This window comes from Salarias fasciatus (assembly GCF_902148845.1).
Source record: "Salarias fasciatus chromosome 23 unlocalized genomic scaffold, fSalaFa1.1 super_scaffold_20, whole genome shotgun sequence".
NCBI classification, from domain to species: Eukaryota; Metazoa; Chordata; class Actinopteri; order Blenniiformes; family Blenniidae; genus Salarias; species Salarias fasciatus.
The window spans coordinates 8853631-8976125 of record NW_021941230.1 but is presented as its reverse complement, the minus strand read 5'-3'; the positions used below and the strand labels follow the sequence as shown (position 1 = coordinate 8976125).

General features: G+C 45.8%; 5 protein-coding genes across 8 annotated transcripts; 3 read left to right on the top strand and 2 right to left on the bottom strand.

Moving 5' to 3' along the window:
* Positions 1-1421: 1421 nt before the first annotated feature.
* Positions 1422-33306, top strand: LOC115383972 (sodium-driven chloride bicarbonate exchanger-like). Of its 4 annotated transcripts, XM_030086211.1 has the most exons (27): positions 1422-1539; positions 2721-2750; positions 15331-15412; positions 20210-20353; positions 20471-20612; positions 20730-20890; positions 21964-22152; positions 23798-23886; positions 24164-24321; positions 24435-24522; positions 25138-25284; positions 25956-26056; positions 27455-27629; positions 27819-27952; positions 28073-28318; positions 29147-29252; positions 29561-29722; positions 30524-30637; positions 30866-31027; positions 31120-31371; positions 31452-31520; positions 31613-31786; positions 31876-31998; positions 32104-32168; positions 32267-32380; positions 32669-32705; positions 33163-33245. In XM_030086211.1, the coding sequence occupies exons 1-26, from the start codon at positions 1492-1494 to the stop codon at positions 32679-32681; spliced, it is 3288 nt and encodes a 1095-aa protein (XP_029942071.1). In that variant the 5' UTR covers positions 1422-1491; the 3' UTR covers positions 32682-32705; positions 33163-33245. The 4 variants fall into 4 exon arrangements, with proteins under 4 accessions (XP_029942071.1, XP_029942069.1, XP_029942068.1 ...); XM_030086209.1 differs by lacking the exon at positions 32669-32705 and having other exon boundaries at positions 20474-20612; positions 33165-33306; XM_030086208.1 differs by lacking the exon at positions 32669-32705 and having other exon boundaries at positions 33165-33306.
* A 2547-nt stretch (positions 33307-35853) lies between these two features.
* LOC115383975 (glucagon-like) lies at positions 35854-37385 on the bottom strand. Its single transcript, XM_030086216.1, is given in 6 exon segments — positions 35854-35878; positions 35961-36098; positions 36416-36532; positions 36638-36793; positions 37081-37184; positions 37262-37385. Coding segments are annotated over 5 exon segments (528 nt in total). The 5' UTR covers positions 37173-37184; positions 37262-37385.
* A 577-nt stretch (positions 37386-37962) lies between these two features.
* LOC115384116 (dipeptidyl peptidase 4-like) lies at positions 37963-47363 on the bottom strand. The gene is made up of 26 exons (XM_030086443.1): positions 47147-47363; positions 46974-47064; positions 46391-46489; positions 45288-45379; positions 45130-45204; positions 44999-45051; positions 44772-44844; positions 44481-44601; positions 43130-43284; positions 42954-43051; positions 42733-42862; positions 41468-41506; positions 41065-41163; positions 40841-40911; positions 40610-40663; positions 40416-40525; positions 40281-40328; positions 40085-40189; positions 39730-39799; positions 39450-39644; positions 39257-39311; positions 39047-39146; positions 38890-38948; positions 38732-38804; positions 38527-38600; positions 37963-38441 (listed from the first exon to the last, which is right to left on the bottom strand). Exons 1-26 carry the CDS (start codon positions 47147-47149, stop codon positions 38349-38351), a joined length of 2235 nt encoding a protein of 744 aa, XP_029942303.1. The 5' UTR covers positions 47150-47363; the 3' UTR covers positions 37963-38348.
* A 24067-nt stretch (positions 47364-71430) lies between these two features.
* LOC115384117 (grancalcin-like) lies at positions 71431-74975 on the top strand. The gene is made up of 8 exons (XM_030086444.1): positions 71431-71525; positions 72780-72863; positions 73029-73098; positions 73241-73284; positions 73367-73514; positions 73793-73906; positions 73979-74037; positions 74400-74975. The coding sequence occupies exons 1-8, from the start codon at positions 71502-71504 to the stop codon at positions 74424-74426; spliced, it is 570 nt and encodes a 189-aa protein (XP_029942304.1). The 5' UTR covers positions 71431-71501; the 3' UTR covers positions 74427-74975.
* Positions 74976-84549: 9574 nt separating this feature from the next.
* LOC115383978 (grancalcin-like) lies at positions 84550-87884 on the top strand. Its single transcript, XM_030086219.1, has 8 exons — positions 84550-84707; positions 85621-85704; positions 85843-85912; positions 86032-86075; positions 86158-86305; positions 86639-86752; positions 86826-86884; positions 87231-87884. Exons 1-8 carry the CDS (start codon positions 84684-84686, stop codon positions 87255-87257), a joined length of 570 nt encoding a protein of 189 aa, XP_029942079.1. The 5' UTR covers positions 84550-84683; the 3' UTR covers positions 87258-87884.
* The last annotated feature ends 34611 nt before the right edge of the window (positions 87885-122495 follow it).

Sequence of the window (122495 nt, the reverse complement as noted above, 5' to 3'; positions counted from 1 at the left end):
TTGTTCAGAGCATGATAGGTTAAGAGAGGCATTTTTAAATTCTAGTGCAGATTTGACAGGAAGCCAGTAAAGAGAAGTTAATATTGGTCAGATGTGTTCTCTCCTGCTGGTTCTTGTCAGAAGTCTTGCTGCAGCATTTTGAATCAGTTGAAGACTTTTTCAGCAGTTGTTTGGGCCACCTGACAACAGGGAGTTACAACAGTCTAATCTGGAGGGAACAAATGCATGGATTAATTTCTCAGCATGGCTTCGAGTCAACATGTTCCTAATTTTAGAAATATTAAGCAGGTGAAAGAAGGAGGTCCTGCAGACCTGTTTAATATGGGGGTAAAAGGATAAGTCCTGATCAAAAGTGACTCCCAGGTTCCACACAGTGTTGCTGGGGGTTAAAGTAACACCATCCAGATACTGATATCGTAAAATTAAGCTTTGCATTTAAAGTCAAAATGAGCTTTATTGTCAATCCTGTTTACATACAAGACACAGCAGGATTGAAATAGCACTTTGCTTTGTCATCCAAGTGTGCAAACATGTATTTCACTCAAAAACAGAGGAATATAAAACTAAATAAGGTAGGAAATAGAAATACACTTTAGAAAACAATCACCCACGAAGAGTAAAACGCAGTCACATTCGCTTCGTGCGTTTGACCAGAGGAGGGCGCCATTGTCACACACACACACACGCGTCCTCTCGGCCTGGCGGCAGCAGTGTGATGTCTGTGTGTGTTGCTGGCCCGGCGCATCATTGCGTGCCTCGGTTCGAAATAACCCGGGGAAGGACGTCCGGAGCCGCTCCGCTGCCGCCCGTGGCGCTCGCTGCGCGGAACAGTGTCCAAACGCATTTACGCACGATGTCACGCCACGTCCAGACACCCCGAGAGAGGGCAGCTCGGCCGGCCACGGCCTGCGCGTGTGACGCACGCCTGGTGCTGGGGAAAAAAAAAAAAAAAATCCACATGGGTAACTGACAGAAGAAGGCGCTGGGTGATCTGTAATCTGGATTCGAAAGAGGAATCCGTCACACCGCGTCCCGGAGTTTAAAAAAAATCTAATCTCACGATGCCCGGATTGCCCATCTGAGAGGATCCCACCATTGTTAGGCTCTAATGTGAACGGCTCTGCGTATATTCATGAAGGAATAACCCCCCCCCCCCACACACACACACAGTTGAATTCCTGCATAAAACTGTGCGCGCGGTGCTGACTTGTGCGCCGTGAACGCGTGTTGAGTGGAAGCTCTGCCTCCCCTCCTCCGTGCGTAAATTATGTAGGACAGGACGGGAATGCTCTGCTAAACCCGGCCGGTGAACGTGAAGGTGAGGGGAGAGAGGAATCACATCAACAAGAGGAGGAGGAAGAGGAGAAGCCACTCTCGTTTTCCCTCCCTCTCTCTTTCTCTTTCTCTCTCTATCTCTCTCTCGCTCTCGTTTGACAGAGACGGAGGCGCGCGTCACGATTCGCTTATTAGTAAAGCCAAGAAGAAGAAAAGATGGACATCACGGACCAAGGAGCGCAAATGGAGCCGCTTTTGCCCACGGTAAGACCGCATCCGCGCGCCGTGCGCTGGTCGTGAGGGCTGAGCCCGAGCCGGCTGCCGGTCCTCAGGTTGTGGGTTGTTTCTCTGCGGGACTCGTTCTCCGCCGCATCCCCGACGTTTGTCCGCTGCGTGCGTGTGGCCTGCCCGCATGTCCGCCCGTCGTGGATGCTTGCGCACCCATCACCGAGGGAGGGATGGGATGTTCCCGCTGCAGGTTTCACCCAGAAGCCTCACTGGTTTATGTCCTGTTGCTTTAGGAGGGAGAGGAGACAACCCCCCCCCCCCCCCCCCCCCCACTGTCTTCACTCCATTTTTATTAATTGACTACCTTGTTTGGCTGATTTCAAAAAAACAAAAAGGCTTCCGTGGTGATGCTACCTGCATCCAGAGGTTGGACTCGACTGTTGCATCCTGTTTAGCCCAGTGTCACCTGGGAGAACCCGCCGCCATCACGTCCCTCCTCTGAGCACTGATGACTGACGGACGGACGGGGGACATGCCCACTTAGGTCAGATTACCCCTCAAGTCCCTCTCCTGAAGCCAGGGCCTGCGCGCCCGTGCTCATTAACATTCAGGTGAGATGCTTCTCGGCGGTGTTGTGAAGCCAGAGGAGGAGGAGAGAAGAGGCAGGCTGCATATTTGCTTTGTGCTCAGCCACGTTTGAAGGCAGTGATTTCCCTGGAGGCGAATCAATGCCGGCTGCTATTCGTGGACATGTTCCATGAGGATGGAGCTCATTTTTTGAGGTGGGGTGGGAGGTGGGGTGGGGGGTGGGGGGGGGGCACATGAAGCGGGGAGTTGGCGGGAGGTCTTCACTGTTTCCCCCTGCAGTCTCAATGCAGTGTGGTCTCCCCGCCATCACTGTAACTCACCGCTCTCCCTCCCTCCCTCCCTCCATCCGTCCATCCATCCACCACATCCCTCCGCCCACGCAGCAAGCAGCGAGCGTTGTCATGGTTTCACCGGGGATGCGTATGAGTATGTGAGGTGTTAGCATGGTGAGAATCTCAGGGACTCCTCCACATGATGTGGACCAAAAAAAAAAACAGTCCCACGACTGTCTAATTCCAGCAAGTTACCAGGTTTCCAAGGTCAAACTGGAGAGTATGTTCGATTTACAGCAGGAAGGACTGTGTCTGAATACCCACATGCCTGATGTCTCCCTGTTTTTTGACTTGCAGGAACAAAGTCCCCAAGAAAGCAAAGATGTGGTGAGTCCACTTTCTCCCTCTCTCTCTCTGTCTCTGTCTTCTTCTCTCCGGCATATCGATCGGCTCACTAATAACAATAATAACTCAGCTGAATGCGCATGTTGAAAACTTGTCAAGAATGGCACAGCAGAGCGGCGGAATCCCAAAAATCAATAGAAAACACAGTAAAACGGGAGCTATAAATGGCTAAGCAAGTTTTTAAAGAGTGCATACTTAAGTAGGACATTTTTTTGTTAAGATTTAGCAATTTTAATTACATAAATGTGGAATTGCTCAGCAGCATTTTTATTCCAAAGTGGTCAAAAACAGCAAAGGTTCACACATAATTTACAGATAAAAGAAAAGTGGAATGTAAGTATTCATTCAATTATAGTATGATATAAGATGCGATATAAGACCATCATGTATGATATGAACAAAGGCAATCAGATAAGTTCCAATATTTTGCCAACATTTTCCCATAAAGCCCGTCTTTCATCTCTGATGAAGCCAAACGCCGTCTCCAGGTTTCCTCCTCGTCTTGTTCCTTCAGTGTTCTCTAACAGCTACAGAACAGGCCCATCGTCCGGCTGTAACATCGAGGACTCCTCTTAACAGTTTCTGAGAAAATCATTATGATAAGAGGTGACGTATGTAATGCGGTTATGACATTATATGACGATATAATGGGAAAAATGAGACAATGCCCTCATGATCGAAAATAATACAGTAGCAATTACTGCGTAACCTTGTTCTGTAAAATCTGTCACGATATGATCATAAGGGATTGATTTCACACTCATAATGATACATTATGATTATGACGTTGGACAATTGCTGTACAATATGATGCGCCGTGATTCATTTTCTCTTCATTTGTGTTGCGATTTCCTTCATAACAAGATTTCATGTTGTGGCTGCTGTGTTATCTGCATGTTGTCCCCGTCGGACACGTCGCACTGAACAGCAGCCTTTACGTCCAGTATTGTCAGTATTGAAACGAAGGTTTCACACGCTTTCAACACTTTTTATAAGAACAATCAGCTGTTTTACTTCTGTGTAAAAGTTCTGAGTTGTATTGTATGAATATATTGTCACAAGTCATAAATTTGAGCAAATCCAAGTGTTTTCCCAGTGAAGTCACAGTTTAAAGAGGTTTTCTGATGTTGGCAATATCATGACATTTATCTGCTAATCTGCAGTGTTATCATACAGCGGTATGTGGTTTATGTCTTCAATTAGCTAGCTTACTCAGCGAGTATTTTTAGACGCTGGCGGTCACACGTGTCAGCGAGTATCTGCCATCCACGACGGCCTGACATGAATGAATCACGACGGGCGACGGGGAATTAAGCGGAGTTAAAGCTTTCAGCATGAGAGACGCGCAGCGCGAGTGGAGGTGGAGCGGCGAGGTTTGATGCGTGTGCGTGCCGTCGGGCCCCCGACTAAATATTGCTTATGCAACAAGCGGGCCGAGAGCCAGAACGGAGGACAGACCGCCACTGGCCGAGCGGCCGGCCCTGCTCTGATGAGATCCTCAAGGACCTAATGAGTGTTGTCAATGAGCAGTGATTATTAACCATCTGATTATAGCCAGGGATCAGGAGATTGCATTAAAGTGCAAGAATCACAATGTAAATATGTAAAATCACAAATCCTGCATAGATTTGAAGTTATCGTCATCTGATCTGTGAGATTTCCTTGTTTCTCTGTTGAATTCCTAAAAATATTTATTTAAACTCCTCAACCAAACTCCAGGAAATAGTCAAAATTCAGCACAATTATAAGAGTGGAGTTAATTAATTCCACGTTACTTTTAATTTCTTTCTTTTAGGCTTTTATTTTATTAGGGTAGAGCTGTTCGTTCAAACACCAACTACTGATTTCATGGAAATCCAGCCAGCAGGGAGGACTCTAAATGTGCAGCACGATTAATTCACCTCTAACAGCGACAGTATTGCAGTTGCCAGCCACTCACATGGAAGTCAGGCAGATCATTATTCTTCGATTTCAATTTAAAGTGAAGTTAGGCTATATAAACTCAAAAATATGAGGAGGACAAATTAAGGAAAGAACAGTACATACATCTATATGTTGATGACGATATTCAAATTTTAGAAAAGTGAAAATATTTTCTACATTTTCTCTTGAACACGGTCTAAATAGCTTTTAGGAATTATTGCATGATAACATCTTGGATGTTGTCAGACTTATTGTGAACTGTTTGTTTCAAATGGTTTGTTACGCCGATCACAAGGACTTGAAACAAAGGAAAACCACCGGTCTGAATACTGGCATCTCTAAATCATACACGTTAACTCATTTCCATCTGTGAAAAGGAAAAGTGAGTCAGTGTTCTGAACTTGACTGACAATATTTACGTGTTCAGTGTTTAAAAAAGGACGAATTCAGGTCTTACACCTCTGAGAAACTGCTGGTGAAAATCCATTGTCCTCAGCTTGTGGCCGACAGTGGATCATTATGTCCTCGAAACATTCACACATGCAGTGACTTCCACTGACCGGATGAAATCAAGTCGGGTGATCGCTGTTAGCTGCTAATGCTAAGAGATCTCCGTCAACCTGGGGTTTATTAGATGCCTTGATTCTAAGCATATGGCTAAGTTGGTGAGTTAACGGCTAACTCTACAACCTTCAGAGGACGGTCGGCTCCAGTTGTGCCATCACAGATTGGACCGCTGCCGTCGCAGCCTGAGCTCGGGTGGACCTGATTCTCGATCGACACAATCCTCACTCCAGCTCTAAGATAGCACCAGGCGGTCCGGTTTGGCCGGCGCTCAGGCTCAGACTGGAGACGATCAGGGAGAACAGACAGAGGAACAGCACTCGGAGTCACCCAGGCTTGTTGTTTTGAGCGCGGTGTTCTTGGATCAGTGTGAAGTCTCTGTTCGACTCGGAGATCCAACTGTGCCGAACTGGCAGGCGAGGAAGGCAAGGAAGCCTCCCCGCAGCAGTCGGGAGCCGAGACCGGCTGTGCTCCTTTTCCACAGATAATTATAGCGGTGTCGGCGGAGAAGAGGGCGACGGGGGGGGGGGGGGGGGGGGGCACGGAGGAAGGTCGAGGAGGAGGGTCCAGAGCTGGAGGAGAAGGTGTGAGGCAGATGGCGCGATGAAGAGAGAGATTTACAGGAAATCTGACCTCGGGGTGTCGTTAGGGCGGCCCCATCTTCACCTGAGCCAAGTTTGCTGATGAAAACTTTCAGAGATCTCATGACGCGGCGCACAAAGGTAGCATTATTGTGCGCAGCAGAAATACCTGCTCGGTCCTCCGGATCCGTTTCTAGCACACCATGTCTTGATCGCTTTCGCTGACGATGCATTTGAGCCGGAGAGCAGCTCCTTTGCCCCAGGTAGGTTCTTGCTTAAATATGCGCGCATTGTGTACAAGCGAGGCAGCAACACCAGAGCACCCTCTTCTTTTACGTCTGCTGGAGGTGACCTGCGCCTCGACCGGTAGCTGCAATTTGACTCCCCGTGACCCGAGACTCTCTCGGCGGCAACCGAAGCACTGAGCCGGGAGGCTCAGCAGAGCAGCACTGAGCGCGGCGCAGCGTCGGTGATGTCAGAGCGCTAATCTCTCTGGGGGGATTGGCGGATGGACGCTTGTCAGAAACGCTTGACGCTACCCTGGATGAAAGCTGTCGGAGGCAGAGGGAGAGACGGAGGCGGAGGCAGAGCCGGAGCCGAGCTGAGCTCCCCTTCCTCTTCGCTCCCATGTTGTGTTGGCGAGGCTCGTCGGGGTGAGGTTGCTGCCACGTCGCAGCATGGGCAGAGCGGCTGACGAGTGGAGGAGGAGAGGCTCTGACTGAGGCGCAGACCGGACTGTCTCTTTCTCCGTTCTTCTCGCGGACTCTTCCCGCAGCAGTCGGACTCCGAGCTCAGACCGGGGGGCTTCGGGCCCTGAGCCTCAGCCTCTTATCTGACTGCCGCTGAAAGCACAAGGGGAGGTAGCGGGCGTCCGGCGCCGGCCCGACAGACGGCACAACATGCTGTCAGTGGACCTCAATAAGGGATTTGCTTACCAGGTAGGTTGAACCTTTCAGAGCATCTAAAGGGAAACAGAACTTAACATCTCTGTAACTGTAATGCTTTATGTAGGACTCAGGCTTCTGGTGGACATTTTAGGTTCAGCCATGACCCGACGAGCTTTATCCTTGAAGGTAACGCATGTTTGGTCGGAAGGCAGCGGGAGGCTTGCACCCCGCGCTGCAGGGATGGAGGGATGTGTTGACGTGCGAGTGAAAGGTCCCGAGGAGGATGGCTGACAGATGGGACCGTCGTCGTGGGGCGAGAGAGGAGCTTATGGCCACTGTGTTGACCCCGGTGATCTCTGAAGCACAATCGGGCGAACAGACGCTGGGAATGCCAGACTTGTTGGATTTTTTTTTTTTTTTTAATACTCTGTCACATGTATCGATTTATTCTGTGTTTAGCTCGCGCCGTGAAGGCGCGCTCAACGCTTTCCCCGCCAGCTGTATCTGTGTTCGGAACGAGCGCAGCACGTCCCTCCGTGTCATGCCACCGATGCCGAGCCGGCTGCCATCGCCACGGTAACCAGGGCCATCTGCAGAGATGAACACCGTCGGCCAATCACGGGGCTTGTACCGCAGCTCATAATCCATCTCTCATCTGAAGCTAGCTACATGCTATGGAATCACTCCGGCTCCTTACAGGGTCCAGTAAGGCAGATTGAAGGGAATCGAACATGTTAACTCGGATGTTCGCGTCTGTCACGCAGGACAGCGTTTTAACACGTACCTCGTGGCCCAGATTTGAAGGTATTGTAATGTAAACATTAATCATCCCCCCCCCCCGCTGCTGCGGAAGCCTCGGGAGAGATCGGAGGGGCGCAGAAAGGAGGTCACATATCTGCTTCCCAGAGCGCCGTGTGATAATGTGCACAGGTTCCTGGAAAAGAGCCGGTGAGGAATCGATAGGCCGCGGACGTGTCTGTGCCAAGACAACCGAAGACAAGCTGTACAGACAAATGTAGGGATGAGGCCCGGAGACACCCTCCCTGTTGTTCTGTAGCTCGTCCCACCCTCAATCATAACACAGCAGGATAGTTAATATGCCCTGCTCGTGTTACCTCTGCTGATTTTTTTTTTTTTTTTTGCTCCTCCTGTTCTGTTTTCGTTCCCATCTGGAGCCGTCGTCGAAATCTGAAAGATGAAAAGTTTTGCTTTCATTTTTGTCCGGCAAAGACTAATCCGCGGTCCGAACGCAGCCGCCGCTGCGCCGCTAATACTGTAAGCATTAGATTAAAAGCAGTTTTCATCTTTGCATCAGTGTACAAAACTAAATACATGCGAGGAGAGACCTAGATATAAAGAAGCCAGAGGATTATTTTCCATGATGACGAGACGCTCGCATATGTTGGCTCACATGTCATTTCAGGGGAGATTCTTGGTGTTTTAGAGAAGATTTAATGAACAACTTTCCTTAAGTGGTAATGTATATTCATTGTCTGGGGAATAGTAGTTGATCCTTTCTCATTTTGCCATAACAGAGAAGCGATCACAATTTGAGTATTAGCCATCATCACATCATAAATCCAGGTGCAATATTTAATGTGGAAGCTGTGAAAAAAACCCGAACAAGATGCTTTAAGAAATTGAAAAAATTTACAGCTCTCATTTTAAACGAGTCACTGCATAAAAGTGTGCAGAGTTTTTCCACTTTCTGCAAAACAACACATTACAAAAGTACATTGCTCTGCTTGTGATCTTGTAACAACGCCACCATTATAGCGATAACTGACAAAATTCTAGTGGGAATGATAATAAATCCTCTTTATTTTGTGTCAGCGGTTTTAAAATTGTTGCCTCTAATAAATAGAAATGGAGAGATTGCAGATATTTTCTGCTGCACTCTGTCATGTTTAAACATCGCAGACTATCAGGCTCAGTTATGATCGCTTGGATTTGACTCGGAGGAATTCAAATAGCATATTCAACTCAGCATTTTTACGGAATTAGTAAGCAAAATCCACTTTCTCGCTAATTGTCCCTGCAACAGCTTCGGGCTGTACATCCTCATGACAGCCCGCGTTACGCCGTCAGCCAGCGCTGACTGAGCTGTCACTTTGAGATTTTCACCTCAGCTGCTTCCACCTCCAACTGCACAGCGACACAAAGGTCAGAGTCGGGAGGAAAGCGGAGCAGATGTGGAGCTGGAGGAGTGAGACGTGGGCGACCGCGGGTGTTTTTGGAGCAGGATGTCCTCTGAGTTCACACAGGTCGCCGACACCGCCGGCTGAGTGACACAAATGTAAGATGCCGTGTACAAGATGTCGCTGAAGATACAGTTTAAGAACGCTTCAGTGCATCTTCAGCCCCAGCTATTAGACTCATATAAAAGTCTGTATGTGGCCCCTGAACTGAAGTCATGCATAATATTGTGTAAGAGTGGTATCGAGAGCTTGTGTGTTGGACTGCTAGGTCCGAAGGTGTGTGCGCGCGGAAGTCCTGATTGCAGTTTTCTGACACTCTCTTCAGAATTATCATTATGCGCGTTGCTTCTCATGTTATATCGGTGCTCCAACTTGAGAACATTGTTATGCAAATTCCAGATCATGATGGATCAGTGGATTGCGTTATGTGCTGGGATATCCAAGGAGATTTGCTCTTCACAAGTAATCCTGCCGAGGACTGAGGGGCTGCAGGTTTCCTCAGAGGTCATGTATTTTATCTAGGCCAAGGTTTCCTCAATAACAATGTTAAAATATCTTTTATTCAAGCCATTGAACACATAATGGTACAATACAGCTAATCAAACAGCTGGTGTCGGAGTCGTCGATGGAAAAGGGCTTTAAAGATCCTGGGAATATATTTTTTTCAGTCAGATCATCTGATTGATTGACGCGTGTTATTGTTGTTTCTGGCTACAGTGACTTTTCCCTTCGCCTTCACTTTGCAAAGCCGCGGTCAGGATTTTAACAACATTCGGATCATGCAAACATGATAGCTGCTGCTTTTCTTGGACCGCTTTCAATTAGATCTCATCAGACCACACCCAGAGACGGAGACCCCATGCTCTGGTTTCACAGAGCGCTGACAAAGTTTTCAGTATTGTTAACTTTTGTGAATCAAAAGATCATTTTTACTCATTAAACATATTAGGATGGTAATGTCAGAAAGTACCAAAACGTTTGAAAGAGATTGCTGGATTTTTGTTGAGCTTGTGGCTTTAAAACTACCACAAAATGTACCTCCGTCTCCTTTTTGGCGATATTTGGCAGCTCATCAATATTTCTGAGTGAGAAACTCTTGTTACAAACGTGCACTCTACTGCTGAATCTGAGTCTCACACGATAGCATGTCAAAGCAAAAATGCTCAGTTATAATTTTCTAGATATCATAAATACTGCATTTTAAGAGCAACATGCATGCTAGGGCTGCTCTGAGTACGTGGGTGTTATTTGGTTTGTCTGCTGTTGTGCAAATCATGTTGTGCAGTATAAATAGATCAATAGATCGATAGATTGATGTATAGATATTCTGACTCTGGCTTGCTGTGCGCACACATCTATAGGGTGTGTGCATTGAATCAAAATTGGATGATACCCAGTGTCAGCGCGCCCCCCTGAAGGTCACGATGCTCAGCTTCACATCCGCTGCACACACGCCTGCACATACATTCGCACACAACAGCATGTGACACAGGGACATGCTGGTCCTCTGTTCGTGTCCGGGCCTGGAGCCTTTTTGCTCTCTTCGCCCAGCATGCTGCTCAGTCGACCACACTGCTCCTCCCCGTTTCGCCACTGCGTGCAGCAGCTCGCCTGTACATGAGGTGTGTTGCAGTACAGCCTGTACTGCTCGTAGCTGGCGTGTCACACAGATGTTAATTTCTTCACCTGTGCTGGAAGGATGAGGAGCATCTTCAAGGTGAACGAATGTCGGCGTGATGTATGTGCAGATTGCAGCCGAGCATCGCCGTTCGTCATGCCTGGTTACATGTCTGCTCCTCCTCCTCCTCCTCCTCCTCCTCCTCCTCCTCTTCCTCTTCCTGACTCCCCTGGAGTGTCAGTCACGTGCCCCTCGCTCCCGTTCCTCCACCAGCCGTCGACGGGCCAACCGGGGAAACGGCTGACTTAATTCTCTGCGCCGCGCCGGGGCTCTCCGCCCGCTGATCCCGCGGTCAGGGACGGACGGGGGCTTTATCCCGCCGTAAAGGCTGGCAGATTAATCTCAACCCAGATTGGTGAGCCGGGATGCGGCTCTCTGTGCTGGTGTGGGGGTCAGAAACATGAGGCGGAGAAACCGCCGTCTATAAATAGCAGCAGGGACCTGCAGGCAGGAGATTCAGGCTCATCTGTCATCCTGAGCAGGGCGAAGCTTTGTTTGGGGCATAGCATCAGTCTGGATTTCATGTACATTGGAAAACACTCCGTCATCCAATCATGGTGCATTTTCTATTCCTTCCAATTGTGTGAGAAAAACAAAGTACGGGGAAATAACCCACTCATATATCGAGGGAAATCAGAAAGTTCCAGAACACTGGAATCCAGTTATTTTCCACATTATTAAGTGAATAATGACAGCGACATTGATCATTAGTTCATCTTTTAGCAATTTCACTTGCTGTTCCTTTAAAGAGATGACCTGTAAAATCTGTCATTTAAATCCTTAAAAAAAAAAAAAGAATTAAAGACAGTGATTCAACACTTGGGGCCTGATCTAATTAACGTTTGCGCCTATGTTTGTGCGGTCAAACTGGGTTTTTAACAGCACGCGTCTATTCACAGGTCTGACAGAAGTGCACATTTGGCTGCGTGAAGATGAAACGTCCACAGCACCTTCCAGATTGCACAAAATGCTGCGAGCAGTTTGTGCTAATATATTATTATCCAGTACAGAATGTGATTTACAACATCTGATGATGTGCATTTTTCGTGACTGCTTCTGCTTTTTTGGAAACGAGGTATAAACAATATCAAGCTTTAGTAGGGATTCTGCTGTTGCTGGGATGAGATCCATGTCTTTTACTACCTACCACAAATATATATAGATATTTAAATCAAGTCCATATTTGCTGCTTTTCAGACCATTTTTTATGTATAAGTCATCTTCAGATTGCTGTAATCTAACTGCAGCGGTGACGCAGAGTGCCACAGATTTGGTCGGTCTTAAAAATCCCACCTCCGATCGCAGTTTGCCTTCATTAACGTCGCATTGTCTCTCGAAATGTGACATCTGCCGCCACATTTCAACAGATATTTTCTGACTCGTCCCAGAAGCTGTTAGCCAGGCTGTGGAGAATGACTCTCACCTGCTTGTCATCTCAGCCTGAGGTAGCATTTCTTTCAATTACGGGAGAAATCCGTGATGTTGCAGGGTGGATGCTGAGGTGGATGGTAGGCGGGGACAGCTTCCTCAGTAGAGACGGATTCTCTTGTGCTGTTCCATGGTAACAGCCACCGTTACGTGAACTCTGTTCAGCAGAAACAGGAACGAGTGACATGATGGCTTCATCAAAGGTTCGGTCTGGACTCCTCCCTGAAAAAAAACATACTAATAAAATAACCAAAACTGAACTCACTGCGCTCCGGTATTTATACCACAAACTCTTTCCCATGCACCTCGTGAGATGTGACGACAGTGAATGCTCCTTTAAGGCAGAACCTCATAAAAAGGTTTCTCCCAGGCTGGCGCAGTGGCGACTGCAGTACGAATGCAGGGGAGCCGTAAAGCAGACTCCTCCGAGACACGGCGTGATCGACGGAGACGATTCCACACCCTGTTTTCTAAAACTCCTCTCTTGCCGCTGTCAGGTCGCGCTCCGGCCGAGGCTTTAAAGTTGCTTGCTCGTGCTGTTCAGACCCAGGCCGTGGGGCCGGGGAGACACAGCGTGTTACTCAGACTGAGGGAGATTCCCCGGGGAACGGCGGGGCCGGCCTGGAGTCGGCCCCCATCGCTCCTGCGCTGGGCCTGTCACAAACACTCACATCTCTGCTGCCACCGCCACCGAGGCAGCAACACGGGAAAGCTAAGAGGTCAGTTTGTCGAAGCGGCCTTCAGAAGCTTCGGTGGCGTTCGACTGTGAACGCACCGCTAAATTACCACATTGAAGGAATGTCCAAGCGTTCAGCATCTGCCAGGGGAAATCTAAGGAAGTCTGTCTGCAGGGATCTGATGATGAGTCCTCATCTGGGCCTGTGTGTGTGTGTGTGTGTGTGTGTGTTGTATGTAAGGGGAGGGGCTTTTTCCATGTCCGTATGTACAGTAAAGCCCACTCTACCAGCTCTCAGCATCTGTGCACGCTCTCCATCGATGCACTGACTTCTCCCTCACATGGTCATCCATGTGTGTGGGCTCTGGCCTGTGTGTGTGTGTGTGTGTGTGTGTGTGTGTCTGTCTGTGTGTGTGTGTGTGTCAGTGCTTTTGCTTAATCTGGCAGGATGAGAGATTGATGAGCCGTGTGAAAGAAGTTTCTCTTGTCACACCATGCGCCGTATCCTGTTTAACGTTGTTTACAGAAAACTGGAGCCCTAATTATGTTTTTTAAAGGTGTCGTATTAGTTTCAGGAAAGAGGTTAGAGAAGCTCTTTGGATCCCACTGAGTGGCTGACCAGGCCGTGCGCTGATGAATTATGTTGCTTTGGCTGGTTTTTTTTTTTTTTTCAAGCCATGTTGATCACAGCGGCTGAATATGGAGTTGAATGCACACCGAGGGAGTGAAAGTGAAAACGCAGTAAAGTAAAAAATAATGCTGTCCAACAAGTTGTGCATGAATTCAGAATAAACAGAAATATTGACATTTTACTGTGGACACTGATAAAAATATCCATGCATTTTTAAAAGTGGGCCACATATCAGTCATGTGATTCAGTCACATCTTACATATAAATATGCCAAAGAGCACGTGGTTGAGGTTGTAGCTTCCCACGGCCTTGTTTTTGTGCTTTTCAATCTCATAAAGTGCAGTAAAGTCCATTGTTGTCAGAGAATGCACTTTTTAATGGGCTATACATGGACGGCATGCAGATGGAGATTTTCTCGCAGGAAGTCCTGCACGTACACATTAAAATTAAAAACATGACGCAATGCTTTAATGACTGATTTTAGCCTGCTTATGTTTATGGTGGGCCTTAATCAAGTTGCATCTTGCATGGCAGCCACCTCTATTAGTGAATATGTGTGTGTGTGTGTGTGTGTATGCATTTACTTTTGCCAGTAATATGCGTGACTCATGTGGGGTAAAAATAATTGCGAATGCTAACGAGCGCTGTGACCTCTGCAGCAGGAGCGCCGCACGGAGAGGCGACCTGCAGCAAACTCACAGAGAACGTCGGTCGAGCTGACAAGCTCCTCAGTGAACACGAGACTCAACAGATACACACACACACACACACACACACACACACACACACACACACACGGCAGAGGGACGGCGAGTCTGAGGAGGAGGCGTCGCCATGACAACGTTTTGTTCCCATGTTCAGGGCCTGGAGGTGTTGACTCTTCTGTGTCTGATAAGAAGTGCAGCAGGAAGTCTCAGTGTTCAGGGACGCTCTGACTGTATGTTCCCCGTGCGATGGAACTCTCAGGGACACTTGTTAGGAGCTGTTTTTCCGGACTGGTTTGTTCAGCACGTGCAGCATTTACTTGATTGGGCTGAGATCTGATGCATTTGGAGCGGGTCAACACCTCAAACCTGTCACTGTGCTCATGTTGTTCGGTGTCATGTTGTGCTTTGGCCTGTTTTCGTGTTTTGTATTCCCCCCCGAGTTTCCCTGTGTTTCATGTCGTTCTAGTTTTAGTTTCTACTTTAGTTCTCTGCTTGTGTTCAGCACAGTGTCTTTTTGCATCGCTCTGGTGTTCTGTGAATCCGGCAGACATTTGCCGCTCGCTAGTTTTGCTAAATTTTTCAGTTGCCCAGATTTGCTGGGACAGAGCGTCATCACTTAACCTGCGAGCGGTCAGAGCGTTACAGCCGATGCGTGCATTTATAGCCGGGAAACGGCCAGGCCAAACACCGCGCTGCATCCATTATCGCTGCTTTCTCGTCGCTTCTTCCCAGTTTACACACCGAGCGTGCTCCAGTTTCACGAGAAGCCCGTCTTGCGGAGAGGTGTGGGTGACGAAGCGTTTTACATGATTTAAAGCTTACGCACGACGAAGCATTTGTGTTAAAACCGTGACTCAGAAACGGTGTAATCTGGCACTCAGCAGATGAGCGTGCTTTTTTAAAACGCTGCCTTTTGTTGCCATGGTGACAGTCGGTGGAAGTTATCCTCATAATGGTGTATTTATTTAGAGGCGCGTCTCCCCAATAGACAAACGAGAGGCGAGACGAGGCGACGATGTGTTGCTGTGTGTTGCTTGTAGCGCTTTTAGGGGTCGGGGGTAGGGGGGGCATGGAGAGTACTTCAGCGATAACACGAAGGCTCTTGAGATAGGCAGGTGACATTTATGCAACCATCAGAGATCACCATCAGGAAATGTACGGTTGATACAGTCATGGCGAACGTGTTTCCAACGTCAGGCCTCCTGGACTGTTGACTTGCAGTCAATATTACGGTCGCAACAGTGTGCCCTCTCCAACTTTTCTCGTATGTGCTTGTGTGTCTCCTGCAGAGGACCGATGAAGAGGCGGTGCTGGACCGTGGGGGCACTCGCTCCATGCTCAACACCAACTTTGAGAAGGAGGAACTCGAAGGTAACGCCTGGAACCGAGCTAACAGTTTACGCGGTGGTCTTTATGTTTAATTCCGTCCAGTCGGCCGCCTTGTTTGTTTGAGGAGTGCTTGCCGCGTTTAGCAACGGGGGAAAAAAAACGTGTCCGTGTGGCAGAATCAGTGCTGCCAGGAAACTTCTCTGCCCACCTGCTCAAACCGTTACAAAAGGACATTTGGTTTTGATGCGAGTCGTGCAGCATCAAAGAGCGAGCGCGCCTTTCTCTAACGCAGCTGCTTCAGCCAGCGCTTCAAATGTCATGAAAGAGAGAGAGAGAGATGACTATTTCTGCACCCAAATAAACAAAAGAAAGAAAGGCTTGAAAGAAACATGGTTATTAAGGGACTTTTTGGTTTTTTTCCAAGAAAGAAAAACTGCACCAGTTTTAATAAAACACAACAGTTTTAAATATGTTCATTAAACAGAGGATTTGCGGTCTGATGTGAGGTGGCTGCAAATGTCCCGGAATTCATGATCAGTCAGTCACGGCTGGTTATTCGAGGCCACCGATGCTGACAGATGCAGACTAATGCTCAAGAGGATTGCGTTAGATCAGGGTGACGGAGTTTATTGAAACGGCGATTGTTGGGAATTCGGCTTCAGCTGCCAGCACAGGAGATTTCACACACAGCAAAAAACACAAAACACAATCAAGGGGCAAAATGGAGAAATAAATGAACAAAGAAATTGTTAATGATCAGATTTCTGGGTCATGTCTTAGTCAGGCGACAGAAAGTGTTGGTGGATAATCAAGTACATTCTAACCAGACTGTCAATAGTTACAACCCAAAGTAGAATTGGTTCCGGTTTCCTAGCAACAAGGGCATACAGATGCAAAAGATGTCACCCTTTGATTGTGACACTTTGCAGCGAGGTGCTGGCTTCATCTGGAGGACCGCCGTCCCCCGGATGATGGCTCACATAATGACCGCCTCTCCGTCTGCCGCCGTGGTAACAACGTGGCTGCGCGGCAACGTCAGCCTCCTCGCTGTCTGCGAGTGCAATGATAGCCGCTAATGACTGTAATAAAGCTGCTTCTTCAGCGTGGAGACGGAGGAGAAAACAGTGTTTTGCTTGATTCGTTCAATTTCACTCAAAAGTGCACATAGGCAAAATGTTTAAAAGATATTTTAACTTACGATCTATGAAATTCGAAGAAACAATTCTGAATTCTGAAATTAACTCCAGAACTCTTACAAAAAAAAAAAGTCTGAACTGGAAAAGAGCCACATTGAAAAACCTTTAACACGTGATAATGCAGGGTAAATTGTAACAGTGTCTTTTGTGTTTTTCCTGATCAAAATTCATCCAAATTTACTGCAAAAATTGGAACCAGTAGTGGTTCTAAGTTACAAAATGAAGGCTCGAGGATTCATCTCGCCACGTTAACAGACTGAAAAGAAATCCCAACTTTGGCATTTGGTCCAAATTGCGAGCTTGCTTGGATCGCTCCAGAAAAGCTCTCGTCTCTCGTTTGGTTTCGACTTGAATTTTCTTTCGACCTTCTGCCATGTTTTGACTTTGAATTTATGTTCTGATCTGCTTTGGGACGCTCAGTTGTGCTTAGTCTGTTGACTTTCCTTGGGAGAACATGGCAATGTATGGTCCTCACCTTGTGCTGGGTGTTTGATTTGCTAACATCCCTTTAGAAATTGTTTCATTTGCAGAGATCCTCTATTTCGTTTGTTGAGTGAATGTATGACCTTTAATAAATGAGCAGCCTCAATTGTACTGCTCCGGCAAAAAAAAAAAAAAAAAAAATAGAAGGCACAAAGTGTGCCCTCAGCCAATGTCAGCCAATCAGCAGCAGCGGCGAACTATAGCAGCACATACATGACTTCACACTGAAAGGACTTGGAGGATGTGGAGCAGCAGAACGCCACAGAGCGCCGCGCGAATTCAGGCCGAGACGGACTGAAAGCCGCCGAGACGCGGCGGCGGAAGAAAGGAAAGACGACAACCTCTGACATCAGCAGTAGATCAGGCCCGCAGGACCGGAGCTATTTTTAAAAATCCCTCCCTCCACTTTTTTCTGCCTTGACTCGTGAACTTTTAGCTCTTCTGCATTCCTTGATGTTTTCCTCTGCTACCTTCGCTGCAGCCGGCCCCCCCGCCCATCTCCTGTCTACTACAGACATACATTATTCACTTAACTCTAACGGCGATCTGCCGTGGATGGATGCACCTACACGAGCTGACAGACGGCTACAAATAGATTTCGGTGTATAGCTGGATTTTCTTATGAGCCGCCACTTAACCTCTGTGCTCGATTCCTCCCGGTGAAAGAGGAGCAGCGATGCCGCTGCGATCTCTAGTGATTCATGCCGTGTCTCTTCATCGCTTCAACGGGATTAGTACGCCATGATGACATTAGTCACGAATTTCAGGAAGTGAAAGCGGCAGACTGTGATCGCTGGGGTATAAGGTACCTCTGTGTCTGAGGGAACGTAAATGAAAACTATCTCTGTTTTTTTCTTTACAAGCACAGATTGTTATTTGACTGATTTGCAGGTTGGATTTGACTCAGTGGTCGCAGTGGCTCACTATTTTTTTTTTTATGCAGTGAGTGGTGACGGCCACGCATGTTCACATCTCGTGCTGGCGATCACTGCATCCGTCTGAATGTAGGACAGGCTTTCTCTAAATGGGTCTCTGTGTGGTCGCGTCCCTTACGCAGTTTCCAATGAGCCAGACATGTAATCAAACACGATGAAGCAAAATGGCCACAACCGTCATTTAAAAACCTGGAAAACCTCGGTTTCCGGTGGAAACCAGTCATTCTTGATGCTCCACCAGTCGCGTGGTGATAATCCTGCATGTGCAATCAGTTTAGGGCAGAGGTGTCCAAACTATGACCTGCGGGTCAGCTAAATAAGAATGGCTGAAAAAGTGTGGCAAAGAAATGCAATGGATGAAGCTGTGTGACTATTATTTTCAGAATTCTTCTATTTTCATCGTTGTTCGGATCCTAAATGCTACATCTTACCCATTTTCAAGTGCAAACTGGCAGTGAACGCAGTGTCAGTTCAGGATTTCCAGTTTATAGTGATGCTAACTCCTTGCAAAATTATAATTTTAGTGAAATTCTGTGCTAATGTTAACATTTTGTCATGCATTGATAAATACCTGTTATTTCATGATAAAATATTGAAATGCCTTAAATATTAATGGTATTTACGGAACATGACCTATTTTTCAAGCTGAACTGACAAAAACAATTAGAAACAAACTTCTTCACGCTGAAAATATGAACAACCATTTATAAATATGTGTATATATGTGACTTTGATCGATACATTTGTGAAACTCAAGTCATTAAAAGTTGCAGAAACATGCCTGAGCTGATAAAACATCAGTAAAACACTGTTTATTATGTACACGTCCTTGTTGAAACTCCGAGACCTTGAATCTGGCTTGCCTTCTTATAACAAGCTAAAAGGCAGGATAAGGCTGAATGTGACTACAGCGCTCCGTCACACCACCTTGTGGTACGGAGTCGTATTGCAATACAGCATTAATGCTGTCCTGCACAACATGTCGTCCAGAAACACTCCGAACAAGTTGTTTTCCCTCCAAACTTCCCCACTTTGCCGCTCCCCGGAGTGCGGATCTGCAGGGTGTTCAGTTCTACCGGCCACTGCGGCGTCTCAAACGTTGCAGGCGCCACATAAAAGAGAACAGGGTGTCCGTAGTCTGAGCCCAAAGCTGGAGGGAGGGCAGGAGAGGAAGCAGTGGTCGAGTAGAGGAAGTCAGCTTGGATTATCTTCACGCTGACCCTGTGGCTCCACGCTCACACACACACACACACGTCAGATAAAGGCCTCTGTGTTCACATTGCAATATGAACATAGCTGATTATAAAGGCTGCAGTCCTTCCAGAACTGATTACAGCATCCTAAAATGAGGGAGGTCTTTTTTTTTTATATATATATATATATATTTCAGGCACAACTTGGGCCCAGAGCAGGAAGGAGTTTCAGTGATACTCTTCTCGTCCCTCACTTGATGGCTTTTTTTGCCATTTATTGTCTGAATTGCTCTTTTTCCAAGTATTTTTGTACAAATTTTGTACAAACTCTGAGCATGGAAAGGATTGCATTACAGCACGAACCTTGAATTGTTTGTTTTGAAACTTTATAGCAGTGTGATATGTAAGCCTCTTTTTTTTAGGGATTTTTTTGTAATTTATGTAGAAGATAGCACCTTTTACTTTACAGTGAATGTAGGTTTGTTTAAAGAAGTCATCCTTGATTAATTGGATTGTTCCTTTGCTATTTGATGCAACATTGTGTCACATGTGCGCCTTTGTAATCCACTGTTAGTTTTGTTTTTGGAATCACCTTCCATGCACCCCGACTGTTTATTCTCGGTGCATCCCAATCAGCAGCAATATTTTCAACAGTTTTCTTCAAAATGCAATAGATTTCTCCAATGGAATAATGTCTTATAGCGTGCAGGGAAATATTTAAATAGCATTTCTCCTGAAAGACTTAAGTTTTTAGTTCAAAGTTTGACTTACTGTAAAATTCGTATTATTATTTCTTTTTATGCCAATAAAAAATGTAAGATATCTCCAGCAGAATGGATCGTGTGACTGAAAACAACATAATAAACAACTGAGATAAGAAATAGATTAAGTGGCTGCGTTCGTGCGAAGAGTCAGCAGGGATCGGCGCAGAGCAAAGTGATGAATTATAAAGTACCTGTGTGCTTAACGGCTCAGTGTATTTTTCTTGATCGTCTCTTTGCAGTTGCACTAAATGTGATGTGACCCCCTCAGGTCACCGCACCTTGTACATCGGAGTACACGTCCCCCTGGGCAGGAGGTCGCACCGACGCCACCGCCACCACGGCCACAGACACCGGAAACGGTCCAAGGAGAGGGACTCCTCAGCTGACGATGGGCGAGAATCCCCTTCCCACAGTAGGTGTTCACGGATGGTCTCTAAAGAATCCGGGACGCATCCGGAAATGCCGTCAGTATCGCACGTTTTCAGTGTTCTGTCTCTCTTCGATGTTCTCGCGTTCTCGGCCGCTGCAGCAGACACGCCAGCTCAGAGAGTGCAGTTTCTGCTGGGGACGGAAGACGGCGACGAGGAGCACATCCCCCACGCCCTGTTCACCGAGCTGGACGAAATCTGCCTCAGGGAGGGCGAGGACGCCGAGTGGAGGGAGACGGCCAGGTGCGGCGCTCCACAGGCATCCAGCTGTCACCTTCCCCTCCGATGCACCTGAGACTCTGGCTTTGTTTCTCGCCGACTGTGCGCAAACTACACAAAACTGTCTTTGCGTCTCCTCAGGTGGCTGAAGTTCGAGGAGGACGTTGAAGACGGCGGCGAGCGATGGAGCAAACCCTACGTCGCCACTCTGTCTCTGCACAGCCTGTTTGAGCTCCGCAGCTGCATCATGAACGGCACGGTGATGCTGGACATGAGGGCCAACTCACTGGAGGAGATAGCAGGTGAAAACCAACATGTACAGACGTGTCTCTGTGCTCGATGTCGGCCAGAAAGGTTATACGGCGTTCCCCAAGGGTCCTTTCTGGAGCCTTTAAGGTTTATTCATATAGTGGTAAATGAACGTACAAACAATTACTGTTGATATTTCTAGACAACTTGGTAATATATTTACTATGTGTGTGTATTTATTTGATAAATTAGGCCACTAATTGATTGATTTTTTTTATTTCTAATTTCCCCAAAATTGCTGTACATTTAAAATATTTAAAGTCCAACAGTGTTATTTTTACATTGGACAATCTCAGTGTAAACATTTTAATGGGGTTGCAGGATAAAAAAAACTCTCTTCAAGTGAACTTAGATGTGTTTTGGGTTTGAAGTCAAAGAAACCAGAGCACTATCTCGCTGTCCCTTTAAGAGGCACACACTCGAAGCACATCTTTCTTGTATCTTGAGCGTTTGTTGCCTCCCCACAGTTGCAGGTTTTAGTAAGTCGTTAGCTTTCTGAACACCCGGCTCCTGTGATGCCTGTATTTTTCCTTTACACATGGAAGTTGGTGTGACTTTTCACAAAATAAAGAAACAACTTTGAAACATTCATAACAAAAAAAAAAAACAGTTCAAACCTTCATTATGAAGATAGCTTGTATGAATTTTTTGGTTTTTACATTTATAGAGTCTTAGAGTATGTCTGTTCTAGCAGTCTCTAAAGGGCTCTCTGCGGAGTCTCTAATCCCGCCATGTCAACAGGTTCACGGTGGAACAACACAGAGCGCCGGCTGGCCTTGTTCAGGACGGATAAAAGAAATGTGTTTCAGGTTTTTTAGGTCAGCAAATAGGATGTTTTATCTGATTGTGGCAAAAACTGGGCTGCCGTAGAGATATGTTTAACTTAACCTGGTTTGTCACGATTAAATCAGCAGCTTTTTTTTTTTTTTTCCCTGTCTTTTTTTTTTTTTTTGTTGTTGTTGGAGTAATCAGCTTAGCAACGCTGGCTGCTGCGCGACGCCACACACTATCAGGAGGCGCTGTCCAGCCAAACACAGCATGTGTGACACACCTTTTGCGTCCTCAGACATGGTCCTGGACCAGCACGAGGCGTCCGGCCCCGTGGGCCAGGACGCCCGCAGGAGGATCCGCGAGGCCCTGCTCAAACAGCACCACCACCAGAACCACAAGAAACTGGCCAACCGCATCCCGATCGTCCGCTCCTTCGCCGACATCGGCAAGAAGCAGTCCGAGCCTCACTCCATGGACAAGAATGGTGAGCGCAAGCACGCGCACGCTCGCCTACACACACAGGAATACAGTGTTTCCCCTTCCTCAGCCCTCTTCATCCTGATTATATATGTTGTATGTGCAAAATCCACCATGGTTTTTTTTTTTTTTAATGTATAATCCTTTGCATGATTTGTGACCGTTTTATTGCCGTGCGAAATCTCATTTTCTCCTCTTGTTTGTGTTTCTCCTTGTTGTGTCTGTCCTTGTCCGCTGAAATCTGCATGCGTGTGTGCACGCGCGCCATTTACTTACCCAGTAAATGAGTTCTGCGGTCCCACTGAAAAACCGTCCGAGTGCGTGCACGAAAAGGCTCCAGTTGAGAACGCTTCACCCGCAAGGGGATTTCCCTACTGGGCGTGTCGGCAGTGTGTATGTTGCGTGTCCTGTCCGCCCGCCCCTCCGTCGCCCCAGAGCTCCTCCGGGAGCAGATGCCACATGACCCCAGACCTGTTCGGTGGCGAGGCCAAGGCTAAACGCCTTAGTGTCCTTCAGGCAGTTGCACAAGGCTACTGTCCCATCCCGCAGGAAGAAGCAGAGCAGGAAACCTGCACAGGCAACCAGAGCTCCTACCTAGAACGCCAAAGTCTAGAGATAGCCGTAGTCATAGCATGTAAAAAGAAGACTTTAAAGAGGAGAGCATCATCATGAGAGGCAAGAAGTGGGTTATATTTAGTCAATGGGGAAAGGGAAACCTCTGCAATCTTAAAGCTTTCTCTTTATGCAAAAAAACTGGCAGTTGCAATGTTCTTCTGGCTGTTCTATTTTTGAGACTTCAAAATGGAGCGAAGGAAATACTTTGAAGTATGCAAAAAGCTTGAAAGTCTTTAAAGCTTTCAGTACTTTTTAACGCCTGGGAATAAACTTTGGATAAGCGGCGCTGCAGAATTATTCATGCGCGTGGCCAGAAAGGACGCGCAAGTGTACCGGTTTTTATTTATGATGATGCTCTCCACTTTTTGATTTGTGTCGAAAGGCTAGAAAGCCACAGCTGGAAATAACTGACTAATTACTAATAGTGATAGCAACTCACTCAGAAATCCCATTTTGTCAGTAACTCTGTAACACAAGCCTCGCAATTTTTGCAGCATTTGCTCACCGCTGGTTTAGATAGAAGCGTTGGATCCGACTCAGACACCGGAAATAACATCAGTTGTTTTCGCATCATCGCTGCAAACAAGCTGCATGTGTGCGTTTAAATGCTTTCACCGAGATAACTGCAAGGTTTACTCCGCGCGCTGTAAAGGTGCAATCTTTCATTTGAATTGAAACAAACCGAACGCGGCTCTTTATTTGAGCGGCAATGAGTCCATCCAGATGCCGAAGAGCAATTTAAAGATTGCACCTTGTTTACTAAACACAGTCATGCAGCGCTATGCATCCATTGCTGCGAATTAAATCTGTTACACATCTACGAAAAAAAAGGATACAATATTGAGCCTTTTGCTGTCAAAGATAATTTTTTTTTCTTCTTTTTGAACAAAAAGGCTCAGTGCCGTATCGTGTTTTTCAGAGAATGTAACTGTACCCTGCAGCCGCTCGCTGGAAACCTTTTGTCTTTGTGTGGGAAAGCAGCCGGGCGAGTGAGCTGCGAAAACTCATGTTTTGGTTTCCCCGCTCTTGCCCGGCAGGCCAAACGGTCTCACCTCAGTCTCAGCCGGCCAACAACGAGGGCAAACAAGACGTCAGCCGAGAAAACAGCGCCGTGGACTTCAGCAAGGTGAGCGCCGGGATCCCCCCCGCCGATCCCGCTGTTTATCCACCTCCACTGATAGCCACACACATAGCCAGCGCTGTATATTTAACCAGCCTTGGGTTACGTGTGAAAATGGGCGCCACGAGCTTCTTAGCCTGGGAATCTGATCAGACTTTACCAGGATCCATTTTCCGTTTATTGCTGATTTGTTTTGCGATGACGGGCCGCCGTAGTAACCTCGCTTAACAGACCTTCTTGAGAGGAGCGAAACATGCTGGTTTGTTTTGTTTCGGGTTGATAGATTGACCTCCACTTCATGAAGAAGATCCCTCCCGGCGCGGAGGCTTCTAACGTTCTGGTCGGGGAGCTCGAGTTCCTTGAGCGTCCCGTGGTGGCCTTCGTCCGTCTGGCTCCCGCCGTGCTGCTCAACGGCCTGGCTGAAGTTCCCATCACCACCAGGTGTGCATTCTTTATTCTCACCGTCGATCCTGTGTAAAATCCAGCTAAATATGCAGATAATCCACTGAAAAAGACTTCATTTTTGCCAAAAAGTTACTCTCTGTTTTCTGCAGGTTTCTCTTCATCTTGCTCGGACCTCTGGGAAAAGGTCCACAGTATCATGAAATCGGACGGTCCATTGCTACGCTGATGACCGACGAGGTGAGGCTGACTGACTAGTCCTGCTGAATTTATTCGCCAAAACTAGTCAGACATGCTGAAGTACCAAAGCTGCTCTGTTTTTGTGTGACAGAAATACTCGGCTAACCTAAAAGCAACTCAGTAACATTTAGATTCGAAAAGTACCAAATACACTTAAGCCTTAATTCAGTCAACCTACCAGCTCCAGGGTGGCCTTCAAAAAAAAAGAAGAAAAAAAAGAAAAAAGAAAGCTGAACCTGACCCCTGGCCTGGGTTAAAAAACGGAAAAAAAAAAAAGAGAGAGCAGAAACAACAACAACAGAAATGGCCCTCAGGGATCAGCTGAGTATGATATGAAAAGCTTGACTGTAGGTTTCCCACACTGCAGCTATAGGCCAACATTACTCACCAGATGTTTCTGTGTGTGTGTGTGTGTGTGTGTGTGTGTGTGTGTGTGTGTGTGTGTGTGTGTGTGTGTGTGTGTCAGCAGTCCCATCGGGATGCATGAAAATAGCGGTACGATATTTCTGCCGTCAGTGGATTTGATGGCAACATTTTTCGGGAGAAGTTATTCAGAATTCAAATTACTCATTTCCTGAGTGTGTGAAACTGTGTGCTTTTTGTGTTGCCGCGCAGGTTTTCCATGATGTCGCCTACAAGGCCAAAGACAGGAACGACCTCGTGGCGGGCATTGACGAGTTCCTCGACCAGGTGACGGTGTTGCCCCCCGGAGAGTGGGACCCCTCCATCAGAATAGAACCTCCGAAAAACGTGCCCTCTCAGGTAAACTCGATCTGTCCCCCCCCCCCCCCCCCCCCCCCCCCTGCCCGTGCCTGATCTTCACAGATCTCTTCTTGCTGGTTTAGATCGTTGCCGCCGCTCCGAAACCCTCCCCGTCGGAGCGGCGGCTCAGTCGGCATGTGTGACATTTCCACAACACGCCTGCGAGTCCCGTGTGCGCCGCGCTGCCTGCTGAGACATATTTCAACATCTGCGTTCTCCTCTAATCTCCGCTGCGTTGCGCCGTGCGCTTTGATGCCACTCCCCAGGGCTCTGTTCTCAATCCCGTCCAAAACATTTGTTATTTCCCTCCATTAGTTATTTTGGTCGACTTTGAAAAGAGATCCGCCATCTTTGGCTGGGGAGGGAAATTTTGTTATCTAACAGATTAGAAAAAAAAATAAATAAAAGAGCGCAGAGTTTGTTTCAGGTCTTGTTTTTCTTTCCTCTTTTTAGTCATTAGGCTCCTGTAGTGCATTAATGACGCACCACTGTGCCGTTATATTGCTCCGCTGATGCAGCGCGCCGCAGAATGAGCCGAGTTTCTCGCAGAAGCGATCGATCATTCCACATTTAAGAGCGTACCAGAGGTTAACATCCGCGGTGTACAAGTGTCCGCGGAGGCTCACCGCCGCCCCGGTGACAGTTGACTGACAGTGATCTTAACCTTACAGGAAAAGCGGAAAATTCCCCCCGTTCCCAACGGAGTGGCAGATCTGGGAGAGTCCGGGGAGCACGGAGGGCACGGCGGCCCCGAGCTGCAGCGCACGGGGAAGTAAGTGCAGGTTTATTTCCCCGCCGGTCCTCAAGAGTCAACTCAAGCACAGACTGCTTTGGTTTGAGCTTTAATTCACCACTTCATTCTACCTAAAGTCTTTAATATTCTAACACAGCTGTATTATTCAATAACACCACATTTGGATAATGCAGGCTGCAGAGCGGAGTGCTAGTTAGCACATGCACGGAAATGTTCTGCTCAAGTACAGATTTATGTTACTCGTACTTGGATCGCTTCGCCATTCAGAGGGAAAAATTACATTAAATTTGACACGAAAGCTCATAAATGAACTATTTCATTACTCCAGCTGACAACAACGATCCCGTGTCGAATCTCTTCAGCCACATTTCAAGGAATAGATGTAAAGATTTCATGAAGAGCTGTTGTAATTCAATCATGAAATAGTAATGCACGAGCATAAAGACTTATGAGAGCTTTCCCTTCTTAAAGAAAAGCTTCTAACTTGCACCGATCAATAGATGCGGGAAGTTAAGTGTTCATTTTAATTTTTTTCTTCAAGTTTTATTTGAACAGCTTTTTTTTTTTTGTCCCTTTAAAGCTATTATATATTTTAAAGAAGAAACTTTTTTTGTTTCCGTTCTCCCCAGAGAAACGAAAGAAATATTTGACAGATTTTTTTTTTTTTTTCATCAAAAACAATACAATCAGAAAACGTAAAGAGAATTAATCTGCAGCGTTTGTGACCTCGAGCGAGGGTCCCGGGTTTGAGTTGTGACACTTTACTCTCAGGGGTGTGATGTTCCGCCGATGCAGTGCTTGAGGACCCGCCTCCCGTTGCCACAGCAACCACCTCCAGCTAGCCCTCCTGCCCGCGCCGGTGTGCTGCGGCAGGCGGTGCCGCGCTCGCCGGAGCCGTGCGAGAGCACGCGCACGAGCTGACGCGCTCATAAATAAACAACACGCAGCGGAGACTCTTTACTTTTTCACTACATTGTCATGTGCCTCGCTGCTTTAATGAACACCGTAAACACACCCGAAATAGACCAGCGTTTCACCGCAGTGGGAAGAGCGGCCTCCTATACTCTGGTGTGCCTGCAGCAGATTTAGCGATAATAAACAGAACTGTGGCAAATTCTGAGGTTAGATCACATGTGGTGAAATCTTCACTTTTCCCGCTTTGTCCTGTAGTGGAAGCTGCAGGTTTGACGGAATAAATCAGGGCTAAGAGAAAGAGCACTGTTATTTGCAACTACACTTGTTTTAACTGAATTATTTCATACAACAGAGCAGTAATCTGAAGCAAAAAAAAAAAACCGAAAACATAAGGAAAACTTGTCCCATTTGTGAAAGTAAATGCAGTTTTCGACTATTTCAGTGATGTCGTGCAGCCTGAACGCTCGAAAGGTGTAACTGGAGCGATGCGTTTGAGTGCAGGTTGTTCGGCGGGTTGGTCCTGGACATCAAGCGAAAGGCTCCACACTACCTGTCCGACTACACGGACGCCATCAGCCTGCAGTGTCTGGCCTCCTTCCTCTTCCTCTACTGCGCCTGCATGTCGCCCGTCATCACCTTCGGAGGACTCCTGGGCGAAGCCACGGAGGGCCGCGTGGTGAGAGCAGTTTAGAACGGCTTAGCCAGACGGTTGTTTAAACTCCCAGATACGGAGGGCGGACAAATAACACGGCTCGTCCCACTCAAAGGGAAGCTTGTAATTAGATCTTCACTGAAGCTTTCCCCAACTTTTCTCCACCCATCAGTTAAAAATGCATCAAGGCGTTCGTTTGGACGTGTGTTTCAGAGCGCGATCGAGTCCCTGTTCGGGGCGTCCATGACGGGGATCGCCTACTCTCTGTTCGCCGGTCAGCCGCTCACCATCCTGGGCAGCACGGGCCCCGTGCTCGTCTTCGAGAAGATCCTCTTCAAGTTCTGCAAGTAGGATGTTCTGTGTTTTTGCTCCAGGGGGAATGCATTTGTTTGGTGGATGTGTGTGTGTGTTTTGTGCCTCAGCTCTTTCCCTGAGCGTGTTTGTGTGTGTGTGTGTGTGTCTCTCAGGGAATACGGCCTCTCCTACCTCTCCCTGAGGGCCTGCATCGGCCTGTGGACGGCCTTCTTCTGTCTGCTGCTGGTGGCCACAGATGCCAGCTCGCTGGTCTGTTACATAACGCGCTTCACCGAGGAGGCGTTCGCCGCGCTCATCTGCATCATCTTCATCTACGAGGCCCTGGAGAAGCTGATCCACCTGGGGGTGCACTACCCCATCAACAAGAACAACAACCTGCAGAAACTCACGCTGTACTCGTGAGTTCCCCTCGTCATCAACATTCACAAAATGACAATGTTGTAAGATAAAAATCATTTCATTCAAAAGACAAGGTTTTGATTAAAAAAATGTTGAATTGTTGCAAAAATCAACTTCTAAGCAAAAAAATGTCAGAATTCTGAGACAAAAGGCAAATTTTTTTAGAGGGAAAAAAATCACTTTCTCTACATTTTTGAAAAATAAAAATTATGCACACTCAGTATATTTTTGCACTGAAGGTGGCGACATTTAGCTAATAATGTAAATCAGCACAGCAGACTCGGTGTACTAGATGTGTGCAGCGTTTAGCTGCCAGCACTCAACACTTACTACCACTCCACAGCTTTAATCTTTCATGCTTTAGTCTCCGCCGATCACTGGCCGCTCCTTACACTGTCGCAGCCGCTCACGTGGCCGCGATTAGACTAAACTCTTTCTTTAGCGGTCTCACGGTTCGGGCTGCTGGCCGTCAGCTTATCGTTGTGGCTGCATTTACTGTTTTGCTGTGTCACAAACTGACAGATGGCGACGCCGTATAAGCAGACGCACGCTCCACGTTTTCAGTAATGGGTTCTGCTTTATGGCGAATAATCCCATGGTGGTCGCGTGTCGGGAGCGCCGTGCATTATCCCCCCCCCACCCGTCATCAGCTGGCTGGGAGCCGTGCGTCACGCCAACGTCTCCCTCTGTGGGTTTCTGTTCTGGTGAAATGGGCAGCAGGAGGGTTTTCAGATGACGGTAGAGGTCTGAATTTGAAGCACATCCAGATTTTAGTCTTCTCGAATCATTCGTATGTGTGTGTGTGTGTGTAAACGCCTCCCTTGCAGATGTGCGTGCGTGGAGCCGAGGCACCCCAGCAATGAAACCATACGCTTCTGGGAAGAAAGAAACATCACGGCCTCAGAGGTCAACTGGACCATGCTGGAGGTCAAGGTAAGAAGCCCTCATCAAGCACAATAGAGGACTCGGGGCCAGAGGGGGGGTGTGTGTTTCAGCATCTGGCTTCATTAGAAAGCGTCATAATGCCAGACGGGGAGGATTAAGGAGAATGTGGGGGGGGATTTCAAAGGATTTCAGTGTAGAAGATGCGGTGTTAGAGGCAGGATCAGTCACGCCGGTGGCGCATGAGTCATGAGTCGCTCACAGATCATCTCCAGACTTCTCCAACTCATCACTGACGTGCCTCCGTCTCCATCACCGCTCACCATCCTCACCCCCTCGTTGTCCTCTGGGGCCAGTAGGAGTGCGAGATGTTGCACGGCGAGTTCGAGGGCAGCGCCTGCGGCCCCCACGGCCCCTACATCCCCGACGTCCTCTTCTGGTGCGTGGTGCTCTTCTTCTCCACCGTCTTCATGTCCGCCTTCCTCAAGGAGTTCAAGACCAGCCGATACTTCCCCACAAAGGTAGGAAAGCCGTGCACGGACCGCCTCAGTTTTGAGCGCGTGCTGCCACCTGCCGGCGGCCGCGGGACACAGCAGCGACGCTGTGGCCTCTGCAGCCCGGTTCTATGTGAGCAGCGTCTATGATTCATCATTGAGATGACACCGAGTGTGTGTCATGCGTGGCGTGATGCAGGCTGCAATTTCCAGTGCACTACCGCCACCTGGTGGTCATGAAATATATCCCTCAGTTTTCTGCAGGCCGTGCAAAATTAGCAATAGGAATAAAATTATTCCTTATTGTTTGTGTGATAGCTGACGCCTGTATTCATTCCTTGTTTCATAGTGATAAACTCGTTATTTCTGTATGAAATTGTGCATTTCTGGGATGTTTTAGTGTGTAAAATTTTCAACTTTAATCGAGTTAAGATGTTTAACGAATGCCTGAAAGTCAACCATTGAAAATTGTTTATCATTAACCATCAGTGTGATGAGTTAAAGAAGACGGCAACACACGTCTCTCACTCTCAGGCAAATAGCTCATGTTATGATCAGACAGTGATATTCAGGATCATTTAGAAAGTTAGTGAGAGATTTCTCAAATTTAGAGAGGTTTGGATGCAGATTTGAACCCCATCATGCATGTCTTCAATTTCTTTTTTGCCCTACAAGTAACATAAACTACTGGTGTGGATTATTCAAGTTTTCGGCCTGTGTTTTTATAATAGTGGTGATTGTAAATGGCTCTTCTGCATGTATTGTATTCATTCATCGTCATTTCATTCATAATTTCTGTGTGTGTGTTTGTGTGCGTGTTTCTTCCAGGTGCGAGCCATCATCAGCGATTTTGCGGTCTTCATCACCATCCTCTTCATGGTGCTGATAGATTACGCCTTGGGGATCCCCTCCCCTAAGTTACAAGTCCCCAACAAGTTCAAAGTAAGCCGTCCTTTTGGGTCCATCGCACTGCTGCGTTTCACTCTCAGGAATCTTAAATTAAATAGTATTTACAAGAGACAATCATCATAAACAGCATACAATAAGCTTCATATTCACTCAGAATCAGTATTTGTTGGACTTTGGGCCTCCAATATGTAATACCTGCACAAATAAGAAAGAATAAAAATGGAGAATTTTAGTGTTGAATGTTGTCGTTGCTGCGTCCAGCCGACCAGGGACGACCGCGGCTGGGTCATAAACCCCGTGGGGCCCAACCCGTGGTGGACCACCATCATCACCTTCATTCCCGCCCTGCTCTGCACCATCCTGATCTTCATGGACCAGCAGATCACGGCCGTCATCATCAACAGGAAGGAGCACAAGCTGAAGGTACCGCCCCCCCGCCGTCCGCCTGGCGGAGAAGTTCTGACTTGTTGGAGTTCTTGACCTGTGCGGCCGCCGTCGTCCTTCGCTTCCTGCAGAAAGGCTGCGGCTACCACCTGGACCTGTTCGTGGTGGGGGTGATGCTGGGCGTGTGCTCGGTGATGGGCCTGCCGTGGTTCGTGGCCGCCACCGTGCTCTCCATCTCCCACGTCAACAGCCTGAAGCTGGAGTCGGAGTGCTCGGCGCCCGGCGAGCAGCCCAAGTTCCTGGGCATCCGGGAGCAGCGCTTCACGGGCCTCATGATCTTCACGCTGATGGGCTGCTCCGTCTTCATGACGTCCATGCTCAAGGTCAGGAACGCAGACACGGGAATTACTAACAGCAGCTCGTGTGGATAAAGCCCGCTCATGACGTTTCTTTGCGCTTCCAGTTCATTCCCATGCCGGTGCTGTACGGAGTCTTTCTCTACATGGGCGCCTCGTCACTCCGAGGCATCCAGGCGAGTTTCTGCAGCATCACTTGAACGTTTTTGACCTAAATCCATCGAAACATGACAGGATGATTTTTTTTATTTATTTTTTTCCCCCCCAGTTCTTCGATCGCCTGAGGCTCTTCGGCATGCCGGCCAAACACCAGCCGGACTTCATCTACCTGCGCCACGTCCCCCTGAGGAAGGTGCACCTCTTCACCATCATCCAGCTCAGCTGCTTGGCTCTGCTCTGGATCATCAAGACCTCCAAAGCCGCCATTGTTTTCCCCATGATGGTAAAAGAAGCACCTTCGCGCGCGCGTGTCTGTTGGCGTCTCAGCGTCCCTCCATCCTAAATCTCTTCCTGCCGCCGCTGCCGCCGCAGGTCTTGGCTCTGGTCTTCATCCGGAAGTTGCTGGACTTCATCTTCAGCAAGAGGGAGCTGAGCTGGCTGGACGACCTGATGCCGGAGTGGAAGAAGAAGAAGCTGGAGGACGCCGCACAGGAGGTGCAGTGAAGGCCACCGCTCACACACACACACACACACACACACACACACACACTCTGCTTCTCTGTTACCGCGTCCAACCTTCTGTTTCCCTTCCGTTTCAAGGAGGAGCACAGTATCATTGCAGAGGAGGAGGGTATTGTGCAAGTCCCGCTGGAGGGACACTTCAAGTAAGTCATTTTCAAAGCCTGTGTAATCCATAACTCAACATGCAAGCAGAGTGAGTGACCTGACAGACAAGCGTGTGTGTGTGTGTGTGTGTGTGAAGGGGTGATCCATCCACAGTCAACATCACCGACGAGATGTCCAAAGGATCGTTCGGCAACGTGTGGAAGAGCGTCAACCCTGCTGAGAGCGCGAAGAAGGAAGCCAGCGCTAAAAGGTCAGCCTCTGCCACAGCCTGATCGATATTAGTCTTCCACATGCTCCTTATTGATGCTACATGCTAAGTGTGTTCCTGCAGGCTCACAGACACGCAGCAGAGCCAGGTGTTTGGTATTGAAATACTGTAGAACATTGACTTTACGTTTTTTTTTTTTTTTTTTTTCCATGAAGTTCAGTCGCTAGTGTGTTATTTCTAAGAGCAGCAGACCCGACCGGGCAGATTTCCTGTGGAGTAGACTAACATAGCATCTCCTGCCTGCTTCTCTCGCTCCATCCCACTCCTAAGCTCCCCTTCCTAACCTCTCAGAAGCTGAAACCCCAAAGGTAAGCTCTGGTCCCAGCGGTTCCCCGTCAGCATGGGGAGGCTTGTCCTCTTTTGTTTCTGACTGCTCGGTGTTGCATGACATGAAAGTTTGCGCGACGGCCTTCGTCCGCAATGAGCTAAATGACAACAAAAAAAAAACCTGAATCTTCATTTTCAAACATTTTCTCGTTTTCCACGGTTGTTTTTGTTGTCGTGGCCCCGACGCACTCCTGATCCGAGGTGGTGTTTGACTGAGAAGTGGACTGATTCACGGCGTGTGTGTGTGTGTTCCCTCCGCATGCTCTCTGCACGAGGACGCACTCTGATTTTTAAAATAACCAGATTATTTGGATTGAGCTTCCTCAGAAATGTCTGCTGCGTGCATGTATGCATGTGAGTGAACGCGATCAGTGGAGTGTGTTCACGTTGTAACTATGGTGTTTTTTTTTTTGTTTGTCCCCCCCCCCCCCCCCCCCAGCGTTCCCAGAGGCGGCGAGAAGCGACACAAGCGGCGGAGGCATAACAAGAGCTTGGACCGGGAGACGAGTTTGTGATGACACATACTGGCGGCGCCACCGTGCTGTCAGTCAGTAAATCAAAAAGAAATGATAAAAAACACACACACACAAACACACAAACACACACACACACACACACACACACAAAAAAAGAAGCGATACCGTGCCACACTCAGCCACCTTTGTACTGTGCTACACTGTGTTTTTCGTCATGTAAGTCTGTGTGCAAGTCGTGTAAAAATCAAACAAAAAATCTGTTAGAGTCAGTATTAGCGTGAGGAAGCCGAGCGCCGCCGCTCTTCTTCTTCTTCTGTGTATTATCAGTGTTTGGCGATACCAGCAACAGAAGGAAGCCGGGACTACACGACACCTCCAGTCTCTGCTGCGTTCACGGGCCAATCAAGTCGAAATTTTCAACGGTTTTTAAACTTTATTTGTATTTTGTATGTTTTTTATATTTTTCCAGCAACAACTGCGAGTTGTCCTTTTAAAATCCTGCCACAGGTGTGGACTCTATGTGGAGCATTTAATGCCGCTGCTGAATTCGGCACGTCACATTAGAGCACGCAAAGATATTTGCCAATACTGACACATTTCACTGGTATCCAAAGGAGTCGGCTTGGAAGCGAATCTCACCATTTTTTTTTTTTGGAAAGTATTAGATATACATTTTATATATTCTGTATATGTGACGGTTTGTGACAGTGACTTCTCACATCACTCCAGAGTCTTCTCCATCGCTATTTCACATCTACGTGTCCAGCTTCCTCTTAAGCTTGTCCCCGAAATGCTTTCTGGGAAATTTGTGCGTTTAAAAAATGCTCAAGATTGCACTAAAACTGAAGCTCATGCTTGTTGGATGTGGAGTGGGCGGGGCTGGTTCACGAGGCTATATTTAAATATGTTTAAATATTATAGATACTTGGTTCTGTTCAGGCACATAATCTACAATTAGGGACCAAATTTACTTGTTTAGCTGGATTCCCTTAAGACTGCTAGAACTCTCGCAACAATTGGTAATTTGCCAATTTCCCGTTATCTTTTCTGGGGCAACTTTTTAGGAAAGGACATTGTCAAAGCTCGCATGGCAGCGTAGTTCAGGAACTTGGCCTTGGCTTTTTATGACAAACAAAAAAAACAAACAAACAAATAAACAAAACAAAACAAAACAAAAAAAAAAGCTTCTTAAACTTGCAGATGCAGAATTTTGCGGGAGTGTACAGAAAAGCTCCACGTTTCCCACCCGCGTGCTCGTCGTCACCCTGTCAGTAAGTGTCATCCATGGACATGTGATCTCCTCTCCGAACGACCCTCAGTGTGTTAGCATCCGAAGCCAATTGTTTTTTTTTTTTTGTTTTTGTTTTTTTTTTTCAAAAAGTGAAACACCTGCATGGCGGTGAAGCAGTGTCCACTGACTCGCTGCAGGACCATGGTAACTTCTAGAGATGCAATAATACCTTTTTTCTGGGAAGGGCAACATGTAATAAATGGTAAAGAATCTTAACAATGTATAATACATAGTATATTTTGTTGATGTAAAATGTTACTAATATATTACTAACATGAAGTCAGTGTTAAATTCAGGTTTTCGTTCTAGATGTTCTTTTCCCATTGTTGATGGTTCTTAGTTGATTAGCGAAGCTACTAATGGGTCAAAAATTATATCAGTATCGACTATTTTGACCACTTCTGTGTGGAATTCTGCCTTAAATTCGGTAGTACTAGCTGTACACTTTCTGTTTTAATAATTTAAGTCACCTGTATAGAGACCTATGAGTTCAGATCTGTTGTTCAACTGTGATTTGTTTCACGAGAATGAGAGTGAGAGACTGAGAGAGAGCGCGAGAGCAAATTAATAAAGAGACGAAACTGCTAAAAGTGCTGCTGGCGCGTTATTTTAACCAACCTCTACGTGTCCACAGGAAGGTCAGAGGTCAGACAGTGAGCAGCACCTCTTGGACATTTGAGTTTTTGCTTCTGGAAGGAAGGTATGTTTGTGGAATAATTAAAAACCTTGTCTTCCTCGGCACACAACTGCACAATAATTACCTGATCAATTGCATAAATTTGTAAAGCAGATAAATATAACTGAAGACCTCTTTTTTTTCCACGGTAAAATTACTATAGATTTCATCTCTTGCAGGCCGGTTTTTATGTTTATGTGTCGGTGTCTTTACCTGCCCTCAGCCAGTAATACCACACTCTACCACAGGGTGGTGTCGTGAGTCACTTTGCACTCAATAGATCATCATGTCAGAGTCACAGGCACAGAATGAATGGAAAACTTTATTTAGCCAGAGCAGATGATTAATATCATACAACAATCAACTCACCACACACGCTTCCGATCGGCCTGCCTGAGACCTCTTCTTGTTTTCACATAATATTCATAATAATAATAAATAATTTAAATTTGTAGAAAATAACCTGAATGTAATTTTTCTTCGGGTGTACCTTCAATCCTGTGGAAGAGGGTTTTTTTTTTTGTTTTTTGTTGTTTTTTTGGTGTGTCTTTGCATTGCTGAAGTTAAAAATAAGATGGAAAAAAAGGTACACACTCAAAGAAACGGTGTTAAGTTGTGCAAAGCGGTATGGCTTCCAGTTCCTGGGGTGTATGGCGTTGGGGGAGGGCGCCCGGCGAACACTCCCTCATTGGTCTTCTTGTCTTTTCTGACTGCAAAAGAGAGAAAACCACAATGAAACTGCACCGAGGGGGGAAAACACACCTCGTCTGGTGGCTTGGTCCGGTCGTTTACCTTTCCCCTGAGGGTTTGGAGGTCATGACCCAGAGTAAATACTCCTTGGCGGCCATGGAGTCCAGCACCTTGTTCACATCGCTGGTGAAGCTCCCGTCTACGTGCCTCCTGCTGTCAACCCTCCTCTTCGCTTCCGATCTGTACACAGGCACACAACGTGAGCCGGGCCCACACAAAGGCGGCGACGCTGGGAAAGCCCGAATCAGAGAATCAAGCTCACTTCCTGTTCCCGTGGGGATTGGGTTGTGTGATCGTGTTTTTCCGATTGCAGTGACACATGAATCAACGCAGGAGAAAAAGTTCCTTTGATTTATTTCAGCACATGTAACATCGAGGAGGGGGGAAAAAAAATAAAGCAAAGAAAGAGAAGAAGAGATAAGCAACAACAAGATCAAGTTCCTCCTCAGTGGACACAGGCAGAAGGAGGAGGAGGAGGGTGAGGAGGGTCAGCCTACGCTCTTCAGACTTGCCCCGATTTGAGCCTGGCGACAAACTCTTTGACCGCCCGGTCGTTGAGGTAGGCGCTCACGTCGCTGGTGAAGGTGCCGTCTGTGTGGCGCTTCTCCGAATCACTGCAACACAGAGGAGTGATGAAGAGGAGGAGGAGGAGGACGAGCCATGAGAAAAAAAGTTCATTGCAGCTCAGTGGGAAGCGATGGGTTTCTTCTGGCACTGACCCGCTCCTCTTGTTGTTCATCAACCACTGAACAAAGTCCTGCGCCTTCCTGTCCTCCAGGTATTTGCTGTAGTCGTTGGAGAACGTCCCCTCCGAGTGTCTCTTGGGGCCGGACAGCTCACTGGGCGTGGCTGACCTCGAGTCTTCTGCCTCGTACCTGGTGCAGAACACACACACACACACACACAAATACAGTCAATGTTTTCTTTTAAAAAACAGGAAATATAAGTACCTGTCCTATTTAATAATACAATAAACAAGTGATTTTCCATTTCCAAGGTTATAAACTTTCAATACATCCGGGGCTTTAGGCCGACAGTGAGCCTCTTCCACCTTGTCGCCTCGGTCCCGCTGGTTCCGTCAGCGCTCTCGTCACGAATACAGGAGTAATCCAGAGGTCGCAGAAGTAACGAGTACAGGTAAAAAGCCGTGCGACGCTCGTACCTGCCATCGGCCTCGTGTGCAGACGCCTGCCAGCTGCTGCGGACCAAGCAGCAGACCAGGAGGAGACCAGCCAGGGAGTGGATGCTGTTCATGATTGTGACTTTCTGACAGGAAACGAAAGAAGTCTCTTGAAGTGAACGGACGACCGACAGACGACGGAGCGGACGCAGGAGAAACTCACCTTTCCTTTCTTTTTCCTGCAGGTTCCTCCGCTTGCTGCTGGTGTCTGGATCTAACTTCCCCTCCGCAGGGCTCTGCAGGCTTTTTATACCGGACCGGGAGGCCCCCGGCCGCTCGCTGGGCTCACTTTTACCACCCGTTACTCTCGAGCCATTAGGCACGGAGGCCCCGCCGCATCAGCAGAGCCAACGAGGCGAGCGTTTGCTCAGGGGAGGAAGGACGCCGCTCAAGCGTGGCGCCAGCTGGTACTTAGGTGTCAAGATCAAACAAGCGCGGCTCATCCTGTCAAACATACACTTTAATGTGCTACAATGTCATCCTGCTGGGAAGGTGAGTCAGTATTTGTGCCCAGCCACGTTTCACCGATCGGAAACATTGATCTCTTTTGCATCACTGGCAGATACTTCCTTTTTTTTTTTTTTTTTTTTTTTTTATTTGTTGGTAAGAATTTCTTTCAAGCAAGTTAACTAACATATAAAAACAGCAAACATTTGCTGTTGACATTATTTATACTTTTTGCACAAAATGTTAAAAATATAGTCAGCAGAATTATTTGTACTATTCTTAGTTTTTGTCGTTATTTGGGAAAATGCACTCCAGTGAAATCATAAAACGCCTCACCATTTCAAGTCCTGCGCCCTTCACGTTCACACTCGCGCAATAAATTTCACTTTTTTAAAGCCCACTGAAAGATGACAGCAGTGCCAGTATCATTTTCTTTTATTTCTTCATTATTATCATAGAAAACACTCCATACAACATGATTTTAGAAAATTACTAAGAGCATATAAAATAATCTTTTGTACAGTACTTTTTTTTTTGTACATTCAGTGATATGAAATAGCACATTTCTGCTTTTCATATATGTTCATTCTTGAGTTACAAAAACATAATCACACATTAAAAAAAAAAGGAAATAGAGATTAAACAGTATTACTGCCATTTTCCTGATAAGATTCTGCATTAGGCTCAGCGTGTTCAACGCCATACGTCGACATGTGCAAACATATATTTGCTACATTAGAATTTTTTTTTTTAAATATTATTCACAAGAGGAAATAAAAAAAGTTGTTCTGATCCATGGGACTTTACGCAAAGCACCTCTGCAGGAAGTGACTCATGTGGGTGTAGACGTGTAGGCGAGCAGAGCCGCCGATTCCATGATCCCGATCTGTGTACCACTGCATCAAAAAAAGAACAAAGATTCGTGAAAACATCAGTATTGGGACAGTATTTAATCTATTTGAATCCTCTAAATGTACTCACCATGGCCTCGAAGTCTACCTGCTCCTCCACCAGGGCTTCTGAGATCTCAGCCGCCTGCTGGAAATGCACATTATCTGGAAAACACACACATTCCCATGTCAGGATGGATCTTCTCATCGTGATAACTTGGGAGATCATGTAAGATTATGTATGTATATATTATTTGCTGTCCCACATGAGCTGATTAGATCCAGCCCGGACTCACCGTCAGCCGTCCCGTGAATCAGGAGATACTTCACCGCGTGGAAGTTCTTGGCTCGGCCAGTAACCGTCGAGTTCTGCACACAGTCAGATGAAGACGTGCGGTCAGCGCGCCGGCAAGTGAGACGTTTTTTTCTTACGTGGCAGAGCGGAGAAACTCACATCGTAGTACTCTTGGTTCTCTGACGGCTGCTGCATGTAGCGCTCGGTGTAGATGGAATCTGATCAGAAGGTGGAGAAATCACTCGTGTATTAAATGTTTGTCATTTATCTACATTGATGAAGTTAACAATGATGGTTAAAATAATAAAAAAAGTACCATAATATGTCCATTTGGAGACGGGAGCCACCGCCATTCCACATTTAAAGACTCCACTGCCGGAGCCCAGGACCATTGACGTAACGTATCCGCCGTAGGACTGTGTGAAGGTAAACAGCTCAACTCTGAGAGGAACACTAAAATATTCTCAATATGCTCCATGTTTGAACTGCTTTATCTTGATTCTGTGGTCTTAAAAATAAAACTCACCCATCCCCAAATAGCAATGTTGTCTTTGTCGACGAAGCCCATCTTGATGAATTCCCTGAAAAGGAAGAAGACGGTTGTGTTTTCAACGCGCGGGGACACGTGACATCCAGCTTCGTCCAGATTTTCCAGGGCAAAGGGGAGAAGGTGTTTGTTTGAAGATGCGGCGGCGGCTGCTGCTCACGGCTCCCCTCACCTGGCTGCCGTTATCTGATCTTCCACCTCATAGGTTCCCAGACGTTTGTAGATCTGATGCATTATCTCGTCGCCCCGGTAACCGCTGCCTCGCCCGTCGAAGCTCGCCACGATGACTTTCTCGGTGCTGGCCAGGTAGGTGGCCCATCCGGTGCGGTAGACGTAGTCGACTTCCTGACTGCAGGGACCTCCATATCTGTAAGATTCGGTTAAATTCGTGAGGAAAGCTTCACTCTTATTGTTTTGTTTTGGTTTTTTTTCCTTTTGAAATCGGCTCTTACACGTCTATCAGCAAAGGGTACTTCTTGGATTCATCAAAGCCTGGAGGCAAAACCATCAGGTACCAGAAATCTGTCAAAACAAAGGAAAACACAGGGAATTATGAGTTTCACTTTCAAATAAAAGTCACTATTCTCAGCTGTGTTTCTATTTATTCTCGTAGTTTTTCTTGAAATTTCAAATAGAGTTGTGCGACTCTTTGTTTTAGGAGGTCTGGGTGCTTTTTGTCTTCTGAATCGGAAGATCTTCTTTCTTCTTTTGTAATTCTTCCCCAAAATTCTATGGCAATCAGCTGATCACACAATTCAGCCGACCCCTCTTCGATTTAATCGAGCTATCGCCGAAGAGTCTGCTTACCGAATCCAGCCACTTTGATGGTGCCTCTGGTGGTGGTGGGCATTGCGATGTCGGCTATCAGGTCCATGTAGGCCTTGTTATCTTCCAGAACTGTGTGCACTGCGCCTTGGAAGAAAAAAAAAAAATCAATGAGCTTGGGGCGAGAGTTTCTCTGCTTTCACACAATCTGAGTCGGTCACAAGATGTGGGAGCATACCTGAACCGTTCCTGTTGTCCACGAGATGATAGGAAGGGATACCGGGACCTTGCAGGTGGAAGACGCCGTTTTTATTGATCTGTTATTGAGCGCGAGAGGAATGTAGAGGGAAAAAAAAAGCAAAGTGAGACTGACCTCTGCAGCTCAGCAGGTAGAAGGAGGCGCCGTGGCTGAAGTAGGCTGAGTTGGACTGGCAGTCGTCGTCGAACCCACAGGTCAGACACTGGGTCTGTCCGTTGGTCCACCTGAGACACACACACACACGCACACACACACAGATCAGTTTCCCTACATCAGAAAATGCGGACAAGTGAGCCGAAGAGCCTCACCTGTACACGTTTCTTCCTCCTGGTCGTTCATCTTTTTCGTTACTTGAGTAATATCTGCGAAGGAAACATGTAAGGTAACATTCAGCATCCCTTAAAATTCAGACAGTTATTGTGACAACTGGTTAAGCTACATTCTTTACAAAAAATATTTTAATGTTCAGTGTCGTGCGTGTGCTAAAACCCTTTTGAAAAACAGCTTGCAGTGGAAACAGCGGCGGATTTGTTACTCACACACTGTCTTCAGTGACTTTCAGGATGCTCACCACTTCCCATGTCCCAGTGGTGATGGCCGTTTCTGTTCCCTGCACGAAGGAACCACAGCGGAATGTGTGTGGGTGGAAGCGTCGCACAATGCGCTACTCATGCAGGGTTCTTTGCATCGACCCCCAACTGCGCCCCCTTGGCGGTGAGACGCCTCCTGAGTTATCCCGCTTTCAGAGAATCATTGTACGTACCCCTGACACATGGTGGATGTGCTTGTAGCCGTTGCCGTCGCTCTTCAGCAGGTAGTAGCTGTTTTTGTCCGCAGCAAACACGGGTTCTGGAGGAGAGAACTAAGATAAAAAAAAAAATGTCATTTTAACATCACAATTACTGTAAAAGTGAAAAAGAAGAAAAAAACTAAACAAAACAAAAGGTTACGCAACAATTTTGTCAGCATTCCCATGCCCTTTTTTTAATAGTGGTAGCGAGACAAAGTCCAACAGTCTGGCTCACCCACAAACATTTGTTTTGCTCAAAGGTTTAACGCTTATTACCCCAGTCTAGTCTTCTCACGTGCATTTGTTGATTTGAAAAAGAGAACTAAAAGTGAAATATATGCATAAAGTGTAATCTTATCAGCGGTCTCGACCTCACCCGTCCAATCCAGCCGCTGCTGCTGTGCTCCTCCTTTTGCTGTAAAAAGATAAAACATTTGAGTTTATAGCCGCACCGAGCCACATTTCATAACAGCGCGGCGGTTTTATCAGCTCCGAGCTCACCGGCAAGTGCAATGAAACGTTGCGACACTCTTCAGTCAACAAAGCTGTTAAATCTCTAACTCTTTAATGCGACTTAATCTCAGTTGGATGAAATGAAACGTCCAGGATAAGTCACGCAGTTTTAAAGAATGGAATAGACTCAATTTGGGCTTTATATGGAGATTGTCGTCATTTTATGTAGTAATTGTTTTTTGTAAAAGCATAGACATTCTCATCGTGTATATTCTTGCCACAACAGAGAAAACTCTTAAGATTTAAAGTTGCAGCTTATTATGGCATAATTTTCATTTTACCAGTCTCTGCAGACCCCTCACACTCCTGCACACACACTCTCCAAACTCCTCCCGCCCGATAGGCGTTACAGAGCACTGCACGCCAAAACCAGCAGACCCAGAGCCAGTTTCTTCTCCCAGGACATCACCCTGACGAACTCCCGGTAAACAGAGTCTCGGGATCCGCTATGAAAACTAAAGCTTAACAGACTGCACCGCCTCAATAACCCTGCCTGTTACACATCACTGTATATACTGTGCTAAAGATGCTATTTTCTTTTCTTCCATTTTTCTTTTTTTCTTTATAAATATGATTGCAAATATTGGGACTTCCTGCTTTTCAGAATGTTCAGGTTTATTTCTACCAACATTCTATAATATAATTTCCAGTAGTTCTCCCTCTTCGCTTATATCCTGTTGCTGTTTGATCTATTTTTTTTTTCTCTTCTTACCACAGAGAGTGAAAAAACCGGAGTCAACTTCCTCATATTCTGATTCTGAAGTTGAAATTGGCCCTGAACTAAAACGTGCTCAACACTTCTGCTTTAGACAAGATGTCAGGAAGTCACACGTAGTAAATAAACGCCCAATGCTAACCCTTTGCTAAATCTCAATGCTAAAATGCTCTTTTAAGTCATGGTCCCGTTCAGAATGGAACAGCTGTGTCATGCCTGCCCTCGAGATAATTCCTATGTCAAATAAACTCCTATCTCAAATGAAACAGCTATCCAAGAAATACTTGACTGTAAAACAAGATAAGGTTAGAGTGCTTATAAGAATGACTGCGTGACTATAGCATGATTAGCCTGATTGCGGTTGACTAAGATTGATATATGGAACATAGATTAGAGTGGTTTTTGAGTTTTACCTGGGCAGGTACCCAGTCGGACTCAGTGAGGTTGTATATCTGAAGGATGAGGTGGTTCTGCAGTCTCTTCAGCCACTGAACAGCCAGCCGGCTGTCGGTCGCCCAGGTAACAGAAGCCAAGTAATGATCCCTGTGGACGACACCGAGAAGGAAAAATGCTCATGTGATATTTTATTTAAAGGGGGGGGGGGAACTAGAAGGTGATAGAAACTGATATTTACTCTGATCTGAACTGCGTTGGGACGAGAACCTCCGATATCTGTGTGGTGTTGTCGCTGTCGACGACGAACAGCTTGACCACGGGGTTCGGAGTTCCCGGCTGCAACGACAGGAGAACGTCACAAAACCCACACGGCAACTTAAAACACAGCCGCTGAAGCCAGCAGGGATGCCCCACCTTCGGGTATGGGAGGGAGACAGTGCTGGGGTACTGTTCATCGCCATACCAGGAGTACTCGATAGTGTGGACCAGGGTGTCGTTGGACTGAATGTAGGCCACGTACTTCCCTCCGGGTGACCACCAGAGACCCTGATTGGACGAGAACATCTCCTCTGGGGAAAAGTAAAAGTGTGTTAGTGGCGGGAAAGTATTGAGCCAATCTTGGGCGACTGGGTGCTTTTTCATCCACGGCGGCGAGTGCCGTCACTTCTCTGAATCAGCTCCGCTCACGGCCTCGAAGCCAAGGATGACGTCGCGGCCGTTTATGGCCGCTGTCATTTTCCTGTCATTTGGTCAGTTATGGCACCTTTAATGCGAGTCTGTTGAGGCCGTTCGAGGCGCCGTTGCTATAACAACGTGACATTAAGTAAGGCGGCAGTGTGTTTGGTGTGCTGACGCAACTAACCCTAATGCTAACTCTCTCTGCCAGTGGCTTTCACAGCAGGCTCAGTCGTACGTCAGATCAGCTCATCTTGGTGTGAGGCGTTCGGCGGACTCAAGCATTCTCAACACTGTATTTTTGCGTGTGTTCTCATTGGTCTCTGTCCATTAGAAACGCTCCATCCTGGATCTGAGCTGTCACTTTCACTACTGCTTGGTTTGCACCCTCTGGTTGGTTTTGTCTTTACATGGAAAACAATCTGAATAATTAGGTGGAAATGCACAAACCTTTGAGCGCTGAGCTCTCTCTGCTGTGAAGTGGACTTGGACACACCCTAGACTTCAGGCTGTGTGTCACAGACTCTAAAATTACAATCCGCTTTTATTTCTTCCATCCATAAAACCTACCTTCATAGTTTTAAACAGATGGTATTTTTAGTCTTCTAATCTGTACCTGTTGCTTTTCTCCATTTGTTATTTAGGTGTAATTGCCCGTGCCTCGTTTTAGAGCTGAGTGGAATCAGGATATTTTGGAGCTCTTTAAAAAAAAAAGTATTATTCATCCCTGAAATTATGACGAGTGGAAAATACTATGTAATTTTTTCTTGCTTTCCATCATTTATGTTGATATGATGCTCTTTGCTGTAAATCTTGCTCTGGGAGTATTTGTTGAAGTACATCTGGCATTAAACTGGGAATTGTATCAGGATATGATACGTCATGTAGAGAGAGGAATGCGGACGGATCAGCCAAACACACATCTGGAGGTGATCAGCCTCGCATTATTAGGAAGTTTTCTGCCAAGAGCCAGCGTAATCTGTGTAGCTCCGACACGTTCTTGAGCAAGATAAAAAAAAAAAAAAAAACCTGACAGATGCAGATCACTCACTGTGAATGACACAAAATCTGTACAGCTTGTTCTTCTTACCCTCATACACCCAGTCCGGGTGCCCGTTGAAAATCAAATTCTCCTTGCCGTCGAAAGTGACTTGCTCAGATTTGGCCGTGGGGCTGGTCTTCACGTACACATTGTTCCCCCAAACGTAGGCCTGCAAGTGCAAATAGACACACTTGAAATCGCAATAAACGCTACACGCTTGTGCCGGTTGAGTGTTTGGAAAAGGCTCCGTTTGGTCGTTTGTCACCTGCTTCAAAGCAGAAGTGTGGCACTAAGCCGTGTCTCTATGAGGACACGACTGTTTGACCCTTTTTGACTCACCAGTTTGTGGCCCTCGGGGGCCCAGGCAAAGTACTGGACCTGATCAGGAATGTCGGAGGGCGTGATAAATTTCCTGAAAGACATTTTAGTGAGTTTACACACAGAAACCATAGTTGGAAGAACCAAAATCTTCTCCAGCAGTGATTCCAACGGCTTTTTAATCAGGGCCAATCTAACGGGGCTCCACGTAAAATTAAAAAAAAAAAAAAAAAAAGTTGTTTACTTACTTGTTTTCGATGTCATAAATTGAGTATAAAGCCATGAACGAGTGTCTCCACAGCTGGAGGGGATAAAAACAAACCAGCGTGAGCGTCCAGGACCTTCAGCCGGGCGCCGCGCCGTCACCGGACAGGCCTACCTTGGTGTAGTTGCTCCTCAATGCTGCGAATTTTCGGTCGGCAGATAGAATGAAATCATCTGCATTTTTTTCAACCTGCGCGTTGAACAAAGACAAAGTGAGACTCTCACGCACACACACACAAACCTCATTTGGTGTGACGGGCAATTGGGACTTACAAACGCGTCTTTGCTCAGGAATTCTGACTCCTCTTGTGTGAGCACGTTGAAGAGTACCACCGCGCCCATTGAACGACGTAGATACTCATGATCTGTGGTGGAAGATGAGAAAAATGACTGCCATACAGAGCAGAATATACGTGTTTACTTGAAGGGAGAAGATAGCAACTCATAATGTGGATAGAAAACACATGATAAAGAAAAAAAAAAAGCAATGACTCATGACTGATGAGGCTCTCATGTTGGGAGGGCCAAAAATTCCTGTTTTGAACTTTTAAAACATGATGAGGCCATGAAGAGCATTTCAAACCCAACCCAGGGAAAATGTCTGAATCTAGAAGATGTCGTTAAAAGTGAAAAAAAAAAAAAAAAATCTAAATCCATCCTCTTCAGTTTGCTGATGTTGATTGGATCATGATGATGATTTTCCTCTGATAAACTAAATTAAAAGACAGTCCCTAATTTGGGGACCGTGACTCAAACAGAAATGCAGACGTCTTCAGATCCCAATTAGGAGACATGCAGGAAAAATAAAGTTTGTTTGATCTGAAATTAGAGGTTTAGTGACGATGACTCAACAACGGTCAGCTTAGCTTCTTAAAATAAAGGCGTCATCCTCTTGATTATAAGTACAGTGGAGATGAAACTTTAAGCTGTTAAGATAGTAAAGAATTCAAGAAAGAGTCAGAGGATCCTCTTAGAAGTGTGACTTCAGTTTCAATTGAATTCAGGGTTCATTGTCTGTTGATCATAAATGGTTTAGAATTTAATGGCAGAATAAAAAAAAAAATGTTTCTTGAAATGTGGAATTCACAATTTAGGGACAACAGATGTGTTCAGAATATCATAGTCCGTGTAAGTCTTGTACTTGTGATCACATCGAAGTTTCCAGAGGGTCCAATTGCTTTAAATGCCATAATGGAATCTCTTCCAACACCATAAACATGACACAACAATTGCATATTACGCCCACGCCCGAATACACGACGTGATAAGTTAAGCCACCTCTGTCAATCAATAACCGGGACAATGTTTTAACAGACACTTCTTCATTTAAAGAGCTCAGCTGATGTGACTCTCTCTTTTTCTCAGGTATTCCCCACCTGAAATCCAACTCAAGCCGTAGGACCTTGGCGACATTGAGCTGTTGAAGACGTCCGCAAGGGTGAAAGTCTTCTCGCTCTCCTCCTTCACATCCTCCTCTGAAATGCAACAGCGGGAGATTCAGCAGTTACAGATAGCATATCATCCATATGCATCAGGACCGTGGTCATAAAGGATTTTCTTAGGGCTGTAACTGATAAGGACTCTCTCGTAAAATATGCTCGTGCTTGAAATTATATCAGTGCTGTGAGGCACCCAAGGTTAATATGTATTTCCATTTAAATTAAAGGGACAACGTTTGGCTGTAATGAATTTAATGGACAAACAAATGATAAATGTCTGTGATGTTTCTGAAATGCAACATGCAAACAGTCTGAGACGATCACTATTGTGTGAAGACTTCACATTTTCTTGTTACTATTTCTTTAACTTCTTTCAAATGTATTAAATATTCTTTCTTTTCTTTTCTTTTTCTTCCCAGATGCGCGCCCGTCAACGCATATGTGCGTAATGACTTGTGCGTAAAGTCGCTCCTCGACGGCGTGGGGACCGCCAGGGACGATTTGATCAAACAAGACTCACCGTTCAGGAAGATGACTGTGGGCACCGTGATCAACACGACCACCACGGCCACCGCGGCGAAGCCGAGGATCACCTTGGCGATGGTGGAAACCTGCGCAGGAGGGAGCAGAGACACGATCAGAAGTCACAGACGCATTCCGACGCGTGAGTGCCCAAATGAAGCAGACACCAACCATTGTTGCTGCTGCTGCTGTTGATTCTCGTTATAAAAGTGAAAAAAACAGATGAAATCACAACTCCATCGATCCGGCAGCTGCAGGCGCGGAATACACCGGAGTTATGCGGCGAGCGCGTGCGTCCCCGTTAAATATTAGCCCTCGCGAAGTTCCAAAGGTGGGATCGAGTGTGAATCACTGCCGGGTAAAGTTCGGCACGTTTGATGGCGTTTCAGCGTTTTTGAGGAAGTGGCTGTCTCCCCCGAGCCGCGCGCCATCCAAGGACGCGCTCATTAGTCGAAACTCCGGCGCGCGCGCTGCGCAAAACCGCACAGCGGAGCGCAAACTAACTGCGCGCCGCAGCCGCAACCTGTGGGCTTTTAGAGCGATTTGCGCGCTGAAAGTATCGCGCTGATCGCTGATTGTTGCGCATTTTAACCAACTCATATTAGCAACCTGTCGAGTGTGCAGGTTTGTATACTTGCGCAATCTGTCGGTCTTGCGCATTTTGTTAACTTTACATTGATGGAATGTCTCCTGCGGATCCATTATTCGCAATACCTTTTCTGCAAGTTAAGAGCGACATTGACTCATTATTTTGAGTATTTTTTTATTAATTTGTGCTCAAAATGTTCACATGCATCACATCTCTGAAAAGTTTCTGCTCTTGTTTCTTCTTCTTTGTTTTATCGGACTGATACACACCGTTTATCCCCAGAGTACTGGTACTCTTTCATGTCTGCCTGTCATTTCCTGTCCATGTTTGAACTTTTTAGGTGCGGTCACTTTGTGATGGTTTGCTCATATCTGTGTTCATTCTGTCTGTTCGTTACGCGTCAGTTCTTTATTTTGTGTCTGTTTTGCTGATACTGTTTTTTTCTCCTTTTACTTCCTCTCTAGACTTAAATAAACTCTGATTCTATTTTAATTGTCTGATTCAGTGAGATTTTCTCACTGAAAACAGGAAGTTTTGCATTCCGAGTCTGTCGTTAGTCACTGTGTTTATAAGTTGAAGTACTTTTTAAATGCCTTTTTACCATTTTTTTTAGTTCAATTTTTTTGTGTGCTTCTTTTCCTTGTGTGTGTCTTGTCATTTTATCAGTTTTCTTTGGGGGACAAGTTAAATGTATCCATTTTATCTGTCTTTTCAGTCATTTTGTGTCTCTCTGTGGTATTCTTTAAAGTCTTTGTCGCCATTATATGTCTGTTTAAGTCATTTTCACGTCTCTCGTCGTGTCCTCCCGCGCCTCTGCATAGCCTCGGAGCAGTTTATATAAGCGCTGGATGATTGATAACACGGTAAATAGCTGGATAAAGAAGGAGAAGTGGCCGTCATAAAAGCTGCAGGACGAACAGAGCCCTGTGTGTTTGCCTAATAATTATTGGCCTGTCTGTTCAGGATTAGGCAACGGTGAGAACTGCCTGCTCTGGAAACCCTCTGACAGAAGTGCAAGGGTTTGTGACACAGAGAGCGACACAGGAATAAAATGTGTGTGTGTGTGTGTGTGTGTGTGTGTGTGTGTGTGTGTGTGTGTGTGTGTGTGAGTGTGTGTGTGTGTGTGTGTGTGCTAACAGCCTGTTAAAAGCTTCACAAATACAAATCTGTGGCTTTATGAGGACTGCACACGGCGGCGCGCGCACCGGACGTCCTCTGCAAACAGATGGACGTCTCTCCTTAATGCAGCACGGCTTGTTTGAAAAGACACTCGACAGATTTCCACTTCCAGGTGTCGCTGTGGCTGCAGCTCGCCCGCTGCTGCTGGAGACGTGAGGACCGGACAGACACCTGATAAACCCTCAGTCCGCCTCAAACCACCCGGGGGGGTTTTAAGACTCCCTTCTCACACCCTCTTTACCGTCTTTTGCAGTTTTATTTTCTGTCCTTGTGTCTTTGTTGCACCTTGTTGTTTCCATTTTGTGTCAGCCTGTCTATTTTGGTAGGTTTACGTCTGAGGTCTTTTTCTGACTCCATTTGGACATCCTGGATCTCTTTTATATGGTCTCATGTCTGTTTTAGGGCATGCTGTGGCTTTGTTAGGACATTTTGAATGAATTTGTCACAGTTTATGTTGCACTGGAGATATTTCATGTCTCTATTTGGAAATTTGGACCTTTTTTTTTTCATTTTTTGATAGATTTATGTCTCTATGAGGAGATTTTTTGTCTCCCTGACAACATTTTGGATCATTGTGTCTGTTTTGTTGTCACTTGGCAATTGTTTTTAATAGTTTTTAGCAGTGTTATGTGTATTCGAGGTCACTCTGTGTCTTTATTAGGACTTTTCTATCACTTTGTAATGATTCTATGTTGCCATGAAGATAATTTATTTCTTTATTCACACATTTTAATTTTTTTTTTTAAATAAATGTTGAAATAATTCAGTTTCTCTTTTTAGAGGAATAAGGTTTTGATGAGGACATTTTACATCTCCATTTAGTAGTTTTGTCTTTCTTTGAAGTCATTTTGTTTCTCTGTGACAACATTTGCGTCTTTTGTTGTCTTTTTGGTTTGTTTTTTGTTGTTGTTGTTGTTTGTTTCCCTGAGGGCTGTTTTTGTCTGCATTAGAACATATTGGAACTCCTTCTCAAGATTTTATCTGTTTGACAACATGTTGTGTCTAAAAGGACATTTTACCTCATTCTGTCAATTTTTGTATCACTTTTTGAACGTTTCATGTCTGTTTTGAGACACACTGCGTCTTCATTGAGACATTTTGACTCACTTTAAAGTAGTTTCATTATTTCCATGAGAATATTTTCTGTCTCCTTGGTCATTTGGCAGCTGTTTTTAGTCGCGTTATGTCTATTTGGGGACATTCTGTCTCCGTGGGGTTATTTTCTAGCTCTTTGTGGCGATTTTGCTTTTCGTCTTTGCAGTTATCTTCGGGTAGGTTTGGCATTTGGCTTGGGTTTGACCTTCGCTACTCTTCAGCGCAAACGGAGGGAGTTCGGGGCTGTAACGGCATTCTTGGCTGGTGGATGGAAGTCAGTGTTTTGGAAAACTGAGGAAACAGAAACGGGTCAGTGACGCCTGCTCTAACATCCTGAGAGCAGCCACTTAAAGCCTGCGTTTCCTAACGGCAGCTCCACAGTAGCACCTCACATCCGTCAGACTCCTGCTGTGGGCAACAATTTAACGTGGCAAACACCAAATGAACGTCAAATTTGCCACAACTAAAGTTAGTTATAAAAATGTATTATCATAGGGAGAAAATGAAGGGCGTCAAACTAACTTTAGTTTGCACACACGGCCCAGTTTGATCTCCACGTTTCAGTGGGAAGAGAAAGTTTGTTATTAAGAACAGCTTCATTTTGTTCTTGTTTTTGAAAAATCTGAAGTTTCAGACATTTTGAAATGAAAATAAATTGAATTTCATTTTCATATTATTTTTAAAAAAGATGCCTGCAGGTACAAAACTACAATCAAAAGATGTTGAATGTATTGGGGAACTTTACTATAGGAATGTACTCATAAATATGGCATATATTCCAACTATTGCATGAATTTGTCACTGGCATTGTCTGCTCATAACTCAACAGCAAAAAAGGGCAGCACAATGAGGATGGTGTCAAACCACAACAACATTGTTGCTCTTATTACACATTTAAATCAGCTTTAAATGTGAAAATGTGGCAACATGTTTTCAGAGATGACCTCAAATACAACCAAAGATTATTATAATGTGTGGAGCTGAAACAACACGTTCCTTCAGACAGTCTTTTAAAGATTTGGATGTTTCATGTATGTAATCTAAAAAAACTTCATATTCAGAGTTGAAATATGAAGAAGGAAAATGGAAATGGAAATTTGTGGTTTTCATTTTAAAGGTGCACACACACACACACACACACACACACACACACACACACACACACACACACCCACACACACACACACACACACACACACACACACACACACAGTTCGTTAGAACAGGAAGCTGAACTTTCTCCTCCACCCACACACAGTGACTCGGTGTTCTATATTGTCCTGACATTTACCGTCACGTTTCCTGCCATGAGGGACTCCGTTTCTGACTGAAGAAGACGTATCTCAGCGTCAAGAGTGTCTCTTTGACCAGCAAGAAGAAATTAGTGGAGGGTTAATCTTTTTCACAATCTTATTCAGAATTTCTCATTGATCTCTGGCAGCCAGCGTATCCTGAATGGAATCCATTTCTTTTCTCAATCCTGATGGATTAAAACATGAAAACGTTTCAGCTGCTCAACTTTTGGGTAAAAATCTTAAACCTGATGCAGCCAGTTAAATCCCCAACTTGCAGCTCATGTTTTCTCCTTGAAATATAAGGAAGCTACAATTCATTCAGACCAGTGACGTTTGCCACGCTTACTACAACAGAGAGTAAAGAAACCATGGTGACATTCTTTAATTTTATATTTTTAAACCTTTTGTTTCAGTTTTCCCTGTCCATTTGAAGCTTGTGTGCAACTCATGAAAAAAACAGACTTGCAGGTAGACTGTATTTATAGTCGTGTTTTAAAAATATAAAATGTAAGTTAAAAAAAACAAAGTGAATTCATTGTGTGTAGTGCACTTGCAGTTTGACTCAGAGGTCTTAAAGCTCTATCTAGTGACGAAAAGTAAGTAATGCAGGACAGATTTTTCTCTGATTATTTTAGACTCCTGTAATTATGACATTCTGTGAACTTTGGAAAAAAAAAAAACAAGAAAAATATTTGATATTAGAAAAGCTAATGATGTTTTAACCTTTGTATTGTTCTTTGCAAATTTTTAGTTTTATATGTTGGAGATTGTAAGAAAAACCTCTGTTTTTTTACTGTTTTTTCCTTCTATTTTTTTCAAAGTCATGTAGCTCAACATGAGGCCCTCCACATGTTTGCTGGGTCCTATTCCTACGACCCTAATAAAATCAAACATCTCAGCCGTCAGTCCAAAAATCACCACTATTTTTAACCTCTGCTGACCAAGTCCCACCCGCCCTCAAAACTGCATTTATACGCCCTCTTCTAAAAAAGCCCTCACTGGACCCTGAGATCCTCACCAATTACACACCAATTTCAAACGAACTGTTCCTTGCAAAGGTGCTGGGAAAAAGTCATTGCATTACAACTTCACAATCACCTTCAGACCCACAACCTGTACGAAAAGTTCCAGTCTGGGTCCAGAACAGCCCACTGTGCGGAGACAGCCCTGGTCAGAGTCATTAATGACCTTCTTGTGGCTGCTGACCAGGGCTCACCATCTCTCCTCTGTCTGCAGCATTCGACACTGTCGACCATAACATCCTGCTGCATTGGCTCCAGTATGAGACTGGTCTTTCTGGCACCATTCTAAACTGGTTCCAGTCCTATCTCAGTGGGAGAACAGAATTTGTCGCTCTTGGGCAATCTAAGTCACTTACCCGTACAGTTACTTGTGGTGTTCCACAAGGGTCGGTCCTAGGTCCAATACTTTTCATCACTTATATGCTCCCCCTTTGACAAATTCTCACAGAACATGGAGTGTCTTATCACTGATGACACACAAGGGGGCGGCGCTCCCTTGCGCGTTGTGTGCGGGCAGTCTATGGAGGTAAATTTGTCTTTATTTTTCAATAAAAAAAAAGTTGCTCCAATCACAAAACATGTTTTCAATCAGAAAAAACTTCACTTCAATATATATATATATATATATATATATATATATATATATATATATATATATATATATATATATATATATATATATATAAAACGTTTTCATTCAAAGAAAAAACTTGTTCAAACCCAAAAAAAATTGGATACCCCCAAAAAATTGCATATAAACATGTTTTTTCTTTGATAGAATTTTTTGGGGGGTTGAAAATGCATTTTTTGATTGAAGTCCTGTTTTTGGATTTGAGCCATATTATGGGTAGGACATTTGTTTCTTTATTATTCAATCAAAGATATAAGTTCAATAAAAAAAAATGTTTTCAATCAAAGCAAAAAAAAAAAATGTTCGGAGTGTTTCGACTTTGTTTTGACATGCAAACACCTTTTTTTCATTCAAAGTGAAAAAAGTTTTGAAGCCCATTTTTTGAAGCCTCTTTTTTGGAGCCTCTTTTTTGAACCATGTTTTTTGATTGAATCATTTTGACACAAACGTCCCGCAGTGGGCGGATGCTTCTCCATTGGTCGGGCATGTTTGAGTGACAGGTGTCCACACCAATGATGAATCTCTCCAGAAGAAGCCAGAAGCTGGAAGCTAGCTGCTTGTGTGTGCGCGGGGAAGTCAGTTTCTATTTCGGGGTGTACTGGAGCTCCGACGCCACATTGCTGCCTCCGACTTTGGCGATGGATACCACAAACTACAAACTACAAACAACACCGGCTCTGGAATGACCTCCCAGAGACCTTGAGGGCCCCACAGAGTGTGGAATTGTTAAAGAAAGGCCTAAAGACTTTTCTTTTTAAAAAAGCCTACACTCTTTAATCGACCACTTAAATTTCTGATTTGTTACCTGTTAATACTATTGTGTTTTATTATGCTGTGCTAATTCTGTCATGTTTTTATCATTGATTTATCTCTATGTGGCACTTTGAGATCTCTTTTTTGAAATGGAAAGTGTAAATAAATAAAATGTATTATTATTATTATTATTATTATTATTATTATTATTATTATTATTATTATTAGCTTAAGCAACACGAAGGAACTTTCAGTTTTTGTTGATTGTGGTGGCGCCAGTGGACAAAAGCGGTACTGTTTTGCCTGAACGAATACCACAGTTCCCATGAGGCCTAGCGCGTGGCATCGTAAAATGCTGCTCCCGGTGGCATGCTGTCAGACTGAACTCGCCTACATTTGTTTCCAGTGGCTGTGTGAAGGATGGATAGCGACGAGGTAATGAATCTAATGGTGGCTAAACAATGTTATATCATGATGCTGAAAATAAACGTTTAACTTCGGTAAACGTAACTTTGTTTTTGTATCGCTTTTCCCCCCTCGGAGACCATGCCGTAAAGCAGTCCGCACATTTGGAGTTTTTTAGTGTGCAGGCTTCCTACCACCCTCCTCACAGCTGCTTAGTCCAAATGAAAGCAATACTGACGCCCTCAGCCCGTGACAGAGGGGTCATTCAACTAGTTGTAAGTTGATGTATCATCACAAAAGATATTAAAATGTTTTATTAAGGTTGAAAAGTTCCTTAGTGTCGCTTTAAGTTTCAAATTGACACTTTCTGTTCTTCGTAAGTGCGTAGCCCGCCTACGGGCTTCGCTAGTGGCACACCTCCAATCTCTGTCCAATCCACTGAGACTATACAAAGCTTGACGCACCAATCCCCCGCACGCGATGGCGCAGCGCCACGCCCCACACCGAGGGTACATAACCTCGGATGGCGCTAAGCAAACCCTTCTTCTTTGTCAGCATCTCCATGAGACTTAGAAGCCTCTATTCTCCGGATCAAGATTTGACTAGGATGGATTCGCCGGCCCGGGACCAGTCGCCATCGGGCGTCGGGCCGTTCTTCTGCCGCTCTTGCGGCATTCCGCTCATCGTGCAGGACTGTCACGAGCTCTGCTTCCTCTGCCTTGGCTGGCAGCATTACCGCCAGCGGACCTCCTGCCCGGCCTGCCTCGCGCTGCCGCTCGAAGAGAGCCAGCGGCGAGCAGCCTTTATGGGCGCAACCTCCCCTGCTCCTGCCGGTGAGGACGACGCCGAGGAGACCGCCGCCGCCGCCGCCGCCTACGACTGGGCCGAGATCCGCGGCAGCGTCAGCAGCAGCAGCAGCAGCAGCATGTCTGTGTCACGGAGTTCTACTCGGTTCGACTCCGCCTCCACCGCATCCCGTCTCCCCCGTGAGCCTGTGGAGCACCTCGCGGGGCTCTTCACTTCAGCCGCCGAGTGCACCGGCCTCGCGCTGCCGCCGCAGCCTCCGGAGCCGGTGCAGCGTGATTTTGCACTCGGGCTGGCAACCCGGTCACGGGCTCAGTCCCGGACTGCGGTCCTATGTCCCGCCGTGCCGTCGTTTCAAGCTCACGTGCAGCGGGACTGGGGTACGCCACTTGCCGCCAAGGGTACGGTGAAGGGCTACCGAGAGTATTCTTGTGTGGAGGGCTGGCCGCCGGTCTCCGGAGTGCCTGCCATTGAGGACTCCGTTCGGCTGTGCCTCCTCCCCCGATCCTCCGCCTGGCCTGGCGGAAAGCCCGTGCTGCCGTCGGAAAGGGACAGGCGCATGGCGAGCTTCCTGGATCGTGGCTATGCTAGCGGCAACCTGACGTTCGCCCTAGCCAATAACATGACCTTCCTCCTGGGCTCTGTGGACAAGATCTGCCACGAGAAGTCCCAGCTTTCCCCCGAAGACATCGTGGAAGTCCAAAATACGGCCGAAGTCCTGATGCGCATGTGCAGAGCCATCGCCGTCAGTGGAGGCCGCGTCATGGCCAACGCACAGCTCGCCATGAGGCACCTGTGGCTTGGTCTGTCTTCTTTATCTGAGCGGGACCAGCGGGGCGTCCTGGGACTCCCCCTGCCCACCTCTTCTCTTTTTGGGCCCGATATACAGGTGATCATCGAGCGCCTGGAGGCAGCAGCACGAGGCTCCACCTCCAGCCCCGCCGTGAGCCGCCGCCGCAGCGCCGCCGCTCCGCCGCTCCGCCGCTCCGCGGACCAGCGGCGTCCCGCTCCTTGGAGCACCTCGGCACCTGGACAGACCGGACCGTCTTTCCGCCGATCCTCCCGGGGCGCCGATCAGCCCAGACGGTCCCGCGCTCCCGAGACACGGAGCGCCCCGTCCGCTCGACCCGCACCTGCCAGCAAACATGCAAATAAAGGCCGTCAGGCCCGTTACATCTTCCAAAGAGCAGCAGTCCCTCCTCTCCCCCGTGTTAGCATGATCGAAAAGTGCAAAACCCGGCTGGGCCCTTCTCCCTCCCTCCTCCCGCTCCGCGATAAGGCGGCTGAGGATGGTGAGCGGAATGCGCACGGAACCGCCTCTTCACCGGCGCTTTCTTCGCGCTCTGGCCGCAATGCGGCTGCGGACGTGGGGCATAGCAGCGCGCTGGAGCCGCTAGCTTTCCCGCTGTGTGCGTCACGCAAGCGGTGCGCTGCTGATGTCTTTTCAGCGCCCCGCAAAAGCTCCAGGCTGCACTCTCCACCGGCTTCGGCTCGAGTGAGCATTTCAAAGCGTCAGAGCGACGGCTCCGGCCCGGCCCGGATCCCCGCCGTGGGGTGTCCCGGCCCCGGCTGCACCCATAGCGCTCTCAGCAGCGTCTGTCCGCCGACCTCCGCTCGTGTTAGCATGACGAGGCGTCAGAGCGGTGGTGCCGTTACGCCCCGGGCTGCCGACATGCAGCGCCCCAGCCCCGGCGCCACTCATGCCGCTCCCAGCGGAGTTTCTCCGCCGAGCGGCGGACTCACGCCGGCCCGGGTGTCCGCCGTAAAGCGCCCCGATCCCGGCCTTATTGGTGTTGCTCCCGGCAGCGCTCCCTCGGCTTTCCCGTGTGTTGTCACAGCGGAGCCTCGGAGCAGCGGAGCTCTGCCGTCCCGGGCTCCCGCTATTGAGCGTCCCGGCTCCGGCTTCAGCATCACGGCCAGCGATCCGGAAAGCCCGGACATCAGCACCGAGGACAGCGACCCGGAAAACTCCGGGATCGCGCTGCCTCTGCTCGGGTTGTCCCCAGCAAAGTGCCGGTCCGCGGCCGCCTGGCGGCCGCCCGCTCTCATTCAGGAGACGCCTGCTCCACAGCCCTTTCGCCGGGGCCCCCCGTCTCCCGAGGCCAGGAGGACGGGTGGGCCGTCCCCGCTGGCCGTGGTACAGCCACTCACGCTCCGGTTTCACACGTGGCGTGTTATGTTGGCACCGCTTTCTCCCTGGCTGTCCAGGACACTGAGAAACAGTTATGCCCTGCAGTTCACCTGTCGTCCGCCTCTCTTCAACGGCATCCTTCGTACGCGGCTCGCATGCCCTGCGGGGACGGCCGCTCTCGAGGCAGAAGTAGCCTCACTCCTCCGCCGGGGTGCGGTCACGGAGCTGAGCGCGACAGAGGCGCACTCGGGTTTTTATTCCCCCTACTTCTTGGTCCCCAAGAAAAGCGGGGGTGTAAGACCCATTCTGGACCTGAGGGTCCTCAACACTCACATAGCCACCAGGAGGTTCCGCATGCTGACGGTCAAACACCTCCTGGAGAGCATTCGACCTGGGGACTGGATGACTTCGATCGACCTGACGGACGCCTACTTCCACATCCCCATTCTCAGAAGGCACAGAGCCTTCCTCCGCTTTGCCGTGGGGACCAGGTATTTTCAATACAACCGGCTCCCCTTCGGCTACTCTCTCGCCCCTCGCACCTTTACCAAGTGTGTCGAAGCAGCATTGGAGCCCCTCCGTCGTCGTGGTCTGAGGATCCTCATGTGGCAGGATGGGTGTGTTTGTGGTTGGTCTCAGCCTATTGGCTGGGGGCACTATAAAAACCCCTCCCACGTCTGTGTCGCCCTCTGGTTCTTGCACTTCCGGGTTGGTGCTGGCTGGTAGTGGTGGTTCGTGAGAGCAGGTAAAGGCTAACATCCCACATGAAATGTATCGTATTGGTTTTGATGAAAGTTCCGCCTTGCAGTGTCGCGAGGGCTCCGGGGGGGAGCGCGTCAAGCGCATGCCGCAGCAGTTGTAGATCGGGCGCATGGGTCCCGATGGTCCGGTGCTGGTCTGAGCATTTGTCCCGCTAACGGAAGTCGGAAGCGGTATGTTATTGTTTAACTTTCTGGTAATCAACAGGTGTGCAGGCTGTAACAAATCCTTTTCTTATTAGGTTCTGCCCTGTTCGAGCCCTGTTTCCAGCGCAGACACACCACGGCTGTCTTTGTCCTTTTTCTTTGTCCTTGTGTTTGTCCATCCTGGAGCTGCTGCCATGTTAAATGTTATTCTGCGTCGTGTCCTCCGCACGGTGGCGTGTTGGTGTGGGCCAGCCCAAACACGCATGGGACTTTGGACCAGAATGATGCGCGCGCTCCTGTCAATTAAGTGTTTTTGTTTGAAACAATAACTTGAACGAATGTAACTGAACTTAACGAGGAATAGAATAAATTATTTTCACCTGGAACCTCTGTACTCCTTTTTATCATCCGGCGAACCTGTGTAGCCTTTTTTTTTTACAGTTTAGTTTATTTCCTGGGGTGAAATTCCCCAGGTGGCGTTGTCTGGCAACACCTATATAATATTTAAATTCCCCGCTTTGCCACACTCACTTACATCGACGACTGGCTCATACTGGCGTCCTCTCATCAGGAGGCTGTGCTGCACACGACCCAGGTCCTGCACCACATCGAGCTCCTGGGGTTCATGGTGAACCGACACAAGAGCGCGCTCACCCCAGCTCAGAGCATGGCTTATCTGGGGTTGGAGCTGGACTCGCTCTCTATGACTGCCCGCCTCTCCGAGGAGAGACGGACCTCCCTTCTCTCGACCCTGAGGTCTGCAGTGACCACACCCCTGGTCGGGGTTCGTCTGATCAGGACCGTCCTGGGTTTAATGGCCGCGGCCCACCCAGTGGTCCGGCTGGGCCTTCTACACATGCGCAGGCTGCAACGGTGGTTTGCACGCCTCCGCTGCGTGGGGAAGTGGGACGGATGCAAACGGTTCCCGATCCCGCCCCAAGCACGCCAGGATCTCCTTTATTGGATGGATCCTGCTCTCCTAATGCAAGGAGTTCCCCTGGGCTGCGTGTCGCATCACGTCGAAGTGTCCACCGATGCGTCTCTCGCGGGATGGGTAGGCACCCTAGACCACCACGCGGTGGGCGGTGCTTGGGATTTGACTCCCACTCACATCAATGTGCTGGAAATGACGGCGGTGCAGAGGGTCCTGCTCCATTTCCAAGCCAGGCTGAAGGACAGCCATGTGCTCATCAGGACGGACAACACTACGGTGGTTGCGTACCTGAACAGGCAGGGGGGGACCCGGTCTCCCCCTCTTCATCGCATAGCGGCGGAGATCCTCCGGTGGGCGGACCGGCACCTCGCGTCTCTCAGAGCGCGTCACGTGCCCGGAGTCCTCAACGTCGGTGCAGACAGAATGTCCCGGGGAGGCCCACTCCACGACGAGTGGGGCCTGTCCCCGTGGGTCGCAGCCCGACTCTGGCGCAGGTTCGGATGCCCAGTGGCAGACCTTTTCGCCAGTGCAGAGAACGCACAGTGCCCACTCTGGTTCTCGCTCAGGTCGTCAGACGCCCCCCCTCTAGGGGTAGACGCCTTCGCACACAGGAGCTGGCCGTCGGGCATCCTGTACGCGTTCCCTCCAGTCCACCTCTTGACCCCGCTGCTGCGCAGGGTGAGGTTGCACAATCTTCACGTGATCGTGGTGGCTCCGGACACCCCGAGTGCGCGGTGGTTCCCGGACCTGGTTCAGTTGGCAGTCGGGGACCCGTGGCCGATTCCCGACGGGCCCGACGCACTGCAGCAGGCAGGAGGCGCCCTTCGGTCCCGCCCCTTCCTGGGCGGGAGGCTCCTGGCTTGGAGGCTGAGCGGGTGAGGCTGGTGGAACTAGACCTCCCCCCAGCGGTGGTGTCCACCATCCAGAGTGCCAGGGCCCCCTCTACTGTCAAGGCCTACAGGTCTCGGTGGAAGCTCTTCACGTCGTGGTGCTCGGAGAGGGGCTTGGACCCGGTCTCCTGCACCATTGGTGGAGTTTTGGAGTTCCTCCAGGCCCTGCTGGACAGCGGTCGCGCTGCATCCACCCTGGCGGTGTTTGCATCGGCCATCACAGCGGGCCACGGCGGTTTCGGCTGCTTTTCTGCACGCAGCCACCCGCTTGTGAAGCGGTTTCTGCGCGGGGCGTGTCGGTTGCGACCGCCCCCCAGGCATGTGGTCTCTCCATGGGACCTCCATGTGGTGTTGGAGGGCCTTAAGGGACCTCCTTTCGAGCCTTTGGAGCAGGCGGAGGACCGCTTTCTCTCCTTTAAGGCCGCCATCTTGTTGGCGCTAGCATCCGCCAAGAGAGTTGGGGATCTCTGCGCATTGTCAGTTCACCCATCCTGCATGGTGTTCAGCCAGGATGGGGGACTCGTGCACCTCTGGCCTAACCCGGCCTTTCATCCCAAGGTGATCACTTCGGACTTCCGGTCGCGAGTGATCCGGATCAGGACGCTTGACTCCATGCCTGGTTCGTCTGGGGACGACCCACGCCTGCGGTCACTGTGCCCGGTCAGGGCTCTGCGTCTTTATGTCCAGCGCACAGCTGGCTTTCGCACCACGGACCAGCTGTTTGTGAGGTTTGGAGCCCGGGGGCGTGGTTCCCCGCTGACCTCTCAGCGTCTCGCCCACTGGGTGGGGGGCGCTATTGCAGCTGCCAACGAGGCACAGAATCTCTCCCCACCAGCAGTGATTCGTGCTCATTCCACACGACGTGTGGCTGCCTCTGCGGCCCTGTGCAGAGGGGTCACGGTGAGTGGCATCTGCCAGGCTGCCTCCTGGGCCTCTGCGTCCACCTTCGTGCGTTCGTATCTGTTGGATATGTGCACTGACTCTGTGGCCATGTCGGTTTTTGGCGAGAACAGGAGTTCGGTCGTCTAACCGTTTCGGTCCTTCTGGCCTGGCTGCCGCGTCCCGGGTGGGCTCGCGGACCAGGGGTTCCCCGCCTGCCGCTCGGCTCTGCCGCGGTCTGCGGATGTTGTTTATGGTGTTGCAGGGGCAGGAGTTCTGCCGCTTGCCGTTTTTGGGTTCACTGCCGCTCCCCGTGCGTGGAACGCGGGCCAGGGGTCCCCCCACTTCACCGCCTGCCGCTGTGGTTTCCCGGCCGGCGTGTGAGTGTGTCGCTGTGGCGATGCTTTGTACGTCGTGGGCCGCACTACGTCGCTAGGTGCCCGCCTCGTCCTTCGGGAGTTCTACGGCTGTTCTGGACGTACGGTTTGTTTACTTCCGTCTTACGCACCAATCCCGTCAGCAGGCCAGCTGGGAGTACATTCATCGACCTACGGCCTTCGCCTTGGTGAGTACCACTAGCGAAGCCCGTAGGCGGGCTAAGCACTTACGAAGTAGAATTAGTAGTTACTGGATGTAACTCCAGTTCTACGAGTAATTGCGTGCCCGCCTACCTGCTGGCCCAGCTGTCTGCTTCCCTTGTTTTTGCTACGTCAGAAGAAGGGTTTGCTTAGCGCCATCCGAGGTTATGTACCCTCGGTGTGGGGCGTGGCGCTGCGCCATCGCGTGCGGGGGATTGGTGCGTCAAGCTTTGTATAGTCTCAGTGGATTGGACAGAGATTGGAGGTGTGCCACTAGCGAAGCCCGTATGCGGGCACGCACTTACTCGTAGAACTGGAGTTACATCCAGTAACTACTAATTTCGGCTCTGGAAATGATTGGAGGTCAGGAGTCCATTTCTTGAGATGAATAGATTTGTAGGAGTTTTTGGTTTTTTTGGTTATATAAAGAGGGTACAACTCCGATGATCTTTGATCAGGATCCTTCCGCTTGGTCTATATCCACTGGCTGCTTTGTTCGGTCGCTTCAGAGACTGATCAGTCAGTCCGAGAGCCTGTCCATGGACTCCAAGGTCTTTCAGCAGCACGGTGATTGTAAAGATGATTTATGATTTATGCACTGCTGTTAAAACTTGGTGATAAATTAACAGGGGTTGCATGTCATTTGAGCAAACCGGACACTCAACATATTTGCAAGCTGTGAAGGAACGATGACAACATGTGCAGGAAAATCTATTACATTAAAAACACACACACACACACACACTTTTTTTTTGTGATAACAATTGAAACGCGTCAAAAGAATGCCCCTTATTTTTGCAGTACAGACTGCAGTTATAAATATTGCCCTGAATCTCTGCACAGTAAAATAAATTGTAATACTGGTGACTGTGGAGTGATTTTTGTTCGAGAAAGTGTCTTTATATGCTGATTATTGAAATTCTTGTTGACCGTTTCTTTTGACAGTTTATTTTATCATCCAGTATTCCACCAAGGAATTTGATTTTCTGAGCTCTTACAGTGTCAGTCCCATCTATTTGCATGATTGTGCAAGTATTGTTTTTACATTTCCCAAGCAGCATGAGCTTAATTGGTTTCCTTAGTTTCTTATTTCATGCATTTTGCGGCTTTTTTTTAAATAAACTCTGGGGGGGGTGGGGGGGGTCGGGCATGTCGGAAGGAAATGCGATACTTGTTCCAACGTAAGTGATTTCAAAATAAAATCTGTCATGTTTCTGCCTTAATATTTAATTTTTTTACTTCTTCTTGTAGAAAACAGAACAAACAACGCCATGTAGTCATTATACGCATTAGAAGAAAGAACGGTTTTGTTCTTCATCACTGTAGGAAAGTCAAATGACACCTAAATGGCACAAAACAGCTCTATGACCGGAGCGGCTCTGTGTTGCCAGATTGGGCGGGTTTCTGCCAAATCAAGCTTCTTTATTTATTGAACACGTCAGACGGGTTGATGAAATGATTTTGTTTATGATGTGTTTTTTTTTTTTATTATACAAATACGTTTTTTTTTTAACTATATTTTTATTGAACAAAAAACACAACACAAACCACAACATTCCTTGACAACATCACCGACAAAGTATAATCTTACAGAAAGAAAAGTAGCCACAGAGAGCAGAGGAAAAAAACAAACAGAAAAGCTACTGAGGCCCAGGGGGCCTAAAAATAAAAATCAATGAATACATAATAATTAGAGCAAAGACATTACAACAGTGTGAGATTTCCCTTATTCTGAAAGAGATCTTGCTATCGGTAGCCACCTTCTTGCAAAAACATCAGCATTCAATTGTAATGGAGCAGTCAAAGCCTTCATTCCATACACCTCCCTCAACTTGTGTTTCCATTGTGCAACTGTAGGTGGCAGTGGATTCATCCAATTTATTGTCACCATTTTTCTAGCAGTCATCAAAAGTATATGTAACAGGTACTTTTGGTTATTGGTATACATATCACGAGTTAGATCGAAAAGAAATTGACTTGGGATGAATAATAAATCAGTTCTCATAACTTTATCTATTTCCCTCTTTACCCCATTCCAAAAAGAAAGCATCATTGGGCAATCCCAAAATATGTGTGAATGATCGCCTACCATTCCACTTTTTCTCCAACAGTATTTTGCATTTGGGTTGTCTATAAACTTGGAAACCACTGAAGGCGTCTTAAAAAAAATCTTGTCTTCATCTTCCAATCAAACTCCTTCCATGTGTTACTATTGATGCCCTTATGAAATCCAATGCAGATTATTTTTCCCATTCTTCATCCTCAATTATAATATTTAGCTCCAGCTCCTATTTATTTTTGATATACAAAGTATTGTCTGGTATATCCATTAACAAATGTCCATATATATATGGGAAACATGTTTTTTGTTGGGTAACTGATGTTTAATAAATTGATAAAGTATGTCTCTACATTTGTTGGGGCAGTTCTTGAAAGTGTAGCTGTTCCTCTAATTCTCTTTTGGATTGTCGACCATATTTTTAAGGTGTGTTTTACCCATATATTTTTAAGTTCCAATTTTTCCTGGGATTGCTTGCTCAGAAATACTAGAGTGGAAAGAGATACAGTTGGCAATGAATTTTGTTCTATGGTGACCCACCCCGTCTCCACATCATTGTTAATCCAGGCTATTATCAAGATGGCTAGGCCATGCCCCAGACACCATCATCGCCTCTGATTTACTCGGATTAACTTTATACCCAGACGCTAGACCATATTCACTAAGACTGTGCAGGAGAGCCGGGACAGAATGGACGGGATTTTCAATAAATAATAATATATCATCCGCGTATAGAGCTATTTTATGTTGGTGTCCACCCTCATCTCTTATCCCTTGTATAAGGGGGTTACTTCTTATCAGTTCAGCGAGGGGCTCAATGCTGAGAGCGAACAGAACTGGGGAAAGTGCATCTCCCTGCCTCGTCCCCCCGCCCCAGATTGAAAAAATTAGAGCATTGGCCGTTAACTCTAACTCTTGACCACGGGTTCATATAAAACACTCCAATCCAAATAAAAAAAGTTTCGTTAAAGCCCATATGATCAAGTGTTTGCTCCAAAAACGCCCAGTCCAATCTATCAAATGCTTTCTCAGCATCAAGGCTGAGAAGCATTGATGGAGTCTTTCTATGAGAAGCAATAGATTATAAATTTCAAGCTCGCCGTACGTTATTGGTGCCATGTCGCCCGTTGATGAATCCTGTTTGGTCTGAGTTAACTAATTTCCGAATGTGTCTTTGTACTGTGTTGACTTTGGACTGTGATGATTGCCTCTGACCATGTTTTTTGGGGGGTCCCTTTCATCTAGCGCATAATTATACACCCGACATAAAATTGGGGCTAGCTCCTTAATGGAAACTTTGTAGTATTCCCCAGAGTAGCCATCGGGACCTGGGGATTTACTATTCTTTAACCTACCTATGCTATCTATTATTTCCTTTATTGTTATGGGGGAACACAGCATCTCGGCCTCATCCTGTGATAATCTATTCAATTGAATTGAATCCAGAAGTTTTGTTATTTTTTTTCCTTCTTTCCTTGTAATTCTTGGCCTTCGTATAATTTTCATGTAGTATGCAGCAAAGGCCTCTTCTATTTCTTTTGGTTGGGAGGTAATTCTACCTGTGTCAGGGTGTTTTATTTTAGGTACCACTCGATTCGATTGAGCTTTCCGCAATTGAAAAGCCAATAATCTACTAGCTTCATTACCCATTTCATAATGTTTCCTTTTCACAAATCTCAGCATTCCCTCTGCTTTATATGTCAGTAGCTCATCTATTTTTTTGTCTCTCCTGTTTTAATAATTCTAATGTATTTCTTCTTCTTGATATTTTGTGTTCCTGTTCTAACCTCCTAATTTCAGCCTCCAATTGAAGTCTCCTGGCTTCCCTTTGTTTTTTTTTTATTCTTGATGTAATTTGAATAATATGTCCCCTCATAACTGCTTTAGCCCCATCCCACAAAACAGATGGCGTAACATCTTCACTGTCATTTATATCAATATATTCTGTAAGTCTGTCACGTAGTTCCTGTTGGGTTAGGGGATCATTCAATATTGAGACATTAAGTCCCCAGTATTTAAATTGTTTTTCTTGACCTAAGTTTATTTTCATCTTAATGGGCTCATGGTCCGATAAAGTTATGGGTTCAAATCTTGCATTCTGTCACTCTGTGTACGTCGGCCTTTGAGACAAGAAACATATCTAATCGGGAGTAAGCCCAGTCCCTCCATCATTCCTAGAACAGTAATTGATTTTTTTGGTTCAAGGTCCTTTCTCAGCAGGTAGGCGGTCTATATTGGAATTTAAGACACAATTATAATCCCCCCCAACTACTACAATTCCCTCCGCTTCCTCTGCCAATTTGGAAGCTATTTTCTTAAAAAAAAAATTGGACAGTCCTCATTTGGTGCATGCAAATTGAAAAATGTAAATTTATTTTCTCCAATCGCCCCCATCACCATGATATATCTGCCCTCCTTATCTTTCAGTACTTTTTCGCTATTAAAAAAGACATTCCTTCTGATTAACATAGCAACCCCTCTTTTCCTCCCTCTCTCATGAGATGCACTGTATATTTGTTCTACCCAGTCCCTCCTGAATTTCAGGTGTTCTACCTCAGAAAGACGTGTCTCTTGTAACATCGCAATGGAGCATTGTAGAGCTTTAAGTTTATTGAGTACTTTCTTTCTTTTAACTGGACCTCCCACACCCTTTATGTTATAGCTAGCCACAGTCAAACCATCCATATAACTCTACCTTTCGTCTTTACTGTCGTAATTCTTTGCATTCCTCTTATCCACGCCATATGTATCATCATCATCTGTTGTAAAAGTCCCATCAGTTGTCAAGGAAGTAACTCAGAACCGAACAGGAACACTGAACATTTCCTGGTAAGAAACATAAGAAATCAAACATACCAAACTGGCTTCCAAGTCCTCAGCTGGCCTATCTCCAGAGGTGACCAGTCCCCGTGTGAAACCGGGCGGAGGCTGGCGGAGTCCCTCCGGGATAATGTCATATTGTGCAGCAATCCCGGTCCATCGAGTACATTGCTGCGGCCCTATGGTGGCTGAGTGTAAATCACTCGTATTGAGTCTGCTGTAGCTGATGCCACGAACCAAAACGACCTTATAATGTGCAAATATTACAATTTGAGCTCGGCAAAGTAGCACATATGAAAATTTAGAGAAATAAAAAAATAACACCCACAACACCACAGTAATAGGAGGAGAATCATAACATTTAACTTTAGCCCATGTAACATAAAATTATCCACTGCTGTTCATGATTGTCAAAGTTAGAAAGAAGATAGAAAAAAAAATTTCAGTGGAAAATCGTATGTTTTATATAATCTTCCCAGTCATTTCAAGTAAAAAAAAAAACCCTGCAGTCTTTCTCCGTGAACTTGTTCCCTCCACCTCGGTTGGCGTCCTGTCTTTCCCATCTGTGTCTGGCCAGCTCTCGCTCCACTTTGTCCCGTTCATGGGGCGACAGTAGCTCAGATGGCTAGAGCGGGTCGTCTCATAACCGGAGGTTGGCGGTTTGATCCCCGCTCCCGCAGGCTGTCATTGTGTCCCTGGGCAAGACACTTCACCCACCTTGCCTAAGTATGAAAGTAGTGTGAGAGTGAATGGTTGGTGGTGGTTGGAGGGGCCGATGGCGCAGATTGGCAGCCTCGCTTCTGTCAGTCTGCGCCAGGGCAGCTGTGGCTACAATAGTAGCTTACTACCACCCAGTATGGTGTGAATGTGATATTGCAGTGTAAAGCACTTTGGGCTCTGTCAATGCAGTGTAAAAAGCATTATATAAGTTTACTATTTAATCAACTCGAAACTGGACGTGCAGGTCCTGAAGTGCCGACGCTGCGACCTGGATAGTTTTTTCCTCGGAGGGTAAAGTGCTGGGTACATACACTTCGCTTTAATATTTTTCTGCTTCAGCTGTTTGACTACATATCTGACCTGAGCGCGTTTCCTCTGTAGCTCCGGTGAGTAGTCATTGTCAAAGTAAATCTTCCTCCCGTCCATCTTCACTGTGCGGTTGTTTCCATGCTTGTTGGAGGATCTGTTCCTTCACTGTGTAATCCGCAAATCTAATCACGATGGAGCGAGGAGGGTCATTTTCTTTCGGTTTCGGCATGAGCGCTCTGTGCGCCTGGTCAATCCTGATGTCATCCTCTTTCAGCGGCAGGTCAGTCAGCACCGTCGGCAGTAGCTTTTTAATGAAGGAAACCATATCTCGTCCCTCGCTTCCTTCAGGGACCTGATACAGCCTTAAGTTTTGCCTTCTCACCCGGTTCTGAAGATCCTCACATCGCTCCATAAGTTCTGCCTCGAAGCCGATGGCTTTTCTGTGAGCCGCGGTGATCTCCTCTGCGTTTGTTATCAGCTCCTCTGCATCGATAACCCTCTTCTCCAGCTTCGTTAATTGTTCGCCCAAACCTCCGACTGATGTTTCAAGTCGCGTGAATGATTCTTTGGATTGGCCTTTGAATTCCTTTACATCCATCCTCATCTGTAAAATGACCTCCTGTATTTCGCGATTTGATAGGACGACAGCTCGCAACATTTCCTCCATGTTTTTAGCAGCAGGTTCAGTAGCTTTACTAGCGCTAGCTGCGCCTAGCTTAGTTGTTTCCAGCGATTTTTCGTCCCCTTCTTTGTTTCTAAACTAGTATCTGGAGAGTCTTATCGCCAGCGCTTGTCTTTGTGGTGTCGTTGGGCATGTTTTATGCCGAGTTTTGTTTAAATGTCGTTCGGTAAGTTGGTTAATCAGCAGACCTCAAACTTTTGCGTCCTAATCTAACATAGCACTGCTGGAAGCCCCACAAATACGGTTTTAACGTGCATTTTCAACCGAGATGGCAGTTTTAGCTGCTTTCTATTGAGTTAAACGGGTTTCATATTGTTTACCGGGGAGGGGGGTGGGGGTGGGGGTGGGGGGGTGCAACCTCCTCCAGTGGACTGCAGAGACACCGCAGGCGGTGATGCGGTGATTCTGTTCCGTAGACGGAATGCAGCCGTTTTGCAGCCGGACCGCATCCAGTGTGCATCAGGCGTGATTGTCATTTATGGAGCGTGCTGCGTGCGCACACACACACTCGCTCGCTCACGCGCGCACACACTTGATGCTTCCTTCTTTCTTTTTTTAACCGCACAAACTTTTTTTACCCCCTGCACCTCGCGGTCTACCTGGGGACGATCGGTATCGACTGGTTGGACACCCCTGCCCTAGAGTCTAAGGGTATTGTTTTACTGGGCAATTTGTTATGTAATTGTGAGGGAAAACTACTTGCAACAATACCTTCTGTGTATACTACATCCCAGTTTTGAGTTAATAAGTCATCAATAATTGTCACCATAAACTGTGAAAACCACCAGTTTATGAGGGTTATGTACTGATTCATTTGATGATGTTATGTGACTCAATTTGTCATTTTGAAACTGAAAGTTAGCGTTTCATAACTGGCTGGTACAATGTTTTTCAGACAAGGCTTATTCACCAAGGTCTCTTCAGACTTTCCCCGAACTCATTTTCTATGATGCACACAGTTGAGTGAAAGGATTTTGTGGTAATGAGAGCAGACAGGAAACTGACAGTGAGGATGTAGCAGAGGAGGAAGAGGTGCAGAAACAAGCATGATGTGCCCTAAATGCAACATGTATTTGCAGGAAACCAGCAACAACCTGCACATTTCGGACAGTATGAGCAGTTTGTTGTTTGTTTCTTTCAAATGTTTTCTTTCTTTACTGCAAAAAAACACATGATAGACTGATGAACATGCAGTATTAATGTTCATGTTACTTGTTCTTTAATGTATTGACTTTGATCTAGAAATACTTTCTATTCCCAAGTGTAGTTTTGAAAATCATTCTGAATATGATTTAAACTCACAAAAACCAGTAGAAATCTGATAAAAACTAATTCATCGGGATTCATCGAGGCAGGAAAAAGTGTCTGGTCGAGCTTGACAAGGGGCCTCACATTGACCGTTACTTGCTGAGAGGGCAGCCAGATCAGTCGAATGAAGCCCAACGACAACGAATGACGAAGCTGCAAAGAGCTGAGTGGTTGAGAAAACAACACAACAGGAAGGAACGAGCAGGGACTGGTTTTTAAAGGGATCTATACAGGTTCATTTAAAACCTGTTCGAACAGCAGAAGAGTTGGAACCTTCGTGTCCCAATAAATGAGTTGGAGAAGCACCTATAGGATACCTACTTGGATGAGCAAAGGTATAAACCAATAGCAATTCCTCATGAGATGCCACCAATTCATCCACCGCAGCACCAAGTGGAAACTGGACCCCCCTCATGGAGTGAAGTGGCAAGCACAGTGGAGCGGGCAAGATCATCATCAGCCCCAGGGCCGAATGGCATCGCCTATAAACTGTACAAGAACGCCCCAGGTATCCTAAGATGTCTCTGGAAATTGATGTGAGTGATGTGGGAGAAGGGAAAAGTGCCTAAAGCATAGCGAAGAGCAGGAGGGATATTAATCCCTAAAGAAGAAAACTCCTCTAACATTAGTCAGTTTCAATCTCCTAAATGTTGAGGGAGGGATATTCTTTGGTGTGGTGGCCCAACGGCTCTCTGCGTTTCTACAGAAGAACAATCTAATCGATCCAGTAGTGCAGAAAGCAAGAAAAAGGAGATGGGATGATGTTGAAGAGGGGAAAGCTCACATGGGCTGAGCTATGGGGATTGGAGTCAAATGTGTTGAGCTTCATTATCAGAGCAACATATGTTGACCTGCCTACTCCTCTGGATGGGCCAAGATCCAGCCTGCCCTCTGTGCTCTGCACCAGCTTCACTCAAGCACATCTTGGGGCAAGATCAGTCTGACTCAGGGCAGGAGGTATACCCGGGGACGTAACTAAACTAAGTTTTGAGGTGCTGAGCAGTGGAACAAGAGGCCAAGAGAGTAGCCATCAACACCATGCCTCTCCACCCCAAAGACCAGCGCAAGCAGATCATACCTTTTGTACAGGAGGGAGAGGAACAGACATCAAGCTCTTGCCCTCCTGAGCTCAGACAACTACAGGGAGCCAGAGACTGGGAAATGCGCATTGACTTGGACCACCATCTCGTTTCCTTCTGAGATTGCAGCAACCAACCTTCGACCAGATTTGGTCTTCTGGTCAAAGTCCCAGCAGCGCGCCTTTCACATAGAGTCACTGTCACCTGGGAGGATGCCATGGGGGAGGCCTTTGAACGGAAGAAAGCTTCGTTATACTGACCTAGACGCTAAAGGTGCAGCGAGAGCTTGGAAGGCTGTCGAAGTGGGCTGCAGAGGCTTAGTAGGCCACTCCATCATAAAACTCCTCAAAGACTTTGGAATTAGTGGGGCGATACAGAGGAAAACCATCAAAGCCCTGGCCAATACAGCAGAAAGAAGCAGCCAGCAGTGGTGGGCCTTCCTCAACAGAGAGTGTATTTTGATAAATGGCCGAAACACTCAATGAAGTTGAGGTACACAACTGAAGATGAGTCAAGGGTTGGCCTCAGTCTGTTACCACGATCGAAAGTAGTTGCAGGAAGGTTAGAGTTGGATGCAGAGTGACAGCAAAACCAATGTCCAACAGTTTTCTTGAATTTACATCAGAATTAGACAGATTCTCTTTGGTTTTCATCAGAAATTTACTGGTATTCTTTCATTTAAATAAGATTTAGACCATTTTCTTTTTTAAATTTGTGAATAGGTCTTGATCTTACAATCCCTACATATCAGCACACTTCTTGCCAGAAAATAGATCAATTTTTTTCTTAGGGTTTTCTGCTTACTATTGTATATGCTTTTTTTTTTTGCCTAGGTTTTATTACTTTCTATTTTTTTTTCTTTACTATCTTTCTATTTATGTTTTGGTAATGATAGTGTTTCAAATACAGAATTTTGAGCCATGCCATGTAACATGAAGAATCCTTGAATGCATTAGATTTCTTCTTCTAACCTAGAACAAGTCCGACTACATGTGACTGTATAAAACATTTAAATGAATTTTGAAACAGATGTTAATGGTAACTTTGAACCAATGCAGTCAGTGTGTGATAAACAGTGTGCCTTGTTTTGTTTTTTTTTACACCTAATCTTAAATTCATTTTAATTAGTTATAGGTATATATTAATTAGGAAATTTTAAATTTCACAAGAAGTTAAATTAAAGAAAGCACTGAATACATTGTTACCCATGTACCGAATGCAACACGAGCTCTAATCTGTTAATTTATGAGTTTTTATTTGAGCTTTGGTGGGCGGGACTTGGCATTGTGCTGTGCCTCTCTCATTGGTCCTCCTCGCTGTCAGTGACATTCCTTCCTGCACTGCAGGCGTCATGGGCTGTAAAAGTTTATCACTTTGTGTAAAAGAGGAGTTTTAATCGCGGCTCAGTCACACCTTGAGGAGGTTATACAGCCTTTTCATCTTCTCTCCGCATCACCTCATGGCTTACCCGAGATATGGAGGGGTGAGTAAACTGTGCAGACTTTTAGTTTCAAACAGACGAGCTAACCCGAATGTCACACCTTGTAGTCTATTTTTTATTTCATTCTTGTTGTGTGATTCTGGACAGTGTTCTTTCACTTAAACCCACATGTGCTCAACATTCAGAGATTAACCGATTTTTTTTTCAATGTTTTAACAGGCGGGGGTGATTGATTTTGATTGGCCAGCCTTCTGCATCCCAATTTTCATTAGTTGTCAGACCTGTCAATCATTTTGTGATGCCCTGAAGTATCATTCCGAAAACAAAAATATTTCTAAACCCCTCTAAAAGGTTTGTTCAAATAAATTCTGCAAACTAATCCATTTATTTTGGAGACATTATTGGCTATTTCAGGCTGCCAAAGCTACTTTTTTTCCAGCTTGCAAAGCTACAGTGCTCATGTTACCCTATGAGGTCAACACTGGAACCTTTCCTACAGAGAAAGCATGGCCAACACACAACGACTGAGAGTCTTTTTGGGAATTTGGGGCCATTTTTGAGGCAGATAGGGATTATACCAGAGGAGGGAAATGGTATGACTCCTTACCGCCTTGAGCCATGGCTGGAGGAGTCTAACACAGAAAACATGTATGCAAGAGGGACAAAGTAAAGCTGGACTTTTTTTAAAACCTTGCATCCTTTTCAGGGTCGCGTTGTGCTGGTCAGTGGCTCATGGTGGTTTGTTAATCATTATTGCAATCAGTATATTATTACCGTTTACAACCTCCAATTTGTGCCTCTTCTCCAGCGCCTTTAATATTTCACCCAAAGTCCTGGAACTCTTCTGGAACGAAAGTAGATAGCATCTAAGTCTGTATAACACAATGTTCAATCTCTATAAATCAATATTTTCTGAAGCCGATACCGCCCTCCAAATCATTGCAGACATTTTTGTGCAAAAATATAAAGAAAGAAAACAAACGTGAAGGAATCTATCATTCTGAGAGGAATCTTATGCAGAAATTGATGAGGGCAGTCACCATAAGAAGGAATGTAATTTTGAAAGAGATGCATGATCCCAATGACATCTTGGTCAATCTGCACAGAGGAGGAAATAAAATAAGAGACAGGTTTTTTTTTCAATGTGCACATGCATACATGTTGAAGTGATTTTTCTGTTTTGTTTTGTGTTTTTTCTGTTTGATTTTTTTTTATTAATGTGCAGAAAAATAATATCTCAATTAAGCAATAGAAGTGGATATTGTAATCTATCTAAAGTCAATCTGTTTGTTTTAGCCTGCAGCCTTCTGTCCTCCAACGCTTACGCCCCCCGCAGTCAGTGACCCCACGTGGGGATTTTTCACATCAGTCGCCAGCCAGGTAAGTTTGCACAGATCTCCATTTGCACATATTTCATTGAGCAGTGGAAGGACCCCAGTGTAATACTCCTAACTAGACTTCTGTTATCTTAAGTGTCAGCTAGATAATACAGCAAACGGTGTGTGTGTACGTGTGTGTGTGCGTGTGTGTGTGCTGTCTTTTCAGGATGGAGAGGTGGATGCTGACGAGCTCCAGACCTGTCTGACTCAGTCTGGCTTCACTGGCAGCTATGCTCGTAAGTCCTGAGGTCAATGCCTGCAAATGAATTAGGAACAGAAACATCAGGGATCTTTGACTGTCAGCATTACTCTCATTTCCACTGCATAGAAGGTAACATACTTCCTGCTCCTGGGTTCATTCATCTTTTGTCTGTGCAGCTTTCAGCTTGGACACGTGCAGGATCATGATCTCCATGCTGGACGTATCCTTTCACTGGTGCCTCCAGTCTTTGGGAGCTCTGACGTGTGCATGAGGTGAAGCTTTCTTAACCACGTTGCCATCAGAAAGACTACTCGGGGAAGATGGGCTTCAGTGAGTTCAAGGAGCTGTTCACCGCTCTGAACGGCTGGAAGCAGAACTTCACGACCTTTGACCGGGACCGCAGCGGCACTATAGAGCGACTCGAGATGACTCAGGCCATCAACGCCATGGGTGAGATTTACAGGCACAGAGTCCTCAATGCCTCCTGGTTATTATTTATTGGTGCAATACTCTACATCATATGTCTGTTTTTACGTGAGGTAACAAACATACATGGTGTGAATGTTTAAATTCTACAACTGTCTCAAGCTAAGTTGGTCTTTTAGTGATTAAAAATGTGTTTAAATAAGTGGGTTCAAAACCTTTAACACTGGATTTTAAAGGTCAAAGTCCTCTTGAGTCTCATTGATGGCATGTAGATATAAATCTAAAGCTTTTGGCCTCTGCAGGATACCACGTCAGTCCTCGGGTCCTGGACGTCATGATGAAGCGCTACAGCAGAGAAGGAAGGATCTACTTCGACGACTACGTGGCGTGCTGCGTCAAACTGCGAGCGCTCACAGGTGAGCTGCGACCTGCGAAACTCTCACACAGTCCGTCCGCCGCATGCTGACTCTCTCCTCTGGGTTTCACAGACAACTTCAGACGCAGGGACATCTTGCAGCACGGACGCGTCTCCTTCCAGTACGATGATGTGAGTTTTCTTCAAGAACAGACTCGTCAGACACAGGAAGTGGAGTTACAGGTCAAAATCTACTGATTAGAAAATGGGTAGTCACTGCTAATCTCTAAAATGAAGCTCCAGTTTGGACAAGTTGAACCAAAATGAGCTGAATTGATTAGTTTTGTTGTTTTTAATGATCCCTGGTTTGTATGCAGTGACATAATTCAGCCACAAGATGGAGACAGTCACTTGTCTTTTAGTCAGTTTTAAAAGCAGAAGAAGAAATCATTTAAATTTTGCAGATTTGCTTCCTCACTATATTCCAGGATCATAAATAAACCCACAGTCAGAGTGAAAGTGAAGTGGAATAACTTCCTGTGTTCTGTCCACAGTTCCTTCTGTGCACGATGGCCATCTGAGAGCTGCTTCCGGTGGACACACTGCAGTCCTGAGCCCCTCCTTTAGAGCCCGCCAGAGGACACCTCACTTCATTCCAAGACAAAGTGGCGTTCTAATGAAAACAGAAAATGCATCGTTTGTCACTGCTGTAAGAGAAGTTTAAAACCACAAAGCTATGAGAACACCCTCACACACGAAAACACAGATGTCACTTTTGGTTTCCGACCATGTTGTCTGAGATTTTCCACGATACCTAACATTTAGAATTTTTCTTTCATAATTCCTTGCACTGTAGCCACTGGTACTTTTATTATCACCTTTTGCATTCCCAAAGAATCCTTGCAGTCAGGATGCTCCAGAACAGCTTGGACTAGTTGGAATGATTTGAAACTTTTGATTTTCTCAGACTGTCACAGTTTGCTGAAGGTTATGGATATTTTTAGACATGCCACTTTTTCTTGAAATGAAAGCTGTTTTCCCTCCTTGTCACTTGTATCATCTCATCTTATTATCATTTGGGTGACACTTGTGTCATTCATGGTCCAAAAAAGAGAAGTTGCTGATTGAATAAAAGTATTTTTACATTAAAATTTGAGTGGGGTTTGAATGATTTTAGACTTCTGTATTTTTTGTACTGTCCATGGTTTTGACATGTCTGGAACAAATTAAGAATACTTTTAAAAAAAATAAAAAATAAAACAAATTAGTAATTGGAAATTTTGAAGCTTCATGAAATTTTGTTTTCAGTGACTGCAGAACATTACTGTGTGAGTCAAAGGAGGCAGAGCAGGTCCGTTTATTCTTCCCTCTGCTCCTTTTCATTCAAACAAGTGACGATTTTATTGTTGAACTGATTTGTTTTCATCCCCACAATGAATTAAATAAACAAAAAAATATCAAAGAAACGACACCAGTTCTCCAGATTTGACCTTTTGAAACTGTTACTATGGTTTTGAAGCCTCTCAGACTTAAAGACGGTTGACTCTGATCAAATATATCTATCTCGTTTCTAATTTTACACAAAGAAACACATTTATAGAAATGTAAACAAAAGTACTTGATTACTGAATAAATTTATCTGTAACAAAACTTACATATTAGTTAACACGTGAAACTGTAGACTAAAGGGAAAAACATCAAAATATCAAAACAAATATCCTGATGACCAAAATGTAGCAATTATTTCCTTTATTTGATGCAACAAACCATATCTGGAACATTTCAGCCATTTAGCATTTAAAACACTTTTTAGCCTTTTAATAAACTGTTTTGTTCACACCTGCTGTTACATAGGAGAAACTCTGTTTATGTTTTGTGTGAAAATGGGAAGAAACCACTATATTCTAGCAATTGTTTGGTAAAAATACTCCGTTTTGTCATGAAGAATGTAAAGTTTGTGAAAGTAGACGTATGTGTTTGACAAAATCCAATGAGTATTTCTGTCTGATGGAGCTTCTTGTGCTGTTATGTTTGTGATGAGCCACCAGGGGGCGACACAGACTGTCAGAGGATCTGAGGGGAAACCTGAGGACTTTTTCCAATCCTCCAGCACCTGAGGGATGGATTTACATCACCGTCACCTGTTTTTTTTCTGTGGCTCCAATGAAATAGTATTCTTATATTCTAATGTTGGACATTAAAATGTGATTTTATTCTAAGTTTAAAAAAGAAAAAGCTGAACAAAACAATGTTTTTTCATGTTGTTAATGACTCAAATTGCTTCTTTCACAGCAATACAGCCACTTTACAGGGAATAGGACAAGAAAACATCTCCACCTGTGATTGTTGTTACTGTCCTTCAAATTAGTGACAAGATAAGTCTAATTTTACAACATAACAGTCTGAGTGTGGAGCGAATTAAAGCAACACTAAGGAACTTTCAGTTTTCGTTGATTTTGGCGGCGCCAGTGGACAAAAGCGGTAGTGTTTTGCCTGAAGGAATACTACAGTTCCAATGAGGACTAGCACTTAGCGTTGTAAAATGCTGCTCCTGGTGGCATGCTGTCAGACTAAACTCGCCTACATTTGTTTCCAGTGGCTGTGTGAAGGATCGATAACGACGAGGTAATGAATCTAATGGTGGCTAAACAATGTTATATCGTGATGTGATGCATGCCGTAAAGCAGTCCGCATATTTGGGTTTTTTTAGTGTGCAGGGTTCCTACCACCCTCCTCACAGCTGCTTAGTCCAAGTCAGAGCAATACTGACGCCCTCAGGCCGTGACAGAGGGGTCGTTCAACTAGTTGTAAGTCGATGTATCATCAGAAAAGATATTAAAATGTTTTATTAAGGTTGAAAAGTTCCTTAGTGTTGGTTTAACAGCCTTTATTTAACTTTCTAACTTTACTTGTAGTTTTCACTTGTGGCCACGAGAGCGCGACTGCCCATTCATCCTGAACACACAGCGGTGGTCAGGACAGTAAATGGTGATTTTAGCAAATTAAGCTTTGCTGAATGATTGAGTTTGTCTTAAATCTTTAATTTATCATCAATATGAAGTAAAATGTAAGTTTATTCCAGGAAGTTTGACTGGAATCTATTTCTTTACAGGTTATAGTGGTAGTAGTTCCTACTTTTGACCACCAGAGGGCAAACGTCAATTTCTCAATGAACAGCTCTTCCTGTTTTCACGCCCTCCTGTGGACAGATGTAGGAATTACAACAACAGTCCAGCTTTTCACCAGTGCAGCACCAGACTGTAGCCGGAAGTGTTTCGGGTAAGTTGTTGGAGTTTGATGAACAGTTCAGAGCAAACAGGCTGGAAATGAAGCAGAGAGCAGTGTGCAGCAACACTTCATGTCCAGGATGTTATCAGACGCTCCTAGAAGTGCTGACAGATGATTTGAGACTGTTTATGTAGCAAAACGCTCCGAGCAGCTGCTAACTCCACCCAACCAGCCACAGCCTCCCAATGTCAGCAAACATTTCTAGACACAAAGTTTCCCTCGTTTAAACACCAGCAGCTTCACTTTGAGTCCATTTCTAAAGAAGACGTTTGAATGTCTGCACTGCAGGGGTGTGTGTGTCATTAAGTCTTAACCCCGCCCGCTCCTGCGGGAACAGTGAGGAAAACAAACGCCCCTGAAACACCAGTTCACATTGAGAAGAAGGGAATCAGTTTAAGAATATTTAATCCTGTCAGCGGTCGTATTAAGTTTTTTTTTTTTTTCACAAATGGCCTTCATTTATTTCTAATGTCCAATGTTTGCACTGCTTCATAATTGAATGTGTTCCTGCTCCAAGACTTGATAAAATACTAATAACCAGTTTGATTGTATTGCAGTGTATTGTATTGTATTTGCAGTGAAAAGATTTTGAACCAAAAAGAACGATTCCACTGACTCCACAACAGTGATTATTAAAAATAACAAAAAATAATCGATGAAAGTGATTGATCTGCTCACTGATGAGGACTTGGAGGTCATTCAAAGGCTTGCAGATGTATCTCTGCACACTGTTAGCAGGGTAAATCCAACTAAAAACCAAGTGTGGAACTAGTATGAAAGGTGTGTCATGTTGTTTACTCGTTGTACTTGACAGTATAGTTACTGTGAAAGATAATTTCTGTTCTTTTTAAAACTCTGGTTACTGAAACTTCTCCTGATGCACAACCTTGAACACATCATCAGTGCTGATCTGACAAAGTCAGTAAAAATGCAGTCATAAAGTCAGGACAGGTGATTTTTCTGCTTCACATTCTCTGATTTGGGCTTCAAAGAGATTGATTCAGAGATTTGTGGGTGAGTCTCAACACACTGGTCGGACTGTGAATCCAACTGAACCAAGACTGAAACTAGTTTAAAGTCCAGCCATAAACTAGCCTCAAATCAATCCTGAAACTGATCTGAAGCCAAGAGAAGAACACAAATGCAATGAGTTTTATCTCCCAATGACAAATTAATTATTCTCCATTTATTTCGGTCTTCTTAATTTTTTTTTTCTAATAATGAAGAGATTGTCTCTTTAGATAGTTTTTGCATTTTTCTGGAAAATAAACTTTCAAGAATGAGTCCAAACTGAGTGGATTTTCAGGTAAAACCAGTCTGATTTATGTTGAAGGTTCATCAAACTAGCCTCGTAAACCAGGCCCGCCCACTCCTCGTCCACATTTGGATTTTGGAGCTGGGCTCAGTCTGGGGATGAGCCCATAGAAACTTCGTGCAGGGGGTGCCGTTACTCCTTTGACTGACAGTGTACTTCAGCCAATCAGCCCTTCTTGAAAAGTTCAACATAAATACTCCTGATTTGATCTTCTTAAAGTGTTTTAATCCAGTTTTTAATCCTGCTACTGAAAGACAGTTGACTCTGTCTCCATCTGGTGGCAGAATTGTGTCACTGCATTGATTGACCCTTTTCCAGAACATCCTGATGAGAGAAATGTACTAATAGTTTCCTTTGTTTCCTCCAGAGCAGCAGGTGGAAGAGGCGGAGCAGCGGAGACAGAAGACGATGGTCCAGAGACTCTTTTCACTCCACGTCTCTCAACTTGCTCTTTAACCCCCCCCCCTCCTTCCTTGGGGAAGGGCTGGACAGGAAGTGCCTCACCCTCCAATGTGTATGAATGTAACCTGAGGAGAGTGGAGAGTGTGGCTGGTTGGCTCAGTGTGGTAGAGCACTGCCTCTCTAGTGGGAGATCTGGGTTTGAGTCCCAGTTAGAGTGTGTGTGAAATACTGAGTGGTCTTCAAGGATTCACCAAGTAAAATAAAGACTTATATTGAATTTTTTTTGTCATTTTTTGCGATATTTTTCAATAAAAGCAGCCAGACTGCTCCGAACCTCCCCACTTTTCTTCCCCCTGGCGCTTTGACACCACCTGCTCAACCACGCACCTGGATGACTTTTGGAGTAATCCTGTTGGAACTCTGCCTCGACTTATTCATCTAAAGGGGACCTACCCCTCCTCTCAGCTGACTCACCTGGGTTTGATCATCACATAGTGGATAATGAAGTGAGCTGATATCAAGGCTCCTTTTTCCCCGACCAGGAATTGAACCCATGTTTACCAACATGGATCACTGACTGGTTTACCATTTGAGCTGTCCGGCCGCTCAGTGTCACCCCTCAGACTCGACTTTATAGTCACTGCTTTAGACACAAACACATAATTTTCTGACGCACACTTTAAATGCAGAGCAAATGTGTGTGAATCCGCAAATGTGCCATTTTCCTGGTTTCCCCCACATCTCTGGCTGCTAAGTGACAGCGGCCTTTTGCAAAATGCGGGAAGAGAATTTTCTTTGGACTGGGCATGAGAGGCATAAAAAAAAACGGAATAAGGCCATAAAAGTCGCCAAGTTGGGGAGACCTGTGTAGTACTTCACTTTGTCATCGTCCTCTTCAAAGAAGCCATCACCCATTCGGCGCTGATCCAAGTTCACGCCGCAGCTCAGCGTTTTCTTTCCGCAGGCGGCTCACTTCTGCACGCCTCAACTCACAGAGGTCGCATTCAGTCTGTGTGGCATCCTGACCGGTGTTGTGTGTTGTGTGTTGTGTGTGTGTGTGTGTATCATCTTCTGTGGCCAGATGACTGCTCTCTTCCTCAGCATCAGGTAGGGCTGAACGATATATCGTTATCATATCGATATCGGGATATGAACATTCAGGACATTAGTTTCTCAAAATCGACGATATCAAGATTTCCCCTGCTTGCCCTGCATGCAAGCTTGCCCGTGCACAGGTCAGGCCAGCCAACCACAAACCTCGTTTACTGGTTGACAGCTGATGGCAGCCAATGAGAAACATCAGAGGGAGGGGCAGGAGGGAGACGGAGACACACACTCACATGTGCTACAGGCGGCGGAGAGTAAGCAAAACAACAACATGAGAGCTGAAGAGAGCGCGATTGCAGATTCTGCACAAACAAATTTGGTGGTAGTGGCAGTGAGTTCTCATTAAAAAAAAACTGAATTTTTTTACATCCTTTTGTATTATCAGGGCGCGAAATTCCCTACAAAATGGCGGCAGGGACCAATTGAGATGGAATCTCCGCCAGTTTAGGTGCCATATAAGTAGGTCCTTACCGCCTGTTGGCTTTTTTTATCATGAAATTGCGTCGCTTCTCTTTTAATGAATCAGTCATAACCAACACGCCTCGTAACTCTGGGATTCCATTTTTGCATTCTTCTTCTCTGTGCTTCACGCTGCACTATGCATCTAACAATCACAATGCGCCCTCTGCTGGATTGAAGGAGGCACTGCTGCATTCAGGCGCTGCTGTGAACTCCAAACATCAAATACTTCAGAACACAAGGACAGCCCTATGTTTACACATTACACCTTGCTGTCCTTGTGTTCTGAAGTATTTGATGTTTGGAGTTAACAGCAGCGCCTGAATGGGTGTAAACAGTAGTAACTGTAAATATGCAAATCTGCCAAAACAGTTAATGATTTACTGCGATACTACAGTTCTCCACCCCTGAATGAGGCCGTCACAGCTGCAGGCATGGGCGCAAATACAGAACATCAATGAACATCAGTGAGAGAGGTCCTCCAGGGTCTGATACACAGACAAAACCTGGTCAGATTAAGAACTGAATAGAATCAGAATCTACACTAACATTCACAGCCATCAGCAGGATGTTAGCTAAAATATTTAGTTTCAATTGGGTACAGCTACATTATATGCAATGTGATTTGTGCTGGTATGGATTCTAGGGTTAATGTACCACCACCACCAAAGGAACTTGTCAAAGCTGGGATGCTTCAATCAGCAATTAGCAACATGCATACCTGCAACAAAATAAATAAAAATCATTTTCTAAATTTGCAACTTAGGGTGGGCCATATAGCATGAGAAGATAAACCATCCCAGACACAGAGCAGCAAATAGATATAAACAGAACTAAACAAGCACAACAAAATACAACAGTTTAATGAAAAAAATATTGTTGGATCCTGTTTTTGATCAGCATTTTACAAAATTGAAAATTAAGTACCTGTGAAAACTTGTGAGGACCTGTTAAAAATTTCTGAGGACCTGCTGAAACAATTTGGAGGGCCTGTTAAAATTTTGACAAGTTTCATGCCCTGTATGTTTTTATTTTTCTGAAAAATGCTTAAAAGTGGAATACAACATTTTCTCGAAAAGACGAAGCCCCACGTCTGTTACTCACTTTTTGAACAACGCGCATGCGCCAGACCATCCGCCTGGCTCTCCTGCTTCTCCCAGGAAACGCGGAAGTGTACGAGCGCGATCTCCTCTTCTCCGGCGTGCACGGCTCTGTACAGTTTCTGCGATCCACCTCGCTCATAAATAAAGCTTTTTTTCCCGAAACAGCTACAGTTTCATTATGTCAGACTCGCTACCGGTAAGTACGAGCCCAGAAACTCACCGGCTACATAAACACTCTGAATGCGCATGCGCAAAAGGGAGAAGCTGATTGGGCGCAAGCACGGAGAACCGCCTTACGAAAGCAGCTCGTCAGAATGATTGACAAACAGACCCACCAATTATTTAGGTGATCCACCCGGAAATCAAAATGTTGTATTACACCTTTAACTTTCACTGAATCCATTTTAATGTATCGTATCGATATCGAGATATCTGGCATGGATATCGAGATATGAAATGTTGCCCATATCGTTCAGCCCTAGCATCAGTTGTCACGTCCTCACTGTGCTGATTTTGTCCAGGCTCCGACGGCCCCTCCTCGGTCTGCAGCTCTCCCATCTCAGCATCCCGGTGGACTCCCGTCTCTGGCGCTTGCGGCGACCCTTTCCGTAGCTGCTCCCGCCTACGTCGCGTTGCAGAGCATGCTGGATTGGTCGGAGTGACAGACGTGTGGCCCAGATGGAGGGATGGTGCCCAGTCTGGGTCAGTCTCCATCATCTCATAGGCTGGTTGACCCGCAAACACACATGTAAGGTGTAATGTGTAAACATAAGGCTGCCACTTTAAGAAACAGACTATTATGGGATGCTGGTGCCCTGTGCTTTAGGCGGCTGTTGTTCTATGATGAGTTCACTAAAGGAAGACTTACTCAGCAACTCACTGTTGTCGTGTCTTATTTTATGTCTGATAGAGAAACATACAGACATCACATAAGGTTTTATTGAGAAAGCCAGTAAACACTTGGATGCTTGCATGACGTGGCACACTGGTAAGTTAATCACACATGCTACCAGGTCAGATTGTAAAGTCACTCCCTCCAACATGTTTAAATTTAAGATAAAGAAATAAAATAAACAGATTTAGCATGGAGCGATTCTCCGCTGACTGTATTTCACAGGTGAAGTTGGCTCGCAGCTGGTGAAGCCAGTTCGCAGCTGCGATGACGTAACTTCGTTCAGAAAGTAAACCGCATTTTCAGTGACATCGCTTACAAAACAAATAAACTCGCTTACTTGCCTTAATGAAAATGTCGAGAGCAAACAAGCATGCTGGCAGAGATGGAGTCGAAAGTGATGCTCTTTCGTCTCACCGCTGCGACCCACGCCATCCGCCGTCTCTTTGTTATGACCTCACTCTGCTCTCAGTAATCTCTTTTCCACGTGGGAAACTTGGAAAAAACGGAGATTTCCTTCTGTCCTGCTCCCGTTCCGACGATGCGACTTACTGTGGCAGCCTATCACGCAACACGATCTCGCCATTTCTGAGAAATAATGCCGCACTGAAAGAGGCGAATCACAAACTGTTGCTCGCCAGTGATGTGATGCCGGCGAAATGGCGGTTCAATCCCACAATGCAACAGAGTGACGTCACCTGCAAAGGACCGATAGACTGAATGAAGTAAATGAAAGTTGTTTCATAGCCTCGGAATGACACAGACACCGTACAGAACTTAGGAGAAAACGTCTCCAGCTGTGATTGTTGTGATTGTTTTTCAATTAGATTTAATGGCATCAAGTATTAAATTGATGATTTTCTTTTTTTTCTGACAAAACAATCTCCAGAAGCGGAGAAATTCAGTTTGCACTGGTCTTCAATCGTATCTATGGTAAAGAGGCGATACTCGTTTTTTTTCTTCTGAAAAATATACGAATATGAAAGCTAAACAAATGAAAATGTCACTTGAAATCAACAACACGCTGTCTGTGATTTTTATTTTGAAGGAGACTTTGGGAAGTGTACAGTGTATATGTATAAGTGTGGTATTGTTGACTTTACTCTTTGGTTGTAATTTAGTTTTCACTTGTGGTCACCAGAAGTGGTGAGTTGTTGTAATTCCTTCATTTGTCCACAAGAGGGCGTAAAAACAGAAGGCGCTGTTCAACGATAAATGAAAGTTTGCCCTCTGGTGGTCAAAAGTATGAACTAATACTGTGTAAACCTGGAAAGAAATAGATTACAATCAAATTTCCTGGATTAAATTTATACTATACTTCATGTAGTTTGTAAATCAGAGATCGAAGACAAACTTCTAAATGTTCAGCAAAGCTGAATTAGCTAAAGTCTGCATTTACTGTCCTGACTGTTTATTCTCGATGACTAGAAACTATAAGTAAAGTTAGCGTCACATTTCCTGTTAGCTCCTTCAAAGTAAAACTTCTCAGGCGACGAGGTAAACGTGTGGACTTCAAGTGTATTTTCAGTGGAATCAATCAGCGTTTGGCTTCTTGCTGTAAACAAATTTAAAGACTTTTAAAGAGCACGGGTGTTGAATAAATTATGACAAAGCAACAAGCATCAGGACAAGATCCTATCCCATTTCAGACAGGTTCATGTGTGAGTGCATGCATATGAGTAAAGATGACTTAGAGATTACATGGATCTGATTTTGTTGTTTTTCTTCTTTTTCTTCTCTATTTTGTAGATATGTGTTTTGAACCCACCTAAAAATGAATAAAGGAAAAAAATGTTACATTACAGGCAAATAAAGTGGAAGCCTGTGATTCGAATAGTTGTAAACAGTTGTGGATGAATATCAACACTCTTCACAGATGATGACCACGGTGTTACAAACAGAAACAACTGAATCGTATGAGCATAATTGATCTTTGTGGTGAAAAAGATAAATTGGAGAGAACATTTAATACGTTGTCTCCCATATATTGAGCGGAACGTCAGTGGTTATCTGTTAATTTCGTTCCAGATTGTATCCAGAATTTATGATTTGAAAGCCGCTGAGTTTGGTGGGCGGGACTTATCGCCGTGCTCCGCGTGTCTCATTGGTTCCCCTCGCTGTCAGTCAGATCACTTCCTTCCTTCCTGCATCGCGGACGTGAAACAGCGGCTGTAAAAGTTTATCAGCTGGAGTGAAAGTGGAGTTTTAATCGCGGCTCGGTCACACCTCCAGGACATTATTCGGCCTCCCCATCTTCTCCCCGCATCACCTCATGGCTTATCCGGGATATGGAGCCGTGAGTAAACTGTGCAGACTTTTAGTAGTAGTAGTAGTACTTTTAGTTCCCGTAGCGAACAGACGAGCTAACTGTTTTTTTTTTCTTCTTAACTTGTATAATTCGGAAGCTAACACTTTTCTATAAATAAAGATACCCTCATATTGTCAAAATCAGGGCATTAAACCGAATAAATCGATGATTAGAAAGATAGATTGAACGCGCCCTTCTGTTTTTTTTTTAACGCGGGCGGGGCGAATGATTTTGATTGGCCAGCCTCCTTGTAGCCGAACTCTCATTGGCTTTCAGAGCTGTCAATCATCGTGTAAAGTTAAGCGGAAAACAAACTCAAAACGAAAATGACGGGAGCAGGATGACGTTTCATTTAATGACCTGTTGATGAAGCTCATTCAACAGAGAATATCAGTGGTAAAATGATGAAACGGGAGTCAGAAGGGATGTGTGAAAATGTGAGCGTCCATTTATGTGGCGCAAGTCGCCCCAAAGTGCTTTGCCTCTTCATCAGTGTTGTCCAGTCCTCTTCCTGGAAATCCCCTGTCCTGCTTGCTTGAGCTCTCTTCCTGCTTCAGCACACCAGAATGTAATTATTTTATCACCACTTAGCACCTAACGAAGCCCAGTAATGAGCCTGTCCATGCATTCAGCTGTGTTGAAGCAGGGAGAGCTAAAACATGGCGGACAGAATTGGGCACCCCTGAGCTACATGCAACTGTAGATCTCCTTAAAAAGGTCTTTCTAGGTTTTCTGAGTTGTTATAATATTTGTCCTTATTTCAGCAATGTAGGAAGTCCAATCTCTCAGCATTGCATGTCTCCTGCATAAATAAACTGACAATATGTGTTAAATATACAGTAATAACTGCAGTCTGCACTGTTTTTGTCCCACTGATGAAGTTAATCTGTTTCTGTTTTAGCCTGCAGCCTTCTGTCCTCCGATGTTTACGCCCCCCGCAGCCAGTGACCCCATGTGGGGATTTTTCACAGCGGTCGCCGGCCAGGTAAGTTTACACGGATCTCCATTTGCACACATTTCACTGAGCAGTGGAAGGAGCCCACTGTCATAGTCCTAACTAACCTCTGCAACAACAAAATCAGTCTGAAGCTGATGAAAGCTTGTGTGTGTGCCGTCTGTGCAGGATGGAGAGGTGGATGCTGAGGAGCTCCAGACCTGTCTGACTCAGTCTGGCTTCAGTGGCAGCTACACTCGTAAGTCTTCAGGTTTGGCTATCAGTCAGTGCCTGCTAATGAATTAGTAACAGAAGCATCAGGGATCTTTGACCGTCAGCCATAACTCTCATTTTCACTTTCGTCTTTTGTCTGTGCAGCTTTCAGCTTGGACACGTGCAGGATCATGATCTCCATGCTGGACGTATCCTTTCACTGGTGCCTCCAGTCTTTGGGAGCTCTGACGTGTGCATGAGGTGAAGCTTTCTTAACCACGCCGCCACCAGAAAGACTACTCGGGGAAGATGGGCTTCGGTGAGTTCAAGGAGCTGTTCACCGCCCTGAACGGCTGGAAGCAGAACTTCATGGCCTTTGACCGGGACCGCAGCGGCACTGTGGAGCGGCATGAGATGATCCAGGCCATCAGCGCCATGGGTGAGATTTACAGGCACAGAGTCCTCAACGTCTGCAGGGTTTTATTTCTTATTTACATTGTATTTACAGTATTCACATGAGGTAGATAAAAAGCAGCGTTTTCAATGATCCTGTACATTAAAAAGCCAAAAACAAAGGTACATGGTGTGAATGTTTAAATTCTACAACTGTCTTAAGATAAGCTGCTCTTTTAATGATTAAAACGTGTTTAAATAAGTGGGTTCAACCCTTTAACACTGTATTTTAAAGGTCAGAGTCGTGCTCTTCCACCTCATGAGTCTCATTAATGACGTGTAGATGTAAATCTAAAGCTTTCGGCCTCTGCTGTGTCAGGATACCAGGTCAGTCCTCGGGTCCTGGACGTCATGGTGAAACGCTACAGCAGAAGAGGGAGGATCTACTTCGACGACTACGTGGCGTGCTGCGTCAAACTGCGAGCGCTCACAGGTGAGCTGCGGACCTGCGGGACTCTCGCACAGTCCGTCCGCCGCATGCTGACTCTCTCCTCTGGGTTTCACAGACAACTTCAGACGCAGGGACATGATGCAGCAGGGACGCGTCACCTTCCTGTACGATGATGTGAGTTTTCTTTGAGAACGGGCTCGTCACAAATGGACAGTCGTTTTTAACTGAAGTGTGTGGTACGAATGCTCGTAAACAGTTTGAGTGAAGTGGATGAATATCATCACTGTTTTCGCAGACGATGATCATGTTTTTAAAAATTTTTTTTTTTCTAAACTTGCTTCACGTGTTTCGTCATGTTTGCCTCTGTACTTGATCTGATTTTCTACAGTGAATTTACACTCTTCAGTTGCGCTGCAGTAAATCTTGCAGATTTGCTTCCTCCACTATAATCCAGGATTATAAATAAACCCGCAGTCAGAGTGAAAGTGAAACGGATTGACTTCCTGTGTTCCGTCCACAGTTCATTCTGTGCACGATGGCCGTCTGAGAGCTGCCTCCGGTGGACACACTGCAGTCCTGAGCCCCTCTGAGGACACTTCTTCCACACCTTTTCCTGTTGTGCCATCGTCAGCCTTGAAGGGAAGACAAACTCGTGGCTGTGTTGAAGTCTGATCTCCTCCTGGACTTCATGAGATGTTTGTGCAGGATCAGACCGAAGCTTCGTCTTCTTCCAAACCAGTGCCGGTGCCTCCACAGCCCCGTGGTTAAAGGGAACACATGTTTTATAAAATGCATTTAAATACATTTTTAGAATTTTTTTTGGGGGGCTTTTAGGATTTCTTTGGATTTTCTCTGCTGCGGCATTTCTCTTGAGATCAGGTCTTCAGAACAAACTTCCTAAAAAAAAAAAAAAAAGGTCAATTGTACTCTATTAAATATGCCTTTACACATTTCTTTCATGTCAAATTTCACATTCTTTCCTGTTATTTCTTCCTTTTTTAAAGTTAGTCTCTACTCAAACTTTGAATGTTGTTGAGCTTAGAGCTTCTGTTACCATGGCAACTTAAGTGCAAACAGTACAAGCTAACATAAATGTGGCCTGAAACTCGACTCAGGAGTCATTTGCTGCATATGTTTAACCACATGTGTTATAATAAACTATTTTTTAAGGTGTCCACAGTGGTAGTAGTTTCTGCATTTGACCACTTGAAGCTTTATTTCTTGTTTCCTCTTTCGAGAAGAACGCAAGGGAAAGTGTGAGCACCATCTAGAAACACGTAAGCAGGAAGTAAACCCTTTAAACATGAGGGAATTTATGAAAAGAGGAAAAGTTTGATAAAGACGCACAGGTAAAGAAACGTTTAAATCATAAACATTCACATTTGCTGTTTGAATTCTTGGTGTCCGCTACTCAGCCCTCAACACATCTATATTATATTTGTTGAAAATACAGAAGTCATCTCACTGCACTTTTCTCCTGCACCAGTTTGCTCCACCATTTCCACCGAGTGTCCAGCAGAGGGCAGCGCAGGATCAGGAAACAGACTCCAAACCCCGACAATGACCTTTGAACTCTGACATTACACCGACCATGCAACTACACCTCATTAACATCTTTCCAATTCACGTAATTCTCAGTCTATTGAATGAATGTTTCAGGCTGATTTCCCACATAAATCCAAATCACTTTAACTGCGAAACCTCGGCCAGACCGTAAAGAGAAATGTGGAAGTTTGGATGAATGACTCGTCTTTGTCATGCCTTGAAGGCAGGTCTTATTATGTCAAATAAAAATGTATTAATGGGACACCAGATCGAGAGACTTTGTTCATATATTCTAAGAACTGTTTTATTTCTCCTCCCAAAACTCAATGAAATTTGTTATCACCCCTCAAACATCCATATTTCATTCCCTTAATTTAAGGAAAACTACACATCACTCTTTAAAAATGACGACAACCCAAACAGAAATTCACATTTACAACACAAAATCCCCGAATTCTAATTCACGCTTACGTTTTGGATCCAAACGACGCATTTGTGCTTATTCCACTTAAACCAACACACTTTAAACTCACTGAAAACAGTCAAACATCCGCATTTTAGTATACGAATGAAATCACTGGGATTTTTCAAATAAAAAGGCCCAGATGTGCACCTCAACAGGTGTGTAAATGTCCACCCAGGGTGTCCACACAGGTGTTTTCCTGCTGCTGCTGCTGAATCCGATCGCCGAGTGTGTCTTTGTGGCGCTTCTCAACGCGTCACTGACAGGTTGATGGTTTCCATGGTAGACGGCCTGTTATCAATGCAATCAATAACATCACATGGCCGGATTGCCAAGAGCTTTTGGCAGGACACCAGTGAAAAGCATTATTCCCCGTATCAACAGAGAAGAAAGAAGTCTTTTGTGGAGTTGTCCTTATGAAATTGACAAGGCCTTTTTTGCAGCCTTTGATACAAGCCGGCCGCCTCTCACAATGGAAGCCGTATAAATTTGCAGATGTCGTCTGGAAAGCTCAAATGTCAACGCTTTTCACAACAGCAGCGCGGCCCCCGCGAAGAGGAATAATTGATTGGGCTCACCGTTTTGTCTTGAGCCAAAAAAAAAAAAAAAAAAAAAAAAAAAATCATCCAGAAGCGCAGGAAGAAAAAAAAAAAAAAAAAAAAGAAAGAGGAAAGAAATAGAAAGAGGAGGCAAAGTGAGAGATGAAAGAGCATCTTTAACTTCGCCGTCAAAGCGTGGGCCGACATTATTCATCCTTTCTTCTGGATGAAGGCGAGAGTTTCAGAGTCAGCTCTTGTGCTCAGGCGATACAAAGGAAGTTAATTCCTCATTCTACCTGAACGCACCTGGGGCGAGTGCACGACACACACGATACAGTGACGCTTTACCTTCAGGCTCACGAACGCACCATATCTCACAAACCATTATACAAAGACTCTTTCAATGTCAGTCTCCAATCTTGCTACTCGCTTCAGGTGAATTTTATTGTTTTCTCTTGCATTCTGTCCCTGTCCAAATGGCTGCTTCAGTACACTGATTTAAGGGGTCCGACGCCCCCAAAGACACTCACTGCTTAAATGACTGCTGAACATCAAGTAACTGGATTTTTGGCGAAATAACTGGGGTCTCTGCAAAAATATCTCCCTGATTCTGTGTCTTTTCCATATTACGATCTATTTCAAGGCTGCACGGTGCAATATTGCATAATAATTCTAATCCCGGCCCGTCGTGGCAGCCGTCGTCTGCACTGCTTGAAATGGTTAAAAACAAAAAAGTGCGTCTTCTTTACGGCGCGGTTTTACAGCGAGAGGTTGACGTGCCCGCGTGAAGATCTGAGCTCGCGATTCGGTTGTGCGCCAAACGTCCTGCGGCTCCGTGTGTGTGTGTGTGTGTGTGTGTGTGTGCGCGCGCGCAGACATCCCAAAGGTCTCGCCTGCGTGACTGACAGCCCCCTTTGTGAGTGAAATGACAGCGAGTCGCTGGGGTCGCATTGTTTTCCGAGGGGCCTGGAAAAAACCAACAGGTATCTGTTTAGTGAAAGCTGCTCCCACGGCACACTCGAGCCTGCACTGTACCTTTCCTCTCCCTTCACTGCGCTCAATAGCGAGTGATAATTTATATTTGACTTGTATTGTTGCCGCGCTCCCCTCCCCTCCGAAGCCGTGCCATTAATTTCCCAGCCTCTGCAATTTTCATCTCCAGTAGCAGAGAAGGAGTGAAAGAAGAGAGAAAGAAAGATGACAAAGACAACACAGGACTCCTCTCTTCCCCCGGTCCTCTTATTGTACAAAATGGCCAAGCAATAATTTTTGTCATTGGTTTACTCCTAAAAGCCCATTTGACGTCGGTCCTGAAAAGAAAGCAATAAAGAAACCTTTTCAGCGGAGTTGAATGAGTGAGAGAAGGAGGAATGAATCCCTTTGGGACGCTGCGACCGGAGAGGCCTTTTTATTTTCTTTTGCTCTGGTAATCAAATGGAGCTGAAATGAAAATGGAGTTTTCTATGAAAATAGGGGCCTTTGTTGGCTTTGGAAGGCTGGTAATTCATAAACAATAAGCCCGCTCCTTTTGTTTGGGTTATAATATATTCCTGCTGCTCTGAAAGCAGCACACACACACACACACACACACACACACACACACACACACACACACACACACACACACACACACACACACACACACACACACACACACATTGAAGCCAGGGTAAAAGCCAAAGTGAGGCAGCAGGGAGAGAGAGAAAGAGACAATATAAAAGGAGGCAGGGCGGCAGGCTTTTCCATTCATCTTGCGGGCTGAGAGACGACAGGACGCTGCACTCCTCGGCTCTCCATCCTTCACCCCTCGCTCTCCGCTCCCAGCCTTCAGCCATTCCTCTCACACCCAATCTACAGGCCAACAGGTGTGAACTGATCACTGTACTCCCTGATACAGGCTGATCACACACATTTTTTTCACTTTTCAAGCCTTCAACTCAGCAGCAGGGATGCTTCTGCCGGCAGACGACCGGACCGGACGTGTCCGAGGACCATCCACAGAGGAATATATCGGACGTTTGCCCCGGATGAAGGACTATCTCGGTGCGATCGTCTTCACCTGGTTTCTCCAAGCTCTCCTGGCGAACAGGCTCACACAAGATGTGCTCAGGAGAAGAAAAACTTCAGGGGAAAAAAGAAAAGGTAAAGTTCAAAGTTTAGGGTTCATGTTGAAGTGAAATTAACTGTCATGGAACTGGAATTGCAAAAAACGTGAGCTGCCTATGTGTTCTTCACATGCAATCTGCAACCAGTAGGAACTTGTCTATGATTGTTTTGGTTATTGATGATCTGTCATGGAAGTGTGACGTTTGAATGATTTGTGATGTCATGATGAGCAGAATGACATTGACTCTGTAAGACGGTGCAGGTTTTTCTGCAGGTGAAAGTTAAACTAAATCTTAGAAACAAGGTTTAGTCGATGCAGGTTTGTTTCAGAGGCCTTTCAGCCAGTCCCGCCCAATGTGGCGCCCTGGGGAAGACTTTGTACGGCGCCCTCCGCCTCTATCAGTGATTTCAATTCAGTTACAAGAGAATAAATCGATACATAAGCTACATTTACAATCACATCAATGCAGGAACGAGATACAAAAGTTATATAAAACACCTATTTACAGCTATATGCAAAACTATGAGCAAAAATGCATTTAACTTGAGCAAGTGGTTCATATCTTCAGGTAGTAAGTCCTTCTCTAGAACATCATTTTGAGGCACAACCAGTGTAAACTATCATCCTTTTAAGAGAACTTAAACCAGATTTTCCTGGTTGACTGATTCAGAATCTGGTAAAAAATATTCATGTTGACGACCTTCGTCCATCCTTTTAACTTCATGCAGACTTTTCAGTTTTGTCATTTAACGAAATATCAATCTTTTACTTTTGCTTTTTAACAGTTCACAACTTGTGTGAATATCAGTATACTATACGTTGGGAAGCCTAATAGAAGAGGCGGCTCTGCTGTGAGGTGATGATCACCCTGAACACTTGGCCGACCTCTCAAGAGTACAATCTGAGAGACCGATCAACATCAGCCTTCAGTCCTCACACTTCAAGCAGTTTGCTTTTACTCGTTGGGAGGAACTTCCACCATTCTCACGTTCATGTCTGAATCTGCTGCTTCATCTCAGTGACTCACTACAGTCGCATCTAGTGGAGGAACGTGGCATTGCAGCCATCTGATCACTTCTCTTGGTGTGTGGATGCTTTTTGAACTTTTCAGACCGAAAATATGAGGCACCGTTGTTGTTAACAGGCAATTTCCAGCCTACTGGCTTTGAAGTTCAATTTCTTTCTGTGTTCTAATAATTCCTAGGCGAACTTTTAGAGCCATTGTTCTCACTGCAGCCTTTGAATCGCACAGTTTCAATCTGTTCAACCTCAGGAAAACACATGACCACTTTTCCAACACTTTCCAGTAGAAATGCATCAAATAGGTCTTTAACTGCCCAGCATTATGTCGCAGTTTGTTTCATTTCATGATGGATCATTTCCACATCTTCTGATTCTGAAAAAAAAAAAAAAAAAGTTCAACAACCTCAAATTTCTTCAGACACGCTCAAGACATCATTCATACACTGGAGACAAACAAACAAACAAACACACAAAGAGAAAATAGAGCAGGAACATGGAGAAAGGAGGAGGATTATTGTTCGCACAACTTCCAAGACCTTGCAGCGACTGAGCACTTCCTTCTGCCAAGTTTCCAACCAGGGGAGCCAGAACATTTCAAAAGTGACAAACATTTGTCCCTGAGCTTTTCACATCAGTCTGCCGCGAAGGATAGAAGAGCTCTGCAAGTCTCTGCAAATCACTAAAACAACTCTACAGATCTCTGATTGTTGTAAGGATGTGGAAAACTCATAAACAAGAGGTGACATTAGGGAAAACAAAGTGTACACTTATTGAAAAATTTGGATTTTTCCCCTTATAATAGGTGAAACACTGTAAAATGCTGAAGTTTTTGCAACAAATCTGTTTTGTTAGGCTGCCGTATAACTTTAAATTTACATTTAGATACAGTGTGGTTGGTAATTATTGCAATAAATAGTTACGAGAAATGAAAAACATGTATTGATAAAAAATTTTTTAAATATTTAATACATTTTTTAAAGCTCCATAGTGTTGAGCTTATGGAAAGTTTCTACTGAATTATCCTGCTGCAAACCAACAAATCAGCCAAAAACACTCAAGAATATTGGATGCACATGCTAACGTGCACACACATATTTCAGGTCTCTGTTTTCTTGGTGCATAGGTTTGTGAGTTTTTCAGGCCTTTTTTTTTTTTTTTTTTTTTAAATCCCAGCAAAGACAAAACACACGTTACACTATAAGTTGTGTTTTTCTCGATTAGTGGCTGATCAGCTGATCAGTGCGGTCGCTCCCTATCAATTACTGAATTACTGCTGTCAAAGTAAAACACATGAATCAAGATGGTAACTGATGAGGAGAGAAGCTCTGGATGATATATATTGTAAAACCCCAAAGGACCACTAGATGGCAGCACAGTCTTAAAAAACCAAGCCAGGTAAAGTTTGACTATAAATACTACCATCAATTCTCACGTGCAGTGGTATGGATGGATAGGCTATTTCACCAAGATAGAAGCTCCTTTTAATTGATTGATTTCATTGCTTTTCAAGTTAGATTTCATTTCTTTCTTTCTTCTGCACATGCATTGCTCAACAGTCTTTTCCAACTTGTTTGTTCAGGGTCACTTGACCAATAGCTGTATTCTGATCAGGAAAAACAAACGAACAAAAACAGTCCATATGCAAACAGTAAAGTTATTTTCTCTATTAAATGCTGCCGTTTTAGTTGGAAGATGCATCTTTTTGAGTGAGAGCTTTGTTACATCGGGGAAGAAGTCATGTTTTACTGTCACTCTGCAGGTCTGGACCAGCTGAGATTTCATTTGGCTGAATGAAAGTGATTTTTCCCCTGACATGCAGTGTGCAGAAAGTGTCCACTAGAGAGAGCTTGATATCCGCCTGAAAGCAGCCCATTCAGTCACCAGAGCTCCGAGGCAGAGGGAGCAGTGTGTTTGTCTTCACAATGGCCGTTACGGTCACAGCTGGAAACATCTGCAGGATTAAATGCTGTCACGGGAGACAAAGGAAGAGGAAAGTTTGGGATGTGTCAGCTTCTCACCTGGCAGTTGTTTTCCAGACTTGTAAAACAAACAAAAAAAGCTTCTCAGAGTTCAGTCAAATTACATAACCGCTCCCTCAGCGCCCATGTGAACACATCAGATTCCTGTTTGCCATTTGGAAACTGAAAATTTGGGGAAAAGGACTAAATTTAACCGAGCGATCCTTCTCACAATTCACTGCAAAAAAGAAAGTCTTCATCATTTCTGTGCTGTTTTAATGGCTCGGTAACGTCTGCCAGCAGCTGTTTTCAAGTCAGTGTATCTACACTGGAATCTGCAATCGCATCAAGTGATGTAACCACGTATAATCGAATCCTTGCAGAAATGCACAACTGAATTCAGTGTGGACAAGAAAGATGTAAAGAAATGAGTACATGCCAAAGTTTCTCAACAGACATTTTGCCTCATTTGGTCACAAAAACTGAAATGAAACTAGAAACTGACACAAACCTTTAAACAAAACGTTTGAATCTGCTGCTGTAGAAGCAGTTTTCTGATTTTTTTTTTTCATTCTTTTTTATTTCCCCAGATGCAGAGGGATTAAAACCTGCCAGGATGGAAACACGACTTGCTGCCAGTGTGTGTGCATTACGCCCTTATTCGGACTGACCGCGCCGTAATGGGCAAAACGAGCCGGAGTGGAATAAAGACTGCCATCACACGAGCTCGGAGTCTCGACCTGTTGATGTGCCATTAGCTTGCCGTCTCACAAGTGGCGTGCAGAGGCTGCAAGATAACAACCCGGTGGAGCCATGTGGCCAGGAGGATCTGTAAGTGAACGCTCGGATCCAACGCTGACTTCCTGTCAGGAGCTGCTGTGGTGGTTTTCTTACTGCAGTATTCAAATTCACGTCTTCACGTTGAAGTTGAAGCGGCTGCACGTCTTTCACAGTATTTCGCAGTGTGATGTGAGGCTCTTTCCATGATTATAGAGGTGCTAATGACCCAACGCATGTTTTTAATTTTAAATGTCAGAACGACGCCGGATTACAAAGGAATTAAAAGTCAGGCCCTGCCTTTCGGTAATTCACGGAGGCTCCTCTCCACTGATTGATGGCCACGCCGGCTCGTGCTGGGATTCCATGATGGACAACTTGAAGTAAACACAAAGCGCTGAAAGGCAAATTATTCTATGAGTTGCCGCACAGACACAATGGAGCGTCTCCGGCGCGGCAACCTCCAGGTTGAACCGCGGCTTCGCGGCGAGATTAGATCCAGAGACCTCAACAGTTCCGATCACGATGTTAGTGAATATTCTGGAAAAGAGAAAAACAGTCCGGTCCAAGTCTGGTCTGCGACACAGAACAGAGGGATTTCAGCTTCTGCCAAAAGCGAGGAGGCATCCTACACAATCCTCATCTAAGAAACACTCTGCTCGTGAAAACTCAAATATTAGCCAAACCAACATTCCTGTCATAATACCCCATTATTTTACTTCAGTCAGGTTTACTTTTTCCCCCTAATTCTCATCACTTTTCACTATTTTTCCAAGAAATCCATCAGGAACCACTGAGAGACGGAATGTAATCATTAAAAAAATGATTTAAACTTGGATATTTAGACTTGAAACGACAAAAACGACAAACTTCTAAACTGCCGAACAATTATTTTTAAAACCTAAAGTGGAATTTCGCTGAAAGCAAGCGGTGGCAATAAAGTCGAAATAAACACCTTTCTGGGAGAATTCAATAAATCGGCCAAATCCGCCGTCAATACACCAGAAAGAAATCAAAAAAAGCGGCGTGGAGCGCTCAGAAACCATTTCCAGAAAAAAAAGCCGGGACCAGTGGGATACGGGAGCCTTCCCGTGGACTGAATTGCCTCAAAGTGCCAGACTGCTATCAAACCGTGTTAATGTGATGGATATCCGGCATTCTGCATTCATTCTCCACACAGTAAACACGGGAGCTGACAAACACATCCCGGTGAGAAGGCCTCCAGCAAAGAGCCGCCGCCGCCGCCGCCGCCGCTCAGGCACTCTCTGCCTCTATTGCATCGACAAATATAGCCTGGGTTCAAGTGCATTTCGTATAAAACACACACACACACACACACACACACACACACACACACACACACACACACACAAACAGACACACTTCTGCCTTAAGCCATGATTTTTTTATTTCTTTCCTTTTTTTTTAAATATCCAGTGAGCAAGCAGCTCCTTTTAATTTTTCTGGATGTGTTTGCGGACGCAGGCGCTCCGTGAAGCAGGTGCGCGGGGCCTTTTGTTCGCGGCAGCATCTCCTGTTGTGCGGACGAGCTCCAGTCAACACGGCTGCTAATTCATTTATAACGTTTTTTCGCGTGCAAATGGCCGCCGAAACCGAGGCCGTCGTGAGAGAGGGGACAAAGAGAGACGATGTTTTAAGAGACACCGAAACAAATAAGTTGAGAGCTTGTTTAAAGTCAACTTTTGGGGGGTAATTTTTTGGACAAAAAAACTACCACAGTTCCTTCTTCTAGGCTCTTTATACCTGGAACTCCTTAAACAATTACAAGTTGTAGTTGCAATGAATGAAGCAAAGGCAATCTGAAACTCATTTTTATGGGTTTCCGTAACTTTTAGAAGCAATGTTTGACTCTAACGTCAAAGTAAACACAGAGAAATCCTTGACCTGGCGAGTGCTACGCTGCTAGATTGTCCAAATGATCCCATCCAGCCTTGATTTGCGGGCAAAAATGTCCTCCTTCAAAAATCCGCCTGACTTTTAAGTGAGTTTTGATTAATATTCAGAGATGTTTTCCCTTCACCGACGCTCACGTGAATGCCTTTTTTCTGAATTCAACGAGCCTCTGAGTGTCTTCTCACTATTAAAGACATTAAAAGCGTTTCGCACTCCACGGATGCAAGCTGCGAAGCATCAGGTGCTCGGAGCTGTAAATACGACTCTTCATGAGCTAATAATTGAAGTCAGTGTTTGTGTGTGTTCATCCTGGCTGGCAGGGGGGAAAAAAAAAAACAAAAAAAAAGAAAAAAGAAGTGGATTCTCGCGATGAAACAACCAGAGGACAAAAACTGACACATCGACTTCGACTCGGCTGCTTGAAAGGCATCGCAAATGCAAATTTATCTGTTAAGATTTTCCCCACTCAGTCACGTCAGCGTCCCCCATTGCTCCGACTCTCCTTCTCGGTGGAGGAGGAAACTGCGCCGCCATCATCGCACCGCTGCGAGCGTTACACAAGACAGTCAGTCAGAGCAAATGGTTCGGCCAATTACATTGATTTTAGAGGAGCTATGCTGTTTGCATTAGCGACGGAAAATGGACGGCCATTTTCCAGGTTGTTGAGAATTGAGGTCTCTTCAGGTCCCGTAATGGAAAGAATCCCAATCAGCGGGGCTGATGTAACTCCATTCACTCTTGTTTCTTTTTGAGCACAAATCACATTGTGCACTTACACAATTAGAAGCTCTCTTTTATATATTTCTAATTACACGAGCGGAAGTATTTTTAGCTCCCCCGGCGCAGCCGGCGCTCAGGTGGGCCTGCGCAGATGGCAGCAGCGGTTGGTTGGATTCAACGGCTTTTTAAGCTCACCGATCGGCGATTTCTCATTGGAAGTTGATTAAAATACCTGAAATTAGATCTGGCGAGGAGTGTGAACCGCAGCCCGCCAATGGAGGGCGAATGTGGTCTCCGTGACATGACAGTGTGTGTAAACACGTCGACCAGTCTGACCAGTCTTTCAGCATTTTTGGCAGGAACTGCACTGTCTTCATTTAATAAATGACTTCAACAAAGTCATTTATTTCAAAGCCACGCAGTGAAAAAGTATAAAAAGGAAAAACGGTTCAGTGGATTCAGCAGCAGCCACATACATTTGATCATTTACTGCAAAGATAGAACATTTCTGAGTTGCAGTCCTGGTTAAGATTGGTCGTCAGTGTTGTGTCTTTTCACATTGTTCATGCTGTAAATCACTCTGGATTATTATTGTCTGTGTGCAGCTACTCACATTATTTAAGTTAAGCATCATCGGTTACAAAATCTCTGCAGGATTTTGTTCATTTTTTGGGAAATTTGACAAACAGCCATGACCCTTTCTCCATGTTTGGCGCGCTCTCTCTCTGAGGTAACCCCCCCTCCAACCTCACATGACACATATACAGAGACACTCTCGCGCTGCTCGGTGAGAAATCAAATGTCATTCTCCAGGCCAAGTCGATTTCAATCTCAATTTTTTTCTTTTTTTTTTTACTGAAATCCATAAAAGCATCTGTTAACTCAGGGCTGAGAGAGAGGCGGGCGAGCGCGGGGTTAAAGGGGGGCCCCGGGCTCTGCTGTCAGGTGTGGGTTAACTGCCGTGTCACGCCGGCTTTTTGTCCTCTGAACTGCACCGCCACGAGAGGGTGCGTGGCGGACGGCGGCGGCGGCGGCTTGAAGCGATCTGGAGGGTTGTCGGTTTGAATCTGTGCAGCAAAAATGGGCTGAGGCTCGCTCCGACGCGGCTGCCGGAGGCTGTTTTCTGTCAGCCTTTTCGGCAGGATGCGGCTCCCTCTTTTTTTTTTGCTGCTTTAAATGGAGCGGAGGGGTGTTTTTATAGGCCTTGTCACTCAGTGAGGACACGTTTCTTATTGTATATGTTGCGGCTGTATGATCAAAATGCATCTGGGCCTTATATGTGGCAATAACCACAACAGAAAAGCCTCTCCAGCCACGTATCATAGCTGTCTCACAACAAGCCTCGCCTCAAAATAATTTCTTAATCCATTAATTGGCGTGGAGCAGCATTCGGGGCAGGGCTTTTTGTTCAGTATGTTTTTCAGAGATGCATACTAATCATATAAAGTGATCCTTTGTACTCAGGTTGACAGCAACAGCGAGGGCTTTTAGACGCACACACACACACGCGCGCGCACGCACACACACTCAGCGAGGCATGTGTCTGGGAGCGCCGACGGCACAACGAGTGTATTATTTTCCCTGAAGAGTGTTATTTTCCTGTCAAGGCTTGATGGCAACGTGCCAACAGATGTGACAGGGAGTGATCATCCCTCGTTCATACAGTACAGAGAGAGAGAGAGAGAGGGAGAGAGAGAGAGAGAGAGAGAAGGTGGGGAAGCGAGGAGGGACGGACGAGGACGGAGAGAGTAAGACAGACACAAACTGGGTTTTCCATCCCGGCATTTTCATGCAAATTGTGATGTATCGAAAGAGAAAAGCAGCACGGAGAAGGCTGATTCTAATGACACTTCTGCACAAAAAAGTTCTCTGGGAGCTGCGAGTTTGATTCGAGAAAGTGCGATTGAAGCTTTCCGATTAGGCGGCCGTACATCTGCCGCAGCCGCATGGACCCCGGCCGGGTTTAAATCCAATCCCTGACAATCCCAGACTATTCATCTCAGGCAAAACACGATTCCAAGACACACGTGCAGAGAGCGAAACAGCTCCACCTGTTGAGTCTAACAGCGACCAAACTCAGGATTTATGACCTGAGAACAGCAAAAATCAAGCATTTTGGAGTCTGTGTCAACTATAACGCGCTTAATTGATAACCTTCATCACCCCGGTAGATGCTGATTTACTGATTAGATATATAATACATTTGGGCGAATTAATATTTTTGCTTGACGGAATCAGATGCTAAGCCGAAATAAATGGGACTAAAGTAAGAGGACCAATCAGTGAAGAAGGGCGATGTCGTTCCAGGGCCCGTTTACATGGCGACAGGGCTCGGGGGACACTGAAAATGCAACTTCTTGACAATGGAACTGTCTGAAAAACGCTACGTTTCCGTGGAAATGGGCACAAAACACCACTTTGTGGAAATGCAGAAACGCTGGTGCTGTGCGCGCGTTTCTAAACAGGCGTCATTTTTTTCAAAATGTTGCCGTGAAAACACGAAACTTTTCCCAGGCGCAAAACGCAAAGGCGAAGCGTTTTCTGAGCGTTTCCTGTGCTTCTGCTTTCTGCTCTCAGGACTGAATCAGCGGAGTCTTGAGTTAATAACAAAATTGGCCCCTGCTGTTGACCAAAAGGATGCTGGGTGAGAGGTGGAGGTGGCTGGCGGTAACAGCAGAGGGGGGCGGGAATGTCTCGCCGCTTCTCGAACTGGCAGAGTTCATCGCTTAGCTTCTCTCTATCTGCAGGAATCTCCGCTTGATGAAATCCACTCGAATCAGTGTTTGGATGTCGCTCCTGCGGACTAAATTTGGACTTCCACTCCAGATGCGGTAATCTGATCTCCGGGGCTGAGCTCTTCCCGAGAGGCGAGCGAAGCGCCTCGCAAGACAAGCGCCGCTATTCAGAGAGCTACCTGATAAATAACAGCTGCAGCAGATCAGATTATAGTGTGTGCGCGCTAATGGCACTGTTCCCTTTTGTCGTCTGGTAAAAGTCTGTAACTAAACTGATTCTGGCCATTATCTCCCTCTCTTTTCTGTGTTCTCTCTTTGCTCCTTTAGCCTCTTCATTCACTTCTTCCCCTAACTAAAAAACAAAGAAATGCAAAACAAAGCGGAAGAAAACAAAAGAAAAGAAAGAGGAACATGTCATTACTGGTTTTGTTTCCACAGCGGCACAATACCCTGACCACCCTCATCAAATGATAGAGATTGCAAAGCATGCAGGGAAGTAGGAGAGAGCGATAGAGCCCCCCCCCACCCCACCCCGTGTGACGAAAGGCAGTTTAATTTAGATAATTATCTCACAAATTAACCACAAACTCCTTCCCTGTTAATTACCTGTCTTGGGGAGCGGTGCAGGAAAACAAAAAGCAGAACCAGTAAGGTCTTTGTTCGCATCTTCTTGGGGGGGGGGGGGGCCATAAATTGGTTACGCCCCTGCTGAAAGGCCAGATAACCCTTTGAAGGAACAGCCACAAAAGCATTTGATAGGCTAATGGGGAATACTGTTAGCATCCCAGATTGTAATTGGACGTCATAAATCTGGGCCAGGTGACGGGGCCACAAAAGAGGGGTTTTGTGCGGGTGCCGAGGCCGCCGCGCGACGTGTAAATCCTTCCCCCTTGCTGAATGCCGCTATCTGACGGCCCTCGTCGGGCGACAACACGAGATGCACGGCTCCTGCCTCGGCCACATCGATCCTGCAAGTGTTTATGTGTGCACACACACACACACACACAAACGTATATATACGTGTGCGTGCGTGCGTGTGCACGTGCTCCGGCAGCACTAATAAAAAGAGCCTTTCTTATCTTGGTGTCTGCTGAAGGTGATTCTGTCAGCTGCTATTAACCTTGCCTTTATAATGACAGCTCGTCTGATTAGTTCCAACACTTAAAGCCCCGACATTTCCTATTTCTCTGGCTTCTTTTTCCCGTCTTCGGGTCTTGAAGCAAATACTTTTTGCTCAATAATAATGCCTTATTAGCGTTGTTGCCATTCCTCATTGAAAATCGACATTAAAGCTTTGTTGTTGTTGTTGTTTGTTTGTTTGCTGCCTGTTTGTGTCCGTGAAGGCGCATCTGCCAGGTAAACAATGTGCTTAGGGGAAATAAAATAAATGTTTCATTTTTCGTTCTTTCTTCACAAAGGGAAACCGCGAGAAAAGCACAGTTGGTGGTCCGACCACTTAACGAATCTGGGAAACAGATTATATTTGAGCCTGCGTGAAGAATTTGACAAGGTTACCGGATGAACAAAAGCTCCTCGGCTTAATTTCCCTTCATGCCTCCTCTTAAGTGCTAATAAAAATAACTGTCTTTATCTTTGGTCAGTGTCACCGAGGTATTTTGTTATCGCCTCATTTCAATGATTTTGGAGCTTTCGTACGATTAAGGCTGAATACCATGAGAAACCAGAGCGTCTGACACCTTTTATCTCTCCGCTAGCTTGGAAGGACACATATGATGCCAAGCAGCTTAAGGTTATTTCCTCTTCCAGGAAAGAAAAAAAAAAAAAAACGGGTTCAGGTTTCACGTTCCTCCTCTGTTGGAGGGAAATAATGGTTTTTTGTAATATAGAGACACGGTGGAGTTAGACGACGGTTGTTTTTCCAGACGCAAGAATTCTGAATTTCTTGGTTCTCTGCAATACCTGGCCATGATATGCGATGCCTCGACGCCTCTTCAGACTAACGTTAAATTCGTAAACTCCACTTAAACAGTCATTTAGTCCTTCGCGTTGACTCTTGGTCTTTTTTTTTTTGCTGCACTTAACTTTCTGTATTGGCTGACTGCCCACTTTTGGATACTTTATCTAAACTGCGGTTAGTTGAATGTCTAAAGTGTGTACTCCAGCTTAATTTGAGTATTGCTGACTATCTGAGCTCAGCTCCGGCGCCCTATGACCCTGAACTACTGCTGCATGACATCTTGAAATGGGCAGTCTGAACTTTCTTTAGGAAAATAAATGCAATCTAAAGCGCTTGAGCCAAAATCCAGAATGTCTAACAAGTAATGCAACTTCATGTCAGGATTGTGATTAATTAATATGTGCCTTTTGTGCCGCCGTCGCGTGTCATCTCATGTTTCCTTACTGCGTTTGAAAATGTGTGCACAGAAGTCTGTAAAACGCATCTTTCACGCTGTCGCGTTTACCTCGTCTCGGACACGAGCTCGCCGCAGCCGCAGATCGGATCACGGTCTCGCACTTCAGCTGATCCATCTCCATGACAACTGGGTAAAATGCATTTGCTGATGAAGACCTCCTAATATGATTGAAAACTATAGAAAAAGCTAATGAGTGGACCTTGGGTTCCGATTGTTCAGTCAGTGCGCAGAGAAATGTAGGGGGTTTTTTTTGTTTTTTTTTGTGGCTCTGCTGGTTGAAAAAGAGATTAAAGTTTGAGTGCTTTTGCAGGCCAGTAATATAATGGACCCTCACTGTTATTGATGAGGCTCTGAATCATTAGAGGTCATCATTTCAGCAGCAGAGAAAAAAAGGTCCTCGTATGAGCAGTAACCTTCGTCGGGAAATGTTGATCCAGGCCCGTCGCGCATTCTGCAGCGAAGTTGAAACCGACACGTTATGAAAATATTCATTTTCTAACTTCCCCTCAGAGGATAATAACGAAATGATTGACTCGGTTTGCATGAGATTGTTGCAGAGCTGCTGTCTCTTTGTCCTGTATTGTCTTTTTAAAGACGCAACTGGCTGCTTCTGCAGCTGCTAAACGTGGAGCTTATGTGCTTGCGAGCGTGTTGGACGAAAGCGAACGCTCGGGCTCCCGTCGGCGCACGCAGCTCCGCAGGCGACGGCGCCGGCGTCGCGCTGTCCTCCAAACCAGGTGTGAAAGACACGAGAGAGGGCACACACGAGTAAACAAACAAACGTGTGCGCGCGCGCGCGTACGTGCGTGTGTGCGTGCGGCCGGGGGGTGGGGGGGGTCGGCGCTGCACCAATATTTGTGTTCCGCCGCCCGTCACGTATTTGTCCAGGTCCTCGTCGGCGCTCTCCACCGCTACCGGCAGCAGGTGTGAACAGCTCTTGTGCTGAGAGGGACGCACTCGGCTGTCACACCCCGCCGCCCCCCCCCCAAGAGGAGGGGAGAGACGTAGACGTGCACATGCTCCGGGGGCCGGGGAGGGCGGGGGAGGAGCGGGAGGGAGAGATCAATAGTAGTGAGTGTGGAGTTTGGATAATTACAGTTGTTAGCAGGGAGAGGAGAGCAGCTATAGTGGCCTCTCCACTCAGAGTCTCTTATCACTCTCTGGCCTGTCATTACAGCTTTAAATGCTGCTGTGGAAAAGTGGAAACTCTATGTGTGTGTCTGTGTGTGTGTGTGTGTGTGTGTGTGTGTTACTGTCTCCTCTTTCCTTCATACGTCCTCCCATCGTTTCCTCTCGCTTGCTCCATCTCCTCTCCGCCGTCGCCTCTCCTCTTTCACGTCTTCAAGTGATTCCTCATCATCTCTTTGTTTTCCTTCCACTCGTCCGACTCATCATCTTCCCCTCTCGTCGCGTCTTCGTCTTCCTCTGTGCCACGTGCGGCAAACTAAACCACGCCGAAAAAGTCAGGAGATTCGCAGCCGTCTTTTATTTCTTTGCCGGCTCCAAAAGAGAATATCCCACAAATGCGGGTTTAGCGGGCGAGGCGCTGCAGAATGCCGAAAAATGCATCCAGAAAGGCAGATTCGACGCACGCCAAGTTAGTCTGGCACTTTTTTTTTCCGCTCCGCTCCGAAGTCTGCACTCAGCGTTTGGAGCGTCGCGTTTCCATGACGACAGAGCACGTCAACTGGGACTATGTGAACAGAGCTTCTTTTAGGAGCAGCTTTTTGTTTTTTAGTTTTTTTCTGGTCCCGAAGCTCGAGCAGGCCGACTCGGTTTCGTCTGAACCGGCAGCATCTCGCTCAGCTGCAGCGCCCAGTTTTGGCTTCAATGTCACTTCATAGCTCAGAGCTACAAGAACTTGATTTATCTTGTAAAATATATAAAATACTGAAGCCCCCTTTATGTAATTTCTCTTGAAATGAAACAAACCAACATTAAAGCGGTGATAAGTTTCCTCTTGGTTTTCGTCATCTCTTTTTTTTTTCCCCTCCTTTATCCACTAATCCCTTTATCGTCTTTGCTGTTTCCTCCTTTTGTTCCACGTACTCCTTTCTTCTCCTCTCCTCTCATGCATCACCTCTGTTTCCTTTCATCCAATAATCTCTTTTCTTCTTCCTAAATTTGTCGTCCCGCTCCCCCTCTCCCCCTTTGCCCTCTCGTCCGGTCTTTTCACCTCCTCTCCTTCCCATCATCCCTCCTTTTCTCCTGGATTGCTCTCCATTCTCTCCTCCTCTGGTAATCTCCCTTCATCTGCTCTTCTTCTTCTTCTTCATCTCCTTCTCCTTCTTCTTCTTGCCTCACACCGCCGGCGATGCCAGGAAGAGGAATTTATTTTCGAGATGCACGCTCTAATTTTTCAGGTTTTGACTGTCCAGCCAGGACAGGATTTTCTTAGTTGTTGTGTCTTGACACGCGACACTAAAATAGGCCTGGAGAAACTGGAGTTAAATCCCCTTTGGAAGGCTCTGGTTGTTTCACCATCTCTGTTTTTTTTTTTGTGTGTGTGTTGATCTCCACTGATGTTGAGGAGCCTTGTCAGACGTAAGAAGGAGATGAGAATGATGGAGAGAAGGATTAGATGGGCGCAAAACAACGGCGGTTTGTCCCCTCCGGGCTGTTTGCTCTGATTTAGATGGCGCAGGATTAGCTGAGGATGAGGAGATCAGAGTTGTGTGTGTGTGTGTGTGTGTGTGTGTGTGTGTGTGTGTGTGTGTGTGTGTGTGTGTGCGCGCGCGTGTGAGAAGTGGGCTGGTGATTCGTAGATGCTTGAGGCAAAGCTGTCAGATATTCCACCGATTTTCTTGTGTTTCGTAGGTGGTGCGCAGTGCAAACATGGAGGATGTGCGCGCACTGACGGCGCGGCGTGGAACACGGCCGTAAACAAAAGTAAAGTTACAAACGCCCCCGACTCGCCGATGGTTTTGGACTGGAGACGCGCGCAAAAATGTTCACTAATCCAGGCGAAGTGAGGATTTGCGAATTTATTTCCCGACGACACTGCTGATCGTCACCTTTTGTGGAGCCGCTGCGCTTGCAGATGGCCTGGAACCGTCGCCTCATTGAGGCAAATGCGGAAACGGAACCGCGAGAATGTGGTTTTGATTGTCAGGAAGCCCTAACATGGCCACTCATGCAGCCAGACTGTCAGCTGTCTCTCCAGTCCCACACTGTGTGTGTGTGTGTGTGTGTGAGTTGGATATCACAATGAAACAGGAAATCACAGCAAGTATTAAAAAAAAAAAAAAAAAAGTCTCTCGCTGGCTCGTTCGCCGGCTCTTCTCTTCACACAAAAACACTCACAAATAACCTGCTAATCTCTGCCTCTGCCCGCGTGCCATTCAAGGCTTCCTCCAATTAAAACGCATTGGGGAGTCGAACCCGCCATCTTATTTATCATATTAATTAGAAACTCCCCTGACAACAAAGCGAGGCCTACAGCTGTGGTGCAGGGGAAGAGGCCGAGGAAATGAAGGACGGTTTGATTTGTTGTCTTGCTAATGTGACACCTATTATACAGGTTGGGCATCTAATATGAAGACGCTGCAGCAACATATGGTAATTGTGGTGCGTGCACGGGCACGAGCGTGCACGCACACGGGCTGGGGAAATAAAAGATCTGCTTTGAAAGACGACTTTTTGCACTTTGCCACCTTGATGCGGTTCAAGCCATCGCTGCTCGTCACCACTGGTTGCATCTCGGCGCTGCAGCGGCTTGGAGCTGGCGTTCAGACATGATGAGTGATCTCACAACTTAATCAAAGTGCTTGCACAGATGCATTTTCACCTATCTCTTCCCATCTTTTTGTTGTCCACATGTTAAATGAGTCCGAAAATGACTCTAAGATAGGGATGTCATCTCAACTTCAACTTGACTTGACCAGTAAAACAGTGACAGAATAACCAACGTTTGGCCAGATTGGAGTCGACTGCGGATTGGTTTTGTCCCACGGGCCTTATGTTTGACACCTCTGATCTAAAGTGTCATATTAGCATAAGGTGTTTGTTGGTCTCCTCATATAAATAATTGCTTCAGTTCAAATGCATCAGTCCTCTGCGTGAGCTGTACTGGAATTCTATCAGCGAATGAGGGATTTTATTCACCGCTTCATCAGTTCGATATGCGATTTTTGGTTTGTGGATTTTCCTCCGACGGACAAAGCAAAACTGGCTATTCTCCGCATCGAACGGACCGGACAGATGAAGTGAAAGTGGTATTGATCGTAAAATGTTTCTCATAATCTTGACAACTTGAGTCTGCGAGTGAGTCAAAGTGATCGGTGAAGGCTTCAAGGACGTGATGAGGGGTGGGGGGGGGGGGGGGGGGGGGGGGGGGATCAGGAGGGGTTAAGGTGGAGGAAAAGAAGCAGGCCAGACCGAGGGGTGAGACGAGGGGTGAAGCGCTCTGTAATCAAGGGTCTATTAGTCTGCTCAGGCTGTGACGCTGATCACTGGTAGATAAATGCAGCTGACAGGTGTGTGTGTGTGTGTGTGTGTGTGTGTGTGTGTGTGTGTGTGTGTGTGTGTGTGTGTGTGTGTGTGTGTGTGGCATGATACAATGTGTTTTACTGAAATACAAGTATTTTTTTGCACCATTAACAGGACTTTGCTCTTCATTTCGGAATGAGAGGTGAGATCACTGCTGTCACAGAGGCTGCAGTTCAGCTGACCCGTCGCTGAATCACACGTGTCTGCCATGGAGATAAATCAAGGCCAAAAGGTTTTGCTGCTTTGAAAAGAACGTTTGTTTGAAAAAAAATTAAGCTTTGCAAAAAGGAGGGTCCCCAATTATGTTGCCTTCATGAAAAGAGCATACGCTTTACTCTCTTGATAGCTGTAAATGAGATTACACAGGTCACTTTCACACACGGTCAATGACCAAGATATAAAAGCTTTAAAATATTCCAAATGGTTAAGTTTAACACCCAGACTTGTAGAAACAATGTTTCTCGTTTCCCTACAAAACCTTTAACGCAGCACATTGTCAGACATTGATTACGAATGGCGTTGTCCTTCTCAAGCAACGCTCTGGCGCTCAGGTAAGAAATGCTGCTTGCTACTGTCCGGAGTTTTCTTTGCTGAGCTGTCACGCAACAGCTTAAATCTAAAAAAAAAAAATCTGAGTGAAAAATAAAAATTATTTATTTTCTCAAAAGAATTTCAGAGTTGAATCAAAATATTTAAGTTAAAAAAAAACTTTTCATGCCATTATTTTTATTATGAATAAAGTGGTTTTAATTTTCACAATTCAAGATCAAAGCTTAAACATTTCGTTTCAAATGTAATCTTTTCAAACATTCTTCATCGACAAACTTTTCCACCTCGCTTTAGCTCCATACCTGCAGGCCACTTACATGTAAAAGAAAAACCTAAATCAGATTTGCATAAAAGTCCAGCTTAGTGTTTGAAATAACAATTAACTTATTTTCAAAAGCGATGCAGGATGAACATGAAAGCGCTGAATGGTTCAATCACAAACATGAAACTCAAAATGCATTCACTTCAGCTCAGGTGCTGGGATTTTTAGATACAGACTGGATATAACTGGATTTTGTCGGAAATTGAGCTAAAATTTATGCCAACTCACAAACTGCTTTTTATGCAATTAATTCAAATTGGATAAATCGGTTAGAAAATTTCTTTGAAAAAAACTGAAAGAAACTTTATAGATGCCCGAAAAGTGTCTTTATCTTGTTTTTAGCTCTTGTGACTTGTGACCTATTTGGTATTTTATGAATTCATAATAATAAAAAAAAACAACAACCTCAGACTCACTTTATTGTCTGTCATTCTAAACAACACAGTTTACTGTTTCAGTGTTCATGAATTATATCATCAAGAAAATAGAGATCAACATACACCACAATAAAAACATCTGGAGTTTTTGGTTTGACTATAAGAATGTATTCTTTTTTTCATTTGTACACAGATGTTTGTACTTTAATTCCTGACAGACTTCAAAGTGGCGCCTCACTTTTTCAACATTTAAAGCTGGTTTGAGATCACAGACAACAGAGAGAGGAGAAAATCCACTTCAGGATAAAAACACGAGCAGCGGCAGTAATAGAAATTTTGATGGCTTGTCACTGAAGGCTTTTACTGAGAAGACTGTGGGTCATTCTGTATTTATTGGTTATCTTACCCGTCGTACTTCGTGTATTTTACAGTTCACTTTTGTGTGTGACTAAATCTCCGCAGAAACCTCTGCACAGATGTTACTTCACCTTCGTCCTTGAAACAGCGGCAGAGGGACTTGTGTGCAGGGATCGTTTGTACGTGGATCATCGCGCTTGCGCTGAGCTGAGCGTTAAAAAGTCAGTCTGGAAGTTTTAATTTCTCACCTTTGCTCCTGAGACGAAGGACAAATGTTGCAGGAAATCATAAAGTTTGTCGCTGGCCTTGGTGCTGAAGTTCAGCCTGAAGAGCGGCGGAGGAGCTGTCCAAGGTGCTGATCCTCAGAGCTGCAAAATGCCCATTCGGATTAGCAATAACTCACAGACCAGCTATCGCATCCAACAAATGAGCGTCCATTTGTTTCCAGATTTTCTTCTAGAGAGCCAGACAGCTGGTTACTGACCGGCAGTGTCGAGTGTATGGCAGCGAGGGTCAAAGTGAGGAACAGGCCTTGCTAAAGGGATATCACTGGAGGACAGCCTGGGTTTGATACCCTGTCCGGCTGGAGCCGCTGATTGATTTATGGGTTATTCATAAACTCCCTCAACTCCATCAATGTGTGGTCAATCATCGTGCTGGAGGGGGCGGGGCATGAGAGAACAGAGTGTCGGGTGGACAGTTATTAAGAAGGATTTCAGATCTGGAAGGAGACGATGATAGATGGGCTGAGGAGAGCAAACCTCTGATTCTCTCTCACCGTGGCTCCTCTGCAGCATGCTTTTTTGTTTTTTTTTTCTCAGCCAGCATCTATTGAGTTTTGATAGATGCTGTCAAATGGGTGTTTGGCGTGTGTGCGTGTGTGTGTGTGTGTGTGTGTGTGTGTCATTCCAGCCATCTGGTTACCAGGGCATTGTTTACTCTGTCGCAGCTCAATATTTGCCCATCCATCTTTCATCGTGCTGAAAACGGCTGTGTGTGTTTGTGTGTGTGTGTGTGTGTGTGTGTGTGTGTGTGTGTGTGTGTGTGTGTGTGTGTGTGTGTGTGTGTGTCTTTGTAGTAAGCTGTGATCTGTCAGTGTGTGCTTGCTGTAAACTGCAATGCATTTGTGTCCTTGCATACTTGTAAGAGAGCATGACGCGTGTATGTGTGTGTGTGTGTAACAACTGTGATGCATGTGAGTCTGTGTGCTTCTGCTGTGTGTGTGTGTGTGTGTGTGTGTGTGTGTATGCATTAGTGTAAGAAATATGTATAAACCGTAATGCCTTTGTGCTTGTGGTAAACCATGATTCGTGTGTGTGTGTCCAGCCGTGTTTGCACTAAACTATGATGCGTGTGTGTGTGTGTGTGTGTGCGTGTGTGTGTGTACGCTTTGTATTCTGTGCTAAAAGTTTGCAGCAGCTTGCACATGAAGCAGCCTTCCTCTCGCGCTCACTTCAAAACCCTCTTCTTCTATTTTGCCTTCCAGCACTGTTAGGACGCTCAACTCCTTTTTCATCCTTTGATTTCATGTATTTTTTCTCTTATTGTATTTCATTTCTTAATTCATTTGTGTCTTATGCATTCCTGATTTTCAGTCAATGGATTTGATTAAGTTTCAAGTGTATGTCGTATGTGCAACACCCAAGTCCACAGACTTCATGGGAGTGTGAACTAACACACATTTGACAACAACAGCTGATCCTCCAGCGCTTTCCTGACCAATGTGCCAGCGGTATTTCAGAAAGTTGGAAAGTGATTCTGTTTTGTTAGGCGCTAGCGTGCGACAGATTATTTCCCTTATTGCTTCCTATATATCTGATGAAAGCTTGGAGATGCTTTATCCCCCAGTATGTCATCACGTACTTGCTAAGTGCTTCTATTTCGGTTTGCTTGTAATGAATCACCAGTTTTTCCACCTCGGGCCTGTATGAATATGTTGAGAGATTTTCTCCTAAATTTTCTGCACTGCATTAAATTGGAAAATCCGGATAAAAAAAAAAAAAAAACAACTTCTGCAATAAAGATTTCAGCTTGGAATCAGTTCTTTTCATAATGGCATACCGCTACCTGAAGCAACATCCGCGATCGAGGCCGTGTGTTTTTCCTGCTGCGTCTGGTCCGAGCGCTCGGTTTAGAGCACGGCTGAAGATCAAAGTTACCTCCGGGTCGGGGATTAGGGGAGGAATTCAGTCGCTGGCTGTCCTCATAGCGGTAGAAATGCAGCAGTGTGTGTGTGTGTGTGTGTGTGTGTGTGTGTGTGTGTGTGTGTGTGTGTGTGTGTGTGTGAGTGCGAGTGAGCAGTGCTGAGGCAATGCCAGGGTGTAATTTTCCATTTGGCTGCCGGACAGAAAGATACATGTTGGCTGGATATTCTGCTTATTGTGGCAAACACACACACACGGAGATGCTCACTATTATGTGGCTTTCATGTGTTTGTGCGAGCATCGAGCACAAACTGCAATCAGTGCAGGAAGGGGAAGACACACTATTGCTCCCACAGATCTCCATCTTTGTCTCCCGTCTCCTCTTTCCAATATCTCGCAGTTCTTTTACCTCCTTTCCCTCTCTCCACCTGTCCTTCTCTGATCTTCTGCTGCCTGTTTGAGCATCAAAGGTGTTGAAGAGGTTTGCCATCATCTTCCTCGCTGCAGATCCCTTCATCTTCTTCAAACAGAGGAAAAGTGCAAAAGGATAACTGTGGGCTGCCGGGCTCCTCGCGCCCGCTTTGTCTCGCCTCTGCTCCTCGGGCCACTGAAATGTTTTGGGGTGTGGAAACAGTTGACCCGAGATGGAGGATTCCTCAACCTCAGCTCTCGGTCTGTAGTTGATGTGTGAGGGAAAAGTCCAGCTTTGATAGATTTAACAATCTGATTCATTTTTAAAAATGTCAGTATTTTCGATGTACAGTGCTGCTGCTGCTGCTGCTGCTGCTGCTGCTGCTGTGTGGGACAGACTGTAATGAATTGCTGCAAGTAGCCGGTAATAATCAGCACTTTCCGAAATGAGCAATACACTAAAGTGTTTTGTACATAGAAACATTTGAGTGACACTAAAAAAGCCCATCGGAGCCTCAAACTGCCCCAGTTGATTAATTTTGTGCGTAAGAGGGCCATTGAGCAAGTGAAGTAATGTGTTTTTTTTAAGTTTGAAGTGGAATAGAATGATTTTTTGGAAAAAACAACACACACACAGGCAGATTGGTGACAAATATGAATGCGTCTGCTCAACAGTAAACACCTTAATAACAAAATGTTTCAGGAAGAGCTGCGATTGGATTTGCTCTCATTGGTTCACGCTGGCATTGTATTGTGTTCTGCTGGTTTCCCTCGTGCATCATGCCAAAGCCAAAGTTAGAAAAAGTTAACAAGTAGTAACAGTGCTTGCAATAAGGTAGCCCGCTTTTGCTCTATTTTCATTTTCTGCTGTCGGTATCTTAATTTGATTTGAAATTTAAAAAAAAAAAAAAAATGAGATGCAGTTGTTAATTGTTCCACATCATCGTCTGGTCTGCTCCGGTTTAAGAACCAGAATTCGTCATTTTCACGGGTCTCTGAGTGTGTTTCGAGAGGGTGACCCGCCTGCGATCCTGGCAGCTGCTCCTCACTGTTAACCTGTGCACGTGCACGTGCACACGCACGCGCACAGTCTCAACACCTGTCTGCACAGTGACGCACAAACATTTTCTTTGACCTGAAAGTTCCTGTAAAAAAACCCTTCAAGTCTGATTTTTCTTCTGCTTCCTGAGGAGATTTACGTCCCGTTTAATTTAAATAACAAGGGACAAAATAAATACTATATGTGGCATTAGTGTTGGTACATCTATGTATATATTTGTGGTGGATTATATGGGATTAAAGAACATTTTCCTTTGCTGTCCCCCCCCCCCCACTTCGGTGTGTCAGTCAAACAGACCCAAAGGCCTTGACCTTACATGCTGCATCAACCTCCACACGTGCACACCAGCCTCCCCTCCCCGAAGCCATTCCTCATCTCTGCACAAGCCGGAGCGAGTGAATGGCCTCGCTAAAGGCTTTTTAATAGACTGCTTTGTGCAGGGAGAGCTCTGGGTGACGGGGGGAGTCCCAAGGGAGGCGCGGGGCAACGGCGGAGGGGTGGGGGGGTGGGGGGGGGGGGGGGGGGGGTGGGGGTGGGGGTGGGGTGGGGGTGGGAGAGAGACGCTGAGAGCGGCTCATTGAAAAACTGAAGGGAGAGGAAATGTTTTGCAGCCGCGCTGACCCTGCGGGACGCGCCTTAATCAAATCCAGCAAATCACCGATACAAACATCTGTGCTCCTCTGGAACTCGCCGTGAATAAAGTAGGCACAATCTCAACAGATGTCAGTTTGACAGTTTGGAAATATGAGTAAGGAGGTGATTTTTTTTAAATGTTTTTTTCTATAAAATCTCTGAGAGATTAGCGAAAAGGGACTGGAGCCTCTCCACATCTCCCCTTGCACTCAAATCAATTTCCAGTTGCAGCGTCCTCACATCAAACCATCCATTTCTTTGAATTTCATTTCCATTTCTGCAGACCGGGCATTCGGGGTTTGGAGAGGCTCGCGACCGCTGGAACCGCGCGTTTTATACGACCGTCCCAACATGCTCTGGAAAACTCTTCAACCCTTTTAAAAGCAGCCTTTTTAATCCTGAAGACGCTACACCACGTGAAGGCTACCGAGCCCGGCTTGTTCGGCGCGTAAACTTATAAAGGTAAACTTATTTTACCTTGTGTTTGTCTTGTGTCGTCAGTAGACTAATAACTACGCATATTTTTTGCAAAAACTAAGTCTGAACTCATCAAAGCAGACATGACGTTGTGTCAAAACGAGAAGCTTCTGGTCTTGCCTCCATGGGTGCGTTGAGATGCTTTTCTCTGGAGGCCGGCGAGTCGACGGACTTGACCAGCCTGGTTCAAAACCAAGGTGACATGTGTGACTGCATCATCCTCGGGAAGGCGATCGGTTTGCGTCGCCGTCTCCTCTCCGCTGCGGCGTGCACGTGCGTGTGTGTGCGTGTGAATGAAGACATTTATTACAACAGAGACACAGAGGATTAGCAGAGGGCTTAAAACCATTCTCATGGTAATGCTCGGAGCTGGGAGCGCGCAGATAAACACAAACACTCACCTTATCAAAACACCCAGACCTGAGGGACTGCTCCTCGACGGCTGCGGCGCGGCGGCTGAGACGCGCCGACAGGAAGCTGGAGACGGACGCAGAAAGAGGATGATGTCAGGTGTAGCTGTGACAGATTGCGGCCTCATTCAGAGACACTGGTCAGACAATGAGGCCGTTCACTTCCTATTACGCTTTAAGGCAAGAAAGGTGAGGGACTTCGCTCTCCGAGGCAAACTTTTCGCGACGTGAAATCATGACGTGACATTTGAACGCCGCGGACCGACTGTTGTTGTCTCCTGCGAGGACACATCTGCCTCACATCAGGAAAATCATGAAAGAAAATTACATTTTCATGCTCTTCAGCTTTATAATTCCGCTAACTATGCAAATGAAAACAGTAAAAAGGCTTTTGAAGGGCTTCTTTTTTTTTTTTTCCCCATCGGTGTTTTTGTTTTTTCCCATAATTCAACCATCTGTTCCTCAGCTTTCCGTGGTAATCTTTACTTCCGGATCGTTACCCTGTCTGTCTTCGTAGATCGTCTTTCTAAATGCAGTCTTTGCAGCGCAACACCTCCCTGATGTGCAAGCCGAAGGCAGACGTTGGGGGCTCGAGTTGCTCCCGTTGTGTCCCGGAAGGATCAAACCGCGTGCTCGTCTTTCAGGTGACGTCATGGGTTCGGTTCAGGAAGTAAGTCTTCACCTTGAACATTCGCCGCGTTCGTGCCGTCAGACGCCGACACGCGCCGCCCCCCCCCCCCCCCCCCCCCCCCCCCCCCCCCCCCCCCCCCCCCCCCCACACACTCCTCTTCCTCCCTCCCTCCGAGCTGCCGGTCTTCCCCGGCGTGACAGAGACGTAGCTTCCAGATCTCTCTCCCCCATGCCACCTCTGATTAAGGCCGCCGTGGGCGAGACACACCTGTACAGCTGATGGGAGACAATGCCGCCGCTCCTTCCTAGAGATTGATTTTCTCCATTAAAACGGGCCCTTTGTCTAAAAACCCTGCACCCGCTTTGTTATGCTAAAGAGAAGATGGAAGATTTCCAATTCAATTTGGGCTGAGCCGAGGGCCGGTCAGCTATACGGGCCTCCATTGTCCTGGCCGAGCCCGCTGGGACAGCGCTCGCGTCTCCCAAACGCCAATTAAGCCGGACGAAGAGACGGACAGGGGGGATAATTGACAGGCAGGAGAAAGGCGGCCTCCTTTTTCCTCCCCGTCTCGTCACTGAAAGGAGAAAAATCAAAGAGGGGGAGAGCAACGGAGAGGAGGAGGAAGTGAGGGATGAGAGGGCGAACGAGGAGGAGAGGGGGCGACGTCTGGGCCGGAGCAAATTTAGGTTTCGTGATTAAGAGGAAGGAGGGAGCTGCTGCGAGTGAGCGAGCGAGCGAGCGAGCGAGCGAGCGAGCGAGCGAGCGATCGAACCGGCCGTGTTTAATATTTGTGAAAAAAGTTCGTCACTCTTTTGTGATGTTAATGTCCAAGTTAAACTTTTTTTTTTATTTCCATCAAAATCCCGCCTGAACGTCGGAGCTCCGCTTCCTCGTGTGTAAAAAAAAAAAAGTGCGAAGCCGATGGGGGAATTAAAAAAAGACCGCGCTGTACTCTCTCTCCTCTCGATTTCAACAGCGAGGGGAATGTGCACCATCAGAGGAACGCTGTTCTGTCTCTTTCACGCCGAATTCGGCGCACTGTACACTCTCTTCCCGCGGGAACAGTGGCCTGCAGCTGCTTGCAAAAAAGGCCCCGTTTTTTTTTTTCACTTCTTCACCTCCACTTCTCGTCTTCCTCTCATTCTACCCTTCTGTTTCTCCCTTCCTGATTGTAGCATTCCTCCCCCCCCCCACCTCTCTCTCTCTCTCTCTCTCCTCTCTCTCTCTCTCTCTCTCTGCTGGCTTGTGACAGACGGCCTAATAGGATTTAATAAGCCCCATTTGCATGTCAGCCTTTTAGATTTTCTGTAAGAAAGAAAGGTGATGGGAGGGATAGGGGGTGGATTGGAGGAGGGAGGGGGAGGAGGGATGGCACGGAGGAACAGAAATAAGAAGCGGGGAAAGGAAAGAAAGGAAGAAGTGAAGGAGTGTGACGACAGACGGATCGCTTTAAGGAGCCGATTCGAGAAAAGTATAATACCCGGGTGGTTTAAAAAAGCCAATATTGGCTTCCTCTGGGGGAGAAAAAGGTCCCATCATGCATCTGTTATCATTTCCCTACATCGTGCGTGAGCAGAGAGCGCCGTCCGCTGCGGCGCGAGGGTGAAACTGTTCTTCGTGGTCGGATAAAGCCGTAAATATGATATCAGGCAAGCTTCATGTCACTCCTGCCGAGTGGCTTTTGTGCTTTTGTTTGGATTTTTTTTTGTAGAGCAAAACGAGGAGAACGGGGCACAGCAGAAAGTCAAGATTCTCCAAAAAATGAAGTTGTCCGGTATTACCCGACAATCAAATGTCATCGTGATGGAAGAGCTCATTGTTGCAACCAACTCGTTTTTCTTTCTTTTCTTTTTTTTCTTTCAATTTCACAAAGCTTTTGTTCGAATGCTTAACGCGGCCAGCTTCTACCGGTTTGCAGGAGGGCTGTTGATGATGCTCACAAGCAAATGTTGTTATTGCCCCGTAAAAGCCGCTCAGGGGGAGGCTGGAGAGGACGGTCTGACAGAAAACCCAGCAGCGTTTGGCACCAAACACAGCACTTTGCGTGATAAATTCTTAAAAAAAACTGTCAGGGTGGAGTAATATTCAATTATTTGTTATTATTTGATAAACTAAAAGTGTTGCTTTTTTTTAAAAAAAAAAAATTATCACACCTAATGACTAAAACAAATCAATCTGATGTGAAATGGAGTTTTTTTTCCTTTTTAATAATCTGATCTGGGACGATGCTTGAATATCGAAAAGTTGGCAGAAATACTCATTTTGAGCCAAGTTAATTCATTTCTGCTAGTTTTGACTGGTATATCAAATTCATAATCCGGCGCATTTTCCCACAGAAACAGCCAGAGATCAAGAAGTGCATTGGAGGAAATGGATGATAATTACATAGATTTATATCTAAGGGAAGCACAGCTGCCATCTCTCTCGCGTTGATAGTAAAGCTCAAGTGATCTTTTTCATTTTTTTTTGGTTAAAATCCATCAAGTTCACTGGCTGATTCACAGGCAATACAGTAGAAACTTTAGCAAACCTCCCATGTGCATGACACTTAGGTATTTTCATTTCATTTTTGGTTTTACCTACTCGTCTTTCTCAAAAATTATATCAGTAAAAAATGATCTGTCTATCAAAAGTCACTGGATTCACCGAAATCCTCATTTGGAGTAGAAATCGATCAACTCAAAGACAGTTTAGACCGACAGTGATACTGTCGATGATCACTTATTGCTAAGTTTTACTGCGAGCGCAGTGTTTTGTGAGTAATCCTTCAGACTTCCTCACAAACTATTGACCTGCAGTCTTTTAATATCAGGAGTCAAAGGCACAGTGAAGCACGGCAGGCTGCGGCGGTCCCCACAGAGATAGTAACACACAGTGTATATGTGTGTGTGTGTGTGTGAGTGTGTGTGTGTGTGAGCAAGAGAAAGGCTGCACGGATTATAAAAGGTCCAGCCAAAAACCATCAGTGTTGCACACATCTACACACACACGCACACACACACACACTAAGTAATCCGCATGTTGGTAGCTGATGTTTATTGCCGTGTAATAGGATCAGGATGAGGCATCGTCAATATCAGAGCAAACATCTCACACACACACACACACACACACACACGCACGCACGCACACACACACACACTCGCTCATCAAACATAGCCCAGGAAACATTGTGATCCAGGAGAGATGAGAGGGCTAATCCTTTTAGCCTTCTAAGAAGACTCTCCTCCTCTTCTCTCTTTCTCTTCCAGGCCCGCTTCTTCAATCATTCTTCCCTCTCTTTCTCTTTCGCCTGACAACATTGTTTTCCACTCTGTCTCTCTGCCACTTTTACCGACAAGGACAAGGCTAACGGGGGGGGAGAGAGAGAGAGAGAGAGCTGCTGAGCTAAATATACACCCCAGTGTGCATATCTGTGCGTTAAGAGGAGATTGATCTGCTTGGTTTGCAGAGATTAGGCCTGATAAATCCTCCTTTTAAAGCAAAACCAGCCTCCTCCCACCTCCTCCTCTCCTCATCCGTGAACGCTCCTCCAGCTCTCCACATCGATCCCCGTCGTGGACTCAAAGTTTCACCGCGGCCGGTCGAAGTTCCGTCGGGGGAAACGCGCTTACGTCTGTCACTGATAATCATCCGGGTGTGATGTGATAACAGCAGGAGATGTTTAACAAAAATCTGCAGAATTAAAAAGCGCAAATATTTAAAGCTCAAGAGCAGAAGCCTGGAATTTGACAATAAATTCTGTTCTGAACTCGTGCAGGAGGTGTCCCACGCTGGCATCCAGGCGACACACGACCCTGGAAATCATACCAGCTCTCTTTGCGTTTCTGCGATCATGAATCATGAACGTTAAATAAACCTTTTTTTCTTCTGATTATCAATTTACTTTTATTTCCAAGCAGACAGCAGTTCCCCTGGATTTCTTTCTTTGTTTTGCACAGCTTGAATGTCCAAGATCTATTTAAAGTAAAATTTGCAAAAAGAAGCGTTGACCCTTACTCCAGGTGTTGGTTCTCTTCAATGACTCAGTTCACCACCTTGTGGTTAAAACTTGCATTGCAAGGACTAAACAGGCCGGGCCGAGTCAGAAAACTCACCGATTTTGGCAGATACACCAGGAGAAGATCCCACAATTCCGTTGCGCCTGAAGTCGGAGACAGCCACAACTCGAACATTTGAGCAAAACCTTTTTTTCAAAATTGCATGAATAAGTCATGCTAGTTAGTTTCAATTTGGTTAACGTGTCTGCTGTATCTTGGTAACTCTTCACCCGATGTTAGCCGGATGACTGGTTTATGCTGCTCAAGACATTTTTTCAACTTCTCAGTTCAGTATAAGTGCAATTGAAAGGTAATATTCCTCTCTGCATCGGAATATGCTCCTGTCTGACCGTTTTTTTTTTTTTCTCAGTAATATGTTGTGCAGCCAATAGTGTCACATTTTAAAGCTTAATTTTTTTTCCCCATTTAAAGTGATCTCTTCGGTTTCTTTCTTCTCAGTGAACGTCTGAGCGCACACCTTTAAAAACGCGAGACAGTATTATTAGTGAGTATCATGTTGATGCTCACCTCTGCCTACAGAACATGCTCGCGAGCGTGCGTGTGTGTATGCGTGTGTACGTGTGTGTGTGTGTGTGTGTGTCTTCAAACAGAGCTGCGAGTGCTTAATGAATTTACTTTGCTCTGATTGAAAATTAATTAAAACAGCCTCAAACAGACAGCCGCCCACAGAGAACCACTGGCAACACACTGACAGACAGATTACTGCTCTGAGGAGGGAGGGAGAGGGGGGGGGGGCGGAGGGAGGGAGGGGGGGGACGGACCCCGGGTGGAGGGAAGAGAGTTTACCAGTATCTGATGCACCTCGTGCAACCCTGCATGTCACGGATTACTGCATCGTCAACGTCTTAATGTATCTTATTGGCGGTTTTTTTGGGATGATTAACTGATGCCTACGCAGATTTTTTTTTTTTTTTATTCTATTCGAGACAGTTGTCTTGCTGTCTCCCTCAATAAGGCCTTTTTTAAAAAAATCTTCTTTAAACTATTGAAAAACAATCCAAAAATAGCAATCGCAGCATGCAGAAGTGATGAAGATGCTCCGTTTGCATGACACTGTCACTTTATTGATCAGGCTGCCCAGTTTACTGAATAAACTGGCATAAAAGCTTAGTTTAAACACTCGTGACTGAAGCATACATCCATCTTCTTTAGAGGTTACCTTCCTACGCAGGGGTCACATCGCGCTGGTGCGAATCCCAGTCTACACGAATAAAAGAAATAAAGGAGTCCTTGTGATGTTGCATTTTCTCAAGATAATCCCACTTATTAGCCACACGAACGCAAACGCTGAATATTTCAACAGAAGTATTTGGTTAATCTGCCGAGCAAGCGGCTTGAATTCATGGTGAAAACGCACGGTGCAGCCCCTCGGGGAACGAGCCCAACACAAAAGACGGGGAGAAATGAAACACACTGTATATTCACGAACAGACAACAGGCTCATCAATAATGACAAGTTATGGCGCTGAAGGGATTCATCAGGAGCAAATACATGTCAGCGCCTGAGTGAGTTAACATCTCCGCTCCGGCAGGGAAAAATAGAAATCTCTCTCTCTCTCGACTGAACGTCTTTGTCGTATGCAATCTAAAGAAGTTTTTTTTTTTTCTTCTTTTTGTCTCGTCAGAGAATGCGCAGCCTTGATCCTAAATGCCACGTCGTGTTTTGAATCTATCTGACTTTCCTGTTCTTGTCACTCCGACAAATTGTTGGAGAGAGAAAGTCACAAATCTCATTCAGCGGAAATTCTCGCCTGCAGGGACCTTTGTGGCACATCCAGCGCAAAATCTGAGCTTTTGTTGTTTAAGTTTTGCATTTAGAAAAACGTGTTTCAATCTAACTTCTTGCGCTTGTTAAGTTAGTATTATTCCTATTATAAGAGATGACTGGGGGGAATTTTGACCTTGTCTATTTTATGAGGTCTCTGTGTTTATATGCGTGTAAGCATGCAACAAAATTCTGCATATATATATAATCCACCTAATGTGTTTCATTCTGTTCAAAGTATAAGTGAAAAACTTCCACTGACCCACAGGCGGAAAAATGGACGGGGGGGGGGGGGGGGGGGGGGGGGTGATTTTTTTTAAATTTTATTTTAAATGTGTCGTTTTGAGTCAATAATTTTAATGAAGTGCTTTACATTTTCGGCATTGCGTCTCACAATATTTTGCATAATCATTCGAATTCTCAACCACGCCGCTCGGTCAGCAGCGACAGCGAGCCGTCTCTTCGGCCATTAAATCCCAAACCAACGCTCGGATCGACCTGCAGATCGATCCGTCCGTAAACAAGATGTGTTTTTTTTTTTTGGAATAAACCTGTTGGTGAGCCTCTCCGCATCTAGTTTAGGGAGTGTTAACCGGCCCCGGCTCCCTCAAGCAGACAATGATGTTAAAGACTAATTGACGTGCACTTTAAATAAGTCCTAATTAGAGCACGGCTGGTAATAATTGGGCAGGCGGTCTGAGCACTAATTAGCGTTTAAAAAAAAAAAAAAAAAAAAAACTGTGTGTTCGTGTTCGTGTGTGTGTGTGTTCCTATGTGGATGAATGATCTCTACAGGGGGGTTGATGAAGCCCATACTTTCAAGAAGCAGACGGAGTGAGAGAGGTAGAGTGGAGCTGAGAGGAGGAGGAGGAGGAGGAGGAGGAGGAGGAGGGGAGATAAACCTCCGCCCCTCCTCGCTCTTTTGTGGTGGCGTATGGTCTGCGGGAGGCCCTCGCCGCATGGCAGGGCCCGTGGGGGTGGGGGCAGGTTGTGTGTATGCATGCGTGTGTGTGTGTGTGTGTGTGTGAGCTGAACTTACTCCTAACAAGACTAATTGATTCTGTAGCCTCTCTTTATCCGTCCCGTCTTCCCCCCCCCCCTTCTCCCCCCTACACCTCTAATTGTTTGTGCTGAGAGGCGTCTAGAAAACGGCAGTAATAGATTTCCCACCTGCTGCAGGGACGCATTAGTAACACACTCAAATGACTTGTTTGCCTCCTCTCGCCGTCGCCCTGGCATTGTTTACCGCTCGTCCTTTTAGCCACTGACCCGGGTGGACTGATACCCTCCGACTCCCGGCGTAAAAACAGCTTCCATTAGATCTCATTAAATAAAAAAAAAAAAATAAAAAAAAGGGTCACCATTAGAGTTGTGAGGTTTGAATGCGACAAATTGTGTGTTAAGATTCATATCTTTTTTTTTTTTTTCCACTTTTTGAAGCTGCCAGATGTGCTTTACATTACAGCGAAGACAAAGTTTGGTGTGAACGTCCACTCCTACCCAACACTTTCTCAACACACTGCAGCTGTAAGAATACAGTGGTTTTGTTACAAAGATGATCAACATGCTAATTATTTAGTTTTCAGTCGGACGGCGCTGATAACGGTACCAGTGTGGGGTCTGATGCGAAACAAAGTGCTCAGATTCGTACTCCAGTACGCACCGACGCCATCCGCAGTTTGGAGAGTCTTTAAAATGGAACGAGAACGACAAAAGTAAAGCAGACTGTAAATTCTGCTCTGCTAAAAGAAGAGGAGAAAGACAGTTCAGAGCACTGGGAGAGTATGACTGATGCTCTCATTGCCTGCGAGCTTCAGTCTGTGGTTCGTGGCAACGCGCGGCCTTCGCGCGTCGTTTGCTTATGGAGTACGAATGAGGTTGAATGGAATTTAATCAGCGCTGGCATCAGGCGCATCCCTCGTTTCTGCCGTTGCCACATAGATC

Coding starts and splice junctions, on each gene's coding strand:
- LOC115383978 (XM_030086219.1), top strand. CDS start 84,684: ATGGCTTATCCGGGATATGGAGCC. Junction 84,708..85,620: donor CTTATCCGGGATATGGAGCC/GTGAGTAAACTG, acceptor TTTCTGTTTTAG/CCTGCAGCCTTCTGTCCTCC. Junction 86,885..87,230: donor TCACCTTCCTGTACGATGAT/GTGAGTTTTCTT, acceptor TTCCGTCCACAG/TTCATTCTGTGCACGATGGC.
- LOC115383972 (XM_030086208.1), top strand. CDS start 1,492: ATGGACATCACGGACCAAGGAGCGCAAATGGAGCCGCTTTTGCCCACG. Junction 22,153..23,797: donor TCACTCCATGGACAAGAATG/GTGAGCGCAAGC, acceptor CTTGCCCGGCAG/GCCAAACGGTCTCACCTCAG. Junction 25,285..25,955: donor CGAAAAACGTGCCCTCTCAG/GTAAACTCGATC, acceptor TTAACCTTACAG/GAAAAGCGGAAAATTCCCCC.
- LOC115384117 (XM_030086444.1), top strand. CDS start 71,502: ATGGCTTACCCGAGATATGGAGGG. Junction 71,526..72,779: donor CTTACCCGAGATATGGAGGG/GTGAGTAAACTG, acceptor TGTTTGTTTTAG/CCTGCAGCCTTCTGTCCTCC. Junction 74,038..74,399: donor TCTCCTTCCAGTACGATGAT/GTGAGTTTTCTT, acceptor TTCTGTCCACAG/TTCCTTCTGTGCACGATGGC.
- LOC115384116 (XM_030086443.1), bottom strand. Junction 46,490..46,973: donor CACAGTCATCTTCCTGAACG/GTGAGTCTTGTT, acceptor GTTGCATTTCAG/AGGAGGATGTGAAGGAGGAG. Junction 44,602..44,771: donor CCCCCGAGGGCCACAAACTG/GTGAGTCAAAAA, acceptor TTGCACTTGCAG/GCCTACGTTTGGGGGAACAA.